At 38.3% G+C, this 135,834-nt stretch overlaps 1 protein-coding gene and 1 long non-coding RNA gene across 4 annotated transcripts; one reads left to right on the top strand and one right to left on the bottom strand.

Annotated features, from left to right (window-relative positions):
* Positions 1 to 15,166: 15,166 nt before the first annotated feature.
* On the bottom strand, positions 15,167 to 21,361 carry LOC137219705 (uncharacterized). The gene is made up of 3 exons (XR_010941215.1): positions 21,068 to 21,361; positions 19,771 to 19,982; positions 15,167 to 15,340 (listed from the first exon to the last, which is right to left on the bottom strand). It is a non-coding gene; the product is annotated as an uncharacterized lncRNA (long non-coding RNA).
* Positions 20,445 to 135,017, top strand: TNFSF18 (TNF superfamily member 18). 3 transcript variants are annotated; one of them, XM_067728664.1, is made up of 6 exons: positions 20,445 to 20,658; positions 21,828 to 21,895; positions 96,112 to 96,288; positions 102,122 to 102,152; positions 104,401 to 104,490; positions 133,589 to 135,017. In XM_067728664.1, exons 2-6 carry the CDS (start codon positions 21,845 to 21,847, stop codon positions 133,600 to 133,602), a joined length of 363 nt encoding a protein of 120 aa, XP_067584765.1. In that variant the 5' UTR covers positions 20,445 to 20,658; positions 21,828 to 21,844; the 3' UTR covers positions 133,603 to 135,017. The 3 variants fall into 3 exon arrangements, with proteins under 3 accessions (XP_067584765.1, XP_067584763.1, XP_067584764.1); XM_067728662.1 differs by lacking the exon at positions 133,589 to 135,017 and having other exon boundaries at positions 20,450 to 20,658; positions 104,401 to 106,889; XM_067728663.1 differs by lacking the exons at positions 20,445 to 20,658; positions 21,828 to 21,895; positions 133,589 to 135,017 and adding an exon at positions 85,170 to 85,241 and having other exon boundaries at positions 104,401 to 106,889.
* The last annotated feature ends 817 nt before the right edge of the window (positions 135,018 to 135,834 follow it).

The following is a 135,834-nucleotide window of genomic DNA, read 5'->3' as shown; positions in this document are numbered from 1 at the left end:
ATTATTTTTATTTTTGGTTTCTTTATCTTTTTTTGTATTTTTTTAAACATCTTTATTGGAGTATAATTGCTTTACAATGGTGTGTTAGTTTCTGCTTTATAACAAAGTGAATCAGCTATACATATACATATATCCCCATATCTCTTCCCTCTTGCGTCTCCCTCCCTCCCACCCTCCCTATCCCACCCCTCTAGGTGGTCACAAAGCACCGAGCTGATCTCCCTGTGCTATGCAGCTGCTTCCCACGAGCTATCTATTTTACATTTGGTAGTGTATATATGTCCATGCCATTCTCTCACTTTGTCCCAGTTTACCCTTCCCCCTCCCCATGTCCTCAAGTCCATTCTCTAGTAGGTCTGAGTCTTTATTCCCATCCTGCCCCTAGGTTCTTCATGACCATTTTTTTTTTAGATTCCATAAATATGTGTTAGCATACGGTATTTATTTTTCTCTTTCTGACTTACTTCACTCTGTATGACAGACAACACCATACACAAAAATAAACTCAAAATGGATTAAAGACCTAAATGTAAGGCCAGATACTATCAAACTCTTAGAGGAAAACATAGGCAGAACACTCTATGACATAAATCACAGCAAGATCCTTTTTGACCCACCTCCTAGAGAAATGGAAATAAAAACAAAAACAAATGGAACCTAGTGAAACTTAAAAGCTTTTGCACAGCAAAGGAAACCATAAACAAGACGAAAAGACAACCCTCAGAATGGGAGAAAATATTTGCAAATGAAGCAACTGACAAAGGATTAATCTCCAAAATTTACAAGCTGCTCATGCAGCTCAATATCAGAAAAACAAACAACCCAATCCAAAAGTGGGCGGAAGACCTAAATAGACATTCCTCCAAAGAAGATATACAGACTGTCAACAGACACATGAAAGAATGCTCAACATCATTAATCATTAGAGAAATGCAAATCAAAACTACAATGAGGTATCGCCTTACACCAGTCAGAATGGCCATCATCAGAAAATCTACGAACAATAAATGCTGGAGAAGGTGTGGAGAAAAGGGAACCCTCTTGCACTGTTAGTGGGAATGTAAATTGATACAGCCACTATGAAGAACAGTACGGAGGTTCCTTAAAAAACTAAAAATAGAACTACCATATGACCCAGCAATCGCACTACTGGGCATATACCCTGAGAAAACCATAATTCCAAAAGTGTCATGTACCACAATGTTCATTGCAGCTCTATTTACAATAGCCAGGACATGGAAGCAACCTGAGTGTCCATCAACAGATGAATGGGTAAAGAAGATGTGGCACATATATACAATGGAATATTACTCAATAATTATTAATTTACAGAAGTCACTCCACAAGGCAGAAAGTGAATACCAAGTGAATAATGGAATTTATCTGGTTTAGTGATGGGGAAATCACTAAAGCAAATGGAAGGGCCTTGCAGAATTTAGATTGGAGAAGAGGAAAGGAGAACATAGCAGGGGGAGAACAGTGTGTGCAAATGCCTAGAGGTGGAAATTCTCATGGTGTTTTCTGGGGACAAGGAACTTCCATTGTGGTTATGACACTCATTCTCTCATTCCTTTATTTGAGCATATTCTGTTTTCCAGGACAGAAATCTGTGTTTGGTCACGGTTGGAGGTAAGGATTAATGAGTAGTTTGAGGATAAAATATTGGAGGCATTAAAGACATAGCTAAGAATTTTAGATCATATCCTGCAAAGGGAGACAATCAAGTTTTTGAATAGAGAGAATTTATCATGATTTGGGGGCACAGCCTAAGTTCTTGTCAATATCACTTTTCATTTTGACCCAATTCATAGGAGTACTGTTCTCTGTCAGTTGAACAAAAGCTTTCAATTACTTCTACTAGAAGAAAATAAGAAAAGGAAATGTCATAAAAGTTTTTAATACTTTTGGCAAAAGGTATACAGAGAACTTCTTACTAAATTCAGAATTAATGTTTAATGAATACCACAGTGGGTGGTTTTTAAAATATTAATTATATATATATATATATATATATATATTTTTTTTGTGGTACGCGGGCCTCTCACTGCCGTGGCCTCTCCTGTTGCGGAGCACAGGCTCCGGACACGCAGGCTCAGCGGCCATGGCTCACGGGCCCAGCCACTCCACGGCATGTGGGATCTTCCCAGACCGGGGCACGAACCCGTGTCCCCTGCATTGGCAGGCGGACTCTCAACCACTGCGCCACCAGGGAAGCCCTAATTATATATTTTTTAGAAAGTAGTATTTTCAGATATCAACCTGAGAGATGTTGTGAGCACTAAAGAATAATCCCTGAAGATTTCAACCACTGTGCACATTTATTTGTTTGTGACTTAAATATATCCTGTTTCTAAAATTTAGTTTTTGGCAGTGCTTTGGAATTGCCTATCATCTGTCTATCTATCTATCATCATTATCATCTAATCTATCACCTATCTATCATCTATCTATCTATCTATCTATCATCTATCTATCTATACTTTTCCCCTGCAATAGCCTCCCTCACAGAGTATGTGGGTAGCCTGGGACTTCCCCAAGAACATCCCTAGTAATTAGTCATGGTGGCTCTTATAGCCACTCATTCAATCCGTAATCCATGGGATCAAGACATGGAAGGATATTGTTAAAATTTGAATGTAAATATTACTTAGGAGAGCTGACACATGAAGCCTATTAATGCTTTACCATTACCACTCCCCCCAATAAAAACTGGTCAGATGGTTCATGCCAATCTTGAGGGCATGGGATGTAAGGTCCTTTAGTTCTGACTGATGCCTGGGGGACAACTAGGGTAGCATTCAATCCAGAAGCAAGCAGGGAGTTGCCTTAGGCAGAGAATGTTGAGCTTCCAGGGTATTCTATCATTCTGCTACAGCCCTTCAGAACTCTGGAGCCACTGTACATGGGGTGTGGTTAAACATGGGCCTTGACCAGCATTTTGTTTAATGGAACTCATTGAGTTTGTTCATCTTCCTATGGTCTGTCTGTGGGAGGGAGCAGAGGAATGCTGGGAGCTGAAACAGACTTTTAGCATTTGGATTTCCTTGGAGTCATGCCAAGGTTGAGAAAATACTTTTATATTCATATACATTCTCTTTATTGCTAATGGATATAAAAGACCTTTATTTTCCTCCTGATTTATTCAGTCTTGACCTTTGGTTTTTGAGGTCTGAGGTTAACAGAACAGTAACCAAAAAAGCAATCTATGTTGTAGAAATATAAGCAGGAAATAATTTCTAAAGGTCATTTCAGCCCAGCTCTTTACTTTTATTTAGGATATTATTTATTAGTAAGGACATATATCATCTTAGTGATTTTTAAGATATTACAATCTGTATCCTCCCTGTATAATCCATTTTAAGAGTTAACATTCTATAATCCTATGACAATTCCTTAAGACAACTTGAACCTTTTAATTTATAAAAATCTCATTCACTATTATAAATAAGCAATAGTCAGACAGTCAACATAAATATATTCTACTCCTACTATATGCCAGGCATTGTACTTGGCACTTAGTGATACCTTTTTTCCTCATGAGAAATGAAAATGAGCCATTATTATTGATCTTTTACTCTCAAACCCCCAATACTTGCTGCTGTTATGTCTATTGTCCATCCCTCTCCTAGCACACATGCATTACCCAGATGCATTATAGAATATTATCGAGCAATAAAAACATTGATATAATGTACCACATTATTTGTATATTTTTCATTAAAACTATTTCTATTCCCTTAATCATGTTAATACTATTTTAATCTCTTAAAAATTGATGCAAACACACTATTTTTAGGTGAGTAATAAAAATTCTCATTTACAGTTAAAACATTTTATTGGAGGTCAAATACATAGTTTTTTTGGAAGAGCAGATATTTGAAAGTTCAAAATAATTTTGTCTCTGAATTTTCATTTTTAGAGTGTTGAATTCATAAGATAAGGAGACCAGAGACAGAGTTAGTAGATTTCTTGTATAGCATTCCTTATATGATTGATGACATTTTATCCATTCATCCACAGATAATTATTGAATTCCTACTTTGTGTTACTGTGTGCCTACTATGCTAGGTACTCAAAATATAAAGACAAACACAGAATCATTTCTTTCCACGAAGTATTGAGGGTAGTGCATAGTATTAACTGGAGTGAGGAGAAGCTAGATACCAGATGAGATATCAGGATATCAGTAAGAAACTGAGTGTTGATGACTATAAAGAAAGGAATGGATCTGAAAGATATCAGGAACAAAAAACTAATAGGACCTGTTGATTGGTAGGATGTGAGTGGTAGATTTAGTGGTGAGGAATTCATTTCCTCATTCATTAAAACTACTGTTGTTTTGAGAGTCATGAAAAAATAAGAAACAACAAACAAAAAACGAAGAGAAGATGAGAGTGCTATGAGAAAAAAAAAATAGTGGGGTTATTTACTTTAAATTGGGGAGAGACCTTGTTGAGAAGATGCCATTTAACTCAAGATCTGAAAATTTGAAGAAACCAGCTGTTTGAAGCAAAACATGTTAGCAGGGGCCAATGAGGTGGGAGTGAATGGTGGAAAAAGGAAGTTAAAAAATTAGTCACATCTATGATCATGTGACCAACTTTGGAAATGAGAACTATAATAGTTATGAGTATTTTTCCTTATTTTGATATGACCATATTTATGCACATATTAACCACTGTCTTCCTTCCACTTTCCCGTTCCTCTGTCACATCTACTATAACATGTGTTCATGGTGTTAACTTTACATCTTAGTGTGACTCAGCTGGAAGAGGAATAGAACATCATCCAAAGATAGATAAGTGAACTTTGTATCTTATTTGTGGGAGAGAGTTAACATGTTTTTGGTTGCACAAGGGATAGCTGTATCATTGGTAGAAGCATCATTTTGCTGTTGTCTTTATTTGGAAGTTAAGTATGATTAAAAGATACTATGTTGACAGGGGTGAACTGTGGTGGGTTCATATTAGTACAAGTTAGCTAAGGTTGAAGTATAATTCCTAGGATTCTTTTCCCTGTACAGGAAGAAGTTTGCATGAAATTTAGAAGGTGGAAATGAAGGAGCAGCCGTTTTTATACTTGAGAGGTTGGAGACATTGTGGCAACTGACACCCATTGGTGCTGATCTGCCAGGTCACCATGTTACTGTGAGGCAACACCCGAACTCACAGCTTATCTACCTCCTTCCAGATCTCCTTCCTCGGCTTCTCCAAGTCCTGGACCATATACTTGTGCAGCTCTGTGGTAAAGGGATCTAATTTCTCCTGCAGATTACCAGTGTCCTTAAAGTTGGTGGTGTCCAATGACAGATGTGGATTCCAGCTTGTCTTCCTGGGTCTAGTGTTCAAGAGAAAGTGATAGCATGGAGAAGAGGCAAGGAAGTACCAATATATAAGATAACAGGAGTCCTTGAAGAAGAAAACCAATTAAAAAAAAAACAGAAAAAGTGCTAAAAACTATAGTTTAAAAAACTGTTCTGAAATCAAAAAGATTTGAAACCACATATTGCATGCATGGGAATACTGACCCTCAATGACCAATACCAAGACATAGTGAAATTACTGAATTTAAAAAAAAGGGAAATCATTTAATAGGCACCTTGGCAAAAATGTTATCACCAGACTCTTTGAGACCAACACTCTATTAGTTTCCTATTTCTACTGTAAAAGATTACCAGAAACTAATGGGTTTAAAACAACCGAAACTTGTTCTCTTACAGTTCTAGAGATGACAGTCTGAAATGAATCTTACAGGGCTAAGATCAAGATGTCAACAGGGCTGGCTCCTTCTGGAGGTTCTCAGGGAGAATCCATTTTCTTTGTGCTTCTAGAGACCATTCTCATTCCTTGGTCAATAGCCCTGCCTCACCTCACATTTTCTCTCCTTGCTTCAATCAACGCTTTGCCTTCTTTCCTTTCTGTAGTCAAATCTACCTCTGCTTCTCTCTCATAAGGATATTTGTTCTTGCATTTAGGGTCCATCTGGATAATCCAGGGTAACCTCCCTATCTCAGGACTCTAAATCACATCTGTAAAATCCCCTTTGCCATAGAAGGTAACACACACAGTCTCCAGGTATTAGGATATGGGTATCTTTGATGGGGGCTGGGGGAGGCATTATGCAGCCTACCACAAACACTTACACAAACAGCCAGAAGAAAATGGAAAACATTTAAAATACTCAAGGAAAGAAAATACAAGATAAAAATTTTATATCCAGCAAAAATAACATTCAGATATAATGGGTATAGATAAATTGCTTTCAACTTTTAAGAACTCAGGAAATATTGTTCCCATAAACCCTTCCTGAAGAATCTATTAGAAAATGAGCTATAATAAATAGATAGACATTGACCTAAGGACTTGGCGGTGATCATGAAACACCTAGTTTTCATAAAGATAAGACTTGGAAGGAAGAGATTATAGTATATAATGGCTATATCCTCTGACAACATAATATAACTTTAAAGTGTGTAAGGGAGATGGGGAGGGTATATTAAAAATATGTTTTAAACTGTTCTTAGTAACCATATAGATGGTAGTCGTATTAGTACAGCTATTCTGAAACTGTGTTGTGTATAATGTGGAATAAAATTAATGTACAATCATCATTTAAGGATTAGCTCAAAGAAAACTCCCCTTTAAGTCCTCCTTTAATTCCACTAGGAAGAAGAAATCTTTTCCTTTCTTTGAATTCCCATTATACATTATAAAATTCTTTTATGATACATTTAAAAAAATTTTATTATGGTGATTTGAAGCAAGTCTTTTTCTCAGGCACTACAGTGATGAATTTCTATACCTGACACAGTGCTAAGCATATAAGGTTGGCCAGTGAATAATATTTTGTGAATAAATAAATGATTTATCTCAAACTTAGCAGGTACAGAGATAAAACATGGGTATTACTAATAAAATTCTCATACTGGGTCCACATTTCTTTTTTCCCAAAGTGTTGTGAAGGATAGAGTATCTTCATTAATAATGTCTGCTCACTAAATAGTGAAATGTTCCTTCTATAAGCCAAGGTCCTGCCCTCTAGTTATTTGTTGTTGTTTAGATTGGTAGTATGGAAATAGCTCCCTAAGGACCCATACTTTTATTGTTTTCTGAAGGTAGTTTGTTCCTATGGGTATAATTTGTTAGACAAGCCTCATAAACCATAATTACCCGAAAAAAGTAATCCCACCTTTGTTAATCACCTGCCCACACCTTCTTTATAGCTGTAGAATTCATTCTGAGTCTGTAGCCTAGCCACGTGCTTACAAGCAGAAGATACTTGTAAGAGGAGACTTCTGCCAGTTGCTCTTAGACGAGAAAAAAAAGCATGACTTTCTTCTGGCTTGGCTGACTTCCCTGTTAATTTAGTGTTAGTTGAAAACATATCTCACTTGGCATGCAACAGGAGTCTTGCTGGAAGAGGAATAAATATCTAGCTAAGGAGACTGGAGAAAAAATAGTATCCCAAGCTAAGTCTAGATGAGCAGACAGTTGAGTCTAGATCCACATTCCATTGAATTAATGTTCTTCCCATAAAGTTAAATAGACAGGAAACTCTCTCAAATTGCAGTAAGTCATGCTCTTCATAAGACTTTTGCCAGAAATTCTCAAGTGGCTAAGTGGCAGGCAGCACAATGTATGCTATAATTTCCTAAATAAAAGCTTCCTTCTTAGGAGGGCTGAGATGGCCCTTGGGACCATCAAGAAAGGGAAGGGAATGCAGTGAAGGAAAAGCAAAAATAAAGCAGGCATGGAGAAGACAATCAAGGAAGCGACAATATAAATGTCCTTCAAAAACAAAGATTTACAATAGAGATTTATTAAACTTGAGGTTTACAATAGAGGTTTATTATTATTTCAATTCAATTTATTTGAACAAGTATTTGTTCAGTTTCTTTCACTAGGTGCCTGACACTGTAGGTGTTCTGGAGAATCTGAGAGATATAGAAAGGAAGTAGAATAATATGATTGGTATAAACCCAATATTTGGAATCAAAGGAGGCTTGACTTCAAGTTGGGATTTTACCATCACTTATCAGCTGTGTCCTTTGGCTAATTACTTAATTGTAGGTCCCCTATTCATTGCCTTCCCTGCTCCGCCACTGTACAAATAGGGATAATGAAACATATCTCACTGGATTGTTGTGAGGGTGAAATGGAGCACTAAGCACAGTTCAGTTCTCGACATTTTCAAGATATTTAATAATCTTTAGTCACTACTTGTAGAGTCTTATTTAACAGAAACCAAAGACATAAGAGCCTCTAAAAGAAGTAGAGAGAAAATTTTGTGGGTTTGCAAGAAAGATGAATAAGATAAATGGAATATTTTGCATCATTAGCAAATGGTGCAGACTTTATGATTTGTATGAAGTAGTAGGCCTGATGGTTTTTATTTTATTATTGAAACTTCTATGGGCTTAAGAAAGTTTTAAAAAAGGCAGACTTAGCATTTTACAGATGAGAAAACTAAGGTTTACAATAGCAGAGACTACTAGCTAATTGACAAAACTGTTTCCTTTTCTCTCTGCCTCCTACTTGCAATACTCTATGCTCTTCTCCTATATACTGGCTGGATATTGATCTCCAGCGAAACTTTGAAGCCTTCTTCAGCCTGGGTCTGTAACTGACTGCATGAAATAGTCTCTTTCCTGTCTCTCGTTATCAATCAGAAACACCTTTTTGGCCTACATACACAAGCAATTTCCACTGCTTTAAGTTATTCAGAGTCTAGGATTTTTTTTTTTTAGTAACTAGGATTGCTCAGCTAAAACAGTTGGAGAGAATAAGAAATTGACTATATATAGAACAACTCACAGAGCCATATTTAAAATCTTAGAGCATCAAGGAATCAGATCGTAAATCTACCTTTATCATTTTTTACACCTGTTGTACCTCTAGACATAGCTTGAAACTTGTGAAACTGTTGGTCTGGTTCCTAACTATGCTGGGATTAATGCGTATTGGTGGGGAATAATCCTGTTTATATTTGTATTAAAAATACAAGTGGTTAAATGTAAGCTTTACATCACTTCTGTAATTTGGTGACACTTGCTTTTGTGTACTTTCTAATGTCGTTGTACAGGTTAAGTCAAGCAATATGGCAGTACTACAAACACTATTCTTCAGAAGTCTAAATATGTTATACAACAATTTAAAAAGTCTTGCATACAAAGAGCAGTGGGGTCTTCAAATCAATTATTTTCCAAGGAGCTTTTCCTACTTTAAAATCATAGAATCATGGTTATGATGTTAACAACTAATTTTCATGGAGCTTATATCTTGCCATGCACTGTTTTAGGCGCCTGGAGTATAACCTTATTCACCACTACGCCAAAGAGACCTTAGACTCCACACCTCTGCTCAAAAGAGATTATAAATGACTCACTTGGAGTTTTTACAAACAAAAAAGTCTCTAGATTCCTTGCAGTAGTGGTCAAGGAGAGAGATGAAAACTTCACCACTGACTTGTCTGGTTTAATTCATTACCTATGCTTTATTTGCAAGTCAACAGTTAAGGTGTCCTTTGTAACCTAGCCAGTCTGGTGTGCTAGAATAAGAGATGTACTTAAGGTAAGACCCTTGGGTTCCGGAATAAAGTCTGCCACACACGTCACAACCCTGGGCCTTAGATCTGTAATTTCTTGTCCTAATTCTTATTGTCAAGAAGTTCTAAATCTATGGGATGGATAAATCTGTCAGTATAATCTCTAAAACTTCTGAATCTAACATTCTACTAGAGGACCAGCCATATTTAAGGGGAAAAGGTACCACCAGCACTGCCACCAGCACCACTACCATCAGTGTTGTCATACATCTACAGGCAATGGGATAGTATGGTGGCTAGAAACAGATGTGAAAGCCAGATGACCTCTTTGAATCTTGGTTTTACCATTCATTAGCTGTGTGAGCTTGGGCAAAATACTAGACTACTCTATGCCTCAGTTTGTTCATCTGTAAAATAAGGAGGAGAGTAATAGTTACTTCACAGAATCATTGAGGAGATTAAGTTATTTCATGTATGTAAAACATTTAGAAGAGTGCCTGGCATATAATAAGCACTGATTACATATTAGCTATTATTGTTATGGTTTTAGGGTAACTTATGTCACTGGGGAAAATATAAGGCCACTGAGGTCGCATATTGCTGTCACCTCTCTCTATATATAAAGAGCATGGTCATAGGTGGCCAAAAAGCATGGATATTTTGACTCTCTGTGGGTGAGGGCTTTTAAACATGAGGAAGTATTGCTAACATTCTGATTCTTAAGTTGGACAGGGGGTAATGAGTGTTTTATTACTGTGTTCCATAATGTACATATTATTTTGCATGCATCAAATATTTCATCAAAAACAATAGGATTTGTGAAGTCTTATTTATGAATTTATATAAAATTATATAAATGGATGTGCATATGTAATATGAATGGTTTTATAACATTTAAAAACTCATGGGACAAGCACTCTGATTACCTCAGTTGTAGAGTGACATCCAAAGAGCTGAGTTAAATGCAACGTTGGCTTGCTTTGCCCAGAAAATGAGACTGAGTGGGGATGAGCCGTATCAGATACAATGGTAAGTGGGTGAGATTTGTCTTTGATGCCAACAAGATCCTTGTCTTTACTCTTTTATGCTCCTGGTTTTCCTTCTGGTCTCACATTCTATACTTATCAAATCACACTTTTGGGCCACCATCACCTATTGCCTGGTTTTATTCAACATCCTCCTAATAGGTCCCCTTGCCACCAATCAAGTCTCCTCCAATCCTGTCTCTACCCCGCATGTAAGAGGTCCTTTTGAAAATACAACTTTGACCAGGTCACTTCTTGGCTTGAAACTCTTGGATGAGTCTCCATTGCCCTCAAGGTAGAATTAACATGGAATGACATAGCAAAGACTACTAGTTCCCTTTAATATTGTTTTCTCCTTCTTCCTTACTAACAGAACCTTGATTTTGTTAGGGAGAGCAATTGTGCTCAACTAAGAAACTACATTTCCAAGCACTCCTTACAGATAGGAGTGGTTGTATGACTAAATTCTGGCCAGTGAGATATAAGCCAAAATGTCAAGTGTGGCATCTCGAAAAGTTCCACCAAAAGGAAACTAACTCAGGGGGACTGTAACCTGTTGCTTTTTCTCTCTCCTTCCATCTCCTTGACTGAAAGAAATAGTGGCTCAAGCTGAAGTGGCCATCGTGAGACCTTGAAATGGTCTTGTGGAGAGGGGTCCTGCCATAAAGATGGCAGAACTGAAAGTAAGAATGAGCTGAAATCTTTGATGGTTCCTCCATCATGGAAATAGTTTGGACTGTCTACTTCTGGATTTGTTTTACATGAGAGAAAAATAATCCACTATCTTATTTAAACGGTGTTTTGGTGACTGCCATTTCTCACATCCATACATAATTTCTAAATGATATTCATGGCTTAAGGTCTGGTATCTATCTCTTCAGCCTCATATTCTACCCACTTTTGTCCTCAACCCTCGAAGACCTATATCTAAAGCATAACAAATTAGTTTCAGTTCCTTAAGCCTGTTTTCGAATCTCTCTGCCTAAAATGCTTTCTTCCCTCCCTTTGACTAGTTTAATGTCTACTCTTCATTCTAGTCTTAATTATCACTTATTCCAGGAAAGCTTCCTTTTCATTGTAAGTCTAAGCAGTTATCCTTCCTACCCATTTCCATTAAATCCTATACCTTCTATCCTGTCTGGTATCAACTGTAATTGATAAATTGCTTACCTGCTTCCTTTACTAGGTCTTAGGGTCAGTGATAGCAAGAACTGTGTCATGTCTACAGTTTTATCTCTAATATCTACTGCAATCCTGGTACCTTACAGCCAGTCAGTAAATGTGTGGTGACTAGTGAATGAATGAATGAATTCATACCAAAATGAAAATTATGGATTTATCTGCATGAGCTTCTTCTAATAGGGCTATTTTCCTGTAAAAAGAGGTCAGAGTGTAACTCCTATGAAAGAGGTGGGTGGTCCTTTTGGTCCCCCTGATGTCACATGATGTAGCCTTTTGTTCCACAGAAGCAAGAGAAAATAGCAGATTTCCACTTTTGTCTATGATTTGCCTTTATCAATATGCACTCCTCACTCTTCCTCCTTCTCCTTTTTTCCCACATACCATGGCTTAGAGGAAAATTCAATCAAGGATGGTTATTTCTTCAGGGAAAATATCATCTCTGATTTAAACCAAACAAAACCCAAGGGATTGGGCTGGCTCTTTTGAGGTTGAGTAATGGGTTTAGAGGAGAATGTCACCATGTGCCAAATATTGCACTGATACCGTCAACTCTTTGCGCAAATTTGACTTTTTTTCCCCAGCTTTTGTTACTCACACTTTCATGATCTCTTTTTCCTTTCTGAATAGATAATAATTTGCCAAATGTTAACTTGCCTTGGGGTCTGTGTCTATGGAGAGACTGAAACCTGGCTGGAAGTATTTGTTTGCCAAGAGTGAATTACACTGCTTATGATTTTCTTGAATAATTTTGTGTTTAAAATAACTAACACAAAATTGTTACTTAAAACAAGCCAAGTTCCCCAACACAAAGATGAACAAAAACTTAAGGAAATCCCACAACATGAAACTTAGTATTGTCAAAAGAAGTCATTGTAAGTTGGAGCTCCCCGAGACGTCTTCATGGATGTGGTAAGCTGTAGATGAATATTAAGATTTCTGATTGAGTAGCAGAAAAAATTAAAATGCTAGGCAGCTTGCCCTGCAACTTGCAACCTTTGTGGATCCTAACAGGCAGAAAACTTGTATTGCCAAGAAGAGTTACAAAACCTAGACATTCCTCAAGGCTTTGGAAAAAAGTCAAGAATTACTCCATAGTGCAATAAACAGGATGAGAAGCCAGAATAAACCAGAATAAGGACATCTGTCATTTGTGGCTGTCCAAAGTCTTTTAAATAGACTCTATACTTTGATTGTTCTCCTGTTATGATTCCCACCTTTGTTGAATAGGATGGTGCTGGCATGTAATCTAGATTCCACCAATCAGACATGTAACTTTGGAGTAAATAATGTAAGGAAAAGGGCTGGGTGCAGGTGGCAGTGGCTTGGTTCTGGGACCAGTGTTGAAAGTGCTGTTCTGTGGTGAAGTTCTGGGAGGAGTTTTTGGAAACTCAGCCATAAGTTTATTTCTCTGGACCCTTGAGCTACCTAATATCCCATAATAAATTCCTTTTCTGCTTAAACTAGCTATTGATAGTTTTTGCAACTAAGAGACCTAGCTGACATTCTGTTGCCTCTTGATAACATTTGTGGGTCTTGGCTTTAGAATTGCCCTTCATCCCTCACTGGTTATCGAGTGGATCATATGAAGTTGAAGCAGTAGAGTCACCATGTATAACTCATGATATAAGCAGAGTATGAGTTCATTGCCTCCCTCCATCCCTTTAATGTTTCTTCAGAGGAGGTACTCTTTCCTATTCTCCTGTGAAAACTCTAGTGGATCCGAAGGCTTTTGTGTTCAGGAGGTAGGGTTGCTTCAAGTAACAAACACAGTCTGAAGTCGGTAATTAGAATATCCAGGAGGAGATATTAAACAGATATCAAAATGTGATTTAATGGCTTATCTCCTCCTACTCCTGGATCAGCCTGTCTCAGCCTGGAAGCTTCTAGTAGGGAAGGGGAATGTGGTTGGCTGCTTCTCCATCTCCCTATCGATACTCTCATCCTTCCCCAACCTGCTGGTCTGGGAGTGTAAAAGGGATAGAAAAAGCATCAGTTGAACCAACCAAATAGAGTCAGTTTATATATGGCAGCTGTTGAAAGCAGAGTCTTTCATGAAGCACTTTGGTGGCTCTTTGGAAGCCAAGATCAAGTCTCTCAGACTTCAAGTTCCCTTGTCCTGAGAAGACACTTCCCTAATCTAGATGGTTACTTGTGCCTTCTGTAGTTTCTGGTAATCTGGCTTTCATCTCCAACTTTTTGCTGAGGTTCTGCTGCCTCTTTAGGAGGCTGTATAGGACAAGCACTCGAGATGAGCTCTCACATCTGGTTCCCATCAATATCGCTTGCCCTGACAAACTCTAGTAGTGTTGGCTAATCTCAATGTAACAGTACTTCCCCTGTCCTTGCCACCAGAGCAGTTGGCTCATATTTTGAGTTGATATTCTCTGGGTGGACATTAGACTGCACACCCTTATGACCCATAGAGGTCACATGTTAAGCTCTTTCAGTGGCCCCGTGGAAGCCCACACCCCTCTTATGAGGGAGATGAAGGGGCATGTATCTCTTTCTAACATCTTGTTATAGAAATAAAGGACAGGTGAATGTTTTGTTAAAGATAAAATTCTTTCAAAATCAAACTAAATTCAGGAAACATATGTGCAGTGAGTAGCGAGTTAGGCCCTGGGGATGCTGAAATAAATAAAATATACTACTTCCTCCCCATGTAGAAGATTTATAACTGCAAACAAGAAATTGCAAAATGGCAATTTTGTTCCACAGAAGCAAGAGAAAATAGCAGATTTCCACTTTTGTCTATGATTTGCCTTTATCAATATGCACTCCTCACTCTTCCTCCTCCTCCTTTTTTCCCAGGGAGAAACTACTTCTCCTTTTTTGCCAGGGAGAAATGGTGGCATAAATCACTCTGCTGGAATGATTTGGTCAGTGGAGTAGATACTTAAGGAATGAGTAATGACATAAAGAGAGAGTATACCACACAAACTCAATGGGAAATGTCTGGATGTATGAGTGACATGGGAAACTTTGAAATTGAGAGAGAAGATTATGCTAGGAATCCGGCTCATTGAAGGGAGAGTTTCCCTTTCATTTGCTACAGAGAAGTTTTAGATTTTACACTTCGAGTGACATCTAGGAGGCTCATGGCTTCAGATATCTGCATACTTTGTTCACCTTTAGGTGTCTACATAAGTTTGAGAACATATACTGAGGACATCAGAAAATACAAACAAGACTTTTGCTTCTCTAAAATTCTCTCAGGGAAAATAGAAAACAAGCACAAGGAATTTCTTAATGAGTAGAATTAGTTTCCTTGGATCTGAATAAATTAACAATAGAAGAAATTCTCCAGGTTATATTCTCTGGTCACAGTATAATAAGGTGAGAAATAGTTATTAGTAATACTTTATTGCTATTACTTTTATTGATGTAAGAATTCAAATGAATAACAGGAATACCATATGGAAAATGTTTAAAAATCTCCAATATAACCACTAAAATAAGACATAAGCCAATTACTTAATAACAGACCTTGGAGTAAATAACAAAAATTGGAAATCTTCGTAATACAGAAAGTCTTGGGGATGGAGTCACAGAAATACTCAGAGGTCAATTCATAGTTGTCAATGCTTTCACTGTTAAAAAAAATAAAGAGCAAATAAATAAAGCATTTACCTTGATTATATAGGGGGAAAAACACATTAAAAGTCTTAAGAAAACTAGCAGATATGAAGTAAAACAAAAGCTGAAAAAATTAATTGTTAAGAAAAAAATATTGGGACTTCCCTAGTGGTCCAGTGGTAAAGAATCCACCTTTCAATGCAGGGGACGTGGGTTCGATCCCTGGTCAGGGAACTAAGATCCTACATGCCACAGGGGAACTAAGATCCTACATGCCACAGGGCAACTAACCCTGCATGCCACAACTACTGAGCTTGCGTGCCTCAACTAGAGAGTCCATGTGCCGCAAACTACAGAGCCCACATGCTCTGGAACCCGCACGCCAGAACTACAGAGCCCATGTGCCCTAGAGCCTGCACGCCACAAGTAGAGAAGAGAAAAAACCCACAGGTCACAACTGGAGACAAGCCTGCGTGCTGCAACGAAGAGCCCACGTGCCACAACGAAAGATCCTGCATGCCTCAACGAAGATCCCACGTGCTGCAACTAAGACCCGACGCAGCCAAAAATAAATAAATTTTTAAAAAAGAAAAAAATGTTAAAAGCAGAACCAACAACCCCAAGAGCTATAATTACACTTAGAAGACTGCAGATTTTATCAAGGAAAGAAAATGGAAGAAAAGGAAGAAGAAAAAGGAAGAAAAGCAGAAAAAACAACGTGGAAGAGACTGTTAGCAAAGGTTCCCTGAACCAAGGGGGAGGAAACCTGTCCAAGGGGACGGTGGCAGAGTCTCAGCATTGCAGGGCAGATGACACAGGTAATCAGAAGGCCGAAGCAGAGCTTCCAGCCTTTTTGCCAATTAGGGACCCTTCTCAGGCAGGCACTGAGAATAAGGAGCTCCACCTGAGACAAAGACAAAGAGAGAGAAGGAGTGGCAACGGCCCCTCAGGGTGAACCCCACACATTGGGGAGTGATGATGTTCTGTTATCTTTTCCATTTCTTCTCCGGTAGTTGATGGTCTGGATCATGAGAGGCCCCTACTGTGCTCCTCAGAGTTGGGAGTGAGGAGAGTGAGATTTAACACAGGGAACAATTGAACACCATTTAACACGGTGGGAGGCGGGGGCTGTCCTCACTCCCGGGACTGGGACTCACCGCTGTAGCTGCAGTGAGAAGTCAGGAAGCTCCACCAGGTGGGTGACCAAACAGAGGAATGCTGTGCCCATCATCCCAAACGCCTCAGTGCTTATATCCCCACAACGCTGGGGCCTCTCGGGTGCTGGATCACTGCGTCCAGTTGCCACCACTGTCTTGAAACACTCATGTCTCAGGACCATACTCGCCAGACACAGCTGCTGCAGGAAGATGGCCTTGCCTCCCTTCTGCCTTCCAAGTTTCACAGGAGAGCCCAGGCAGAAGCTCAGTCACATCCAGGACCTCAGCTGAGAAAGAGGCTGGGAAATGTGGTCTATAGTTTTTCAGATTACCAACCAATCCAAACCCAACCAAACCACAGAAGGGGGTTGGAAACCAATGTCAAGTGCTGATGATGGTATTCGGCACAATGTGTCTAGATGTAGGTTTCCTTTCATTGACCTTGTTTGGGGCCTCAATCTGAGAGTAGATGTCGTTTATCTATTCTGGAAAATTCTCAGCCATTATGAACTCAAATGTTGCCTGACTTCTCTGGGTTCTCACTTTCTCCTGGTTTTTGGCCTCTGAAGATTCATCATTACTTTCTCTCCATTGACTCACTGAAAAAAAAAAAAAAGTCTTTTTTGGGGGGAGTAATTTACCCAAAATGTTAGGTTGTTTTCAACCTTTCATTTGGACTCTACTGAATAATATAAGTAATAAAAATGTCCTGAGGTAAAATCTAATGTAGGTTTTATCACATGCTTAGTTTTCCCTCCTTCAACAATGAAAGTTTATTAAAGAAAAGCCAGGAGCTGAGGGACCATGGGGTTTATGGGGCTGTCTTTATGGTTTTTGTAGAGGCCAGGGCTGATCCACACTTGCTGGCTGAGGTTAACTATCAGGTCCAGCAAGGATGCCTTTGGACAGTGTTTAGTTAAAGCTAAATTTCGTAGGTAAATTGGTCTATGGCATACGTCAAAGCTTATTTCTCATTAAAGAGGAAAGCAGGTAATGGAACATCAGTTCTCAGTGACAGGGGAGAGAAGCAGCTTCTAACTCTCTTGGTGGTGTGGTTCAAGAGTGGCACGGACAATTCAGAGCCCTCGCCCTAGAGTTGCTAGACATGAACCATTAATTGGACATAACAGGTAATATTTCTGAGAAGGAAGCAATGAGCAGACTGACCTGCAGCAAATACACAACATAAATAACAAGATTTTATTCCTCAAGAGGCCACATTAGGGAAGAGGTGCAAAACAGCTTCCAATAGGGGTTACTTGATGGGGTTCAGAAAACATTACTCTGAAACATGGTGCCTTGACATCATTGAATATTGGAAGCTAGAAAAAATAGAGACCTGACAGGTGCAGGGAGAATTCTGAATGTCCCCTTCTCCCCTGAAGCAGCCCTTTCTATACCTGCAGGAAAAAAGGATTCTTATTTCCAAAGATGGAGGGATGCTAAGAGGAATCCAGAGGAACATGTCTTGCTAAGTTTCCCAGTTTACTACCTTGAGCTCATATCCCTTTGTTCTATCATGTTTTTCCATGACTTCCCACTCTTCATCAAACCTAGTATAGAAACACTCAGGCTTAACTATTTCTTCAGGTTTTTGTTTCCCTATAAATGCTCCAGAGTCATGTAAAACTTACATTAAATAAATATGTATGACTTTTCTCCTGTTAATCTGTCTTTGTCAGTTTAATTTTCAGGCCCAGCCAAGGAACCTAATACTTTTTCCTCCCCTGCACTTAAGTGGAGACACTCCTGCAGCAGCTCATAAACACGCAATTAAAAATAATTTTTTCCCCTTACTGCAGGGCCATAATGACTCCAGGAAGAGAAAGGAAGTCTGTTCCCTAGTACCTGAACTCCTTACGTGCATTCTCTCACAGCTAGCAGGAGCACAGAGAACATGGTGACAAAGCCTCCTTGAGAGCAGAACCCACAGATACTTTCTACCCTTCCTCTGGGTCAGGGATATATGTATTCCACTAGATTCTGCCCATCCAGTTAAAGTGGCAAGGCATCCTAGCTGTTGATCTGGCTAAAGGCTAATGCTGGGGCCCAGGTCATGGCTGCTCTGGGCCTGAATCTTGTATGAGGCACAGAGGTGTAGAAGGGAGACGTAGTTCACTGATGCACAGCTGCACTCACTCAATCCCCTCCAAGCTTTCTCTGCCACATTACAGTGTGCTCATTAAAATATGCAGTTGTCCGGCCACTACCCTGTTTAAAATCCTTCAATGACTCCTTCATTACCTTCAAAGTAAAACCCAAATCTGTTATAGAAGATCGTTCATGATCTCAGCCAATGGTTACTTCCCCACTCCAACCATTCAAAACGTTTTGGTTTCCCATGACTATATTTCATTGTTCCCAGTGTCTGGTCAGAGTAGACCATGCCCTGGGTCTCCCAAGCTGAATCAATGAATTCTCTGCCCAAGGACTTTGGGGCTTGAGGGGAGAGAGAGACAGAGAGAGAGAGGAGGAGGAGAGAGAGAGAGAGAAGGAGAGAGAGAGAGGGAAAGATCACTTAGACGATCTCTGGTAGTAAAAGTTGCAAGAGGTCAAACTCAAGTGTTGGCAGGTGACCATGTTTTACCCCAATGTGGAGAAGACCACTCAGCAATGAGAGAAGATGAGATCCATGTGCAGAGAAATGTGAAAGAGACTGAAAGGGAGTCCTGGCAGCATTGAGTACCCAGCTGCAGCTGGGTTTCATTACATTGTTGACCTGGCTAACTCCTTATCCTTAAGAGTTGTGTGTGAGACATTTCACAAAAATAAGGACATGAGTTTCTGGTCTCTAGTGAGGGTGCCATAAAAAACATGCCATGTGGAGCACTTTCTTCAGTTAGGTCTGCTTGGAATAGCATTTGCCTGAAGGACTGAAGACATCCAGTTATTTCTAGATTGCCCTTGACTCAAAAACATGCCTGAAGAAAATTTTTTAACTTTTTTTTTAATTCTTGAGACAATTATTTACTTTGTAAAAAAAACATTTTGAGGCTAGTTCTTCTCAGCGACTAAGACAAGATCCTGAGCTTTATGAAAATACCTGGTATTTGAAAAAGGTAACGTGTTGGAGCATTCAATGGAAAAAAACTTCCTCCTAGGTACAAGTCCAGGCTAGCAATGTTTGGAATGCAAGAAAGAATCTAAGGAATTAAATTAGAACTCATTATTATCTGCAGAGCATGTCTTTTAGGCTTTGGGATTGAGCAAGTTTGTGCTGCTTGAAGTTGAGATGTGGAAACATGCACCCAAGAAATTTCCCTTTTGTTGTTAGCACAAGTCAATACCTGGGAAGCTGGTCGAGAAGAGGTGCAGTGAGGTGTGCCCTGTGATGACTCCTTCCTTTTCATTCACAAGAACCTGGCTCTGCTCTCCCCACTCTCAGGGCAGGAGGTGACTGAAGAGTCTGTACAAGGCTAGCAAAGTCAGGCAGAAAGTCCATGATGTAGCGCCACACACTGCAGCTGAGAAGGGAACCACTAGTTCAGTAAAACCAAACCTGAGAGAGAAGTGGGCAGAGGAGAGGAGCGGGGCGCTGGATCAGTGTAATAGGATGTTCATAGCTGGGTCTTCAAACTGGAGTCCCCCCTGAACCTACAGGTACACCAGAGATTAAGGAGAACATGCTGGGTTGTCCTTTCTGGACGTTCTTTATTAAAAAGAAAAAAAAAAATCCTTCTCAGACTTTACATAACAAGGAACCCAAAAAAAGGGAAGGGGGTAGGTTTGGTACTTGCAAAGCCTCCTTTAATTAGGCACAAGTCAGTGTTCCACTGGCATATTTTGCACGATTTCAAGAAGAATCATTATTCCAAGTCCTCAGGGTGGTAGAATTACCTTGGCACCAAACCCCAGGGGTCTACTCCAAGCCCCTGCATCTCTCCAGGAGCAGGAACCCAGCCTGGATCTCCTGGTATTAGGGAGGCAGGACCTTATGGGACCACTAAAGAATCCGGCAGTTGGGGGAATAAAGGCAGGTCAACAAAGGTTTGAGGGTGGGACAGGGCTCTGATGCGTGAAAGGAGGAGTCTGGATACGTTTCTGAGCCCAAGCCTCCCGCCTTTGCCTGGCTAACCCAGCAAGCAGCTGCAGCTCCTCAGGAGTGTGCCAAGTGAAAGAAGTAGATATTTGGTTTCACTTTTTAAAGTAATCACAACTTAGAGAAACTGGCAGAGGTAAGATCCCTCCAGGGCTTCTGCTTTGATGATGCAATTGGGGCTGGGAGGAAGCAGCTGTGATGCAAATAGCTTGGGCCAGCCCAGGAGGAATCTCTGGTGGGTGGAACAGTCTTTTGGTTAGGAAAAAAAGTGGCATCCTTGCCCAGTGGGAGGAACAGGCAGCTCAGACTTGCTTTCTTGAATCCACCCACTGAATGGAGACACAGCTGCAAGGGATGAAATCCACGTTCCTGATCAGTCTGCTCCTCTGATTTTAAGGAGTAGATTTTTTCCCCCCTGCCTCTGTGGAAGGGTCTTTTAACCACCTTTAGCAAAGGATAAAATAACTTGTTCTTCTCAGGACAGAAAATTGATCCTCCAGATCTGTGTCAGCACCTTTATTTCACACAGCTGATTTGTGACCCACCTGGAAAATCAGGAAGCTGCAGCTCACAGGAGGCTCACCGTTAAAGAAAGTAGAAGGCAGCCCAGGCTAAACAAATGCCAGCCCTTAAACTGCTTGTGCAGGAATTGAAGAACAGACTTCCTCAGGGGGTTATTCTGTCCTTCTGTGTCAAAACAGAACTGCTGACTTCAGCGAAAAAGACACATGCTTTGCAAGATCATTTCCAGTACTGATGACAGAGTTACGTTGCTCCGCAGGGCCTCATACTTTCGTTTACTTAATTTATAAATCACACCCTGACTTCTTCTCCCTCAAAAAAAAAAAAAAAAAATTGTGGTAGCATATTACAAAAGCAAACAAAATGAGCATCCACGTGATCACAATAGAAACAAGGTAAGACAGGTAGAGGGACATGTTTGGTTAGAAAATATGCCAAAAGGAAAATCAATATTATTTCCGTGAATTGTGCATTCAAGTGGCCAAAAGAAAGCAGTCAAAGGAAGAGCCAAGTAGCCAAAGAAAGAAAGAAGGAAGGTGTATGATCAAGCCACTCAAGATGGCTGTTCTCTTGCTCTCTGTACCAACCCCCCGGGACCAGTGCCTGCTTCACCTATACCCTACTTAGAATGGCTGACCTTCATTACGTACTTGCCCCAGACCCCAGCTAGTGATTGTTCTAATCAAAGGGGTGGGGCATGCCCCTCTGCTAGTTTCCCTGGTAACTGAAGAGCCAACCGGATTTCAATTCCCACTATAATTGGCAATCTTCCCTTCCTCCTAGGAGGGAAGCCTGCCGCCATGTCCTGCCGGCCGCTGTGGGAAGTCGCTCCAGGACCTTGCTTCAAACGTGTAAGCTCCCCCATCCATGAAACCGTTGATGTCTCTGTTGCTGACTCTGGGCTTTCTTCCGTCTTAAAGTTGGGCAAGTGCAGGCTTTGTAGGCATGCCGACTGCAGCCCAACAGGAGGAAAGAGGGAAGGGAGGAACCAACATTTACTGGATACCTCGCTCTTCGATCCTTGTGCTGGGCACTTATCTTATTTCCTCCAGTTCTTAGCACAGCCCTAGGAGAGATACTGTTTCCTCTATTTTACAAGCGAGGACAGAGAGATTAAATACATCAGTCCAGGATTGCAGGACTAGTAGATGGGATTAGGATACAGCTTTTTTTTTTTTTTTTTTTTTCTGTGGTACGCGGGCCTCTCACTGCTGTGGCCTCCCCCGCCGCGGAGCACAGGCTCCGGACGCGCAGGCCCAGCGGCCATGACCCACGGGCCCAGCCGCTCTGCGGCACGCGGGATCCACCCGGACCGGGGCAGGAACCCACGTCCCCCGCATCGGCAGGCGGACTCTCAACCACTGCGCCACCAGGGAAGCCCCGGATACAGCTTTTTTTTCCATGCTCAGTGAGGCTCCGGGAAGACAGTGAGGCCCAGTGCTTAAAGAGTATGTTCTAAAGAACCAGCCACCTGGGTTCAAGTCCTGGCACCATCAAGTACTACCTGTGTGCCTTCCGACACATTCTTTAACCTCTTCCTGCCCCGTCTCTGAAATGGGGATAAAGAGGATTGCATGAGGAAATCTATAAAGCAAGTACTAGTATTTGGAATATAGTTAATGCTCGAAAACTGGTAGGAGTGGGTGGGGTACTGCGTTTTTATTTATTTAAAATTTTTTTTATTTTTTTTTAGTTCCTGGATTTCTGCCTTAGTCTATTCAGACTCCTCTAACAGAAAACCATAGACTGGGTGGCTTATAAACATCAGAAATTTATTTCTTACGCTTTTGGAGGCTGGGAAATTCAAGATTGAGGCACTGGCAGATTCCATGTTTGGTGTGGACTTCTGGTTCACAGACAGCTGTTTTCTCACTGTGTCTTCGCATGGTAGAAGGGGTGAGGGAGCTCTTTGGGGGTCTCTTTTATTAGGGCACTAATTCCATTCATGAGGGCTTCACTCTCATGACCTAATCACCTCCCAAAGTCCTCACCTCCTAATACCATCACATTGAAGCTTAGGATTTCAACATGTGAATTTTAAGGGGACACAAATCAGTCTATAGCAATATCTCTTTAAAAATAAGTTTGAAACAGTGTCTGACTTACATTCCTCTACCGTAATTATCCCTACATTTATGACTGCATACTCTATCACCTCTTACTGATAAGTATTATTGGTAATACTTTCTATAGAGAGAATAGAAAGATAATTCAATCTTTTATGGCTGATCAAAAAAAAAATTTTTTTTTGGTTTCTGTTTTGCCTAGATACTTTTTTTAATATGGATGTTACTTTTTAGAGCAGTTTTAGGTTCACGGCATGCTTGAAAGGAGATTTCTATATATTCCTATATTCTCTCTACCCCCACCTATGCGTAGCCTCCCCCATTATTAACAACGCCCTCTAGAGTGATACATTTGTTATAATTGATGAATTTGCATTGAGACATCATAATCACCCCCATTCTCTTGACAGTATCTTTCACAGAGCAGAAAATTTTAATTTTAATGAAGTCCCGTTTATCAATTCATTCCTGGATCATGCCTTTGGTGTGGTATCTAAAAAGTTATCACCAAACCTGAGGTCATTTCTGCTGTGTTTTCTCCTGTTATCTTCTAGGAGTTTTATAGTTTTTCCTTTTGCATTTAGATCTGTGGTCCATTTTGATTTAACTTTTGTGAAGGGTGTAATGTATGTGTTTAGATTCTTTGGTTTTTTGACATGTGATGTCGAGATGTTCCAGCACCATTTGCTGAAAAGACTATCTTTGCTCCATTGTACTGCCTTTGCCTTTGTCAGAAATCAGTTGACTATATTATGTGGGTCTATTTCTGCGTTCTCTATTATGTTCCATTGATCTATTTATCTATTCTTTTACCAATACAAAATTAGTTTTTTACTAATAGAAGCTGGGAAATTTTCTTTCATCTTCACCACTTGCTATTAAATGCCACAGCTATAACTTCTTGCCCTAAGATAAAGCCTAAGAGAACTCCAGCCCTGAGATCTCGAAGGACGTCTCCTCAATAGCTGACAGCTGCTGCTTCAGCACGTGGTCTGAATTGGTCAAGTTTTTCAGCTCCCAGTTTCCTGTCCCCGCTGGATGAATTTCCAGGGTATGAGAAGACTGTGAAGCCTGAATCATAGTGGCTCACAAAACAACATCTCATTCAGATTCTTCTCCTTGGGGTCAATGATAGAGTTCAGATGCCTGACAAGGGCCATAAGGGGCAGGTTGTTCCTGGGGCCAGGTGCATGTGTAGTAGTACTGGCAGCCCGTGGGCCACATGCTAGCCTTTCCTTGGCTGCCCCCTTCCCTGGTAAGGAGCTGGCAGGTCCAAGTGGATATGCCTACATGGAGCCTGTGGACTATACCATATTTACCTGCTTCCAGGCTTACTTGCTTGGGCTTTTCCCTGGGCCAGTCGTCTAGTGAGTGAACCACGCTTGTGTTGTGCCCTTCTTTAGGCCTCCGAGTTATCAGGGCAGCAGTTGACATCAAGGATGGAAAGGGTAGGGAGTGGGGAGTGCTGTGGACATACCTTGGATGTGTAAATTAAGGTGTGAGATCCCTCAGTGTGTAGGAAGGAGCCAAGGGCTGGAAGAGCAAGGGTAGGGGTGCAGCAATCTTCCACACCAAGTTTGAAGAGGCCAAGAATTCTGAATTTGTACCTGGCCTTCCAGATCATTATGAAGGCATATTTGTCAGAGTAATAGGACAGGACATATTTTATTTAACAGTTTGATACTTGATTTTAACTTTCACATAGCTAGGTGTATGGTATGAGGAAGACCATTTGTACTCTTTCCCATGGCTCCACAAATTTTGGGGGTGGACCTGTTGGTGAGTGATAGACATGGGACCACAATTCAGTATTCTGGGTTCCTGTGTTAAAGTCCTTTCAGCTCTTTTAATGAGCTTGGCTTGTCCTTACTAAAAACAACTGGTTTGTTGTTTCCTAGATTTCCTCTGGTTTTATCCTGCTGGTCAAGTGTAAAATCTGATGGTGAATCAGAGAAAGTATAGTTACCCTAAATTAAGTTAAAATGTAGCTTGCTTTGGGCACCCTCTCTCCCCTGACTCTTCCCTTCCCAGGCACAGTACCTTGTGCTGTGGCCCATGAGCTCACCCTCTTTCTCCCTCTTTCTGTAAAATTCATCCAAGGGATGACCCAAGCCTAGGCCCAAGGGCTAGCCACAGAATTGCTATTTGTAGGGATAGAGACAGGGCTTGGACAGGCAGCCTGGGGTACTCACATGTGTTCATGGCTCATCACATTACAGAACAGATCCAGAGGTGGAAAGGGGAAGCAGACTGTGGGCTGGGGGTCCAGGGACCAGCTCTGTCATGCTACCACGTTCAAGAACAGAACTCTGAGCAGAATGTGAAAATTTGGAATTTGAACTTGGTTTTCCAAACTATTATAATCCATGTAAGATGATATAAAATATTTAATTTAACAGCCTCTTACTTTGACTTAGAACTTTCAAATATGTAGAATGTGGTACATAAGTCTTGATTTATTTTTTCACACCTGGACTTGAAACTGTTAGGAGTAGACATCTGCTTAGCAGGATTTTCTTCCTGTAGGCTATGCTTCTCTTCTTTCTGGATAAAGGCCTGGTGATTTCCATCCTAAAGTCTACTGTCAGAGGTGGATAGAGACTTTCAAACCTGACCACTGGCTGACCTTTACTTTCTTGCTGGTTTAAGCTAAAGGGGTCTTAGATAGATTTTCAAATTGGACCTCAGCTTGTATCTGACCTTCCATGTTTTCTTAGGTCCTTCCTGAAGTTTTCCCCTATCCTGGATGTGTTGAGAATTAGCAGAGGATAAAGTCCTCTGTACTCCACCCTCTCTTTTTTCCACTCCAACCTCAAAAACACATGCACACACATGCACAGAGCCACGCAATATTCTTGTAAAAACTGGGGCTCCTTGTTCTCATCACTGAGGTTTTCTGGAGCTTCCTTCCTCCTCTTACTGCTCTAGGGCATTTTCCACTCAAAACCATTGACTTAAAAGAAAGAAAAAAAACACCCCCTTGATAAAAAAGAAAAGGGAAGGGTTCTTGTCAGAACATGGGAAACAAAATTCTGAAAATAGCTCAGATTCTCCTACAGACATGATGCAAGTGTTATTAAGTTGAGGAACTGTTGACACCAATGACATGATTGCTGATCCTTTGCTCTTTTTCTCATTCTTTCCCATCAGTATTTCCTGAAATCTGGGTTCTGGGCAGTGACCCTTGAATGCAACCTTGTAAACAAGCACCCACAATGCTTACAGGAAAATCTTAGAGCTATGGCCCCCTTTAAACTTTTATTTAAATATATTTGTAAATACAAAATTTAAATATACTAAATATGTAAGTGTATATTTAAATATATTAATAAATATAAATATATATATATATATTTTTTTTGCGGTACGCGGGCCTCTCACTGTTGTGGCCTCTCTCGTTGCAGAGCACAGGCTCTGGACGCGCAGGCTCAGCGGCCATGGCTCACGGGCCCAGCCGCTCTGCAGCATGTGGGATCTTCCCGGACTGGGACACAAACCCGTGTCCCCTGCATCAGCAGGTGGACTCTCAACCACTGCGCCACCAGGGGAGCCCTAAATATATTTTTATAATATAAAATAATATAATTAAAATTATATTTTTATAGAGATATATACCAACTGGGGGCTTATTTACTATAAATACCTCTTTAAATTTTCCTGGTATGGGGCTTCCCTGGTGGTGCAGTGGTTAAGAATCCGCCTGCCAATGCAGGGGATATGGGTTTGAGCCCTGGTCTGGGAAGATCCCACATGCCACGGAGCAACTAAGCCCATGCACCACAACTACTGAGCCTGCACTCTAGAGCCCTTGAGCCACAACTACTGAGCCCATGTGCCACAACTACTGAAGCCCACATGCCTAGAGCCTGTGCTCCGTAACAAGAGAAGTCACCACAATGAGAAGCCCTCTCACCACAACAAAGAGTAGCCCCCACTCGCTGCAGTTAGAGAAAGCCTGCGTGCCACCATAATAAATAAATAAAATAAAAAGAAATTTCCTGGTATGGTGAAAGGGATTTAATGAGATAGAGATGGGATAAATGCAATCAGGAGAAAAATAAAAATTTAGGAACTAACCAGATGTTGCTGATAAAATTGGACACAACTCAATAGGTTTTAGGAGGCCAAAGACATTAAGATAATTCATTGGTCCATTCATTTATTCAACTAATATTTCTATTTTTGGTCCATTCATTTATTCAACTAATATTTCTATTTTTCTCCTTCTACTCTAACAAAAAGGATTAAAGCAGCTAAATTGTATTTATTGTGACTGGCAAGGACTGTGTACACTATTCTGGAAAATATAAGATTGTGACACAGCTGTTCAGAAGTTCAAAGCTGTTAGGAAAGGAAAACGTGTATCTGAGAAAGTGAAAACAATATAAGACTTTATCAGAGATACTGGCCCTGAGTTTTATCTCGTTTCCATTTCATATGTTATGTTATGACCAGAGTTAGCTTTCTAATATGAAAATCTCATTGCATAAATCTGCCTAAAACCGTTTGTGGGTTCTTGTTATTTATTGGAGAAAGTTGAAGTGCCTTAGCATTGTGTACAAAGTGTCCATGACCTTGTTCCTGGCTACCTTTCTGGACTCATCTCTAGTCACCGCCTCTCCTCCCTGTGTGTAGAATGGGAGCTTCCAGAGAGCCATGACTATATCTTACTCATCTTTGACCTCCCAGTGTCATAGTGGAGGCTTCAGGAGCACTTTATTTTTAATTAACAGAGCCTTTTCCATCCATGAATCTTTTCTCTAAACTACTTTATGGTGGAATTTAACACATACAGAAAACTTCATAAAACAAATGAACACAAGTGTAATTACCACTTCACTCAAAAACTAGAACCTTGCTGGCTCACCAGAAGTCTTCTTCATGCCCTTTCCTAATCACATCCCCTTTTCTCTCCCCAAAGATAACCACTCACCCCACCTATTCTCCTGTTCTCAGCTCAAGCCCACAATCCCCACACCCCACCTCACTTCTGGGATATTCTCCTGAACTCATACAGACCTCTGATAACTTCCTTTGTCTCTGATCTTTAAAGCACCTATTTTCTTTAGCATTCATTTGGCACCTAGTCACCTATAGCATCTCTTTATAAAGTTACATTTATGGTATTCTTCTTGTATTGTTTATATTATTTTTCCTTCACTGTAGATATCTTTATCTGTTCAAATACTTTTTGATGTCCACATTCTATATTGCTATTGTCTATGTTTTACGTTTATAGTTAAATATTCATTAAGTATCTCTAATGAGATCTTATTGACAGACATATCAAAGCGTGTAAGAGACAGATTTACTCAACCCGATAAAGAGAAAGAGCCAAGTACAGTCTACACAGAGACACACAGAGAGAGAAAGAGAGAGCAAGATATTGTTCTGATGTAGTGCACATAAGTATTCAAGAGTTTCACACACTGAAAATCATAATTTCTCTCTCCCCTATTATTCATTTCCTCAAACCAGAGCAAGTGTTAGGAAATCCAGATATGCTTCAGATATAATCTTCAAACAGATTAAGGTTTTGAGTAAAGAAGACATTTAGATCAAGCAGTACCTGTCCTCTTTAGCATTTTACTTGAGAGGAAACATTGCCAGAACATGGGCCACACTATTGGTTGAACTCCTGATGTGGATACTCCAGGAAGGATTCCACATTGTCAGGGAAACTGGAAGAGATGACACTGAAAATCCTTTCCTACCTTATGATGGCATAGATGAATGAGAGCCATTGCCAATCTAAATATAATGATTAAGTCTGTAGTTTTACTTAGAAAGCTCAGGTCTAAGACGTGGGATTGTGATTCAGCCAGCTCCCAGATTCCACCCACTAAATATGGTTAACACTTTCAGTCAACCTATATCCATCATTTCAACTCTTGGGTGGAATAATAAATGTTAAACATGTGAACGTGAATTATCTTTCCTTGCTTTTCACATACTGTCAGTGACCACCCCTCCGTGTCACCTATACTTTTCTTGCAGAATTTTACTCATTCTTTGAGATTCAAAACATATCATCCCATACGAAATCTACCTTGATTTCTCATGAAAGTTAGGGCTTTGTCTATTCTGCTTAACAACACTTTTTTTCCTTAAAATACTCAACACATTGTATTTCAGTGTATTTATCTGCCCCACAGAATTATAAGCTCCTCAACTTTAAGGGCTGGGTTTTATTTAGTACTAGACCTGTGGTAGGTGCTCAATAATTTGAGTGAACAAAAAGTACAGAGTAGTAAAATTTGAGACACAGAATCAAAAGTAATAAACACCCAGTGCCAGAATTAATATCTTCTGTTTTCCAGTTACTAGATTAGGTACTGAGAAAAGGCAAATAAAACACAGAACAGGCATCCAGAAGCTCACAGTCCAGTAGGGAAAGAAGAGAAGTGAACACATGAAATATTGTAGGAGGGAGGAAGATGGAGGTGGGTAGGGTGCTGTGGGAGCCCAGAGAACTGGTGTTTGACTCAAGAGGGGGAGTAGGAGACAGATGTGCAAGCTGATTTACTAAGGACAGGTAGCACATCATATGGAGAAGGGGAAGAGGTAGGGGGCGTTCAAGGCAGGGGAACTTGAAGCATTGGAGTCCTCTTATGACCTTACATGGAGATTCCTAGCAGTGAGAACAAGCACAGAAATTTGCTTCTGTCAGGTTGACCATAGCCCTAGCACTTCTGTGGGGTGTACCAGAGAGGAAAAGAGAAAGGAGAGGAGAGCATACTTCTTCTGTCTGACTGGGAAAAAGTAAAAAGATGCAATTGGATCACGTGTGAACTTGTACTATACTTAGATGTACAAAGAAAATTAGCTTCTTTATTTTCTAGTAAATGGCTGATCTTCTTTACAGTCTCCTCACATCCCCTTGGGAGGGGAAGGCAGAGACTTTCAACTTCCTATTTCTTGCATCACAGGCTATACTAGTTTGAACAGTGTACTTTCAGTGACTCAGTCTCTTTTGGATAAATGCTTTTCAGATTTCCTCTCCCCATCTCTACTCCTGCCTCCATCCCTTGCTTTTTTTCCAAGGACAACCTCATGGCAACACAGAAGACAAATGATTGGAACTCATGTAGCATTCTCTAGAATCTTATTGGTCTCTTCTGGGTCCTGCCATGAGGCAGCCACTCAGCCTTTCAGGTACAGCTGGTTTTATTTGATGTTTTGGAGGATATGCAAGCATCTGTGACTAGAACTCACAGTCTAGGGCATTTATATGGTATTTTAAATGTGGCAACCACTTCATTCAGACCCTGGGTCTTAGCCAGTAAGCTGCTCCAATCAGCACCTCAACATCTGGTCACATTTTTGAGTACCATGTATGGGCCTTGGGAAAGAAGGAGAGATACTTTAAGACAGTCTTTCTGGGCACCCTCCTTCAGGATCTTCAGGCATGTGCATCTGGATCTTTCCACTGGGTCCCTTTCCTTGGGGTTCATCCTGAGTGGGGGAAATGAAGAAATGAAAGATCTTTCCATAGTACTTAGTCAACTCTCTTTTCTTTCCCATAATCCACCAGGATAGAAGGGGCAATTGATCTACTTCTCCTTCCTGGCATAGACTTCTCTTACATAATATTCTCCTGTTTCCTTCTTAATAGAAGAGAAGTACTTCCATATTGTGGGAGAAACTATAATTTGAAAAGAAACTCTAAACTCTGAGTTGGCCAGGTCTGACCCTTGATCGAGTACAAATGGACATTGATTTAACACCCACACATATTATTCTAATTACACAGGCACAGCCAGTATAAAAAAGTAACACTTAAAGTAAGTGTTGTGGAATGGCAGAGCGAGATGGTGAAACTCCTTTCTCACAAAAACAGAAAATACAGGCAAAACAACTAAAATCATTTCACGACTTTAGAAATTAACCAAAACCACAGAACAAATTGAAAATTGTCTATGCAAGAGAAACTAAACTTCTGTAAGGTAGCAGTATCTATGTCATTTTAACATGGGCTATTCCCATCCCCCTTTCGTCTCCAGCCAGGTAGTGGGGTAGTCATGACAAGCCAGCAGTCTTGCAGCCAATGGAGAGGGATGACCAATTCTGGAACTTGATTAAAATACCCATCTGTATAGTACCATTGATATTTTGTCTGTATTTGCAGCTACCTGGAAAATTTTCTTTCCCAGGGTGTTGGGGCTATTTGTTTTGACTCAGAGCTAGCTCAACAACAACTAAAAGCTCTATCCCCAGGATATTACCTGAAATAATAGTAATCTGCTGGCAACATCATAGCGGTTGGTCTAAGGCTGTGATTTCAGTTGAGGCAAAAAAGAGTATGACCAAAAAATTTAAAGGAAGTCCTGGAGCTAGGTAACTAGAACTAAGGAACTTCAGAAAGCCCTGACATATTTCTGAGGATATAGAAGGCAGTGTGTGTGTGTGTGTGTGTGCAGGACTTGACCTGAAAAGGAGAAGGCTTCAGCCATTCCAGTCCACATTTAGCTGACATTGACATTGCACAAGCAAGAAGTGAAAGCTAAGACTGCTTCATAAATTACCTGAAATTTGAAGGCATACCTTTGCACACAGATCCCTTTGGCAAAGGGTGAAAGACATGTAGACAAAGCATTTAAGGAAATCTTCGTATAGATCATTGGCTGGCCACAAGAATGACCCCTAGGAACTCAGATTAAAAATAAAAACAAGAACTTTAAAAAAAGCCTAGGAGAGAACTCATTGGCCACATATTTCAGAATACCGACAACAATAAGAAACTTTGGAGAGGAGGGTGATCTGATACCATAGTTGTTATATTATTCAATATACTATCTAAAGTATCCAATTTCAAAAGAATTATGACACATTCAGAGGAAAATAAAAATATGACACATACGTGGATAAAAACAAAGGGAGCCAAAGAAAATGTCCCTGAGGGGGAACTGATAGTGAACTTAGTAGCCAAAGAATTTAAACCAACTATTATAGATATGTTGAAATAACAAAAGAATTAAAGGAAAGCATGACAATGATATCTTACCAATTAGACAATATAAATAAAAAGAAAAATAATCAAAATAAACCTCAGTAGACCTTCTGGAGTTGAGAAGTACAATCACAAAAATAAGAAAAGTTTAGTAGAAGTGTTAAAAACAAATCTGAGCTTGCAGAAGAAAGAATGTCAACTTGAAGATAGGTGAATTGAAATTATCCAGTCCTAGGAATAGGAAAAAAAACAAAAAGAATGAAGACAAATGAACAGCACCTTAGAGACCTGTGCATACAATCGAGCATATGAACATACGCAAAATGAATGTCTCAGGAGGAGAGAAGAGATAAAGGGGCAGAAAGAATATTTGAAGAAATAATGGCCCCAAACTTCCAAAATTTGATGAAAAGCATTATTCTACACATCCTAGAAGCTCAGTGAACTGTAAGATAAACTCTAAATGATCTACACAAAGACTCACCATAATGAAACTTTAGAAAGCCAAAGACAAGAAGACAATATTGAAAGCAGCAAGAGAGGTGACTCATCACATACAAAGGATCCTCATTAGAAACCATGGAGGTCAGAAGATGAGATGAGATGACATAGTCAAAATACTGAAAGAAATGGACTGTCAACCAAGAATTCTATATCCAGCAAAACTGTCCTTCAAAAATGAAGGAGAAATTAAGATATTCCCAGGTAAACAAACTCTGAGACAGTTTGTCACTAGCAGAGTTATTTAATAAGAAGTACTAAAGGAAGCCCTTCAGGCTGAAATAAAAGGACACTAGATGGTAACTCAAACCCATACAAAGAAATAAAGAGCACTGGAAAAGGTAAATACATAGCTAAATATAAAAGACAATATAAACATATTTTTGTTTCTAACTGTTTTATTCTTTTGTATGATTTAAAGGCAAATACAGGGACTTCCCTGGTGATGCAGTGGTTAAGAATCTGCCTGCCAATGCAGGGGACATGGGTTTGAGCCATGGTCTGGGAAGATCCCACATGCTTCAGAGCAACTAAGCCTGTGTGCCACCACTACTGAGCCTGAGCTCTAGAGTCCGTGAGCCACAACTACGAGCCTTTGTGCCACAACTGTTGAAGCCTGTGCACCTAGAGCCTGTGCTCTGCAACAAGAGAAGCCACTGCAATGAGAAGCCCATGCACTGCAAAGAAGAGTAGCCCCCACTCGCTGCAACTAGAGAAAGCCCACGTGCAGCAATGAAGACCCGATGCAGGCAAAAATAAATAAATAAATAAATAAATTTAAAAGACCAGGAATAAATTTAACAAAGGAAGTACAAGAAGTACAAGACTTGTACACAGAACACTACAAAACACTGTCAAAAAAAACGATTTAAGTAAATGGAAGGACATCCTATGTTCATGCATTGGCAGAGTTAATAGTGTTATAATGGCAATACTCTTTGTATTGATCCACAGATTCATTACAATCCCTGTAAAAATTCCAGATTCCCCTTTGCAGAAATTGGCAAGCTGATACTAACATTTTATGGAAAGAAAAGGGATATATTGCCAAAAGAACCTTGGAAGAAAAGAACAAAATTGGAAAACTCATACTTCCCTTTTTCAAAACTTACTACAAAGTTACGGTAATCAAGATAGTGTAGTACTGGAATAAGAATAGAAATATAGGTCAATAGAATATAAGTGAGAGTCCAGATATTAACTCTTATATTTATGGTCAGTTGATTTTTAATAAGGGTACCAAAATAATTCAATGGGAAAATATAATCTTATCAATAAATGGTACTGGAACATCTGCATATTCACATGGAAAAGTATTAAGTTTGACCCCTACCTCACATTGTATACAAAAATGAACTCAGAATGGATCATAGACTTAAATATGAGCTAAAACTATAAAGCTTACAGAAGAAAACTTAGGAGTAATTCTGTGACCTTGGGTTAGACAACAGTTTCTTAGATATGACACCAAAAGTACAAGTGACAAAAGAACAAAGAGGATAAATGGGATTTCATTAAAATTAAAACATTTACTTCAAAGGACACTATCAAGAGAATGAAGACAACCCACAGACTGAAAGAAAATATTTGTAAATTATATCTCTGCTAAAGGATTTGTATCCAGAATATATATATATATATATATATATATATATATATATATATATACTTTTTTTTTTTTTTTTTTTTTTTTTTTTGCTGTACGTGGGCCTCTCACTGTTGTGGCCTCTCCCGTTGCGGAGCACAGTCTCCGGACACACAGGCTCAGCGGCCATGGCTCACGGGCCCAGCTGCTCCACGGCACATGGGATCTTCCCGGACCGGTGCCCAAGCCTGTGCCCCCTGCATCGGCAGGGGGGACTCTCAACCACTGCGCCACCAGGGAAGCCCCAGAATATATTTTTAATAAACCTTACAACTCAATAATAAAAAGACAAATAAGCCAATTAAAAAAGAGCACAGAATTTGGATAGACATTTCTTCAATAAAAATATACTAATAGCCAACAAGAATATGAAAAGATGCTTGACATTATTAGTCATTAGGTAAATGTCAATCAAAGCTGTAATCACTTCATACCCACTAGGATGGTGAAATAAAAAAACAAACAATAACAAGTATTAACAAGGATATGGAGAAATTAGAACCCTCATATATTGCTTACAGGAATGTAAAATGTTGCACCCACTTTGGAAAACAGTTTGGTAGTTCCTCACATTATTAATCAGAGTTACAATACAAGCCAGCAATTTTATTCTTAGGTATATACCCAAGAGAAATGAAGACATGTCCTCACAAAAATGCGTTCATGAATGCTCATAATAGCCAAAAAGTGGAAACAACTCAAATGTTCATCAGCTGATGAATGGATAAACAAAGGTGGTATATCCATACAGTGTAATATATTCAGCCAGAAAAAGAAATGAAGTATTGATACATGTTATAAAGTAGATGAACCTTGAATAAACGCTAAGTGAAAGAGGTAATCACAAAAGACCAGATATTGTATGATACCATTTATGTGATGTCAACCTGTAAAAAACAAGAATCCAGTTCAAGAGGTTAAATGTTGATTTGGGATCAAAGAACTGCAGTTTGGGGTACACAGATTTAGGTAGAAATCCAAATAGTATCCTGATTACAGGAGAGGGAGGGGCTCAGGGTTTTTAAGGGGAAAAGAGAGGAAGATAAGTTGTTTTTAAAAAGGGTTAATTGGTGCAAGATGAGGTAATTGATCAAGTGAAGTCTTCATTGGTAAAAGATGAGGTAAAGCTAGATATGTACTTTATTAATTGGTCAGGTGAAGTGGGCATGAGGTAAAAGTTCACTTTTATCAGTCCTTTCAAGGATATTCTTGTTCTTGCTCATTTCTTGGCACATTGGTGGTGTGACCTAGTTCAGAGTTTCAGAAAATAGGATGTACAAGGCAGGTGTTCTGGAGTGTCTACTCTGGTGTGGTAGGATGAAAATGTTGTAAAACGAGATTTTGGAGGTGGTTGCAAAATTCTGTGAATATACTAAAAACCGCAGCGCTGCATACTTTAAATGAGTGAATTTTATGGTGTGTGACTTACATATCAATAAAGTTATTTTTTAAAAAAGAGAGATATAGGGGTGCCACAAAAAATGTTACAGGTTTTGTGGGGGGGAGGCATGAAATCTCAAGCTCATCATCTCAGAGAGCATGGCTCTGTTAACCAGGTGTTTCGGGAAGGTCCCTAATAGACTAGGTGAGTTCCCTTGCTAAGATCTATTTAGAAGCCTAGATTTATTCAGATTTTATTTCCAAGCACTAATTTTAAACTTAAACTAAATCTTACGGCCTACAGGTGACATTTCATATGTCAAAGTACTTTTACACTTGTCATTTTATTTGGCCAGAAAGACAAATGTTATCAATGGTTAAGAAATTTTTAATTTCTTCTCCATAAAAATATTTTATAAGAATTATAACAAAGAGGCACAAATAATTGATTTAGGAGGCCTTTCAATAGTATTTTTCTAAATGTGTGCAGAGGAACACCAGCTTTGCTAAGTGTTTTGGGGAAAAAAAGAGATCAACAGCCAAAAATGTTTGGACATCTATGTACAACATTCTTTTCTTGGAAATTGAATGGGCATGAGGTAATTAAAGGCTCTGAAAAGTTATTCACACTCACTCAACAAATATTCATTCAGTGCCTCCTAAGTGTCAGGCACTGTTCTTGGCACTGGAGACACAACAGAGAACAAAGACACAATTCTTCATCTGATGGGGTTTGCATTTTAATGTTGTACAGAAAAAAATCTATTTTAATTTAGTATTTTTAATTAAGTTTTTCTCAACTTATTTGATCACAGAATAATTTTTTTCAAGAAATATCCATTAACATTCTGTGGAATACATTTTGTTAAATAGGGGTCTGCATTTATATATACCAACCTTCTAATAGAAATGCTATAAGACAGTCAAGGGGGAAAAGCAGCATATGCAGGCATCCTGAATTGTACACAAACTGTGGTTTTAGTCCTTGGTGTTATCAAAAGGTAATGGGAATTAAACCTTTATCCTTAAGGAGTATGACAGGATGGCCTGATTAAAAGTGAGGATGGGAAAGAAAACAAAAGAGATGAGCAATTAAAATATTTGTAAACATATTTTAGGTGACCCAGTTTCCAGATCTTTTCAATTATGAACAAGTTGAGAAAACCAAATGCAATTAATTAGGGTACTATAGAGGAGGAGGGACATGTGTATGAAATTAAGATATCATCTGAGAAATCTGAGTGTAAGGAATTGTAAATTTCCTACTGGGAAACTACTGGGAAATTTAACTACTGGGAAATTATAAAGGAATTACAAATCCCCTCTTAAGAAATGTATTCAAGTGACAGTAAACTACTAGAAATTCAAGTACAACAGTAGGTTGGACTGGATAAAACTAAGACTAGAGCAAATTTTGGAGATAAAAAAATTATTCTCAAAGGCAATATTAAAAGTCATAACTTTACTATTAATTCCTATTAAAAAATCTTCTTTACACTTACATTCTTTTCTCTAATAAAGTTCAGTTTTGCATAAGTGGAATCAAACAATAAGTATGTAGCCTTTTGTGTCTTTATTTCAATGAGCATAATATTTTCAAGGTTCATCCATATTTTAGCACATATTGGAATTTCATCCCTTTTTAAGGCTGAATAATATTCCATTGTGTGTATATACCTATCCATGCATCTGCTGATGGACATTTGAGTTGTTTCCATTTTCTGGCCATTGTGAATAATGCTGCCATGAAAACTGGTGTACAAGTATCTGTTTGAATACCTGCTTTCAATTCTTTGGGATATATATCTAGAAGTAGAATTGTTGGATAATCTGGTAATTCTATGGTTAACTTTTTGAGGAACTGCCAAACTGTTTTCCACAGCAGCTGCACCATTTTACATTCTCAAGGAACAAGGGTTCCAACTCCTCCACATCCTTGCTGTATGATCAGGCCATCCAAGATGGCTATTCTCTTGCTCTCTGTACATCCCCTGCTCAACCAGTGCCTACTTCATTTACATGCTACTCACCTGACTAACCTTCCTACGTACTTGCCCCAGACCCCAGCTAATGATTGGTTTAACTTTAGGTACCAGGATAGCTTATCAAAGAGGTTGTGAGGGGCATGCCCCTCTGCTGGTTTCTCTGGTAACCAGTGAACCAATCTGATGTCAATTCACCCTATAACTGGTAACCTCCCCCTGCCCCTGAGAGCAAAGACTGCTGCCATGTTCTGTCCCTGCCACCTGCCACCTGCCACACACAGTGGGGTGTTGCTCCAGGACCTTGCTTCAGACATGTAAGCTCCATCTATCCATTAAACCATTAATGTCTCTTTTGCTAACTCTGAGCTCTTTCTTCGGTCACAAGGATGGGCAAGTACAGGGCTTGTAGGGCTGTGGGATGCATCCAAACACTTGCCAATACTTTTTATTCTCCTCCCCCTTTGTTGGATAATAGGTATCCTAATGGGTGTGTAGTGGTACCTCATTGTTTTGATTTACATTTCCCTAATGGCTAGTGATGTTGAATGTCTTTTCATGTGCGTATTGGCCATTTGTATATCCTCTTTGGAGAAATGTCCATTTAAGTCCTTTGCCCATTTTTGGATTGGGTGGTTTGTTTTTTGCTGTTAGACCATAGGAATTCTTTATATATTCTGAATATTGATCCTTTATTAGATATATACTCTGCAAATATTTTCTCCTATGCCATGGGTTACCTTTTCACTTCATTGACAGCATCCTTTGAAACGGAACAGTTTATAATTTTGATGAAGACCAGTTTATCTTTTTTTTTTTTTTTTCTTGTCTGGGCTTTTGGTGTCATATCCAAGAAATCATTGCTAAATTCAGTGTCAAGAAGATTTTCCCCTATGTTTTTTTCTAAGGGTTTTATTTCTTATGTTTAGGTGTTTGATTCATTTGAGTTAATTTTTGTACATGTTATAAGGTAATCCAACTTCCTTGTTTTGCATGTGGATATCTAACTTGCTTAGCACCATTCATTGAAAATGCTGTCCTTTTCCCATTGAATGGTCTTGGCAACCTTGTTAAAATTCAAAAGACTGTGCAAAGGTTTATTTTTGGACTCTCTATTTTGTTCCATTTGTCTACATTTCTGTCCTTATGCTAGTACCATACAATTTTGATGATTATTCTTTTGCAGTAAGTTTTGAAATCAGGGAATATGTGTTCTTCAACTTTGTTCTTTATTTTCAAAATTGTTTTGGTTATTCTGAGTCCCTTGAGATTCCATATTAATTTTAAGATGGGTTTTTCTCTTCCTGAAAAAGCACCATTGGGATTTTCATAGGGATTGCATTGAATCTGTAGGTCATTTTGAGTAGTATTGTCATTAAGAAAGTAGTATTGTCATTAAGAAAATTAAGTCTTCTAATTCATAAACATGGGATGTCTTTCCATTTGTGTATTCTTTAACTTCTTTCAGTAATGTTTTATAGTATTTAATGTACAAATCTTTTGCCTCCTTAGTTAAATTCATTTGTAGATTTTTAAAAAAATTTTGATGCTATTGTAAATGGAACTGTTAATTTCCTTTTTGGGTTATTCATTATTAGTGTATAAAATTATAACTGATTTTTGTGTGTCGAATTTGTATCCTGGAACTTTCCTGAATTTATTTATTAGCTCTAACAGTTATGTGTGTGTGTGTGTGTGTGTGTGTGTGTGTGTGTCTTTAGAATTTTCTATATGTAAGATAGTCTCATCTTTGAACAGAGATAATTTAACTTCTTCCTTTCAAATTTGGATGCCTTTTATTTTTTTTTCCTTGCCTAATTGTCTCATTGCCTTTAATCACTATCAAATACCTCCTTCATCCAAAGCCTTCTAGGGGTATTCTGGATTATATTTCTCTATCTCCTTTTTCTTCTTCACAGGCCTTTACTTTGTTGCCTCAGATATAGCTGCTCAAAAATCTTTAACTTCAAAATTCTAAAATGCTTTAACAAAACAAAAAGGAGCTGCCTTATCTTTTCAGGAGGTGTTAAGACCACCTTCTGTGGGTCCAGATTGAAATCAGTCATTTCTATTCTGGAATGAGTCTCAGAGTAAATTTCCCTTATTCAAATATTCCCTCTTATCTCAGAGTGCCAAGTGTGATGGCTTGAGTCCTATATTTGAAATCAGTCCTATATTTGAAATTTGAAATCAGAATCTGGGTTTATGTCCCCATTCCTTCTCTTACTAGTTTTGGGTGAAGTGGAGAAGTCTCTTACTCTGAATGTTGGCAGCTGTAAAAGTTAGGTGCTAATAATATCTGCTTTACCTTATAATATTTGGAGAATCAAATAGAATATGTATCTAAATCTAATAGAATATGTAGCTCATTCTGTAAGCTCTTAAAGTGCCATCCAAATATATATTATTATTGTAAGTAAAACTGTAAAGTACTATATCTAAGTAAAACATTATCATTTGTTCCTTTATTTATTCTACAAAATTTACCAAACTTCTGTTATGTTCTATGAGGGAGAAGAGGGAAGTTTCTTGAAAGGAAATCAGACAAGTCTCTTTCTCTGGAGGGCTCACACTTTAATAAGAGAGAGAATGTGCATAGACAATTCCAGTTCAGCATGACAAATGGTATAGTAATGGTGTGAACAACTGGTACATTAGAATAACTGGTTCTTTTGGGAGGTGTTTGGGAAAGCTTCACAGGTTGTGCTTTGAGATGAGTCTGGGAAAATATTGGTGGGCTCACCATGGACAAAGGAGGGGACCCCTAGAGTTCTATAGAGAACACAGCTATCTTAAAAATGAAGTGATAGTTGTTCCTTTGCTTGAGATTAGAGCTCCTGACACTCCAAGAAAGGAAGCACGGAGGAAGCAGCAGGGAAAGCAAACTTTCAACAGACTCACTTTCAACCCCAAAAGCCTCTTTGATGGTAACCCTTCAAATTTCTTTTTTAGCCTCTATGTGAGTTTAAGTTTCTCTCAAACAGTTTGTCATTTAATAAGATAAAGGTACACCTGTAGGGTGAAGCAACACCTTTACTGTCATGAAAAAAACCAAAACCCAATAACAATGATGATAAAAAGTAATCAGAAGGTCACAGGGTGGAGAAAAAACCATTTTCACAAATTCAGGCCATAACTCCATTTGAATGGTTTTGAACTTGCTCCTGAACCCCAGGTCTTGGAACTATCATCTAACAACATTGCACTGACCTGTAGCACTTCCCCTGCCCAAAGAAAAGCATTCTCAACTGACAAACTATCTGAGTAGTTAACTAATTCCACAGGGGTTAGAATGCAGGGATCCCAGCAGCTAGATCAGGGTTTCTTTGAAAAAAATTTCCCTATTACTAGGGACCTATTACATTGTGGAGCACTCCAAGAAAAACAAAACCAGGAAGTTTTAATCACCGACTTTCTTTAAGCAGAGAGTCCCTGATCGACAGTAGACTTCAAAAAGATGGGACACCTAATATTTTGTTGTATCTCCAGTACCTAGCACATAAAAGGGTGACAATAAATATGTGTTGTGGTCAACCGAATGGTGCAGAGGATGCTCCTTCACCAAAAAACATCAAACTAGAAGTGAAATTCTGGGTCTGAATTGTTAATAGAAAAACTTCAGCTCTTGCCTCTTTCTCACACCCTTCAGAGAAAAATTTATGGCCTGGAAAGGAAAGATGGGAGCAAGTAGGGTTGCGCCTTGGCCTCTCTTCTAGTTCCACAGCATTTTTGTTTCTTCTCCCAGACTGCGGTACACCCACATACTCTACTGCTTGTATAGTGACTAAAATTTCTTTCCGATGGTCTCTTTTCTGGTCTCAGCTTTTGGTCAGTGTTCCACAGCTACCACCTGAAGAGTTAATAAAAAGCAGGGGAGGGTGCGTTTCTTAAGTCTTGACCAGTCTCCATTCTTTTTCCGCAATAGGCTTTTCCTTCATCATATTCCAAGAAACACAGTCTCTGCAAACTATTGCATGAAAGGATTCCAAGTTATAATCAAAGATAGGTCACAGTCACAGTCACACGACACAGCTAGTTTGGCTCTATCATGAGGAATCTTGTTTTCTTTCCTTCCCTGACTCTCCTGCTGGGTCAACAAGCAGCCTGTCCCCTCAGCCCTTCCACTCTCAATTAACACATTGTTCTTTCCATGCTTCCCCACAGTGTAGGAAACCCAATTCTGAAATGCCCTCCTATTTAGGCACAGCACTGCCTTGGAGTCATATTCTTGCCTGGTCCATCTGTTAGTCACATTTCTTTTCAGAGATTCTCAGTTACATTAGCATATTTGAAATATTTAAGACCCTACATTTCCATTTTTTTAAATACATCTTTATGGAGTATAATTGCTTTACAATGTTGTGTTAGTTTCTGCTGTATAACAAAGTGAATCAGCTATACGTATACATATATCCCCATATCCCCTCCCTCTTGAGCCTCCCTCCCACCCTCCCTATCCCACCCCTCTAGGTCGTCACAAAGCACTGAGCTGATTCCCTGTGCTATGCAGCAGCTTCCCACTAGCTACCTGTTTTACATTTGGTAGTGTATATATGTCAGTGCTACTCTCTCACTACGTCCCAGCTTCTCTTCCCCACCCCCATGTCCTCAAGTCCATTCTCAACGTCTGCATCTTTATTCCTGCCCTACCACTAGGTTCATCAGTACCATTTTTCTAGATTCCATATATATGAGTTAACATACAGTATTTGTTTTTTTTCTTTCTGACTTACTTCACTCTGTATGACAGACTCTAGGTCCATCCACCTCACTACAAATAACTCAATTTTATTCCTTTTTATGGCTGAGTAATATTCCATTGTATATATGTGCCACATCTTCTTTATCCATTCATCTGTCGATGGACATTTAAGTTGTTTCCATGTCCTGACTATTGTAAACAGTGCTGCAGTGAATATTGTGGTATATGTATCTTTGTGGATTATGGTTTTCTCAGGGTATACGCCCAGTAGTGGGATTGCTGGGTCATATGGTAGTTCTATTTTTGGTTTTTAAAGGAATCTCCATACATTCTCCATAGTGGCTGTAACAATTTACATTCCCACCAACAGTGCAGGAGGGTTCCCTTTTCTCCACACCCTCTTCAGCATTTATTGTTTGTAGATTTTTTGATGATGCCCATTCTAACTGGTGTGAGGTGATACCTCACTGTGGATTTGATTTGCATTTCTCTAATGATTAGTGATGTTGAGCATCTTTTCATGTGTTTGTTGGCCATCTGTATGTCTTTGGAGAAATGTCTATTTAGGTTTTCCACCCATTTTTTTTAAACACATTTTTTTTAAATTGACAGACTTTATTTTTTAGAGAAGTTTTAGGTTTACCGGAAAATTGAGCAGAAAATATACAGAAGTCATATGCATTTTAAAAATCTTCCGTTGTTCTCAACAGCAATGCTGGTCTACTGCAAGATACTCTATCATATCAACAAGTGGATGTACATTGTAAGCAATACTTCTTGAAGGGATCAGTATATTAAAGGAGAAACATTAACTTAATGTATACATACAGATTCTCCATGTTGCAAATAATATATATCTAAATAAAAGACTGGGAAAATATTTTCAGCAAATATAAAAAGGCTGACTATATTATACAAAGAGCTCATAAGTTGATAACTGGAATAATACCTCAATAACTAGCTAAAGTTTATAAAAGTTTTAATGAGAAGCTAGATTTAATAGAGTAACATTTAATTTTAAACTGGTTAATTTATCAAAATGAAAATGAAAAAAAGTAGTTTTTGTCCATTAAATAAGTTATGATAACTGGTACACATGACTTCGTAGGTATTGGACCCTGACCCTTAATGCTGTTAGCTGGATTTTGCTTTACACTGGAAAATGCTGCAATCAAATCCTGGTGCTACCACTGGCCTGACTATAAGAATACCACCATCTGAAATCCCTGCTGCTCTGCTTCAGTCCACTAGCTTAGACTTAGATAATGTTGGCAGAACAAATCAAGTGGGTCTGCCATACCCTCTTCAACTATGATTTGATTTGCTCAGTACTCTCCTTAGTGCCCACCCTGTAATGAAATGAATTCCCATATGCTCTCCCTCCCCATTTCTGACTTTCTTCCCTCTATACCAAAGTCCTATTATTCCTATGAGTAAAGTACATATGGGTTATAACAATATCCAACATTTATGAGGAAATATTCCACCCATTTTTTGATTGGGTTGTTTGTTTTTTGTATATTGAACTGCATGAGCTGTTTGTATATTTTGGAGATTAATCCCTTGTCAGTTGATTCATTTGCAAATATTTTCTCCCATTCTGAGTGTGGTCTTTTTGTCTTGTTTATGGTTTCCTTTGCTGTGCAAAAATTTTTAAGTTTCATTAGGTCCCATTTGTTTATTTTTGTTTTTATTTCCATTGTTTTAGGAGGTAGATCAAAAAGGATCTTGCTGTGATTTATGTCATAGAGTGTTTTGCCTTGTTTTCCTCTAAGAGTTTTATAGAGTCTGGCCTTACATTTAGGTCTTTAATTCATTTTGAGTTTCTTTTTGTGTATGGTGTTAGGAAGAGTTCTAATTTCATTCTTTTACATGTAGCTGTCCAGTTCTCCCAGCACCACTTATTGAAGAGGCTGTCTTTTCTCCATTGTATATTCTTGCCTCCTTTATCAAAGATAAGGTGACCATATGTGCATGGGTTTATCTCTGGGCTTTCTATCCTGTTCCATTGATCTATATTTCTGTTTTTGTGCCAGTGCCATACTATCTTGATTACTGTAGTTTTGTAGTATAGTCTGAAGTCAGGGAGCGTGATTCCTCCAGCTCCGTTTTTCTTTCTCAAGATTGCTTTGGCTATACGGGGTCTTTTGTGTTTCCATACAAATTGTAAAATTTTGTGTTCTAGTTCTGAGGAAAATGCCATTAGTAATTTGATAGGGATTGCATTGAATCTGTAGATTGCTTTGGGTAGTATAGTCATTTTCACAATGTTGATTCTTCCAATCCAAGAACATGGTATATCTCTCCATCTGTTTGTGTCATCTTTGATTTGTTTTATCAGTGTCTTACAGTTTTCTGCATACGGTCTTTTCCCTCCTTAGGTAGGTTTATTCCTAGGTATTTTATTCTTTTTGTTGCAGCGGTAAATGGGCGTGTTTCCTTAATTTCTCTTTCAGATTTTTCATCATTAGTGTATAGGAATGCAAGAGATTTCTGTGCATTAATTTTGTGTCCTGCTACTTTGCCAAATTCATCGATTAGCTCTAGTAGTTTTCTGGTGGCATCTGTAGGATTTTTTATGTATAGTATCATGTCATGTGCAAACAGTGATGGTTTTACTTCTTCTTTTCTGATTTGGATTCCTTTAATTTCTTTTTCTTCTCTGATTGCTGTGAGAGAAGAGAAGTCCACACACCACAACTAGAGAGAAGCCCGCATGCTGCAACAAAGACCCAACATAGCCCCCCCCAAACTTAACTAAATAAATAAAATAAATATTAAAAAGAATTTGCAGCAGAGTTTTACTAGAAGTTTGGGAATTAATGAAAAGAGTCTGTATATAACAGCTCAGTGCAGGTATCAACTTAACCGAATGTTAGATGTGGTCTCAAAAGTCCATCAGTTGATTTTTGAAGGCCCAGGGAATGCTTAGCTCCAATTTGCAGCCAGATGCTCTAGTCTCTTGCTTTTTCAAAATATTTTGTGTAGAGTGGCAGTCTCTAAACCCTAAAATCCTGTTGGGTTTCCTATGAAGTGCAATTTGGCTCTCTGTGTTAGCTCTCTCCTCAAAGAGACCTAACAATTTGGGATGGTAGATGGGTGGACAGAGAGCATGCTTCACAGCCAAGAGATTTCAAAACATTTTCTTTGACAAAAGCTACCTCACCTATTATGAATTGTACCACTGCCCTAGTATATTAAGGTTGCTACAGTCAATTCTTGTTTTATATAGATGGTGCTTCTTTCCATATAGTTCCAGAGGAAGAATACAAAGTGCAGTTGGAACACATAGGATGGGCATCTAACCTAGATTATAGGGGTCTTGGAGGAGATGACCAGCAGAGGTGATAACTCTATACTGACATCTTGAGGATAAGTAAGAATGAGCCAGGTGAAGGGGATGGAAAGAATGTTAAAAGTGTTAAAAATGTTAAAAGTGTTCCAAGCCAAACGGCCTAATCCAAAGCCCAGGGGTGAAAGAATACCCATTAAAAAAAATCCAAAGTTAGTTTTGTGTTATTAGAAATTAAAGATTGTTAAAGAAAGTGGTAAGAGATGAGGAAAAGTGAGCAAAGTCTTGGCAGTCAGACTAAGAAATCAGAATTTATCTGAAGGCAGTGAAGATACATAAAAAGTTTTATGGTAGGACTATCATAATTGAAGTTTCTTCCCTCCCTCTCTCTCTCTCCCTTCCTCCCTCCTTCTCTTCCTCCTTCCCTGTTTTCTCTCCTTTTCTTCCTTCCCCTCTCTCTCTTTCTTTTATCTTTATGGGAGATCTTGGTGGCTGCAGTGTAGAGAATAAATTGCCAGAAAGAAAGACTGGAGGTTACTGCTGTAGTAATTTGAGTAATGACTGTGGGGCCAAAGAAAAGTGGGATGGATTCAAGAGTTATTCAGGATGTGAATGGAGAGGTGGGAGGCAGTGAGGAAGAAAGAGGCGTAAAGAATTGGCTACTAAATGGATTGGGTGTGGAGTGATTAATTCACTAGGGTAAAGAATCCAAGAGGAAGGAAATAGTTGAATGGACATCTAATGAATTCAATCTTGGACATACTGATTAATAAGATTTCCAAATGCAGATGACCAGCAGGAAGTTGGATATGTGTATTTGGAGCTCCAGTGATACCTGTCTTGAGACACAGAGTTGGGATTCATGATCAAGTAGGTGGTAATTGATGCCCTTGGAGATAAGATAACCTACTTAGAGTGGCCACAAGAGAAGAGAAAAGGACCATAGACCAAATGTCAATGAATGCCAATATTTTAGGGTTGGGCTAGGAAAGAGGAGCACACCATAAATACTAAAGAAGATGAAACAGAGAGATGGAAAGTAGGACAGAGAAGCCAGAGTAAGAGTGTTTAAAGAAGGAGAAAGTAGTCAGTCATGTCAAAGCTCAGAGACATGTCTGGAAATGGTGCTCTTGTGAGTTGTTTCCCCAATTTGATTACAAACTTCTTATGCCATTGTTGAGTGTGAAATTTATGCTCAAGAAATACTTCTTGACTGACAGCACACATCCCTTTCCCCCTCCCCAAATATGTCAAGTCTTTGCTTTTCTTGTCTTTTTCTGTTGAAGTATAGTTGACTTACAATATTTTATTAGTTTCAGCTGTTCAATAGTTATTTGATTTCTTATAGAATATACTTCATACAAAGTTATTATAAAATATTGACTATATTCCCTGTGCTGTACATTACATCTTGGTAACTTATTTATTTTATACTTCTTAATCCCATTCACCTATTTTGCTCTTCCCCCCACCCTTTCCCCTCTGGTGACCACTAGTTTGTTCTCTGTATCTGTTAGTCTGTTTTTGTTTTGTTATATTTGTTCATTTATTTTTTAGATTCCACATATAAGTGAAAGCATACAGTATTTGTCTTTCTCTGCCTGACTTATTTCACTAAGCATAATACCCTTCAGCTCCACCCATGTTGTTGCAAATGGCAAAATTTCATTCTTTTTTTATGGTTGATCCATATTATATTGTGTATGTGTACCACATCTTCTTTATCCATTGACTGTCAGTGGATACTTAGGTGTTTCCATATCTTGGCTACTGTAAATAATTTTGCTGTGAACATGGGAGTGTGTATATCTTTTTGAATTAGTATTTTCAGAGTACTAAATCAAGAAAATTTTCTTAAATCAAGAAAATAATCCCTTTCACAATCAAATCAAAAAGAATAAAATACTTAGAAATAAATTTAATTGAGGGGGTGAAAGACCTGTACTCTGAAAATTATGACATTGATGAAGGAAATTGAAGACCGTACAAATAAATGGAAAGATATCCCACATTCATGGATTGGAAGAATTAATATTGTTGAAATGTCCATAGAACTAAAGCAATCTACAGAGGTAATGCAATCCCTTTCAAAATACCCATGATGTTTTTCACAGAACTAAAGCAAATAATCTTAAAATTTGTATGGAAGCACAGACGACCCCAAATAGCCAAAGCAATGTTGAGAAAAAAGAACAAAGCTGAAGGTATTGTAATCCCTTTCTTCAAACTATACTACAAAGCTACAGTAATCAAAACAGTATGTTAGTGACACAAAAACAGACACATAGATCAATGGAACAGGATAGAATGCCCAGAAATAAACCCACATACTTATGGTCAGTTAATCTACAACAAAGGAGGCAAGAATATACAATGAGGAAAAGATAGTCTCTTCAATAAGTGGTGCTGGGAAAACTGAACAGCTACATGCAAAAGAATGAGATTAGAACACTTTCTCACACCATAGACAAAAATAAACTCCAAATGAATTAAAGACCTAAATTTAAGACTGAAAGCCATAAAACTCCTAGAAGAAAACACAAGAGGAACATTCTTTGTCATAAATCATAGCAATATTTTTTGGGGATCTGTTCTCCAAAGGCAAAGAAAACAAAAGCAAAAATAGACAAATGGGATCCAGTGAAACTTAAAAGCTTTTGCACTGTGAAGGAAACCATCAGCAAAACAAAAAGACAACTTACTGAATGGGAGAAGATATTTGTAAATGATTTGTCTGATTAGAAGTTAATATCCACAATATATAAAGAACTCATATAACTCAATATCGAAAAACCCAAACAATCTGATAAAAATATGGGCAGAGGACCTGAATAGGCTTTTCCAAAGAAGATATACAGATAGCTACCAATCACATGAAAAGATGCTCAACCTCACTAGTCTTGAGGGGAATGCAAATGAAAACCATGAGATATCACCTCACACCTGTCAGAATGACTATCGTCAAAAAGATAAGAAATAACAAGTATTGGTGAGGATGTGGAGAAAAGCGAACCCTCATGCACTTCTGGTAGGAAGGTAAATTGGTGCAGCCACTATGGAAATCAGTATGGGAGTGCCTCAAAAAATTAAAAATAGAACTACCATATGGTCCAGTAATTTCACTCTTGGGTATTTATCCAAAGAAAATGAAAACACTAATTTGAACCAGTTCATGCCTTCCTGATAGTACCTTGTTTTCCTTTGTGAAGAAAAACTGGTGAATCTCAATGAAAACTTTGGAAAATCTAAGGCTGAGTCCTTTGTATAGATAAATATGGCAGCAATTAATTTCTTGGTATGCCATCTCATCACATGGGAAATAATATGTGCTTTATTTAGAAGAGTGACTTTTCTCCTCACTTTCTCTTTTACTGCCTTCTATGGTGCCTGGTTGAACCTCTTATTCTCTAAGGCAATTAAACACTTAAATAATTCATTCCTTGTTAATAAATATAGGAAATGGGTCACTGGTATGTGATGTAAGGAGTAGATACTTTAGGGTGTATACTGCAAAGAGTGTCTGGTGTCACATAATTTGCTAGAGCTGGTACTAAGGATTAATGAACGCTTAATTTTTGTGGCCCACAGAGCAGTTTCCACGTGCACTCAGTAGTACTGTGAATCAGCTGACTTTAACAAGTCTTGTCGCAGTTCTGGAAATTGGGTATCCCATCAACCGCTCAGAAAGGAAAAATATGTCTTATAGTTAAAAACAGGAATAAAAAAAGCTTTCACTTCCTTCAATTAGTGTGAAACGTATTTGCTCAGGCTTGTGAGTGCTTGGAAATTGTCTACTTCTTTTTTTTTTTTTTCCATTTAAGCTAGTTTTGATTCAGGAAAACATTTAAAAGCCAACAAGAAAGTCTGTGGCTTTGGCAGTCATACTTAAGCTTCCCAACAAGAGGAAATAAATCCTAGCTGGCTGGGTTTTCTAAAGGGTGATAGCTGTGATACAATATTAAATTAGCTCAAAGTCTAGCTTGAAAAGGATATAGTCCATTTGCTTTCAAGATGTTCTGAGAAATCTAATCTTGTACAAAAGTTAGAAATGGTCACTAGACTACAATATATTTGTTTGCTTACCTCATTGTCCTTCAGATGTAAGAAGATGAATAAAATACAATTCTCCCCTTTTTATATTTCTCACTCCCCACTGAGTCATATCTATATACAAAATGACCTAATACAGTTTGTCAGCAGAAAGTAGGCCTTCTAATTTTCTGGATTTTATCAAAGTGTAGGTTCTTTCATTCTTTTCCTGAGAACTAACTCACCTGGATCCCATTATCAACTTCAACAGAATGACTTTCATCTGACATTTTATACATTATTTTTCTGCCTTTATAAAGAACCATTTTGTACATTTGGACAGCATTTTAAAGTCATTTGGACAGCATTTTAAAGTCTTATGTAAAACCATAGTAGAAGATATCATCAGGTATTATCTACATGTCACTCATAGAGATACATAGGTCCAGGAAATACTTCTTTTCTTTTTTGTGTTTTACATATGATTTGATGTATTAAATACAAGAAAATAAAAACTTCATCACTTACCACATTTAAAAAAATATATTTATTCATTTATTTAATTTTTGGCTGCATTGGGTCTTCGCTGCTGCATGCAGGTTTTCTCTAGTTGCTGAGAGCGGGGACTACTCTTCGTTGCGGTGCGCGGGCCTCTCACTGTGGTAGCCTCTCATTGCAGAGCATGGGCTCCAGGCATGTGGGCTTCAATAGTTGCAGCTCACAGGCTCTAGAGTGCAGGCTCGGTAGTTGTGGCTCACGGGCTTAGTTGTTCCATGGCATGTGGGATCTTCCCAGACCAGGGCTGGAACCCGTGTCCTCTGCATTGGCAGGCGGATTCTCAACCACTGCACCACCAGGGAAGCCCCATCACTTACCACATTTGATTCCCTTTTGCAATAGCTGTCAGAATTTAGAGCCAAACATATTTCTCAATATCGTAAGCTAATTGGTCCTCCATCTGATAACACACATCCTTTCTGTTTGGTGTCCTAATGACTCCTGTGCTGGAAATAGGATGGCCTGTCCACAGTCATACCGGGGTTCAAATTTCAGCTCTGCTTCTTGCTACTTATATGAAGCCACATTTGACTTCTATGTGCCTCAGTTTCCTTATGTGTAAAATAGATAAACGTATCCCTGTTTCATCAAGTTATTTGTGAGAATTAAATAAAAATCTGTGTTTTAGCCTTCAAGATTAGTTTATTTCTTTAAGATGGACTACCTTGAATTTTTATTCTTAAATACTTTGCTAACTTTAAACCTGTCATGGTGGGGTGCTGACTCGAAAGAGCAAGAGCATCTTTGTAGCTAGAGCTTAAAGGCCCTTCATACAGAGGAAGAAGAAAGACTGTGGTAAGCCAGAAAGTTGTTTACAGTTTCCTGAATAATTTGAAAATTAAGCTTTCTTTATACTTATTTGTAGCAGAACATGGTTTTAGAGTCTGTTCAACATACAGTTTCAAGAAACCACTGCCAACTGATTGGAGATAGAATGAGAGAACTAAATTCACTTGGCATACCTATGCTGTCACTTAAAAACCTGGGCATGTCTTTATGAATTTTTCTTCTAGAATAAGACAGTAATTCATGTGTCTTCTTCAATACTTTCTCATCTGATTTACACTATAATTATAGAAGTAATTTTCTTTTTTTGATTTATTCATTATTTTTTAAATTGTTATTTACATGCAGAGACATTTTCATGAGATAAATAATAAATATTAGCAGCAGAAACTGAAGATGTTATGAATTTTCAGGATTTGGGACCACTCAGTTCAATGTATTTGTTTTAATACAATCAAAAAATGTGTGAGGATAGCAGTAATTAAATTTCAATACATTCTTCCATTATACTAGGTTTTTTAAAATTATTTTTTTAATTTTTTATACAGCAGGTTCTTATTAGTCATCAAATTTATACATATCAGTGTATACATGGCAATCCCAATCTCCCAATTCATCCCACCACCACCCCCGACCCCTGGCCACTTTCCCCCCTTGGTGAGCATACGTTTGTTCTCTACATCTGTGTCTCTATTTCTGCCCTGAAAACCAGTTCATCTGTACCATTTTTCTAGGTTCCACATATATGCATTAATATACAATATTTGTTTTTCTCTTTCTGACTTACTTCGCTCTGGATGACAGTCTCCAGATCCATCCACATCTCTACAAATGAGCCAATTTCGTATCTCTTTATGGCTAAGTAATATTCCATTGTATATATGTACCACATCTTCTTTATCTATTCGTCTGTCGATGGGCATTTAGGTTGCTTCCATGACCTGGCTATTGTAAATAGTGCTGCAGTGAACATTCGGGTGCATGTGTCTTTTTGAATTACGGTTTTCTCTGGGTATATGCCCAGTAGTGGGATTGCTGTATTATATGGTAATTCTACTTTTAGTTTTTTAAGGAACCTCCATACTGTTCTCCATAGTGACTATATCAATTGACATTCCCACCAAGAGTGCAAGAGGGTTCCCTTTTGTCCACAGCCTCTCCAGCATTTGTTGTTTGTAGATTTTCTGATGATGCCCATTCTGACTGGTGTGAGGTGATACCTCATTGTAGTTTTGATTTGCATTTCTCTAATAATTAGTGACGTTGAGCAGCTTTTCAAGTGCTTCTTGGCCATCTGTATGTCTTCTTTGGAGAAATGGCTATGTAGGTCTTCTGCCCATTTTTGGATTGGGTTGTTTGTTTTTTTAATATTGAGCTGCATGAGCTGTTTATATATTTTGGAGATTAATCCTTTGTCCATGGATTCGTTTGCAAATATTTTCTCCCATTCTGAGGGTTGTCTTTTCGTCTTGTTTATGGTTTCCTTTGCTGTGCAAAAGCTTTGAAGTTTTATTAGGTCCCATTTGTTTATTTTTGATTTTATTTCCATTACTCTAGGAGGTGGATCAAGAAAGATCTTGCTGTGATTTATGTCAAAGAGTGTTCTTCCTATGTTTTCCTCTAAGAGTTTTATAGTGTCCAGTCTTACATTTAGGTCTCTAATGCGTTTTGAGTTTATTTTTATATATGGTGTTGGGGAGTGTTCTAATTTCATTCTTTTACATGTAGCTGTACAGTTTTCCCAGCACCACTTATTGAAGAGACTGTCTTTTTTCCATTATATATCCTTGCCTCCTTTGTCATAGATAAGTTGATCAAGGGTGCGTGAGTTTATCTCTGGGCTTTCTATCTTGTTCCATTGATCTATGTTTCTGTTTTGTGCCAGTACCATACTGTCTTGATTATTGTAGCTTTATAGTATAGTCTGAAGTCAAGGAGTCTGTTTCCTCCAGCTCCGTTTTTTCCCCTCAAGACTGCTTTGGCTACTCAGGGTCTTTTGTGTCTCCATACAAATTTTAAGCTTTTTTGTTCTAGTTCCATAAAAAATGCCATTGGTAATTTGATCGGGATTGCATTGAATCTGTAGATTGCTTTGGGTAATATAGTCATTTTCACAATATTGATTCTTCCAATCAAAGAAAATGGTATATCTCTCCATCTGCTCATATCATCTTTAATTTCTTTCATCAGTGTCTTATAGGTTTCTGCATACAGGTCTTTTGTCTCCCTAGGTAGGTTTATTCCTAGGTATTTTATTGTTTTGTTTTGCAATGGTAAATGGGCATGTTTCCTTAATTTCTCTTTCAGATTTTTCATCATTAGTGTATAGGAATGTAAGAGATTTCTGTGCATTAATTTTGTATCCTGCTACTTTACCAAATTCATTGATTAGCTCTAGTAGTTTTCTGGTAGCATCTTTAGGATTCTCTATGTATAGTATCATGTCATCTGCAAACAGTGACAGTTTTACTTCTTCTTTTCCAATTTCTATTCCTTTTATGTCTTTTTCTTCTCTGATTGCCATGGCTAGGACTTCCAAAACTATGTTGAATAATAGTGGCCAGAGTGGACAACCTTGTCTTGTTCCTGATTTTAGTGGAAATGCTTTCAGTTTTTCACCATTGAGAATGATGTTTGCTGTGGGTTTGTCGTATATGGCCTTTATTATGTTGAGGTAGGTTCCCTCTATGCCCACTTTCTGGAGAGTTTTTATCAAGAATGGGTGTTGACTTCTGTGAAAAGCTTTTTCTGCATCTATTGAGATGATCATATGGTTTTTATTCTTCAATTTGTCAATATGGTGTATCACATTGATTGATTTGCATATATTGAAGAATCCTTGCATTCCTGGGGTAAATCCGAATTGGTCATGGTGTATGAGCCTTTTAATATGTTGTTAGATTCTGTTTGCTAGTATATTGTTGAGGATTTTTGCATCTATATTCATCAGTGATATTGGTCTATAGTTTTCTTTTTTTGTAGTATCTTTGTCTGGTTTTGGTATCAGGGTGATGGTAGCCTCATAGAATGAGTTTGGGAGTGTTCTTTCCTCTGCAATTTTTTGGAAGAGTTTGAGAAGGATGGGTGTTAGTTCTTCTCTAAATGTTTGATAGAATTCACCTGTGAAGCCATCTGGTCCTGGACTTCTGTTTGTTGGAAGATTTTTAATCACAGTTTCAATTACATTGCTTGTGATTGGTCTGTTCATATTTTCTATTTCTTCCTGGTTCAGTCTTGGAAAGTTATACCTTTCTAAGAATTTGTCCATTTCTTCCAGGTTGTCCATTTTATTGGCATAGAATTGCTTGTAGTAGTCTCTTAGGATGCTTTGTATTTTCTGCGGTGTCTGTTGTAACTTCTCCTTTTTCATTTCTAATTTTATTGATTTGAGTCCTCTCCCTCTTTTTCTTGATGAGTCTGGCTAATGGTTTATCAATTTTGTTTATCTTGTCAAAGAAACAGCTTTTAGTTTTATTGATCTTTGCTAGTGTTTTCTTTATTTCTATTTCTTTTATTTCTGCTCTGATCTTTATGATTTCTTTCCTTCTGCTAACTTTGGGTTTTGTTTATTCTTCTATCTCTAGTTCCTTTAGGTGTAAGGTTAGATTGTTTATTTGAGATTTTTCTTCTTTCTTGAGGTAGACTTGTATAGCTATAAACTTTCCTCTTAGAACTGCTTTTGCTGCATCCCACAGGTTTTGGATCATCGTGTTTTCATTGTCATTTGTCTGTAGGTATTTTTTGATTTCTTTGATTTCTTCAGTGATAGTTTGGTTATTTAGTAACGTATTGTTTAGCCTCCATGTGTTTGTGTTTTTTACGTTTTTTTCCCTGTAATTCATTTCTAATCTCATAGCATTGTGGTCAGAAAAGATGCTTGAGGGCTTCCCTGGTGGCGCAGTGGTTGAGAGTCCGCCTGCCGATGCAGGGGACACGGGTTCGTGCCCCAGTCCGGGAAGATCCCACATGCTGCGGAGCGGCTGGGCCCGTGAGCCATGGCCGCTGAGCCTGCGCGTCCGGAGCCTGTGCTCCGCAGCGGGAGAGGCCACAACAGTGAGAGGCCCGCATAACGCCAAAAAAAAAAAAAAAAAGAAAAGATGCTTGATACATTTTCAATTTTCTTAAATTTACTGAGGCTTGATTTGTGACCCAAGATGTGATCTATCCTGGAGAATGTTCTGTGCGCACTTGAGAAGAAAGTGTAATATGCTGTTTTTGGATGGAATGTTATATAAATATCAATTAAGTCCGTCTTGTTTAATGTCTCATTTAAAGCTTGTGTTTCCTTATTTATTTTCATTTTGGATGACCTGTCCATTGGTGTAAGTGAGGTGTTAAAGTACCCCACTATTATTGTGTTACTGTCCATTTCCTTTTTTATGGCTGTTAGCATTTGCCTTATGTGTTAAGGTGCTACTATGTTGGGTGCGTATATATTTATAATTGTTATATCTTCTTCTTGGATTGATCCCCTGATCATTATGTAGTGTCCTTCTTTGTCTCTCGTAATAGTATTTATTTTAAAGTCTATTTTGTCTGATATGAGAATTGCTACTCCAGCTTTCTTTTGATTTCCATTTGCATGGAATATCTTTTTCCATCCCCTCACTTTCAGTCTGAATGTGTCTCTAGGTCTGAAGTGGGTCTCTTGTAGACAGCGTATATATGGGTCTTGTTTTTGTCTCTGTTCAGCACACCTGTGTCTTTTGGTTGGAGCATTGAATCTATTCACGTTTAGGGTAATCATCAATATGTAGTTTCCTATTACCATTTTCTTAATTATTTTGGGTTTGTTTTTGTAGGTCCTTTTCTTGTGTTTCCCACTTAGAGAAGTTCCTTTAGCATTTGCTGTAGAACTGGTTTGGTGGTGCTGAATTCTCTTAGCTTTTGCTTGTCTGTAAAGCTTTTGATTTCTCCATCGAATCTGAATGAGATCCTTGCCAGGGAGAGTAATCTTGGTTGTAGGTTTTTCCCTTTCATCACTTTAAGTAAATCATGCCACTCCCTTCTGGCTTGTAGAGCTTCTGCTGAGAAGTAAGCTGTTAACCTTATAGGAGTTCCCTTGTATGTTATTTGTCGTTTTTCCCTTGCTGCTTTTAATAATTTTTCTTTGTGTTTAATTTTTGCCAATTTGATTACTATGTATCTCAGCATGTTTCTTCTTGGGTTTATCCTGTATGTGACTTTCTGCACTTCCTGGACTTTGGTGTTAACTCTGCACTTCCTGGACTTGGGTGTTAACTCCCACGTTATGGAAGTTTTCAACTATAATCTCTTCAAATATTTTCTCTGGTCCTTTCTCTCTCTCATCTCCTGTTGGGACCCCTATAATGTGAATGTTGTTATGTTTAATGTTGTCTCAGAAGTCTCTTAGGCTGTTTTCATTTCTCTTCATTCTTTATTCTGTTTCGCAGCAGTGAATTCCACCATTCTGTCTTCCAGGTCACTTATCCATTCTTCTGCCTCAGTTATTCTGCTATTGATTCCTTCTAGTGTAGTTTTCATTTCAGTTATTGTGTTGTTCATCTCTGTTTGTTTGTTCTTTAATTCTTCTAGGTGTTTGTTAAACATTTCTTGCATCTTCTCGATCTTTGCCTCCATTCTTTTTCTGAGGTCCTGTATCATCTTCACTATCATTATTCTGAATTCTTTTTCTGGAAGGTTTCCTATCTCCACTTCATTTAGTTGTTTTTCTGGGGTTTTATCTTGTTCCTTCATCTGCTACATAGTCCTCTGCCTTTTCATCTTGTGTATCTTTCTGTGAATGTGGTTTTTGTTCCACAGGCTGCAGGATTGTGGTTCTTCTTGCTTCTGCTGTCTGCCCTCTGGTGGATGAGGCTATCTAAGAGGCTTATGCAAGTTTCCTGGTGGGAGAGACTGGTGGTGGGTAGAGCTAACTGTTGCTCTGGTGGGCAGAGCTCAGTAAAACTTTAATCTCCTTGACTGCTGTTGGGTGGGGCTGGGTTCCCTCCCTGTTGGTTGTTTGGCCTGAGGCAACCCAACACTGGAGCCTACCCGGGCTCTTTGGTAGGGCAAGTGGTGGACTCTGGGAGGGCTCTTGCCAAGGGGTACTTCCCAGAACTTCTGCTGCCAGTGTCCTTGTCCCCACGGTGAGCCACAGCCACCCCCCGCCTCTGCAGGAGACCCTCCAACACTAGCAGGTAGGTCTGGTTCAGTCTCCCCTGGGGTCACTGCTCCATCCCTGGGGTCCCGATGTGCACACTACTTTGTATGTGCCCTCCAAGAGTGGAGTCTCCGTTTCCCCCATTTCTGTCGAAGTCCTGCAATCAAATCCCAGTAGCCTTCAAAGTCTGTTTCTCTAGGAATTCCTCCTCCCGTTGCCAGACCCCCAGGTTGGGAAGCCTGACGTGGGGCTCAGACCCTTCACTCCAGTGGGTGAACTTCTGTGGTATAAGTGTTCTCCAGTCTGTGGGTCACCCACCCAGCAGTTATGGGATTTGATTTTACTGTGATTGCGCCCCTCCTACCATCTTGTTGTGGCTTCTCCTTTGTCTATGGATGTGAGGTATCTTTTTTGGTGAGTTCCAGGGCCTTCCTGTCAATGATTGTCCAGCATCTAGTTGTGGTTCTGGTGTTCCCCCGAGAGGGAGTGAGAGCACGTCCTTCTACTCCGCCATCTTGGTTCCAATCCCCAGAAGTAATTTTCAAAATGGCAAAATCAAGATTATCTCTGACCACGGAACAAATTTTTAAAAGAAGATATAAGAAACTCAAGGCAAGAAGGACAATTAACCCTAAGTTATAATCTCAGTGTTGTTATCAATCTCTTGAGTAGCAAGTATAATTTAGTTCACCCATGGATTATTTTTTGAAACAAAAAATAGAGGTAGTTTAGTGTAGAGTCTCAAAGCACAGACTCTAAATTCAGACTATTGGCATTTGGATCCTGCTTTGCCACTAACAGTCTGACTTTGGGAAAACTACTTAATTTCTTTGTTTCAGTTTTCTCAACTGTAAAGTGAGAACTTAAATTCTCTATACCTTAGTTTCTTCATCTGTAAGATGTGAACAGTAGTGATACCTAAGAATCAAACGATTTAATACTTGTAGAGCACTTAGAAAAGTGTCTAGCATGCAATAAGTTCCTTATAAACATTTGTTAACTAAATATAAACGAGTGAACAATGAAGGAAGCATGGGTGGTATGTCATCAGGTTGTTATGCAAGAGGGGCACAGTCTTTGGAGACAGGCAGGTTAAAGTTTGGCTCTACCACTCTCTGACTGTGGAGGCTTGGACCAGTCAGTTTTTCCATCTGAAGAATAAACTTAATAGGCTGTTCGCAGAATTATTGTGAGAGTTTGAGCTAACCTGTGAGAATAACCTAGCTCAGTACGTAGGATATGTGAGGAGAGCATATTAGAAAAGTAACTATTTATCATTTTCCTTAAAGAATGAAAAGGTAGAAAAGAGATTACTTGCACAGCAGGAAGGATGGATTAGCCAACAGGAAGTTTTTTTGGCAATAAATCTTATAAAAGGCTGGAGCAATTCACAAGGAGAGTGTGTGGGCTCTCCCTTTAAGGCAAACCTTAATTTCATGATAATTAGGCATCTGAGTCAGTTTCATTTAGTAGGTATAGACTCTAGAGACATATTCCAGAAATTTTTTCCTCTCCTCCCTCTCCCCCTCCTCTTCTTTCCTCTCCTTATTCACTTCTCTTTCTTTCTTCCACACTGATTGAGTGCCTATCATGTGCCAAACATTATCCTAGGTAACAGTGACACATATATGACTAGAATCCATTTCCTGTCCTTCAGAGGGTCACTATCTAATACTTGTGTTTTATAAAGGGAGAAACTTCACTGGTGCTAAACAGGAACTGCAGATATTAAGTCAGCTAGGCCTGTTATAGTGACATAGCTCTGTATTTCTACAAATCACTTTTCTTCTCTTGGCTCTTCCAATCAATGAATTAAGAACTCTAAATACCTATTGTGTGTTAGGTGTTATAATGAGCTCTAGGGATATATAGCTCATTAACACAGAATCCTGCTCTCCAGGCACTCACAGTGTCATAGGAGAGATGGACATACATACAGAGAATTGCCAGGCCTCACTGATGTGTTGGGATAGAGATAAGAGCAGAGAGTTAGTGTCTGGAGTAGAAAGTGTCAGTATATTCCTAGGAACAACAGGGCAGACTTCAAGGTGAGAATTTTTTTTAATCTGGGCTTGAAGGAGGGAGAAGGGAGAAGGTTTCCAGCAAAGAGAAGAATGTGAAGGCCTGAGTGTGCATAGCTTTGAGGGAAACAGAGATACTCAACCACCAGTAGGCCCAAGGAGACTTGTAGACTAGTAGTATAGGATACAGGGTAAGGATCCAACTTGCTTATTTTGAATGTGAATGTCCAGTTTTCCCAACACCGTTTGTTGAAGAGACTATCATTTCTCAATTGTGCAGCCTTAGCACCCTTATTAAACATCATTTGATTACATATACTAGGGTTTATTTCTGGGTTCTCTAGTCTATTTCATTGGTCTATGTGTCTGTTTTTATGCCAGTACAACACAGTTTTGATTACCATAGCTGTGTCATAAATTTTGAAATAGGAAGTGTCTGACCTCCAACTTTATTCTTTTTTGAGATTGTTCTGGCTATTCTGGGTCCCTTGAAGTTGCAAATCAATTTAAGATAGATTGTTCTATTTCTGCAAAAAACATCATTTGGATTTTGATTGAAATTGTATTGAATCTATAGATCTCTTTCAGTAGTTTTTACATCTGAACAATATTAAGTCTTCCAATTCATGAATATTGGGTGTCTTTCCATTCATTGGTGTCTTCTTTAATTTCTCTAAGCAATATTTTGTAGTTTTAAGTGTACAAGTCTTTCATCTCCTTGGTTAAGTTTATTCTAAGTATTTTATTCTTTTAGACACTATTATAAATGGAATTGTTTTCCAATTTCCTTTTTGAAATGCAAATGATTTTTGTGTATTGATTTTTTTGTCCTGCAATTTTGCTTTATTAGTTCTCTATCAGAACTATTTGTTAAAATTTGTTTATTCTACAAGTTTGTGAGTCTCTGTGTGTGTAATCTTCACAATTTTCTGTAAGATAAGATCATGTTGTCTGAGAACAGATAGTTTTTACCGCTTTCTTTTCAATTTGAATCCTTTATTATTTTTCTTCTAATTGCTCTGGATAGGACTTCCAGTATTTTATTGAATAGAAAGTGAGCAACCTTGCTTTTTTCCCGATCTTAGAGAAAAAGTTTTCATTCTTTCACCATTGAGTGAGATATTAGCCAGAGCTTTTCATATATGGCTTTTATTTTGTTGTTTCCTTCTGTTTCTAGTTTGTTGAGTGTTTTTTATCATGAAAGTGTGTTGAATTTTGTCAGTGCTTTTTCTGTATCAGTTGAGATGGTCATGTGCTTTTTTCCCCTTCATTCTGTATTACATTGATTACTTTTCATATGTTGAATCATCCTTGCATTCCAGGAAGAAACCACTTGATCATGGTATATAAACCTTCTAATGTACTATTGAATTCTGTTTGCTAGTGTTTTGTTGAGGACTTTTGCATTGATACTCATCAGGAATATTTATCTGTAGTTTTCTTGTATTGACTTTGCCTGGCTTTGATAGCAAGGCAATTTTTCCCTCTTTAAATGCATTTAGAAATGTTTCCTCTCCTTCAGTTTTTTGGAAGAGTTTGAGGAGTATGGTGTTCATTACTTAAATGTTTGATAGAATTCACCAGTGAAGTCATTTGTTCCTTAGCTTTTCTTTTGAAGAGGGTTTTGATTATTGATTCAATCTCTTTACTAGTTATGTCTTTTTATAGTTTCTATTTTCTCATGACAATTTTAGTAGACTATGTGTTTCTACATTTTTGTCCATTTCACCTAAGTTATTCAATTTATTTGAGTACAATTATTGATAGTACTCTCTCATAATCCCTTATATTTTAATAAAATTGGTGGAAATGTCCAGGCTTTCATTTCTAATTTTAGTTGAGTCTTTCTTTTTTCTTAGTCAACTGAGGTACAGGTTTGTCAATTTTGTTAATTTTGAAAAATGAACCAACTCTTGGTTTCATTTATTTTTCTCTATTGCTTTTTTATTCTTTATCTTGTTTATCTTTGCTCTAATCTTTATTATTTCCTTCCTGCTACTAACCTTGGGTTTAGTTTATTCTCTTTGTGTTTCCTTAAGGTATAAATTTAGGTAGTTGATTTGGAAATCTTTTTTTTTTTTCTTTTTAAATTTTATCATTTACAGCCATAAATTTTTCCTTTAGGACTGCTTTTTCTTGATCACATAAGTTTTGGCAGGTTGTGTTTTCATTTTATTTTTTCTCAAGATTTTTCTAATTTCCCTTGGGATTTCTTCTTTGACTCATTGGTTATTTGACTGTACTGTTTAATTTCCACAGGTTTGTGGATTTTCTAATTTTTATTCTGCTACTGATTTCCAGTTTCATTCCATTGTGATTGAAAAAGCACTTTGCATGACTTTAATCTTTTAAAATTTATTAAGACTTATTTTGTGGCCTGATATATGATCTGTCCCATGTGTACTTGAGAAAACATGTTTTATGCTTTTTTATGAGTAGAGTTGTTCTTTATATATAGTCTGCTAGGTCCAATTGGTTTATTAGCATTGTTCAAATCCTCTGTTTCCTTATTATCTGGTTTTTCTACCCATTATTGAAAGTGGGGTATTAAAGTCCTCTACTCTTATTGTTGAGCTGTCTAATTTCTCCCTTTAATTTTGTCAATGTTTACTTTATATATTTAGGAGCTCTGATGTTTGGTGCATATATGTTTATAATTGTTATATCTTCTTGGTGAATTGGCCCTTCTATCATTAAATGATATCCTTCTTTACCTCTTGTAACAGTTTCTAATTTAAAGTCTATTTTGTTTGATATTAGTGTAGCCACCTCTACTATTTGCATTGAATATATGTTACTGTTTGGTTACTATTTGCATGGAATATATGCTTCCATTCTTTCACTTTCAACTTATGTGTACTTAGATTTCGTTTGAGTCTCTTGTATACAGTATATAGTTGAATCTTATTTTTATATCCATACTGCCAATCTAAGTCTTTTGATTGGGGATTTTAAGCCATTAAAATTAAAATAATTACTGATAGGGAAGAACTTACTATTGCCATTTTGTTATTGTTTTCTGTATGTCATATAGCTTTTTGTTCCTCATTTCCTCCCTTACTGCTTTCTTTTGTGTTTAGTTGACTTTTTGTAATGACATGTTTTTGTTCCCTTCTCATTTCCTTTTGTGTACATTTTATATATATTTCCTTTGTGGTTATCATAGGGGTTGCATAGAATATCCTAAAGTTATAACAATATATTTTAAACTGTTAACTACTTAATATCATCACATATAAAAATGCTACCCTTTTAGAACTCCACTCCTCTCCACTTTATATTGTTAATGTCATAAATTACATTTATATATTGTTATTAACATAGATTTAGAATTTTTAATGCTTTATATTTTAAATTTTATAAAGGAATTAAAAGGGGAGTTAAGCAAAATTACAACAGCACAGTTATTTACCTTTATGGGACAACTTCGTTGTTTTCATATGGCTTCAAGTTACTATCTAGCACCCTTTTGTTTCAACTTGAAGGACTCTTTAGTATTTCATGTAGGGAATGTGTAGTGGTAATGAACTCTCTATGCTTTCACTTATCTAGGAATGACTTACTTTATTCCTCATTTTATTTTTTATTTTTTTATTATTTAAATTTTTATTGGAGTATAGTTGATTTTTACCATGTTGTGTTAGTTTCAGGTGTACAGCAAAGTGAATCAGTTGTACATTTACATATATCTGCTCTCTTTAAGATTCTTTTCACATATAGGCCATTACAGAATATTGAGTAGAGTTCCCTATGCTATATAGTAGGTCCTTATTAGCTATCTGTTTTATATATAGTAGTCTATATACCTCATTTTAAAGAACAGCTTTGCTGGATGTAGAATTCTCTGTTAACAGTTTCTTTCATTACTTTAAATATATCATCCAACTGCCTTCTGGCATACAAGGTTTCTGCTGAGAAACCTATGGATAATCTTATCAAAGATTCATTGTAGATGATGAGTCGTTTTTCTCGCAATATCCCATATTCTTTGTGTCTTTTACTTTTGATAGTTTGATTATAATATGTCTTTGTTTTTTAGTTCATTCTACTGGGAATTTCTTGAGCACCTCCTCTTTGATGTCTTCCTTGAATTTGGAAAGTTATGAACCATTATTTCTTCAAATAAACTCTAAGCCCCTTTCTTGCTTCTTTTCTTGGACTTTCATAATGCATGTATTCATCTACTTGAAGATATCTCATAAGTAGCTTAGTTTCTGTTTTCTTCATTTTTTTTTCTTTTTTTCCTCCACAGACTAAATACCTTTAAATGACCTGTTCATTGATTCATTCTTCTGCCTGTTTGAGTCCATTGTTGAACCCCTATATTGAATTTTTTGATTCAGTGATTGTATTATTCAGCTTCAGAAATTCTGTTTAGTTCTTTTTTTTTTTTTTAACAATTCCTATCTTTTTGTTGATATTCTAATTTTGTTCATTTATGATTTTCTGATTTTCTTAGTTCTTGGTGTTTTCCATTAGCTCTTTGAGAATATTTAAAACAGTTATTTTAAAGTCTTTGTCAAGTGATTCTGAAGCCAGTATTTCTGTAGTGTTATTTTCTAGAGACTTATCTTATTCCTCTGAATAGGTTTCCTTATTTGTTTGTATACTGTGATCTTTTGTTGAGAATTAAGCATTTGAAACAATAGTCACCTCTCCCTATCTTTGGGGACTAGCTTTGGAAGTGGAAGACCTTATGCAGTGGAAGACCTTCACCAATCAGCCTGGCATGAAGACATAAGTTATTCTCAGATGGTGTATTCATCTTTCCTGAGTGTGTGCATGGGCTTTCCCCCTGTATATATGGGTGGTTTTAAAAATATATATATACCATTTTTTAGTGCACTTTTAGCACTTGTTATCATTGGTAGATATGTTGCTTGGTTTGGTTGCTCTCTTCTTTGTTTTTCTTTTTAATAATTTTTTTATTTTAATAAATTCATTTTATTTTATTTTTTCCTTCTTACTTTCCTTTTTTCTCCCTTTTCTTCTGAGCTGTGTGGCTGATAGTGTCATTGTGCTCCAGCTAGGTGTCAGGCATGTGCCTCTGAGGTGGGAGAGCAGAGTTCAGGACATTAGTCCACCAGAGACCTCCTGGTGCCATGTAATATAAACCAGCGAAAGCTCTCCCCCAGATCTCCATCTCAACACTAAGACCCAGCTCCACTCAGCAACCAGCAAACTACAGTGCTAGACATGCTATGCCAAACAACTAGCAAGAGAGGAACCCCACCCATTAGCAGAGAAGCTGTCTAAAATCATAATAAGGTCACAGACACCCCAAAACACACCACCAGACCTGTCATGCCCACCAGAAAGACAAGATCCAGCCTTATCCCAGAACCCAGGCACCAGTCCCCTCCACCAGGAAGCCTACACAACCCACGGAAGCAACCTTAGCCACTGGGGGCAGACACCAAAAACAATGGGAACTATGAAACTGTAGCCTGCAAAAAGGAGACTGCCAAAAACAGTAAGTTAAGCAAAATGAGAAGACAGAGAAACACACAGCAGATGAAGGAGCAAGGTAAAAACCCACCAGACCAAAAAAATGCAGAGGAATAGGCAGTCTACCTGAAAAAGAATTCAGACTAATGATAGTAAACATAATCCAAAATCTAGGAAATAGAAGACAGAAAATACAAGAAACATTTAGGACCTAGAAGAACTAAAGAGCAAACAAACAAAGATGAACAACACAATAAATGAAATAAAAATTTGTCTAGAAGGAATCAATAGCAGAATAACTGAGGCAGAAGAATGGATAAATGACCTGGAAGATAAAATAGTGGAAATAGCTACTGCAGAGAAGAATAAAGAAAAAAGAATAAAAAGAATGGAGGACAGTCTCAGAGACCTCTGGGACAACATTAAACACACGGACATTTGAATTATAGGATCCCCGAAGAAGAAGACAAAAAGAAAGAGACTGAGAAAATATTTGAGAGATTATAGTTGAAAACTTCCCTAATATGGGAAAGGAAATAGTCAAGTCCAGGAAGTGCAGAGAGTACCATACAGGATAAATCCAAAGAGAAACACACCAAGACACATTTTATCAAACTGTAAAAAATGAAATACAATGAAAAAATATTAAAAGCAACAAGGGAAAAACAACAAATAACATACAAGGGAATCCCTATAAGGTTAACAGCTGATCTTTCAGCAGAAACTCTGCAAGCGAGAAGGGAGTACCAGGATATGTTTAAAGTGATGAAAGGGGAAAAACCTACAACCAAGATTACACAGCAAGGATCTCATTAAGATTCGATGGAGAAATTAAAACCTTTACAGACAAGGAAAAGCTAAGAGAATTCAGCACCAGCAAACCAGCTTTACAACAAATGCTAAAGGAACTTCTCTAGGCAGGAACACAAGAGAAGGAAAAGACCTACAATAACAAAGCCAAAACAATTAAGAAAATGGTAACAAGAACATACATATCAATAACTACCTTAAATGTAAATGGATTAAATGCTCCAACCAAAAGACATAGACTGGCTGAATGGATATATAAACAAGACCCATATATTTGCTGTCTACAAGAGACCCACTTCAGACTTAGGGAAACATACAGACTGAAAGTGAGGGGATGGAAAAAGATATTCCATGCAAATGGAAATCAAAAGAAAGCTGGAGTAGCAATTCTCATGTCAGACAATACAGACTTTAAAATAAAGACAATTACAACAGACAAAGAAGGACACTACATAATGATGAAGTGATCAATCCAAGAAGAAGATATAACAATTGTAAATATTTATGCACCCAACATAGCAGCACCTCAATACATAAGGCAAATGCCAACAACCATAAAAGGGGAAATTGACAGTAACAGAATCATAGTAGGGGACGTTAACACCCCACTTTCACCAATGGGCAGATCATCCAAAATGAAAATAAATAAGGAAACACAAGCTTTAAATGATACATTAAACAAGATGAACTTAATATTTATAGGACATTCCATCCAAAAACAACAGAATACACTTCTTCTCAAGTGCTCATGGAACATTCTCCAAGATAGATCATATCTTGGGTCACAAATCAAGCCTTGGTAAATTGAAGAAAATTGAAATTGTATCAAGTATCTTTTCTGACCACAATGCCATAAGACTTGATATCAGTTTCACGGGAAAATCTGTAAATATTTTTATTCCGGGAATGCAAGGATTTTTCAATATACACAAATCAATCAATGTGTAAATCATATTAACAAATTGAAGGATAAAAACCATATGATAATCTCAATAGATGCAGAAAAAGCTTTCAACGAAATTCAACACTCATTTATGATAAAAACGCTCCAGAAAGCAGACATAGAGGGAACTTACCTCAACGTAATAAAGGCCATATATGACACACCCTCAGCCAAAATCATTCTCAATGTGAAAAACTGAAACCATTTCCTCTAAGATCAGGAACAAGACAAGGCTGTCCACTCTCACCACTATCATTCAATATAGTTCTGCAAGTTTTAGCCACAGAAATCAGAGAATAAATAAAAAGGATCCAAATCAGAAAAGAAGATGTAAAGCTGTCACTGTTAGCAGATGACATGATACTATACATAGAGAATCCTAAAGATGCTACCAGAAACTACTAGAGCTAATCAATGAATTTGGTAAACGCAGGATACAAAATTAATGCACAGAAATCTCTTGCATTTCTATACATTAATGAAGAAAAATCTGAAAGAGCAATTAAGGAAACACTCCCATTTACCACTGCAACAAAAAGAATAAAATACCTAGGAATAAACCTACCTAAGGAGGCAAAAGACCCATATGCAGAAAACTATAAGACACTGATGAAGCAAATCAAAGATGACAAAAACAGATGGAGAGATATACCATGTTCTTGGATTGGAAGAATCAACATTGTGAAAATGACTATACTACCCAAAGTAATCTATGGATTCAATGCAATCCCTATCAAACTACCAAAAAATTTTCACAATCTGTATGGAAACACAAAGGGCCCCGTATAGCCAAAGCAATCTTGAGAAAGAAAAACGGAGCTGGAGGAATCAGGCTCCCAGTCTTCAGACTATACCACAGAGCTACAGTAATCAAGACAGTATGGTACTGGCACAAAAACAGAAATATAGATCAATGGAACAGGATAGAAAGCCCAGAGATAAACCCATGCACATATGGTCACCTTATCTTTGATAAAGGAGGCAAGAATATACAATGGAGAAAAGACAGCCTCTTCAATAAGTGGTGCTGGGAAAACTGGACAGCTACATGTAAAAGAATGAAATTAGAACACTCCCTAACACCATACACAAAAATAAACTCAAAATGGATTAAAGACCTAAATGTAAGTCCATACACTCTAAAACTCTTTGAGGAAAACAGAGGCAGAACACTCTATGACATAAATCACAGCACGATCCTTTTTGACCCACCTCCTAGAGAAATGGAAATAAAAATAAAAATAAACAACTGGAACCTAATGAAACTTAAAAGCTTTTGCACAGCAAAGGAAACCATAATCTACACAAAAAGGCCACCCTCAGAATGGGAGAAAATATTTGCAAATGAAGCAACTGACAAAGGCTTAATCTCCAAAATTTACAAGCAGCACATGCAGTTCAATATACAAAAAGCAAACAACCCAATCCAAAAATGGGCAGAAGACCTAAATAGAAATATCTCCAAAGAAGACATACAGATGGCCAACAAACACATGAAAGGATGCTCAACATCACTAATCATTAGAGAAATGTAAATCAAAACTACAATGAGGTATCACCTCACACCAGTCAGAATGGCCATCATCAAAAAATCTACAAACAATAAATGCTGGAGAGGGTGTGGAGAAGAGGGAACCCTCTTGCACTGTTGGTGGGAATGTAAATTGATACAGCCACTATGAAGAACAGTATGTAGGTTCCTTAAAAAACTAAAAATAGAACTACCATATGACCCAGCAATCCCACTACTGGGCATATACCCTGAGAAAACCATAATTCAAAAAGAATCATGTACCACAATGTTCGTTGCAGCTATATTTACAATAGCCAGGACATGGAGCCAACCTAAGTGTCCATCGACAGATGAATGGATAAAGAAGATGTGGCGCATATATACAATGGAATATTACTCAGCCATAAAAAGAAATGAAATTGAGTTTTTTGTATTGAGGTGGATGGACCTAGAGTCTGTCTACAGTGTGAAGTACGTCAGAAAGAGAAAAACAAATACCATATGCTAACACATACATATGGAATCTAAAAAAAAATGGTTCTGAAGAACCTAGGGGCAGGACAGGAATAAAGACTCAGATGTAGAGAATGGACTTGTGGACACGGGGAGGGGGAAGGGTAATCTGGGACGAAGTGAGACAGTGGCATGGACTAATATATACTACCAAATGCAAAATAGATAGCTAGTGGGAAGCAGTTGCATAGCAAGGGAGATCAGCTCGGTGCTTTGTGACCACCTAGAGGGGTGGGATAGGGAGTGTGGGAGGGAGGGAGACGCAAGAGCAAGGAGATATGGGGATATATTTATAGCAGATTCACTTTGTTATAAAGCAGAAACTAACAGCATTGTAAAGCAATTATACTCCAATAAAGATGTTAAAAAAATATCTAGTCTGTATTTACTTTTTTAACAAGGATGTGGTTTTGTGGCAGGGTTCAGATTAAAACATGGTTTGATATACATCAGAAGACAGATGTACAGGATAATCACTAGTGTCTACAGGGTGTCTAGTAAGATCCTGATTATTATAAATCACTGGCAGGGTGTACAGTTTGGATAAGACCAATATGGTTCTTGCTGTTTATACAACAGGGTTTAGGCAACATGACGAGCACAAACACTGCTCTGCTTCCTTTCCTTGGCAATCAGCATCTCATAGGAGAGAGAGGCTGGAGCATTACAGCCAGCCATAAGACCACCAGGTCTTAGCTGTACAATAAAAATGTTGTTATTGGTGTCACGATATTTAGGGGAAAAAATGATTAACCAAAATGTGAAGCAAACATTTCAGCATAGATTTAGCCCTGTTGATAGGTGATTGATTAGTGGGATGAATATGGTACTTATAAATTCAAGCCTTAGGAGCTGAATTTGTGCTAGTACCAGTAGCATGGGTGCTACTCTGTGATGATCTAATGTTAGTAAAGCCATCCATTAATCCATCCAGTGCTCATTAAGCATTATCTATGAACCTGGCCTTAGGTAGGCTTTGGATGTAAAGAGATTAAAAAATCACCTCTAGAGTCCTACACCCCAATGGAGAAGATGTATAAGTAAGCAGATGATTTATACTGTGGGATGGTAAATGCTAAAATATGGATAAATATGGTGAGGTTTGGGAACAAATGGAAGAGGCACTTAACTAAGATGAAAAAGTCAAGGGATGATTTCTCTAGGAAGTAGTGCTTGGTTGAATTTCAGAGGATGCTAAGAGTTGGCTAGCACAAGATTAAGAAGGGGAAAAACTGAAGGGTGATTTTTGTCTAATACTGGCCTCTCTGTTATTGGTACTTCTAGTAAGCAGATTCCTGCCATAAGCTAATACAGTTAATAGCCTATTTTGGAGTAAGAGCTTCCCCTGAGCAGGAAACCAGAAGATACTAAGAACCCTTTCTCAAATACAAAGAAGAAAAACTGTAACCTGTAATGACTAGACCCTTTCAGTGGCAGAACAGCACTGAGCCTTCTCACATAACCCTTAGGCAGTTTGTCTCTCAGCTGAAGAAACTTGTAGTGTATCAAAAGGAACACTAGTTAGAGCTTAGACATCTATTCTAAACAAGCCCTCACCTCACACTTGAATAACCATTATGTCCAGTTTAGAGCACAGGTAATAATATTGAGGATATAGACTATAATTCCTAATAACTCTTTTAGTGGGTAGGGTCACCTGAACACTTCCTGTTGAATTTTTTTTACACTGTTTAGCACCAAAGAGAGGAAGAAACATCCATGTGAAAGCACTTGATTATATACTACTTTTTATATTCCTCAATATTTAAAAAATTACTTAAAAATAATTTCCAAGAATAAGCTATATCCATTCAATATGGATGCAATGCAGCCATTAAATATTATTTTGTAGATTATTTAAAGGCAATGCCAGTTATACTAAGTATAAAAAGCAAGTTATGTAACTGCATGAAAAGTATGACTCTAAATTTGTATATATAAAAAATGCATCCATCCTTTCCCCTGCAATGCCTTACCTCTTTGTGACTGGTACAGGAATTACTGTAGAGAGAGCTCATAGCCAAGAATACACAAGTGGATGTTATGTTCTAACGTGAAACTTCTAAGTACAAAAACTGCCTTTTGCAGATTTCACAAAGAGGTGCCTTCCACCCAATGTTATAGCAACATCCCTTTTCCTATATAGACAAAATGGCTAGAGTTGGGGAAAGGGGTCATTTGCAGTAAGGACAAATATTAGAAGATCACCTGTGTGGACAAGTCTTTTAGAGGAATGACCTAGTGTGTCAGGGCACGGCTTCTCTTCATGCCCCACACCTGTCTCTCATCTCCGCAGAATAAGGCACATATGACATTGATCTAACGTGAGCCTAGGCCATGTCATGGAGGGAGTAACAGGCAGGGAGTGGCTATTTACCCAAAAGACTCTTGCGGAGAAAGATGAACCTGCATTGGGAGACCCCTGGAAATAACCTATTGGGAGTGAAGGAAGGATGCAGCAGTGCTCTCCAAAGGACTCCCTGACATCAGAAGGCAACAAAGGACCAGCTGGTCCTATGATAGGTTGAAGGACCACGCACAGATGTCCACACGCTAATCAGCAGAGCCTGTGAATACATTTCCTTATATGGCCAAAGGGACTCTGCAGATGTAATGAAGGTTATGCACCTTAAAATAGGGAGGTTATCCTGGATTATCCAGGTGAGCCCAGTGTAATCACAAAGGTCCTCAAAAACATAGAACTTTTGATGTTTGGAGTTAGAAAAGGGGGAGTCAGAGAAATTTGAAGTACGAGAAGGATTTGACCCACCAGTGCTGGCTTGAAGATGGAGGGGAACTGAATTCTGCCAACTGCCTGAATGAGCCTAGAGAAGATTCTCCCCCAGAGCCTTCGGATAAGAAGGCTGAAGTGTTATTTCAGCCTTGTGAGATCCTAAGCAGAGTACCCAGTTGAGTACCTCAGACTTCTGACCTACAAAACTATGAGATAATAAATGGTTGCTGTTTTGAACTACTACATTTGTGATAATTAATAGTGGCAGCAATAGGAAACTAATACATATCCCAACCACTAATGGGTAACCCAAAGGGATCATGGCCCAACAAAGTAATACCAAATCTCCACTAATGGCCTCTGCTGGCCTGAGCAGTCTCCCCTCCTCCCCTCCAACTCCGCATGTGTTCTCTCTGCCTTCATGCTGAACTGGTGGGCCAAGGCACAGGGAATGTGAGATGGAGAGAAAGCAGGTAACATCCATACCACCTCTTTCCCAACTGCCACAGCTTACATGTATAGGTGTGTGGGGTAGGGAGTGGTGGGTAAGTGGGTGAGATTGCAAAAAGGGCAAACTTTGGCATTAGTTATTGGAAAAATAAATCCTTCTTTGTGTGTAAATTGATAAGTTTGGACTATTGATCTTATTTGTTTTGTAGATACAGAAAAAAGGGTAGGAAAGTAATAAAATCTACATGTTAACAGTGGTTATACTAGGTTATGTGTGATTTTAACTATTGTATTTTTCTGGATTTTTGAAAATTTCTACTGTTGTATAAAGTATATTTATCAAGGGAATTCATTTATTGTTTCTTTTAAGGGTTTGTACATTTTTGTAAAGTCTATATCTTATGCCATTTAAAAAAAATTTCCAAAGTACCTACTGAAACACTTCCTTTGAAAATTTGAGGGAAGTTAGCATTCAGTATTTTGTATCAGTAAACCTTTTATGTATTAATACTTAACGATCACTAGGGTGATATTATTACAATATTTACTTTCTTTTTTTCCCTCAACTTTATTGAGATATATTTGACATATAGCATTGTGTAAGTTTACGGTGTACAACATGTTGATTTGATACACATATATTGCAAAATTATTATTATCTTAGCATTAACACCTGAATCACATCACCTAATTACTATTTTGAATGTGTGTGTGTGTGTGTGTGTGTGTGTGTTGAGAACATTTAAGATCTCCTCTCTGAGCAACTTTCATGAATATAGTATAGTATTATTAACTATATTTGGTATGCTGTACATGAGACCCCCAGAACTTTTATACCTTATAACTGGAAGTTTGTACTTTTTGACCAATATCTTCCCTTTTCCTTTGCCATCCAGCCTCTGGTAGCCACTATTCTAGTCCCTTTGAGTTCAGCTTTTTTTTAAGATTCCATACACAAGTAATATTTTGTGGCATTTGTCTTTTTCTGACTTAATTCACTTAGCATAATACCCTCAAGCTTCATCCATCTTGTCACAAAAGGTATGATATCCTTCTTTATGGCTGAATAATATGCCATTGTATATATATAGTGATTCTTTATTGATTCTTTTCTTGATGGATATTTAAGTTGTTTTCATATTTTAGCTGCTGTGAATAATGCTGCAAGGCACATGGGATTGCAGATATATTTTTGAGATTCTGTTTTCATTTCTTTTGATTTATACCCACAAGTAGGAATGCTGGATCATGTGATATTTCTATTTTAAATTTTTTCAGGAAACTCCATATTGTTTTTCATAGTGGTTGCACCAATTTACATTCCTACAAACAGTGCAAAAAGATTCCCTTTTCTCACCATCCTTCTCAACACTTGTTATCTCTTACCTTTTTGATGATAGCCATTCTAACAGGTGTAAGGTGATATCTCATTGTGGTTTTGATTTGCATTTTCTTGATTATTAATGATGTTGAGAATGAAGTTTATACACCTGTTGAACACTTGTATGTCTTCTTTGGGAAAATGTCTATTCAGTTCCTCTGTCCATTTTAAAATCAGATTTAGTTTTGCTGTTAAGTGAGTTCTTTATATATATTGGATATTAACCCCTTATCAGATATATGATTTAAATATTTTCTCCTATTCTGTAGGTTTTATTTTCATTTTGTTTATGATTTCCTTTGCTGTGCAAAAACTTTTAAATTTGATGTAGTCTCACTTGTTTATTTTTGCTTTTGTTGCATGTGCTGTTGGTGTCAAATCCAAAAAATCATTGCTGAGACTGATGTCATGCAGGTTACGCCCTATGTCTTCCTCTAAGATTTTTATGGTTTCAGGTCTTAACATTCAGTTCTTTAATCCACTTTCAGTTGATTTTTGTGTATGGCATAATATAGGGATCCAGTTTCATTCTTTTGCATGTGGCTGCCTAGTTTTACCAACACCATTTAATGAAGAGACTATCTGTTTTCCAGTGTATATTTGTGGCTCCTTAGTTATAAATTAATTGATCATATATGCATGAGTTTTTTTCTGGGCTCTCTGTTCTGTTCCATTGATCTATGGTCTGTTTTTATGCCAATACCGTACTGTTTTGATTACTATAACTTTAAAATATAGTTTGAAGTCAGGAGGTGTAATGCCTCCAGCTTTGTTCTTTTTCAAGTTTGCTTTGGCTATTTGGGGTCTTTCATTCTATACAAATTTTAGAATTAAAAAAATTCTGTGAAAAATGCCATTGGAATTTTGATAGAGATTATTAAATCTGTAAATTGCTTTGGGTAGGATGGACATTTTAACAATATTAATACTTCTAATCCATGAGCATGTAATATTTTTTTCATTGGTTTGTGTTTCCTTCAATTTCTTTAATTAATGTCTTACAGATTTCAGTATACAAAAGTTTCATGTTGCTTAAATTTATTCCTAGGTATTTTATTCTTTTTGATGCAATTATAAATGGCATTGTTTTCTTAATTTGTCTTTCTGATAGTTTGTTGTTAGTGTATAGAAATGCAACCGATTTTTGTATATTAATTTTTTATCCTGCAGCTTTTCTGAATTCATATGTTCGTTCTAACAGTTTTTTTGATGGAGTCTTTAGGGTTTTCTGTGTATGACATATGTCATCTGCAAATAGAGACAATTTTACTTCTTCCAATTTGGATGTGTTTTATTTCCTTTTTTTGCTTAATTGCTCTGGCTAGGACTACTAGAACAATATTAATAAAAGTAGTGAGAGTGGGCAGACTTTTCTTATTCATGATCTTAGAGGAAAAAAATTTCAGCTTTTCACTGTTGAGTATAATGTTAGCTGTGGACTTCTCATATATGACCTTTATTGTGTTGAGGTACATTTCCTCTATACTCAGTTTGTTGAGAGGTTTTTTTTTTTTTTTAACATGAAAGGATGTTGAATTTTGTCAAATGCTTGTACTTTTATCTATTGAGATGATCATTGATTTTTATCCCTTATTTTGTTAATGTGGTGTATCACAGTTGTATCACATTGATTAATTTGCAGATGCTGAACATTCCTTGCATCCCTGGAATAAATCCCACTTGATCATGGTGTGTGATCCTTTAACGTACTGTTGAATTTGGTTTGCTAATATTTTTGGAGGATTTTTGCATCTATGTTCATCATGGATATTGGCCTGTAATATTCTTTTCTTATAGGATTATTGTCTGGTTTTTGTATCAGGGTAATGCTGGCTTTGTAAAATGCATTTGGAAGTGTTCTCCTCCCTTCCATTTTTTGAAGGAACTTGAGAATGATTGGTATTAATTCTTTTTTTAAATGTTTGGTAGAATGCAACAGTGAAGTCATCTAGTCCTGAACTTCCTTTGGGAGCCTTCTGAATCAATAATCTACTTATTAGTAATTGATCTGTTTAGAATTTCTGTTTCTTCCTGATTCAGTCTTGGGAGGTTGTATAATTCTAGAAATTTATTCATTTCTTCTAGGTTGTCCAATTTGTTTGTGTATAATTCTTCCTAGTTGTCTCTTATGACTATTTGTATTTGTGTAATATCACTTGTAATGTCTCCTTTTTCATTTATAATTTTATTTATTTGAGTCCTTTCTTTTTTTCGTGGTTAGTCCAGCTAAAGGTTTTCTATTTTGTTTATTTTTTTCTATCTCTGTTTCATTTATTTTCACTCTGATCTTTGTTATTTCTTCTTCCTGCCTAATTTGGGCTTAACTTGTTCTTCTCTTTCTGTTTCTTGAGGTGTAAAATTAGGTTGTTAATTGAGATCTTTGTTTTTTTCTTGATGTATGTGTTTATCACTATAAATTTACCTCTTAGAAATGCTTTTGCATCATCCCATGTTATTGGTATGGTGTATGTCCATTTTCATCTATCTCAAGCTATTTTTTGATTTCTGTTTTGATTTCTTGTTTGGCCCACTGATCTTTTTTCAGGAGCATGTTGTTTAATCTTCACGTATTCGTAAATTTTCCAGTTTTGTTCTTGTAATTGATTTCTAGTTTCTTACCGTTGCTGCTGGAAAAGATACTTGATATGATGTCAGTCTTCTTAAATTTATTGGGACTTTTTTTGTGGCCTACCATATGATCTGTCCTTGAGAATGTTCCATGTGCGCTTGAGAAGAATGTATATTCTGCTGCTGCTGGATGAAATGCTCTATAAATGTCAAGTCTTTCTGGTCTAAAATGTAGTTTAAGTCCATTTTTTTTTTTTTTTTTTTTTTTTTTGCGGTATGTGAGCCTCTCCCTGTTGTAGCCTCTCCCATTGCAGAGCACAGGCTCCGGACGTGCAGGCTCAGCGGCCATGGCTAACGGGCCCAGCCGCTCCACGGCATGTGGGATCTTCCCGGACCGGGGCACGAACCCGTGTCCCCTGCATTGGCAGGCGGACTCTCAACCACTGCGCCACCAGGGAAGCCCTAAGTCCATTTTTTAAAACTGATTTTCTGTCTGGGTGATCTATCCATTGATGAAAGTGGGTTATTAGAGTCCCCTATTATTATTCTGTCACTGTCTACTTCTTCCTTCAGGTCTGTTAGTATTTGCTTTATTTATCTAGGTGCTCCTATAAATATTTACAAATCTTTATCTCTTCTTGATGAATTGAGCCCTTTATTGTTATATAATAACGTCTTTTTGTCTCTTATTGCAGTCTTTGGCTTAAAGTTTATTTTGTCTGATGTATAGCTAGCCCTGCTTTCTTTTGGCTTCCATTTGCATGGACTATCTTTTTCCATCCTTTTATTTTCAGTCTGTGTCCTTAAAGCTGAAATGAGTCTCTTGTAGGCACCATATAGGTAGATCTTGTTTTTTAATCCATTTAGTCAGTTTATGTGTTTTTTTAAATCCATCTATTTATTTATGGTGGCATTGGGTCTTTGTTGCTGCGTGTGGGCTTTCTCTAGTTGCAGCGAGCAGGGGATACTCCTCATTGTAGAACGTGGGCTTTGCACTGCAGTGGCTTCCCTTGTTGTGGAGCATGAGCTCTAGGCATGTGGGCTTCAGTAGTTGTGGCACACGGGCTCTAGAGTGCAGGCTCAGTAGTTGTGGCACACGGGCTTAGTTGCTCCATGGCATGTGGGATCTTCCCAGACAAGGGCTTGAACCCATGTCCCCTGCATTGGCAGGTGGATTCTTAACCACTGCACCACCAGGAAAGTTCACAGTTTATGTGTTTTGACTGGAGAATTTAGTCCATTTGCACGTAAAGTAATTGCTTTTAGATATGGATTTGCTCTTCCTATTTTGTTAATTTTTTTTCTGGTTGCTATATTCCTTTCTTGCTCTCTTCCTTTGTGGTTTGATGACTTTCTTAAGTGATATGCCTAGATTTCTTTCCTTTTCTCTTTTGTGTATCTACTATAGGTTTTTACTTAGTGGTAACAATAGGGCTTCCATAAAACAGATAATTTTATAAGAGTCTTTTTAAGGATGACAACAACTTTGAACATATACAAAAATTCTACATTTATAAATTGCCCAGAACATTTTATGTTTTTGATGTCACAATTTACAACTATTACATTGTGTATTCCTTAACAAATTATTATAATTATTTTTACTACTTTTGTCAACTTTAATACTAGAGTTGTAAGTGACATACCCACTATTATTACAACATCAGAAGACTTTGAATTTAACCATATATTTACATTTACCAATCAGTTTATACTTTAATATGTTCCTGTTATGAATCTATGTTATGTTTGTTTTAGGTTAAAGAACTCTTTCTCTTTCTATTTCTTGTAAGACCAATCTAGTGATGATGAACTCTTTCAGCTGTACTTGTCTAGAAAACTCTTTATCTCTCCTTCAATTCTGAAGGGTTGTTTTGCCAGGTATAGTATTCTTGGTTGGCTTTTTTTTTTTTTTTTTTTGCAGTACACGAGCCTCTCACTGTTGTGGCCTCTCCTGTTGCGGAGCACAGGCTCTGGAGGCGCAGGCTCAGTGGCCATGGCTCATGGGCCCAGCTGCTCCGCAGCATGTGGGATCTTCTCGGACTGTGGCACAAACCCATGTCCCCTGCATTGGCAGGCGGACCCTCAACCACTGCGCCACCAGGGAAGCACTTGGTTGCCTTTTTTTTTTTTTTCTTTCAGTACTTTGAATGTATCATGCTACTCCATTCCGGCCTGCAAAGTTTCTGCTGAAAAATCTTGTGATAGTCTTTTGAGGATTCCTTTGTATGTGATAAGTTATTTCACTCTTTTTTTTTTTTAACATTTTTTTATTAAATTCTTATTAATAGTATTTTTTATTGAGTATAGTTGCTTTACAATATTGTGTTACTTTATAGTGTACAGATAAGTGAATCAGCTATAAATATACATATATCCCCTCTCTTTTGGATTTCCTTCTCATTTAGGTCACCACTGAGCACTGAGCAGAGTTCGCTGCACTATACAGTAGGTTCTCATTAGTTACCTATTTTATACATAGTATAAATAGTGTATATATGTCAATCCCGATCTCTAAAAATAGAACTACCATATGACCCAGCAATCCCACTGCTGGGCATATACCCAGAGAAAACCATAATTCAAAAAGACACATGCACCCCAATGTTCATTGCAGCACTATTTACAATAGCCAGGACATGGAAGCAACCTAAATGTCCATCAACAGAGGAATGGATAAAGAATGTGGCACATATATACAACGGAATATTACTAAGCCATAAAAGGAAGGAAATTGGCTCATTTGTAGAGACATGGATGGACCTAGAGACTGTCGTACACAGTGCAGTAAATCAGAAAGAGAAAAACAAATATCATATATCAATGCATATATGTGGAATCTGAAGAAATTGGTATAGACTCTCTTATTTACAAAGCAGAAATAGACACACAGACGTAGAGAACAAATATACGGATGCCAAGGGGGAAAGGAGGGGTGGGATGAATTGGGAGATTATGACTGACAAGTTGTTGTGGTTTTTTTTGTTTTTATTTGTTTATTTTACATCTTTATTGGAGTATAATTGCTTTATAATGGTGTTAGTTCCTGCTTTAAAAAAGAATGAATGAGTTATACATATACATATGTTCCCAAATCTCTTCCACTGGCGTCTTGCTCCCTCCCACCCTCCCTATCCCACCCCTCCAGGCGGTCACAAAGCACCGAGCTGATCTCCCTGTGCTATGCAGCTGCTTCCCACTAACTATCTATTTTATGTTTGGTAGTGTATATATGTCCATGCCACTCTCTCTCTTAGTCACAGCTTACCCTTCCCCCTCCCCATATCCTCAAGTCCATTCTCTAGTAGGTCTGTCTCTTTATTCCTGTCTCACCCCTAGCTTCTTCATGACATTATTTTTTCTTAAATTGCATATATATGTGTTAGCATACGATATTTGTCTTTCTCTTTCTGACTTACTTCACTCTGTATGACAGACTCTAGGTCTATCCACCTCATTACAACTAGCTCAATTTCGTTTCTTTTTATGGCTGAGTAATATTTCATTGTATGTATGTGCCACATCTTCTTTATCCATTCATCCGATGATGGACACTTAGGTTGTTTCCTTCTCTGGGCTATTGTAAATAAAGCTGCAATGAACATTGTGGTACATGACTCTTTTTGAATTATGGTTTTCTCAGGGTATATGCCCAGTAGTGGGATTGCTGGGTCATATGGTAGTTCTATTTGTAGTATTTTAAGGGACCTCCGTACTGTTCTCCATAGTGGCTGTACCAATTCACATTCCCACTAGCAGTGCAAGAGTGTTCCCTTTTCTCCACACCCTCTCCAGCATTTATTGTTTCTAGATTTTTTGATGATGGCCATTCTGACTGGTGTGAGATGATATCTCATTGTAGTTTTGATTTGCATTTCTCTAATGATTAATGATGTTGAGCATTCTTTCATGTGTTTGTTGGCAGTCTGTATATCTTCTTTGGAGAAATGTCTATTTAGGTCTTCTGCCCATTTTTGGATTGGGTTCTTTGTTTTTTTGTTATTGAGCTGCATGAGCTGCTTATAAATTTTGGAGATTAATCCTTTGTCAGTTGCATCATTTTCAAATATTTTCTCCCATTCTGAGGGTTGTCTTTTGGTCTTGTTTATGGTTTCTTTTGCTGTGCAAAACCTCTGAAGTTTCATTAGGTCCCATTTATTTTTAATTCCATTTCTCTAGGAGGTGGGTCAAAAAGGATCTTGCTGTGATTTATGTCATAGAGTATTCTGCCTATGTTTTCCTCTAAGAATTTGATAGTTTCTGGCCTTACATTTAGGTCTTTAATCCATTTTGAGCTTATTTTTGTGTATGGTGTTAGGGCGTGATCTAATCTCATACTTTTTTTTTTTTTTTTTAATCTCATACTTTTACATGTACCTGTCCAGTTTTCCCAGCACCACTTATTGAAGAGGCTGTCCTTTCTCCACTGTACATTCCTGCCTCCTTTATCAAAGATAAGGTGACCATATGTGCGTGGGTTTATCTCTGGGCTTTCTATCCTGTTCCATTGATCTATCTCTCTGTTTTTGTGCCAGTACCATACTGTCTTGATTACTGTAGCTTTGTAGTATAGTCTGAAGTCAGGGAGCCTGATTCCTCCAGCTCCATATTTCGTTCTCAAGATTGCTTTGGCTATTCGGGGTCTTTTGTGTTTCCATACAAATTGTGACATTTTTTGTTCTAGTTCTGTGAAAGATGCCAGTGGTAGTTTGATAGGGATTGCATTGAATCTGTAGATTGCTTTGGGTAGTATAGTCATTTTCACAATGTTGATTCTTCCAATCCAAGAACATGGTATATCTCTCCATCTATTTGTATCATCTTTAATTTCTTTCATCAGTGTCTTATAATTTTCTGCATACAGGTCTTTTGTCTCCTTAGGTAGGTTTATTCCTAGATATTTTATTCTTTTGGTTGCAATGGTAAATGGGAGTGTTTTCTTGATTTCACTTTCAGATTTTTCATCATTAGTGTATAGGAAGCCAGAGATTTCTGTGCATTAATTTTGTATCCTGCTACTTTAACAAATTCATTGATTAGCTCTAGTAGTTTTCTGGTAGCATCTTTAGGGTTCTGTATGTATAGTATCATGTCATCTGCAAAAGTGACAGCTTTACATCTTCTTTTCCGATTTGGATTCCTTTTATTTCCTTTTCTTCTCTGATTGCTGTGGCTAAAACTTCCAAAACTATGTTGAATAAGAGTGGTGAGAGTGGGCAACCTTGTCTTGTTTCTGATCTTAGTGGAAACGCTTTCAGTTTTTCACCATTGAGGACGATGTTGGCTGTGGGTTTGTCATATATGGCCTTTATTATGTTGAGGTAAGTTCCCTCTGTGCCTACTTTCTGCAGGGTTTTTATCATAAATCAGTGTTGAATTTTGTCGAAAGCTTTCTCTGCATCTATTGAGATGATCATATGGTTTTTATCCTTCAATTTGTTAATATGGTGTATCACATTGATTGATTTTCGTATGTTGAAGAATCCTTGCATTCCTGGAATAAACCCCACTTGATCATGGTGTATGATCCTTTTAATGTGCTGTTGGATTCTGTTTGCTAGTATTTTGTTGAGGATCTTTGCATCTATGTTCACCAGGGATATTGGCCTGTAGTTTTCTTTCTTTGTGACATCCTTATCTGGTTTTGGTATCAAGGTGATGGTGGCTTCATAGAATGAGTTTAGGAGTGTTCTTCCCTCTGCTGTATTTTGGAAGAGTTTGAGAAGGATAGGTGTTAGCTCTTCTCTAAATGTTTGATAGAATTCGCCTGTGAAGCCATCTGGTCCTGGGCTTTTGTTTGTTGGAAGATTTTTAATCACAGTTTCAATTTCAGTGCTTGTGATTGGTCTGTTCATATTTTCTATTTCTTCCTGATTCAGTCTTGGCAGGTTGTGCATTTCTAAGAATTTCTCCATTTCTTCCAGGTTGTCCATTTTATTGGCATAGAGTTGCTTGTAGTAATCTCTCATGATCTTTTGTATTTCTGCAGTGACAGTTGTTACTTCTCCTTTTTCATTTCTAATTCTATTGATTTGAGTCCTCTCCCTTTTTTTCTTGATGAGTCTGGCTAATGGTTTATCAATTTTGTTTATGTTGTCAAAGAACCAGCTTTTAGTTTTATTGATCTTTGCTATCATTTCCTTCATTTCTTTTTCATTTATTTCTGATCTGATTTTTATGATTTCTTTCCTTCTGCTAACTTTGGGGTTTTTTTGTTCTTCTTTCTCTAATTGCTTTACGTGCAAGGTTACGTTGTTTATTTGAGATGTTTCCTGTTTCTTAACATAGGATTGTATTGCTATAAACTTCCCTCTTAGAACTGCTTTTGCTGCATCCCATAGGTTTTGGGTCGTCGTGTCTCCATTGTCATTTGTTTCTAGGTATTTTTTTATTTCCTCTTTGATTTCTTCAATGATCACTTCATTATTAAGTAGTGTATTGTTTAGCCTCCATGTGTTTGTATTTTTTAGAGATCTCTTCCTGTAATTTATATCTAGTCTCATAGCGTTGTGATTGGAAATGATACTTGATACGACTTCAATTTTCTTAAATTTACCGAGGCCTGATTTGTGACCCAAGATATGATGTATCCTGGAGACTGTTCCATGAGCACTTGAGAAAAATGTGTATTCTGTTGTTTTTGGATGCAATGTCATATAAATATCATTTAAGTCCATGTTATTTAATGTATCATTTAAAGCTTGTGCTTCCTTATTTATTTTCATTTTGGATGATCTTTCCATTCATGAAGGTGGGGTGTTAAAGTCCCCTACTATGAATGTGTTACTGTCGATTTCCCCTTTTATGGTTGTTAGCATTTGCCTTATGTATTGAGGTGCTCCTATGTTGGATGCATAAATATTTACAATTGTTATATCTTCTTCTTGGCTCGATCCCTTGATCATTATGTAGTGTCCTTCTTTGTCTCTTCTAATAGTATTTATTTGAAAGTCTATTTTGTCTGATATGAGAATTGCTACTCCAGCTTTCTTTTGATTTCCATTTGCATGGAATATCTTTTTCCATCCCCTTACTTTCAGGTCTGAAGTGGGTCTCTTGTAGACAGCATATATATGGGTCTTGTTTTTGTATCCATTCAGCCAATCTGTGTCTTTTGGTTGGACCATTTAGTCCATTTACATTTAAGGTAGTTATCGATATGTATGTTCCTATTCCCATTTTCTTAATTGTTTTGTGTTCGTTATTGTAGGTCTTTTCCTTCTCTTGTGTTTTTTGCCTAGAGAAGTTCCTTTAGCATTTGTTGTAAAGCTGGTTTGGTGGTGCTGAAGTCTGTCAGCTTTTGCTTGTCTGTAAAGGTTTTAATTTCTCCATCAAATCTGAATGAGATCCTTGCTGGGTAGAGTAATCTTGGTTGCAGGTTTTTCCCCTTCATCACTTTAAATATGTCCTGCCAGTCCCTTCTGGCTTGCAGAGTTTCTGCTGAAAGATCAGCTGTTAACCTTATGGGGATTCCCTTGTGTGTTATTTGTTGTTTTTCCCTTGCTGCTTTTAATATGTTTTCTTTGTATTTAATTTTTGACAGTTTGATTAATATGTGTCTTGGCGTATTTCTCCTTGTATTTATCCTGTATGGGACTCTCTGTGCTTCCTGGACTTGATTAACTATTTCCTTTCCCATATTAGGGAAGTTTTCAACTATAATCTCTTCAAATATTTTCTCAGTCCCTTTCTTTTTCTCTTCTTCTTCTGGAACCCCTATAATTCGAATGTTGGTGCGTTTAATGTTGTCCCAGAGGTCTCTGAGACTGTCCTCAGTTCTTTTCATTCTTTTTTTTTATTCTGCTCTGCAGTAGTTATTTCCACTATTTTATCCTCCAGGTCACTTATCTGTTCTTCTGCCTCTGTTATTCTGCTATTGATTCCATCTAGAGTATTTTTAATTTCATTTATTGTGTTGTTCATCGTTGTTTGTTTCATCTGTAGTTCTTCTAGGTCCTTGTTAAATGTTTCTTGCATTTTCTGTATTCTATTTCCAAGATTTTGGATCATCTTTACTATCATTATTCTGAATTCTTTTTCAGGTAGACTGCCTATTTCCTCTTCATTTGTTAAGTCTGGTGGGTTTTTGTCTTGCTCCTTCATCTGCTGTGTGTTTTTCTGTCTTCTCATTTTGTTTATCTTACTGTGTTTGGGGTCTCCTTTTTGCAGGCTGCAGGTTCGTAGTTCCTGTTGTTTTTGGTGTCCCCAATGGCTAAGGTTGGTTCAGTGGGTTGTGTAGGCTTCCTGGTAGAGGGGACTAGTGCCTGTGTTCTGGTGGATGAGGCTGGATCTTGTCTTTCTGGTGGGCAGGTCCACGTCTGCTGGTGTGTTTTGGGGTGTCTGTGGACTTATTACGATTTTAGGCAGCCTCTCTGCTAATGGGTGGGGTTGTGTTCCTGTTTTGCTAGTTGTTTGGCATAGGTTGTCCAGCACTGTAGCTTGCTGGTCGTTGAGTGAAGCTGGGTACTGGTGTTGAGATGGAGATCTCTGGGAGATTTTCACCGTTTGATATTATGTGGAGCTGGGAGGTCTCTTGTGGACCAGTGTCCTGAAGTTGGCTCTCCCACCTCAGAGGCACAGCACTGACTCCTGGCTGGAGCACCAAGAGCCTTTCCTCCACATGGCTCAGAATAAAAGGGAGAAAAAGTAGAAAGAAAGAATAAGTAGAAGAAAGAAAGAAAGGAAGAAAGGAAGAAAGGAAGGAAGGAAGGAAGAGAAAGAAGGGAGCGAAGTAGGAAGGAAGGAAGGAGGGAAGGAAGGAAAAAAGAAAGAAAGAAAGAAGATAAAGTAAAATAAAATAAAGTAAGATAAAATATAATAAAGTTATTAAACTAAAAAATATTAAGAAAAAAATTTAAAAAAAGAAAAACGGACGGATAGAACCCTAGGACAAATGGTGGAAGCAAAGCTATACAGACAGAATCTCACACAGAAGCATACACATACAAACTCACAAAAAGAGGAAAAGGGGAAAAAGTCATAAATCTTGCTCTCAAAGTCTACCTCCTCAATTTGGGATGATTCATTGTCTATTCATGTATTCCACAGATGCAGGGTACATCAAGTTGATTGTGGAGCTTTAATTCACTGCTTCTGAGGCTGCTGAGAGGGATTTCCCTTTCTCTTCTTTGTTCTCACAGCTCCTGGGGCTCAGCTTTGGATTTTGCCCCGCCTATACGTGTAGGTCGCCGGAGGACATCTGTTCTTCGCTCAGACAGGACAGGGTTAAAGGAGCAGTTGCTTCAGGGACTCTGGCTCACTCAGGCCGGGGAGGGGGGGGGGCACAGAGTGTGGGGCAGGCCTGCGGCGGCAGAGGCCGGCGTGACATTGCACCAGCCTGAGGCACGCCGTGCATTCTCCTGGGGGAGTTGTCCCTGGATGACGGGACCCGGGCAGTGGCAGGCTGCACAGGCTCCCGGGAGGGGAGGTGTGGATAGTGATCTGTGCTCGCACACAGGCTTCTTGGTGGCGGCAGCAGCAGCCTTAGCGTCTCATGCCCGTCTCTGGGGTCCACGCTTTAAGCTGCGGCTCGCGCCTGTCTCTGGAGCTCCTTTAAGCAGCGCTCTTAATCCCCTCTCCTCATGCACCAGGAAACAAAGAGGGAAGAAAAAGTCTCTTGCCTTTTCAGCAGCTCCAGACTTTTTCCTGGACTCCCTCCCGGCTAGCTGTGGTGCACTAACCCCCTGCAGGCTGTGTTCACGCCGCCAACCCCAGTCCTCTCCCTGCGCTCTGACCGAAGCCCGAGCCTCAGCTCCCAGCCCCGCCCGCCCCGGCGGGTGAGCAGACAAGCCTCTTGGGCTGGTGAGTGCTGGCTGGCACCGATCCTCTGTGCTGGAATCTCTTTGCTTTGCACTCCGCACCCCTGTGGCTGCGCTCTCCTCTGTGGCTCCGAAGCTTCCCCCTCCGCCACCCGCAGTCTCCACCCGCAAAGGGACTTCCTAGTGTGTGGAAACCTTTCCTCCCTCACGGCTCCCTCCCGCTGGTGCAGATCCCGTCCCTATTCCTTTGTCTCTGTTTATTCTTTTTTCTTTTGCCCTACCCAGGTACGTGGGGAGTTTCTTGCCTTTTGGGAGGTCTGAGGTCTTCTGCCAGCGTTCAGTAGCTGTTGTGGAGTTGTTCCACGTGTAGATATATTTCTGGTGTATCTGTGGGGAGGAAGGTGATCTCCGCATCTTACTCTCCCGCCATCTTCCCCTTCTCCCAGAATCCATACTCAACAAGTTGTTTTTTTTCTTGAACTTTGTCTTTGTCTTTTCTTTCCTTGTCTTTAACTTTTGGTGATTTAATTATAATGTGCTTAGTGTGGGTCTGTTTGAATTCATCGTATTTGGAAGTCTCTCGGCCTTCGGCATCTGTATGTTTGTTTCTTTCCCCAGATCAGGGAAGTTTTTAGCTGTTATTCCTTTGAATAAGCTTTCTGTCCTTCCTTCCCTCATCTCCTTCTGGGGCCCCTATACTGTGTATATTGGTCAGTGTGATGTTATATCATTAATCCCTTAAGCTATCTTCATTCTTTTTCATTTTGCTTCTCTGATTGGATGAATTCCACTGTGTCATCTTCATTTCACTAATCCTTTCTTCTACCTGAACTAGTCTACCCCTGTATAGAATTTTTCAGTTCAGTTATTTCATTCTTCAACTGTGTGATTTCTCTTTGATACTTTTTAATATTTTCTCTCTCTTTACGGCAGTTTTCACTTTATTCATGGATTGTTCTTCTGGCTTTGGTTAGCTTCTTTATGACTGCTATTTTTGAACTCTCTATCATGTAAATCATGTCTCTATTTCATTAAGATCTGTTTCTGGATTTTATCTTGTTATTTTTTGTAACATATTCCTCTGTTTCTTAATTTTCCTTGATTCTCTGTGTTGATTTCTGCACATTAGATAAAACAGCCACCTCTCCCAGTCTTGACAGAGTGGTCTCATGTACGATGAACCTTGTCAGTCAGCCCAGCCTGAGCTCTTGCTTATCTCTCAAACTTTTCTGATTGTCCAAGGCATGTTCTTTGTCTTTGGGCCTCCCTGTAATTGAGGGTGTGCTAAGACCTGTCAGTGTCCCAAAAGGAGGATTGCATCAGCACCTAGATTCAGGTTGATTGAAAGCTGGACCTTCAGGCAGCTTCTCGGAAAGTATGTAGTTAGGCCCCTTCCAGGGATTAAACTGGGAGATGGGAACTTTTGCCTCCTCCTTCTGCATTTGGCCCCGGTATATAGAATCGGGGGTGGTATATAGAATCGGGGGTGGGTGGGGCTCCTATACCCACTAAGCACTGCTTTCTTTGATACGGTCCTGTGGGACTTGGGAATGCAAGATCCATTGACTATGAGAGTCAGTGACCCAGAGGCTTATTTCTTGGGTGGCAGCTGCCAAAGCTGGGGCACCAGACATGTGTACAAGCTTCTTCCAGGGTGATATTAGTGGCTTAGTGTTAGCAAGAGGGAGAGGGCAGGGTATGTCAATAGGTTTCCCTGGCCTCCAGGGAAAATCTGTCAGTCCTTAGATGTGTGTTATTTAGAAGTTTGATCCTCAGGCAGCAGCTTTTAAAGTATTCAAATAGACCCTTTTCAGGGGAAGCCTGGGAGATGGGCATTTTTTTTTTTTTTTTGCCTGCTCACTCTGTGCTGAGCCCTGTGAGCAGAACTGTTTCTTTGTTTGCTACAGTCCTATGGGAATTTCACAGGCAAGCCCCATTGGCTATCAGAGCCAGGTGATCTAGGGGCTTGTCTCTTATGTAGCAGCAGCTAAAACTAAAGATGTGTGTACAACCTCCTTTCTGGGAGATATTAACAATTTGGAGCAAGCTAGAGAGACAAGGTGGGGAAGTCCTCCGATGCTTCCCTAGTCTCTGGGGAGAATGGCATTTAGCCCCTAGATGTGTGCTAAAAGAGAGGTCTGGTCCTCAGGCAGCAGCTTTTAATGTATGTAAATAGGTCTTTTTCAAGGAAAGACTAGAAGTTGGGCATTTTTTTGTCTGTTCCTGATAAACCCAGAGGGGATAGCCACTAGAGTCCTCTAGAACCTGTTAAAAACTATTTTCTTTGTTTGCTGTAGTCTTGTGGGTCTCATGGGTGCAAGCCCCACTGGCTTTCAGAGCTAGGCGCTTTGGGGGCCCACTCCTCAGGTGGGAGTCTTAAAAGTTGGGGTGCTAGATAGGGAGTCCAAATCCTTTGCTCCTCATGGAGAAACTGGGAGTTGGGGATTCCCTCCCAATGGTATGGTGCTATACTGGGGATGGGGTTTATGGTGAGACTGTGTCTCAGCCTTTCCTACCAGTTTCAATATGGGTTTTTTTCTCATTCATCCAATATGTAGGAGTTGCTTAGCTAGTTTTCGAATTTCTTTAAGAGGGAATTGTTTCATGGTAGTTGTGTATTTTGTGTGTCTGTGGGAAGAGGAGAGTTCAGGAGCCTCCTATATCAACATCTTGGACCAGAAATAGCACTTCAATATTTTCTAACTAGGTATTTAAGTACTTTGAGAAATAGTATTAGTTCATCAAGAGTCTTAAGTAGGCTCTCTCTGTGTCCACAGTTCCCTCAATGGAAAATTGAGGGAGTTAAAATAATCCTTTCCAGCTTTTACATTCTAGGATTACAAGATGACAAAAGAACATCCCAATGATACCATCTGTACACTCACATTTTGTTACCAAACTCAGGTCTGATGCTTGCTGCTCAAAAATCAATACTTACGAGACAAGTGCTGGTAGGAATGGAGAGGTTGTTTTAATCAGAAGGCCAGCAATCTGAGGAGAAGGTGGACTCATGTCCTAGGACCAACTCTGAAGATTCTGTTTGGCCATGAAAGTTTTTAAAGGGAAAAAGGGGAAGTAATCTCAGTTAATCATTGAGATAGAGGGTCAGATTCATCACCATCTCCCACTGGGTGCAGGCCTGTTGACTCCTTGTGATCTTTCTATAGATGCTATCTTGTTCACACAGTTTGTTCATGAGAGTACTGAACGGGAAGCTGGAGAAAAGATCTCGTCATCTGTTAATTACTTATTCTTCACTTCTGTTTCTTTGATCTAAGGAAAGAACCAACAGGTTAGACAAGGCTTTGTGTGATCAAAAGATCTGAAAGATGTGCTTAGGTCAGAAGTTAGTTAAAATATAGCTTTGCTAAAGTGACAAGACAAAAGGGATCTCCTGCAAAGAGCTCTTTCCTGCAAAAAGCTGCTTACAAATCCCCACTGTCAGACATCATTCCATTTCTATGGAATTATGGGCAAAGGTCTGTCTTCTGTAACTTCTTCATGCTGACATAGGGCTTTGTATTCTTAGAGTGGAAGAAGTAAACATGTGTTTGTAGCATCTCTTTGTTGACAGTTTTAGTTGCCTGTTTACATATGTGGGCAAAGCAAGCTACAATTATTTTGATGCCCACAAAGATATAGATTATTATGAGCTATAGTGTTAATCCCATTCTCTTGAGGCCAGTTCTTGGAATTGTGCTAGCCATAGATTCAGTACTGCTCAAGATGGAGCAGTTTATGTCATGGTTACAGTCTGGTTAACGTGCAGTTAGCTTTTTCCTCTGGTGGCAGTTATAGTATCTGTAAAACAACTCAGGAATGTGCATCAGGCACTGAAAGAGTCTGTGACTCTGAGTCCAAGCTCACTCTGCTCGCCTCACGACAGGCCAATAAATTGGCAGACGAGGTGTTGAGGCAAGGAATACGACTTTATTCGGAAAGCCGGCAGACCAAGAAGATGGCGGATTAGGGTCCCCAAAAAAACATCTTATTGGGGTCAGTTTTTTATAGAATCAGAGAAGGAAGTAAAGTAAAAAAGGCACAATAGAGAGGGAGAGCCGGGGAAGAAGAGTAAAAAGGGCCATCAGTCTTGCAAAACATCTCCTGGAATGGCCATCCTCAGGGAGGGGATGTGTTAATTTCTTCTTTCTTGCAGTTACCCACAGGTGCGTAGGGTTCCCCAGAGGGAAGGCCATTATGTATGATTATAATAACAAAAGCAACTAAAAGCAAAGGTTAAAGTCAAAGAAACAGATGAAACATGGAGTCGAAATTGGCTCCTCCATGTTACAACTCTATTGTCCTAATCATTAACTGCTTGAGCCTGCTCATTTGTGACTCAGGGAGGCCTGGGAGATTTCAACTTTTCTACAAACAAAAGGCAGGGGACATAGAGAGGAGGGGCGGGGGGGGGGGGGTGCGGGTGTGCACAGGGTTCTGCTTGGTTTCAACTTTAGATTCAGAAGCGTCCAAATATTCTGCCATTTTCTTTGTGTGTGAAATAAGCAACTAAATAAATACTTAAGAAATCTGGCTACTTTATTATGTGATTGGAAATGAATAGAACTATAATATGTGTGTGCATTTATTTAAAATTTTATCCTTCATATTAAGGATGAGAGTAATAATGGGAAAATTTAGGTGCTTTCCTAAAGCTCTTTCTCCTACCTCAAAACACTGCAGAGCAATATAAGCTGGGAAGTTCTTGCCTCCCCATGTCCACGAGCTTCAAGCCACTATATGAGACTGAGGTAGACAAAGGCAGGATGGACTTGGAAAAGCCAGGAACCATTTCTCCCTTCCTTAGCTCATTCATTTCAAAAGTCCATACCATTAAGTTTTCTTGTCCCTCCATTCACTTGCAAACCACATACTTTATGTGTTCATATAAATACAAATTGATGGTGAATTTGCATATTTCCTACTCTGAACCTAAAAAGGTCTTACAACTTGGTTGACTTCATATCAGCATGGTCAAGTCTTTATTATGGGCTGATCAACTCCTACTTAAAAGACAGAAGGTGCTCAAACAAGGTTAGCTATTGTTGATGCTGTGATTGCTGTCAACATTGTTACTATCAGAAGAATCTTCACACCAGTCTTTGTGTTTTCAGCATATTCATGAATGACTAATGATTGTTGAAATCATCTGTCATCTTTACCACAGTTACTGTCCTATCTTCCCTTTAAGCCTTCGAGGACCTCTATTTTCTTCTATGTTTAAACTACCACAACTAACCCGTCCTTTGGGTTCCCACAATTCTACTTGGCTCTAAATTTCTCTTTTAATTAATACTCTCTCTGACTCTGTATTTGCCCACAAATTTTACTATTACTCTCTTCCTTAAACTAATATGGATAAAATTTAAAGTAAATGCTTGCTATATATACAGTATTAAAGTATAAAGGGTTTCTTTTTCTCTTTTTTGCTAAGAAAAATTGCTTAAGGAAATTTTTTGGCTGGAAATAGTTTTGGAACTGGAAATAGCAAGTACTGTCTTTATCCTAATTTAAAATTTGATTTCAACTCTGGCTCTGTCTGGAAACCTGAGTCATTTTGAGATTAAGAAGGAATAAAAGGAAGAATTTGAAATGACAAAGCATGACAAAGACAAAGCAAAGAATTATGCCTGTTTGAAAAAGATAGTACTATCTAGTAAGAGCTTTTTCTTCAAAAGATATATTAGTAGATATCATATTCAGAAATGGAGCACATAAGGATCCTTAACATTGTAAATTGTTTCTCATTTTAAAATTTTTCGCCTACTAAAGCCATGTTCAGGTACTTATTAATGCATCAAGACAGAATGGAAAAAATAGGGTTTAGAGTTAGACAGATTTGGATTTGAATTTTAGTAGTTTTGTGACTTTGGTTCTTAAACACCTCTTAACCTCAATTTTCTCATCTGTAAAATGGGACTAATAAGGGCTACTTTCTAATGTTGTGAAGATTAAATAAACCTAATAATGCATGTGAAACTTTAAACACAGTGACTGGAAGAGAATAGGCTTTTAATATATATTTTTCTTGTTTTTACTCTTTATAATTTTCTATCTTCTTTTTTTTATGGTTTACATTTGAAATCAACACTCAGTGGTGTTGCCATCAGAGCAGCTGGTACATGACAAAATCTAGGAATTCATGAGATGAGGGACCAGGAGAGGATGTAAGAGGCCGTGTATGTGTTGGGTGGAGAATATCCTTACTTTCAGCCAAAGAGATTTCCCTTAGGCTTGCTGGGTGATGAAGGACCTGAAATACGTTAGGCCTTATCTTTCCATAATATTCACAGCTTCCTCTTCAGGGTTGTTTATTCTTTATTTAGCTAATGGAAGTTGCTTGCTACCTTCAGCTGGCACCACTTCATCAAGCAGCATTCCACAGTGTTGTCTGTGATTCAGCATTTTTTCCATTGGCATACCAGCCTGAGATTTCCTCTTTATAGTGAGACATCCATTCAGGGCTGGAGTCCTCAAACCAGATAGACAAGTATCTTGGCCTGAACATCTCCAGATGCCTTGGCAATTCGCACTTAGGAAATTGGGAAAGTGACATAAAATCATACAGAAAGAAAAGAGAAATAAGTGAAACTTGTCTTGAAATTGAAACATGTTTTCAATGCAAGTTTAGAAGACTCAAATGTAAGAGAACCAGCAATTACCAGACAATGGATTCCTTAAGATCAGAGGTCCTGTCATACTCCTGATTTCTCCATTGCCAAGTAAAGTGCCTGAAAACACTGTAAGACTACACACACACTATATATATATATATATATATATACACATTGTACTGTAGATAGCATACATAAGTTGCTGATAGCATAATATATAAATATATATTATCAATATATATCATATTAGTAAATTTATACAAATTGATTAGCTTAGGGGAGTGGGATATTATGAGGTTTTTTTCACCTGGTAACGTCTTTTTAGACGTATATATCAGCCTAGTCATCACCTCCTTTATAAAACTTCCCCTTAACCCAAGTGAGGTCAGGTATTTGGTTCTTGTCCTATTACACACTTCTCCTCATATTGCTTTGTATATTCGTCTCTTTCCCTAGTTACCTTTAAAAACCAAACCAAACCAAAAGTGATAAGAAATTTGAAGATATGGACTGGCCCTTTTCTATTAGTACTTAAGTTCTTTACATACTTGGTACATAGAAGGCAGTCAGTAATATTTTCTAAATGAGCAAGGGGGTAACGTTCTTTTGCTATATTTTGGAATCATTTCATGTAGAAAAACCAAAACTTTCTTTACTCATGTAGGTTCTCAGTGCCCAAACCAACCAATCTAGCCATGAGCCAGAGTATCTAAATTGGATGGTGTTAAGACCAGTACTAAAAATGGAAAACCAGAAGAGAGTGTCTCCCAGATTTCTGTATGAACACATGTCACAGTTGGGTGTCGAATACAGTGAATGTGCTGATTGTTCTCCACTGGTGGAGCTCGTGTGTGGTAGTTTGTCAAATGAGGAAAACAAGTTGAATCATAAAGGGAAAAATACCTCTCCCATCCCCATCTGCCAGGGCTACCCAAGGAAATCCAGGAGATTTGGGAGATGCTTAATCTCAGGAATATTAAGACCCTCTTATTTAATTTGGTTGATAGGTGAAATATAGTTCTCTGGCGATCCATTTGATATTGGGCAAGATATGCTTTAATAGCAAATCCCTGTCATTACGGCTTCTAGGGTGATGTTTGATGGTTTTAATTAGGAAGTGTTATGCCATGTTGCATAACGGAAAATCTATTTTCAGTCCAGATTCCAAGCAGGAAGTAATCCTTCCCAGCAAAATGTGTTTAAGATGCTCCTTCCATGGCCGGGATACTGACACAATACTGGTTAGGCCAGAGAGGACAGCCCCCCACACCTCCCCAAGACAACAAGAAGCCACTCACAGAGAGAACTCCGGCTAGACAGGGACATACAACCCCACACAGCCTTTCTCAGAGATTAGTGGTAAGGCAGGTGCCTGGAACAGGAAGGCTTCCATGGAAATTTGTCAATAGACTTGTTGCTTAAAGACTGTACTAGATTCAGTAAAACATAGACAAACAATGAAGAATTTGGGAAGGGCTCCCAAAAAATGGACATGCAAAAACAGCACAGAACAAGAGAATTTAGGGTATAGAAGAGGATCCCCAAGTGGTGGAAGAAAAACATAATTTTAATTCAAACGGTTTCCTAGACCACCCTGGTTAGAGTTGTTATTAGTTCCTTAGAGAAAATGATCTGGAGAGTTATATGTCTCCATATAACTTTTAGAATTTATTGTACATATAATATGTAAATATGTATATGTATGTAAATATATATATGTGTACGTATATATCTATGTATAGAGCTTACACAATTCTCTTTACAGAGTAGGCGTTTATTAATCTTAACACAGACTGTTGTTGCCTTCATAAAATTCCAAGTTTAAAACCATATTTACGTATTATGTCTATTTCCTCTTACCTATCATCCATTTATGTATGTATCTTCAGGCCACCTGGGCCTTATTTGTTCCAACAACGAATACTCTGATATCTAGAGTAGGCAAAAATCAGCTGTGTAGTGCTCCTGAGTTCTGACACACTGAATATTTTTCACTGAATATGCCATGCCATACACTATCACAAGCATAAAGTCATGGTAAATAGTGTATAAGGGGAACGTGGCAGGGACTGCAGACCTGATTTTGGAGGAATCCAATGTCTATCTAATGCTCTCTCACAGTACAGTGGTTCAGTTATACATATATATACAAATATTTATGTTCTTCTTTTAACATTCTCTTCCATTATGGGTTATTACAAGATATTGAATATAGTTCCTTGTGCTTGGAATGTATTCTTCTGGAGATAAGCATGTCATCTTTTTAAAGATATGTTCAGAAGGTTAAACTAATTAAACAGGATATTCCAGAGCCTAATCTTAGTTAAGGGCAGAAGAAGGAACTGGACTTTATTTGGAACAGTTCCTTATTTAAATAAATATTTACTGAATTGAGCAAGCAGAGGCACTTGCATCTAAAATTTGGAGAGGAATTAGGAGAAGGAACAAATGAGAAACACAGAGGAAACAGTTTGACTTTTCAGTAATCAGTTTTAAATTCTGTGCTGGTGCGTATGCATTTCAGACATGATACAAGGGAAGAGTTGTAGGTAGAATGCATCACTCTTCTGGAGTCATTTTGCTGTTAACCTCTGCATCACAGCATCTAGGAGAGAGCCACAAAACATGGTTGTATTAAAAAATTATTCCTGTGTGACTCAGTGACTTTTCTTCAGAGATACTTTATTGATCAAGATAAAATAGAGCCATGTTAAATCTGACAACTCAGTGAGAAATATTGCTACAATTAGTGTGGTACAAAAAAAAAAAAAAAAAAAAAAAAAAAAAAAAAGATGATTGGGTTAAAAGACAGTATCCCTGGGCTCAGGTCCCCACTCCACTGTTACCCAGCCATTAGTGGTGTGATACACCTCTCAACTTCTATTATCCTTAGCGTCCTCTTTCAGAAATGAGGATGTTCAATCTCTAGGCTTTTTCCCTAATTTAAAACATCTTTGATTCTCTCTTAGATGAGAAATTTTTTCTTCAAAATACTTTCATTTTACCTCCTTTTATTTAAATGAACTTCAGTTGAGTTATACCCTGTGGCAAATGTTAAAAAAATCATTCTTTTCTAGAATTTCATAATTGATTCAGTCTTAACATCTCTCAGAAGGGTGGAGAAGAGAGAAACACTTATGGAACACTTCTTATGAGCCAAACGTTCACATCTATTTCATTCTCGAAAAAGCCTTATGAAGTGGAAATTTTCTCCATTTACAAGGAAGGAAACAAAGGAGTCAAGTAACATGCTGCAGGCCACTGAGCAGATAAGGGCTGGGCAACACCAGGCCCCCCCTCTCAGGTCTGTCTGATTTAAAAGTCCGTGTTCTTTCTAGAACATGATTCTGGCACTGGGTAAAAAGAAAAGGTAGGCATTCCATTTAACAAATGGAAAGACTGAGGTACAGAGAACCAGGGAACTTCCTCAATTTTGTAGTAAATTGGTATTTTTGGTGCCAGGAAGAAAACTCAAGGTTTTTGGAATAGAATGTAAGCTCAGATTGGAGGACAGGGTGCAAGAATATGTCCTTTTGTATGATAACTTAATTTCTATTTGATGCCAGCATTGAATTTTCAGAGTTTTTAAATGGTGAGACATAAAAGAATTAAGCTTCTCATATTGACATATTTTAAAAATTAAATTCTAGTAATACACTTGGTGTTTTCTAGAGACCATCTCAGAACGAACACACTTTTTTTTTTTCACACACACTGTATTTTATTTTTACAAGAGATAAATAAACTGACACCAAGCACTGTAAATGGATGACCACAACAAAAGCAACAATGATTGCAATTACCAAACATGAAACACACTCAGAATGAACACATTTTATACACTAGAAATTGATGGAACTGTTTTTTCCAAACCATGCATTCCAGTCTCCCTAGCTCCCTGATCTACTGCCTCACACATATATGATATTTGGAGTATGATAGGGCTTAATCTTGAACTTTATTTTTTCTTACAAACAGTGATTTTCTTATCTGGAATAATTTGTAATACTGCACAGTTCCATAGTTCCTCTTGCGTCAGGAAATAATTTTTTCTCCCCCCTCTTAACTTCTCTTGTTTCGTTTTGTATTTTGTCCTCTGTGTTTGTGTTGGCTTTTAGCCCTCTGTTCCTTTCAGTGCATTTGGCCTGGTGCCAAATGAGATTCAGCACTTAGCCTATGAGTATCATTTTCCAACACACAGAATCAGAAGGAAAACCCCGCCTCTTACACCCACTACTAATTACCATAATACTACAAAACTGACTGTGCTCATCACTTGTGAATGTTTGTTTTCCACAGCTCTCATTCCTGCAAAGAATGAGTTTGAGCCACGGGGAGATTATGCCTTTAGGCCATTCAAGTCCTCAAGGAGCACAGAGACCATCCTGGAAGAAATGGCTACTCTACTCAACAATAGTTATTTTGCTATTACTTTGCTCCTTCAGTACACTAATCTTTACTTTTCTTCCACTCAAGGTAAGGAGACAACAGTACCTAAGGTTGCTATTTATTATACTCCTTTTTTTCTTTTATAAGTCTAGTTATTATCATTGTCACTCAGTACTGTTAGAGCTAGTTGGAAGAAAGAGTCATGTGGGTACAGATAATGTAAATATAATTCCAATTTTGTCACGGCAATATGGCTTTTGAGGCTTATCTAAGTGTTTAAGATGAAAGGTAGTAGAAAATACTAAATGTTAGCTGCAGAACTAAGTTAGATGGGATCAGTTAAATCAGTCAGTTGACAGATGCCTGTGGAGTGTTTTCTGGAACTCTGCTCTTGGTGGAATAAGAAGATGTAAAACACGATGCTTGCCCTCAAGGAATGGGGTGCAAGCTACACTCTTACTGAGGAAAAAGACACAAAAAGATAATAAAAGACAATAAGGTAAGTTACAGATGGTTAGCATATCTTTGAGGAGGGAAATGGCACTGGACTAGGAGTAAGAAGATACAGATTCTATGTCTCTCAATAACTAGCTGTATGCATCTGAAAGGTATCTAATCTTTCTGGTTCTCAGTTTCTTCATCTGAAAAATGGTGGTAGGCAAATGGATTTGTTCATTACAATGTCCCTTCTAGCTATAAAATACAGTGATTAATAACTTAGCTAAGGACAGTATAGAACATAAATGCTTTAGGAGGTCAAGAGGGGGTCAATGACTTTGGGCTAGGTTGATCAGGGAAGGCTTCATGGAGGAAAGAGGAAATACTTTATCTGGGAAGGCCCTGATGCTTATCAGGAATTTCCCACTGAGCTCCAGTCCAAGTTGTGGGTCTAGGGAAGGGAAGGGAGGTAGGTACATGAGGTTCTTAGTAGAAATGTGACTGTTGACTACATAGCATTGACCAAAAAGAAAATAAGAAATGCTTTATTTAATTTAGGATTTAGCCAATTCCTGGGTACATCTAAAGATTCTGAGCCTTGCAGAGAATAAGGTAGTACATGCCCATCTCAGAAGGGGCTGTGAGATGAAATCAGTGACTGTAGAAACATTTTTCTAAGGGGGATTGGTCAGTTAAAATTTCAAAGATATGGTTTTACTACTTCAGATATTTGAAAGCACTTGAGAAGAGATACAGGAGGAAGCAGTACATTATAGTTGCTGATGTTAACTTAGGGCAAGTATAGCTTTGGGCAAGTTTTTACACAAGTAGCCCATTAATTTGTACACAAGTGAGTACAACAGAGGAATTTGTAATCACATCCGCACTGTCTCAGGAATGTATCAAGCAGAACTCTGAACTTTCTGGAACAGTTAAGCTTTGAGCAGAAAAAAAACTTGTCAGGAATTCTGAGTGTTTAGATTTCTGAAGAAGGGGAAGGGTGAGAATAGCAACAGCTTAAATCTGGAAGTGCCTTTTCTTTCTCCAAACATCACATCCTATTAGCCAGATGACTGTGAAGCACACAGGATATGTTCTAGGTGTCATCATTTCCTGTGTGTGACTGGGGAACCAGTGCCTGGGAGAGAAGGAAAGTGCCTTTCTCAAAGGCACACAACTGCTCTTGCAAAGGGAAGGAGGAGGGCTCATACTAGGATACTTCTTGCCAGAACTGAATTTGATCAATCCCCTGTGTTTGAACTCTGATTCCAGATTCTCTCTCCTAGACAATATTGCAGCTTCTCCATGAAAGGTTCTGCCTCTAAAGGAATAGCCCAGAGTTTGTACCAAATTTGGGGACGTTTGAAAGGTTTTCAGGATATTATCCTGACAGGATGCCAGGGAGGCTTGACTGACAGTGGAATGATATTAGCTCCTGTATTCCACTTTTCACTTGCCTGCACTTATTTTTCCCTATTGGCCACAGATTAGTATTTTTGGAAAAGAGGACTGAATGGCTGGTGGGTCATTATGAGGTGGCCACTTCCACCTCCTCATAATGCTCCACGACCTTGGAATTTACATTATTTTAGTCTCCACTCTGGTTTTTATATACAAAATCCCACTTTCCAGCCTCTCTAGGCACTAATCCAAAAAGTGTTAGACAGGAAGTTTGGCTCCTTCGAAATCAATCAACAGAAATTTCCTTGGGAGAATTCTTTTTTTCTTTTTTCCCCCTCTTCATTCAGAAGACGTTTCACTGAAAGAATCGGTTATGAGCCCAAGGAGTTGGTCCATCCCTAGATAAAAATAACCTCACAGAAATTGTCTCTAAGAAACCAAATGTCAGGAGAGTCCCCTGCTTCAATGAAGTGAAGGCTACTTTCCAAAGGGAAAGTTGTGCTTGTACTTAAAAGCAGAGTAGATTCTATTTCCAAATGATGATCTGATTAGAGTTGGTTTGGAGAAATAATTATTATTTATTACCCCAAGTATGTAAATCTGGGCTTAAATCACAATGGGGTTACAAGAGCAACTGCTCCTTCTAAGCAAAAATAAATTAACTAAACTAAACAGAAAGTCCCATATGCTTCTTTATAAGTGGATACCCACTCCTTTCAAACGTCACCAAAATTAGAAATACAAACTGCTCCACAGAGCGGCAGGAGTGAGACTTTTGAGTCAGGCTCTGTTTGGATCTTAGCCTGGCCTCTCATCAGCTGCATGACCTTGGGCTAGTTACATAATCCTTCTCCTCATTTCCTCATCTGAAAATGTGTGTGTTGGTTATTTCACAGAGTTGTGGTAAGAATGAATGAGATAGTACAGTGCCTGACCCATGGTAGGCTCTCAGTGGATGGTAGCGATTCATATTTACACCATTATTATTAATGACTTTACAATGAAGATAAAGTTAAAAAAGACTTTTAACAAAATGGGTATTCCTTGCTTATCTATTCCACTTCCTCAACCCAGGACTATGCCTCACTACCAAACAGAGGATTTTTGTGATTAGACAGATTTTCATTTGTGGCAATAATGACAGAATAGCACAGTGGTGGTTTCTGTAGTTCTAAATAGACATGAAAGCAGCCTACAGGATTTCTGCAGTATCCAGGATTTCTGCCTCTGGTAATTAATTTGTCTGTGGCATTAGGCTTCTCCTCACACTCTTTATACATGAGAGTAGACAACATAGATGTTACCTGTGGCACAGATTTTGGAACTCTTTTATATTTAGATTGTTATCTAATCCCTTCATGTGTTTAATCATGTCTTTCTAGAAAGATGATAAACTTTTTAAGAGGTGAGGACCACAGATGACATTAGTTTCTTGCTTACAATGCTAGTATAATGTTGGGAATGCAGGTGCTTAAAGTTTTAATTCTTCATTATAATCAGCATCATTATCAAAACACTAATAAGAAGCAGGACAAGACAGAATATCTGGGCAAAATCCTTTATAAGAATTACCTCATTTAGGGCTTCCCTGGTGGCGCAGTCGTTGAGAGTCCGCCTGCCCGATGCAGGGGACACGGGTTCATGCCCTGGTCCGGGAAGGTCCCACATGACGCTGAGCGGCTGGGCCCGTGAGCCATGGCCGCTGAGCCTGCGCATCCAGAACCTGTGCTCCGCAACAGGAGAGGCCGCAACAGTTGAGAGGGCTGCGTACCACAAAAAAAAAAAAAGAATTACCTCATTTAAACCCATAAACAACCTCAATAGGCTAGGTGCTGCTATTTCCCCCATTTTATAAGTGAGAGAATTGAAGTTGAGTCCCTATCACATGCCTATTATGGGTTAAACTAAATTGAATTTTAACATCTCTTCTAAGAAATCCCAAAGTAAGGATGAAATAATTGCAAGAGCAAAGGAAATTGTAGGAATCCAGTGATTTATCTCCTAGAACAGTGACTTCCCAACCTTTTCTATTGCACCTCTCTATCAACAAAATGTTCTTGAGTACAATCCCAATATATATGCTAATTTATTGTAAGTTTTATTTATACAAGTTCTAATACTCTGTATATTAAAAGATACACAATAGAAATTTATAAGGATGAACCAAATAATATGCTTAATGTTGTTTATCCACAGTGCAAAACTATTTTGCTTTTACCAAAATGTTATATTTATATAATATGCAAATATATAATATAAAGATTTCTAAAATAATTGAAATATTTTAGTAAAGTAATTTGATAAATGTGTTTATTTTCTTAATCTTAGTTTAACACTTTTTAATATAATAATTTGAAAGTTATAGTCTAGGTTAATTTACCTTATGGTTGCCTTTTTGACCGTCGTAACTGAAAAATTACCTCATGAAGAAATATAGATCAAAATGGAAGAATGCATTTTTGAGTGTGCTTACCGTGTTATGACACTAAATTTTAAATTCATTGTTCAATAGTGCAAAGTTCTTTTTTTTTTAATTAAAATAATATTGTCCCAAGTTGGGGGCAGGGTGGTGGGATGAACTGGGAGATTAGGATTGACATATATGCACTAATATGTATAAAATAGATAACTAATAAGAACCTGCTATATAAAAAATATAAAATTAAAAAATATACTGTCCCATCACTCCATTCATGATTTTTCTTCCTTCCTTAGACAACTTAAATTCCACGGTCTATAATTAAAATCCTTACCAAGGTGGCCTTTCCTTCGTAGGCTCCTTTGCGGGTTCTTTCTTATTTCCTGACCTCTAAACATTGCAGTGCCCCAGTACTCCTGTCTGTCTTTACCCACTGACTTGATGCTCTTATACAGTCTCATATCTTTAAGCACCACACAGAAGCTGAAGACTCTTATTATCAGAACTCCTTAAATTCCATCCTTACAGATATAACTACCTTCTTGACACTCCTACCTGTATATGTAATAAGCATCACAAACTTGACATGTTTAAAAATGAACTCATGACTCTTTTCCCCCCAATTTACTCCTCTTAAATCTTGCTCATTTCAGTGATTAACAGTTTTATCTTTCTAATTACTCGTGCCCCAAATCTTGGTGTCATCTTTGTCTCTTCTCATTTTCTTATCCATATCCATGTCAGGAACTCCTGTTGGCTCAATTTCCAATCACACATCACCATCGCCACGGCTAGCACCTTGGTCAGAGGCACCATGCTTTCTTGCATAGATGATTACACTGATCTCTTAGGTTGTCTCACTGCTTTTGCTCTTGTCAGTCACCCTTTAATTTATTCCTAGCATAGCAGCCAGAGAAATCCTATAAAAGGATTTCATAACATGATAATCATGTTTAAGCCTGAAAAGTCTCTTAAGCACTTTGCCACAAGGAAACAAATGAACTTTACATGGTACAAAATGTGTGGGTATACCTTATCTTACTACTAAGTATCTTAAAGCCTTTAGTGTTTAAATATCTGTATTTATAAAATCAACCACACTGGTGGATTCCTGTAGCATGTAAACTGTGGTATGTTGCAATAGTTTGAAACTGAGATCTCCTCAGGGTATTTCAGTCACTGTATATGATGCATGATTGTCTGAATATTAAATAGTGGAGACATTATCAATCTGAAATGTAAATATTTCTATAGCTTAACTTGTTATTTAAAATAGAAATTCTATTATTTTCTCACATGCCAGTGGACCATCTTGTGAAGTCACTGGGATGCAGAGACTATTATTTATAGAAAATTTCTATAGCCCAAGAGGAGGAGAGTCCAAGATCAAATAGTTGCACTGTGGGTAGAGATTAGGTGGATAAAAGGAGTTCTTAACTTTTTCCTAGAAGACCCAAAAGGTAGCCGGGTAATGAAAGGTAAAGGAAGGCGCCAGCCATCTGTAAAGGAAAGCTGAGAGATCCAAAACAAGGGGGAGGGAGGGATTTCTTTATGTGGCTAGGGAAAAGAAGTCGGCTTCAGGAATCAGAGGCTCTAAATAAATCAATCAAGAAAGTTGTGACACTGTCATCATCCTGACCAATTCTTCTTCTTCCCCTACAGACTGCCAGTGGGCCCTGTATAGCGAAGTTTGGTGAGTAACATGTCTCATATACCTCCTTTTTTACTTTCCTTAGCATTTGATGCAAAAGGCAAGCTCCAGAGTTAAGAAAGCATGCATTCTATTTTAGTCATCCCTCAGCTCCTATTTATAACTGCTTATCTTGTGCCAAGCAGTTGTCTAGGAGCTGAGGCTTCAGAGGTAAACCAGATGGACAAGCCCATGCCCTGATGAAGACTACATTCAAGGTCACATCTCTGGGCAGGAATGCATAGCACTCCTATAGGCCTGGGAATCTGAGATCCAGGAATCTACTTTTAATTCTGTGTTTTAATAAGCACAAGTTTCAGATTTCTACAACCTTTCCCTGTGACAGACTCAAAGTCATTCTCATATTTCACATACTGCTAGCGTCCAGTAGAGTGAGTATAGGGTGCGATTTTTGTTTCTAAGTATATAGATGAGAAATGAGAGTTAGGGGAATGGTCACTTCTCTGCTCGTTTCTCTTCTCCTCTTAGCTCCTGAGTCACTTTCCTTTATAGTGACCTGGTACTTGCTTAGAAGACACGCTAAAGTTTACAGTCGTCCTGAGCCTTAGGGCATTTTTTAGAATACATACAAAATTGAAATGAATATATTTTGGGTTGTTTACTGGTTTAAGGTCAAACAAACACCCATTTTCAGCTGACAGAAGAATATTTCTAGAGTTAACTTCAACTCCTGTTTTCCTATACAGTGCAAACAGCCAGGCTTCCTTGCTTTGTGGAAATTAGGGAGTCTCTTTTTACTTATCTCTGCCTTTGTGATTTGTTTTTGTTTTTCTAGTGAATGGAGTGAAACTCCTCATGATATGTTGAAATTTTCTTTTGATGTGGTAAAAGTTGAGAACCTCAAGTGATGCTCAGATGGTCTTTAAGTGTCCCCCATCACAGAATTAAATATGAGAACCAGTGACACTCCTTCCTGGTGACTTGCCTATGGTCAATTACATGGTCAAGCAGGAAGAAATTTACTGGGCTCTGGGCTCATTGGAGATACAGGGAGACTTTGCTTCTTCCTTTAATGATCTTTCCTTCATTCTCCTTCAGAATCTACCCTCAGAGCCTTATATCTGACATTTATATACAAATAAGAATTTGTCAATATGTTATCTCTTCCAGGGTACTTTTTTTTTTTATCAAGGTTTCTAATTATGTGACAAAGGCTTTGCCTCCATAACAAAAATTATGGAGAATTAGAGAACAGGCCAGACTAAGTGTTTTGGGAGGTAAAAGCACATCCTGGGATTCTGAAATCACACCTCTGTGTAAAACAATTAACATTAGGAAAATATGTAAATTCCACATATTCCTATGAAAATAAACAAGTCTTGACCCTTTCCTCATCCCCTTTGACAGCAATAAACCAGGGATACTTATATTTAAACAGTCAAATAATTTACATTTATAAACTCATTAATTTACCAGTAGCTATTTTGGGAGGGTTTGGATAAAGATATCCCAAGTGTATCTTGAATGATATATACCCATAAAGTGCCATAATTTAGACACAGTGCACCTAATTCAGGAACACGGTTGTATCATTCAATCAAGATATATTTATTGAACACATACTGGGTACTACCAGGAATTCTTTTTGGTGCTGAAGATATAGCAATGGACAAAATAGAGAAGTACTTGTTCTCAAAGACATTATATTCAAGTGGGTATAAGATAGACAATAAGCAAATGAACAATGTATAATAGGCTAGATGGTGACACCTTCTATGAAGAAAACTAAAACAAGGTAAAGGGAGAGAGTGACAGGAGAGCGCTATATTTTATACAGATTGATGAGAAAAATCTCATTGATAAAGTGATACATAGTAAATAGTATTTACACAGAGAAAGGCAAATATGCATCCTGCACTGCCAACTTTGGTCATCACCATCCTGGCGGGTGATTCCTCTCTTCCTTCCTCCTTTCTTCCCTTTCACAAATATCGATCGATAAGAGATGAAGTGCCACCCTAAAACTTAACCCGTGTCCCTATTCTAAATGTATTTCCTTAGAACTCCCCAAGCAAGAGATGCACTTAGGAGTTTCTCTAAAACAAGGAGTAGGTAGATACTTAAAATACTAAAATTGTGGTTGGAGAGAACTAGTATAGACCGGGTAAAGAAACATCCTGTAAGTAGGAAAGAACTATAATCAGGAAGAAGATGAAATAATTAATTAAATAACTATGCTTTCCTTTTTTTTTGCTTTCTCTCCCCCACCTTTCTTGTAAATGTCTTATAGGACCATTACCTTCAAAATGGCAAATGCCCTCTCCTGAGCCTTCTTGTGTGACTAAGACAGCTGATTGGAGGCTGAAAATACTTCAGAATGGTTTGTTTTTAATTTACGGCCAAGTGGCTCCCAATACAGCCTACAAGGGGCGAGCTCCTTTTGAGGCACTGCTACGTAAGAATGAAGACCCCATACAAGCTCTAACGAACAACTCTACAATCCAGAACGTAGGAGGGGCTTATGAATTCCATGCTGGAGATGTAATAGACTTGATATTCAACGCTGAACATCAGGTTCTAAAAAATAACACATACTGGGGGATCTATTTGCTAGCAAATCCCCAGTTCATCTCCTAGAGACTCGATTTGGTCTCCTCTGTCCTCTTCAGCACATGCAGAGATGCCAGTGGGTAGGATGGAGGAGGAAGAGTCTCAATGCCTACAGTTCATCTGGGCATACAGATCAACACAAACAGAACTCCTCTGCATGTGGATTTTCATTTCTCATGCCTGTCTGAATAAGACTCAGAGGGAGGACCAAAGACATTTGGTACCCTTGACGTTAGGTCAGCAAAGGCACTTTACTAGTTCATGATAAAATGAATACGGGTGGCTAGAGGACAGAATCTTCTCAAAGTGTCTTTGTCTAATCCTTGACTCCCTGGGTGGAAAAAAATGAACTCTTATTCCCATGGGAGCCTTACCTGGTATGAAAAAAGATCTAGGGCAGTAGCCTGGCCTTGTTCTCATACTCTTGGGCCGTGGATTTCTTGACTTCATTCTTCCCATATTCCCATCTTCTGAGACCCTCCTAATAAAAAGTAGTCAGACTTGGAGGGTGGCCACAGATAGGCCAGCAATACACCACTTTAGATTTGATGGCATTAGAGGATAGAGAACACTCTTGAGAACTGTTGGGACAGAGGCAAAGGTGGCATTGGAATGGAACGCACTTTATTCGGGAACTTTCCTTGATTTTATCATACTCAGGACGCAGGGTGCTTTATAAAACTAGCTGGTCAAAAGGGTCATTCTGAACCTTCACATAGGGCTTCAAGAGAACTTGTGTATGTGTCTAAACATTGTCAGTAGTAAAGAAAGAGTAATCATTACTAATCATAAGATTTACCCCAGAAATTGATATTACCATTACTGTATTTTGTCATGTAATGATTTCATATTTTTAGCTAGCTCTGCACAGTTTGCAAAGTGCTTTCATATATCACATGACAATTCTATGAAGTTAATGGAGCAGGTATTTTTGGCACAGTTTTAACAATGAGAATTTGGAGGCAGATGGAACATAGGTAACTTGTTTCAACCCACAGAACTAGTGATTAACAAGGGGCCCTGGGCTTCCCACTGTATCACACTGTTCTAGCTCTAGAAGTCTATAAAGTTCAGGAGATTTGATTTTTCAGGCGGTCTATTCCCTTTTAGCCCAAGCATAGTTAGAGAGAAGCTACACCAATTCTTTCCTTTCTCAGCAAACTTTTCCTTTCCTTGCCTGGAGCAGGGAGCACAGCGTGTTCAGGACTGACTTCAACCAAATCCCCTTCCTCACTTAGAAGAGCCTGTCTTGGTCAAATGTGTTAACTTCCAAAAAGAATGAATAGCACTCAATTCAATGACAGTCTGCTAAAGTTTTGGACTCTGCAAAATTAACTAGCTGCTTATGGGTTCTTGTTGAAAGGTATGTAATGTGATTACGTGATAACCCAAGTTAAAATATTTATGGATATTTGTAAAAGGCTACACTGTTAATTAATAGTATCACCGTATAAAGCTAATTTAAAAATATTTGTATTGTGAGCAAGAAAAACTGCCTGGGAGCAGACTAAGCCTGAGGCCACGGTGCTTCTTAGTAATTTTTTTTTAAAAGATGTCTGCTGAGTAGCTTAGGGCCAAAGGCTTGGATGCCTGATTCCTCTCTCAGGAGATTAAAGTTATATGACTTATATTTATGGAAACTTGGTGATATTGATTGTTGTTGAGTTATAAGCAGTAGTGTGCTGGAGTGGACCAGTACTAGTTCATAAGAAGTGATTGTTAAATTTTCACAAATTGTACAATCTGGTTGTTAAATACAGTCATCCTTGAAATTGGCCATGGTGGGACTATTTATACCATGGGAACTGGCAAATGCTACAAATCAGGGCTTTTCTTTTTGGAAAACCCATTCACCAGTACACCACTGCTTGTAAAACTCTCCTTCTTAATAACTCCTCTTGGCTTCTGCGTCATTCCTGGGACAATCAGGGCAGACAAGGAAGAAAGTGAAATTGTCATACTCCTAGCAAAAGCCCCACACATCAGTGATTTCTCAGGGTAAGCAGAGGTCTCTGCAGTTGCAACCAGAAAGACAGCTACCGACAGATGACCTTTAAATTTCCCTAGTGTTGTAATTTCAGGTTTCGCTTTCAATGTATACTGTTTCCTTGTTTCTTCAAATAGTTGTTTACATTTTAAACCTATAATAAAGTATATGTTGGTAAGTCATCTGTAGCTGATTTATCTGTGGGTTATCAGACTAGAGTTTTTGATCCAGAGAATATGAGGGTGCATCAAAGAAATTCTGGCCCATATGAAACACTGCTTTTTAAATTCATTTTTAGAAGTTTTTAAATTGAGGTATAGTTGATTTACAATGTTATATTAGTTTTAGGTATGCAACATAGTGATTCAAAATTTTTATATATTATACTCCATTTAAAGTTATTATAAAATATTGGTTATATTCCCTGTGCTGTACAATATATCCTTGTAGCTTATTTTATACATAGTAGTTTGTACCTTGTAGCTTATTTATTTTATACATAGTAGTTTGTACCTCTTAATCCCCTACCCCTATCTTGCTCCTCCCCCTTCCCTCTCCCCACTGGTAACCAATAGTTTGTTCTCTGTATCTGTGAGTCTGTTTCTGTTTTGTTATATGTTTGCTTTATTTTTTAGATTTTACATGTGAATGACAACATACAGTATTTGGCTTTCTCTGACATTTCACTAAGCATAATGGTCTATCTACATTGTTTCAAATGGCATTATTTCATCCTTTTTTATGTCAGTAATATTCCATTGTATATCTAAATTACATCTTTATCCACTTATCTGTTGATGGACACTTGAGTCGCTTCCATATCCTGGCTATTGTAAATAATGCTGTGAACACTGGGGTGCATGTATGTTTTCAATTAGTGTTTTTGTTTCTTTGGATATATACCCAGGAGAGGGATTGCTGGGTCGTATGGTAGTTCTATTTTTAGTTTTTTTGAGGAACCTCCATACTGTTCTCCATAGTGGCTGCACCAATTTACATTCCCACCAACAGTGTAGGAGGGTTCACTGTTCTGAAAAGTTAGACTTAAGAAAATTGTTAGAAATGAATATAAAACATTTTTTTCAATTTCTTGATAGTCAAGAAAAATTAAAGTAGCATGAGGGAACTAGTTCAATTTTTTTTTTTAAACACACAGTGCTGGGCTCTAAGCAGACTCTGTCTACATATCCACAATGAATGCTCTAGATAGCAAAATGCAGACTCTTCCATTCATTTTATTTTAATCATCTACTGATTTCTGTCAGCAGTTAACAGCTTTAAGGAGTTCCACACAATTTGGTTGAGCTGTCGCTCCAAGACACATAGCAGTATTGGTGAATCTCATTATATTGCTTGGGAAAGTAGACTACAGGGTTTATGTGACCTGCTCAAAGAACTCAGAAAGCGTTAGGCAATAGAAAAATGAAAATTCATTTTTTAGGGCCCATTAGATTAAACCAACTTTCTCATTGCTTCAGTTGCATAATCAGGGTGGGAATCTCTGTTTTCAGCCTTCAGGGTGATTGTTTCCACCCAGCTTTGGTGTTGTCCAGGGACATCATGTGGGGCAGGGTGGGGGGAGGGTGGAGCAGAGATATTTTTCACACAGGGCCTCAATACAGAGTCTGAGTTGGACTGAGCTGTACTGGTGAATTTAAGTTTCTTAGAATGGAAGATGTAGAGAGCCTCTTCATCTTCCCTACCTGCTTTCAGGTTGAACCTCTTATCTAATGGGCTAGTCTCTGAGAGGAATCTGGTGGCCAGAGACTAGGGTCTGACAGTGTCTGGACCTTGGTTCTTATTGTCTGTTGAATGAACAAACAAATGAATCACAGATATGAGTGTTGGTGTGAATTTAACGTTATCATGTGTACTCTGCATGACAGAATCCAATGGGCAGCCTTCAGGCTCCTTTTTTTTACTGTCTCCCATCCCATCACCTACAGTTCTCAAGTACTGTCCTTCTTCCCCATCAAAACCTGTTCTCCAAACTAATGGTTACCAAGGGCGGCGGGGAGATGTGGGACGAATTGGGAGATGAGGATTGACATATATACACTACTATGTATAAAATAGATAACTAATGAGAACCTATTGTTTAGCACAGGGAACCCTACTCAGTGATCTTTGGTGACCTAAATGGGAAGGAAATCTAAAAAAGAGTAGATATATGTATACATATAACTGATTCACTTTGCTGTACCACAGAAACCAACACAACACTGTAAAGCAACTATACTCCAATAAAAGTTAAAAAAAGCACCCTGTTCTCAGGAACATTGTTAAAGTAATTATGGAAAAGAAAAGAACCTTGTAAATTAACTTGCAAAAGGGTAAATAGTCAATAAACTACCTTGTCTTGCATTTCTAGAACAGGACAAAATCCTATTTGGTTTAAGCCTTGCTGGGCAGATACACCAAGAAGCAACTATCTTTACACTACTAAGACAAAACAATTTGTTCAGTGATCAATAGTGGAGTTTTTCAAACTGAGGCCTATGGACTCTATATCAGATTCACCCAGTACGCTTGGGAAAAAAAAAAAGATCCCCAGGCCCCACTCATATTCCAATGAATAAATGTTTCTAGGAGTGAGGCCTAGGAATCAAAGTTTTAATGAGCTCTGACCCATAGGTGATTCTTATGTACACTACAGTTTAAGAACCACTGCTTCATGGCATACAACTTTGAATCTCAGCTGAATATTTCTCCAAGTATTTAAAGACAATCAAAGCTTCTAAACAAATAAATAAAATTTAAAAAGCAGAACAAAAAACCAAAGTTAGTGTTGTCCATGAGACTTACCATAATCCATCTCTCATCACAAAAGCAAATGGCCTTCTATCTTCTATTTGAGTCTGAAAAACGGTCATGCTCTTCACTTTTCATAACCTAGTGACAACTTTGCCACTTGAATGCTGGCAATCTATGGCATATGAGCCTTGCCACAATCAATATTACATTATTTACCTGTATGCTGTCAACTCTCAAATTTTTATCTCTAGCCCAAGTTGTTCTCCTTTATTTCAGACTTGTAAATCCACTTGTCTAGTCAATAATTTCACATTGGAGGTACAATGGACATCTTAAATTCAACTTTCCCAAAGTGAATCTTTTAATGTTTCCTCAAGCCAGCTTTTCTTGAAGCCTTCCTCATTTCAGTCATATTGCATGAACCAAAAACCTTTGAGCCATAGAGTCATTCTTGACTTCTGTTTTCACCCATTTAAGGAAATCATACTGTCTTTACCTTCAAAGAGAATCTGACCTCTTTTCTGCTATGGCTCTTGTTTGTGGACCAAGATTATTTCAATAGCTTCATAACTAGTTACTCTGTTTCTACTTTTGAAGTCAGACATACTTTTTCAAAATCCCAGTTTTGCTGTTTATCACTTATTTGGGTCTTGGACAAATTACTTGCCCTCTCTGAGACTCAGTTTCTTGTTTGTTTTGTTTATCCAATGTCTGATGCATAGTTGGAGCTTAATATTTGTTGAATCCAGGAATAAAATAAAATAAGTTTAAAATACCAATTAATATATGAAAGGTTTCTGATACATAGTGATACTAAAATGGTGGCTGCCATTGATTTCATTTTTATTAAAGAGTTGGATTTATTCCTAGGTTTTTAAACTGCCACTTCTCAAGTTGACCTGTTAATTTAACATCTATCTTATTCTCTTTCCTCCCCAAGAAAAGGTAAGCCCCAAGATAAAAGCACTTTATTTATTCAATGCTGTATCACCAGCACCTAAAATAGTGCTTGGAATTGAAAGAACGCAACAAATATTGAAATGAATGAACAAAAAAGATGGGATGCTGGTTCTTGGTTAGAATGACCAGCAAGATATGAGATACATATGTTGCAAACAACCTCTCAAAATAGTCTAATGTCCATTCCTCTAGGTTTTTAAATACTCTAAGTAAAACAATGCATGGAAACTTCTAAGTATTTATGTATATAACAAGTGCTGCATAAAACTGGCTACCACAGTAAGAAAGAGAAGCAAAATGACATGTGACTGGTCATCTCTGCTTGGTCCACAATATGCAAAGAACCTGGTTTATGTGGCTTGTGTAGCTCCCATGCCCCGAGGGATGCTTGTTGCCCAGATGGCAGTCATGGGCGATTACCTCCATGATTACCATGCTAACTGGAGAGCAAGGGCTGTGACTGCTGTGTCCCCAGCTCTATTGCTAGCCTGGCACATAATCAATGAACACAGATTGCTTGTTGAGTGCTTGCTGATGTGTCTTGTTATTAAGCAATTAGAGGGTCTGATGCCACCATACCTCCTCAGGTGTGTCCCCTTAGCTTCCTAAGAATCTAGGGGTAGGGGATTAAGAGGTACAAACTCTTATCTATAAAATAATCTACAAGGATGTATTGTATAGCACAGGGAACATAGCCAATATTTTATAATAACTATACATGGAGCATAACTTTTAAAAATTGTGAATCACTGTGCTATATACCTATAACTTATTTAATATTGTACATCAACTATACTTCAATAAAAAATTAAAAAAAAACTGGCTACCACATACCACCATCAGCATCATGAAAGTCATTTCATTATCCTTGTTTTCCTAGGAAGCAGTATTCTAGAGCACATTAGCTTGCTTTACTATAGTAATGCTTTCACCAAATTTTAAGGTAAGCTTGTGCCTTTGGCCTTTATTAAATATATTTATTAGAAACAGCCATGTGTATCTTCTCAAAAAATGGCTCTTAGAACCATGTTTTTTATGTTACGTATCATCCTTTGTGGCAAACACGTTCAGGAAAACTGATCTCTCATGAACTTGAAGCCATATCTCTATGGGAATTTTTTCCCACATATTTCTATTGAGCAATAAAGAGTTCAGTAATATGTGAGATTTTAGAATCCACACATTTTTCCTCTGCAAAGGCATTATAAATCTCTAGAACCTTGATTTGTTATTAACTACTTCACACGAATATTTTTGGAAACATGAACTGTGGTTTCTGGGCACAGACATTGACAGATGCCACCTTAAGTGGTGAGTTGCTTCCTCAACAAGGCTTTTCAGAGTGGTTATTTCAGAGTGGTGAAATTACCATGTCTGAAGTCCAGGATCCAGGTTTTTAGGTCTAGAAACTGAATTTTAACAAAGTCTTAGAGTTTATACATCTCTCAGGGACTGCATAACCAAACTCATAAGAGAGTAAGATTTAAACTAAGGTAGAAGTTTATTGGCCAGCACGTTCTCTTCCTGAAGGAAGCATTGTATGGTAATTCAAATTATAACCAGAAGGTTATTGGCAGGCATGGAATCCAAGTCAGGGTGGTTAGGTAGGGGATTCAAATGAATAATGGCCTAAGATACAAAATGCCTCTTTTACTTATTGAACAAATATTTCCTGAGGCCAAGTATATCTCAGAAATTATACCAGAGGGGAAACTAAATGAAAAGATATAATGCCTGTCCTCAAGCAGTTTAGAATTTAGCTGAGAAACATGTATGTAAACAAATGATCAGAGGACTGTATATATGATAATTAATGTGAGTAAATTAGTCCATGGAAGAGATGAAGGAGAACCTTAACAAGGACAATGGCATTGGTGATGAGACTGAGAGAAAAATTTATGACATAGACTCACCAGACTGTAGTGATTGTGGTAGGTACCACCGGGGTTTCTGCCAAAGTCATAATGGTTTCCTTATCAGACTTCCTTAACCACAGGGGTGGGTTTCAGCAGCCTCATTTTCACCATGTGAGGTCATTCTCTTAGCCAGTGTTGACTTGTCTGGAATTAACTGCCCTGGCATGATCTCTTGACTGGAGAAGATAAAAACTTGACAGCTATGTGATAGCCCATCTTCCTCCTATAGAGTGGACTGAGAAGCAGAGAGACCCAATCTGGCTGAGACAGAAGAATGAAAGGGGTACGCAGAGAGAAGCAGAAATGAAAAATGGAAAGAAACTCCACTGAACTGCTCTTGACCCATAAGGCCCAGCTATGTTCTTACCCCTGGATTCTGTAAGAATCACTGCAGCTCTATGACAAATTCCCTTTTACTTTTCCCCACTCAGCTACCTTAAGTTTTCTTCTCCTAATTGAAATCAGAGTCTTAACTAGTAAAGTGATCAATTTAAGGTGAGGGATAAAGAAGAAGGAAGGACCTTGCTCGACAAAGTGAGGAAGATGGTGATGCTTTCATGGTAGGGGATATGGAAGGAGGAACTAGAGAAAGTTTGGGATGGATGAGATAATGAGTTCAGTTTTATAAATGTATGATTTGAGATATCTGTAGAATATCCCAGTGGGCATTACTAGTATATAGCTGGAACTCAGGAAGAGTCACATGAGATGGGATTAATATTTGAAAGTCAACAGCCTTTAGAGTAAAGTCAATGATGTGGATAAAATAACTATAGAGAGGGTTTAGAGAGGGAGCAAACGACTGAGACCCGGTGAGCACCAACAGTTGAAGACAGGCATAGCAAAGGAATCCTATAGAGTAACAGCCAGAGACAAAGGAGGTCAACTGGAAGAGAAGCAGGCCTAAAAGACTGAGAATGAGGGTGTGGTCAGTGATGTTAGAGGCTGCAAGAAGTCAAATACTACGAGGATTGATAATTGCTCATTAGACTCCACTGGTAAGTAGTTGCTGGTGTCATCAGCAAGGTCATTTTCAATGGCGTAATGGGAGAAGAATCCAGATTTCAAGGACTGAAGAACAAATGGGAAGAATAGCGCCAGATGAGGAGTTAATGGAACCTGAAACAATATGTTATACTACTTTTTGTAGAAACTTGTTTGTGAAGAAAAAAGAGCTGTGGAATGGTAGAGGGTGGGTAATCTCAGGGCAAAGGGAAAGAAAGAGGCATCTATCTGGTAAGCAGACTACATGTTAATGTTGGTCAGTCAGGGTACCCTCTTCCCAGCAGAAGCAAGCCTTGTGCAATAAAATGAGCTGGGCAAATCCAATGCCCTTTCGTAGGAATTTGATCTAGAACATACAAGGAAAAAGTACCATTTAGCAGTGGAGAAGTTAAATGATGCCATGGAACTGTTGACAGGAAGAATAGAGCTAATGTAAAAGGAAAAGCAGGTGCTGCCATGAACAGGAGGGAGGGAGGGAGGGAGGGAGGGAGGGAGAGACCATGAAACTTGTTGGAAAGAAAAAGTTGAAAACAGTCAATGCCCAGAGATGCTTCAGTTACTGATATAATTTCAGTTCCTGTTCTAGGCCTTGTAAATCATTTTAACAAACCATTTTTTCTCCTTGAGTTAGTGTAAGTGGATCTGTTTCCTTTCAACAAAGTAAGGTCCATCAACTAAGTTGTCTTTTCAAGATGTTTTTAAAAACATCTGTTATTTTCTAGGCTGTATCATCACAGGGGAGGCAAATGAGTACTGTGGTTCAGAGATGGGTTTAGATTTAGATAGACCTGAATTTAAATCCTCACTCTGCTACTTACACTTTGTGTGAGCTTGAGCACTTTGCGTAACTTCTCTGGGTCCAGGTGTTCTCATCTGTAAAGAAATAATAATTATTTCTACTGCATAGTATAATTTAAGGATTAAAATAAAAGAATGCACACACACAAAAAAACTCACCTCAGTGTCTGGCAATAGAAAGTTAAATAGATGCCAATTATTTTTGTGTTATTATCAGTTTATAATTAGTTTTGTTAGGCAGCCTTTCTCTATCTTAAATATCTTTTTTAGTTTCAGTGAGTTCCTTCTAGCAACTAAGTACATATTCAGCTTCAGACTTTGTATATTTGCATATTGATATGTGAATGCTGCTTGGAATAATGAATATTGAAAAGCTTTAATCTCTGTGGCTTATTCTTACTAGCTGCCTTGTCTTAGATCTTCTCTAGAAACATAGTTAAATGGAGAATACACTTTATTTAAATACATTTTATTTAAATTGCAAACATAATAGTGATTTTATCGTATATAAAGATCTAATTATTCATTCACTAATTCATTCATTTATTCCACAAATATATGTCAAGGTTTTTCTAGGTACAAAGTGCAGTTAGGCGCTATAGACAATGTGAAACTTTGTAAGACATTGTGATTTAAGAAGCTATATCTAGTAAGAGAGATAGATGGATTCACAGAATTATAGAGCTAAAAGGTACCTCATACAAAGATAATCAATCCCCAATCTGTCATTTACAAATGGGGAAGCTGAGACACAGTGAGGTTAAGAAGTAATTCAGGAATTCAAATCTGGATTGTCCGAATCCCAGCCCAGTTCTTTTTTCAATTAGATCATCCAATACAATAACGAATGAAGCAAGTGCTATGATAAGCATAGGGCTATAATAAAGGATAACACATTCTAGCCAAATGAGAGAAGGGGGAAGAATTTTAATTCATGTGTGATGAAAGAGTAGGAGGCAGGCCTACAGGCAGAGGGTGAAGTGTGAGCAAAGGCACAGGGTGTGGAAGACACTGTGTGTGGTCCCCTGCTTGGTGAAGGTGATAGGTGGAGATAAGAGATGGGAGCTGACACTGAACAAAAAGGAAACCACATCCCAAGCAGCTGTAGTGCTATTTCAAGGAATCTCTGCTTTACTATTTAGGGGCTTCTTGTTTTTTTATTTTAGAAATTTATGGCTTGATGGGACCTTTTTCAGAGAAGGTAGCTAAGGTAGTTCAGGTAGCATGGTGAAAGGTGGGTGGGAGGGGCAGAGCAAGACCACCTAAAAGGCTAATGAGATAGCCCCAGTGAGGCGTGATCTATAGTGGCAGAAGCAACAGAGAGGAGAGGAGCTCAGACAGAAAAGCAATAGTAAGAAAACATGGATCTTGAAGAAGACATGGTTATAAGAACAATGATTTTAGTTATGACTGAAACAACCATCTCAGTATTTTAGATACTCCGTTTTAGCAACAAATGGATAGAATTATTTTCACTAAAATAATCAGATGCACTTTGAAATTTTGGTAGTTTAAATAACATAACAAAATATTTCGTCAAGCCTTCCTACTAAAACCTGGAATCAGACAAGGATGTCCATTCGCACCACTTCTATTCAGCATAGCATTGGTAGTCCTAGCTAGCAATCAGGCAAGAAAAAGAAATAAAAGTCATCCAAATTGGAAGGGAAGAGGTAAAATGGTGATTATATGCAGATGACATGATACTGTATACAGAAAACCCTAAAGACTCCTCACAAAAACTACTAGTACTGATAAACGAATTCAGCAAGGTAGCAGGATACAAGATTAACATACAGAAATCTGTTGCATTTCTTTACACTAGCAATAAAAATATCAGAAAGGGAAAGTAAAAAAACAATTTCTTGTAAAATCACATTAAAAAATATCTAGGAATAATCCTGACCAAGGAGGTGAAAGAATTATATGCTGGGAACTATAAAACATGAAAAAAGGAAACTGAAGATGATTCAAAGAAATGTAAAGATATCCCATGCTCTTGGATTGGAAGAATGATGCCATTCTGACCGGTATGAGGTTGTACCTCATTGTAGTTTTGATTTGCATTTCTCTAATAATTAGTGATGTTAAGCATCTTTTCATGTGCCGGTTGGCCATCTCTATGTCTTTTTGAAGAAATGTCTGTTTAAGTCTTCTGCCCGTTTTTTGATTGGGTTGTTTGGGTTTGTTTGTTATTAAGTTGTATAAGCTGTTTGTGTATTTTTGAAATTAAGCCCTTGTTGGTCACATAATTTGCAAATGTTTTCTCCCAGTCCGTAGGTTGTCTTTTCATTTTGTTTTTGGTTTCCTTTGATGTGAAAAAGCTTATAAGTTTGATTAGGTCCCATTTGTTTATTTTTGCTTTTATTTCTATTGCCTTGGGAGACTGCCCTAAGAAAACATTGGTATGATTTATGTCAGAGAATGTTTTGCCTATGTTCTCTTCTAGGGGTTTTATGGTGTTGTGTCTCTTATTTACGTCTTTAAGCCAGTTTGAGTTTATTTTTGTGTATGGTGTGAGGGAGTGTTGTAATTTCATTGATTTACATGTGGCTGTCCAGTTTTCCCAATACCAATTGAAGAGATTGTCTTTTCTCCATTGTATATTCTTGCCTTCTTTAATGAAGATTAATTGACTGTAGGTGTGTGGATTTATTCCTAGGCTGTCTATTCTGTTCCATTGATCCATATGTCTGTTTTTGTGCCAATACCACACTGTTTTGACTACTGTATGTTTGTAGTATTGTCTGAAGTCTGGGAGGGTTATGCTTCCAGCTTTGTTCTTTTTCCTCAGGATTACTTCGGCAATTCTTTTACAGTTCCCTAAAATTTATTAATTCCATAAATTTTATGGTTCTGTATAAATTTTAGGAATATTTCTTCTAGTTCTCTGAAAAATGTCATGGGTAATTTGACAGAGATTGCATTAAATCTGTAGATTGCTTTGGGTAGTATGGCCATTTTAACAATATTAATTCTTCCAATCCAGGAGCATGGGATATCTTTACATTTCTTTGAATCATCTTCAGTTTCCTTTTTTCATGTTTTATAGTTCCCAGCATATAATTCTTTCACCTCCTTGGTCAGGATTATTCCTAGATATTTTTTAATGTGATTTTACAAGAAATTGTTTTTTTACTTTCCCTTTCTGATATTTTTATTGCTAGTGTAAAGAAATGCAACAGATTTCTGTATGTTAATCTTGTATCCTGCTACCTTGCTGAATTCATTTATCAGTACTAGTAGTTTTTGTGAGGAGTCTTTAGGGCTTTCTGTATACAGTATCATGTCATCTGCATATAATCACCATATAGTTCACCAAAATCAACTATATTTCAATAAAAATTTTACAAAAGTATTTCTTCAAAATCATTTAACAAGCCTGACACCTGGCCAGAGCACCAAGACCCTGTGAGCAACACAGCAGAATTTACTGGGTACAGTGAAAGCAGTGCTCAGAGGGAAATGGGCAGTTGTAAACACCTTGGATGAGCTCAACCATAGGCTGGTCACAGCTGAGGAAAGAGTCAATGAGCTTGAATACAGGTCAGAATTCCCCAAACTGTAGAGGACCAGTGGTAACAACTATCCAAAAACCAGCAGACTACTCCCGGACACCAGCAAGCATTTATTTATTCCTTTACCGCAGGGTCACCTGCAGGCATAGCAAAGATCAATAAAACTAAAAGCTGGTTCTTTGACAAGATAAACAAAATTGATAAACCATTAACCAGACTCATCAAGAAAAAAAGAGAGAAGACTCAAATCAACAGAATTAGAAATGAAAAAGGAAAAGTAACAACTGATACTCCAGAAATACAAAGGATCATGAGAGATTACTACAAGCAACTATATGCCAATAAAATGGACAACCTGGAAGAAATGGACAAATTCTTAGAAAAGCACAACCTCCCGAGACTAAACCAGGAAGAAATAGAAAATATAAACAGATCAATCACAAGCACTGAATTTGAAAGTGTGATTAAAAATCTTCCAACAAAGAAAAGCCCAGGACCAGATGGCTTCACAGGCGAATTCTAGCAAACATTTAGAGAGGAGCTAACACCTATAGTGTTAAACTCTTCCAAAATATAGCACAGGCAGGAACACTCCCAAACTCATTCTTCAAGGCCACCATCACCCTGATACCAAAACTAGACAAAGGTGTCACAAAAAAAGAAAACTACAGGCCAATATCACTGATGAACATAGAAGCAAAAATCCTCAACAAAAGACTAGCAAACAGAATCCAACAGCACATTAAAAGGATCATACACCATGATCAAGTGGGGTTTATCCAAGGAATGCAAGGATTCTTCAATATACGCCAATCAATTGATGTGATATACCATATTAACAAATTGAAGGATAAAAACCACATGATCATCTCAATAGGTGCAGAAAAAGCTTTCGACAAAATTCAACACCCATTTATGATAAAAACCCTCCAGAAAGTAGGCATGGGGGAACTTACCTCAACATAACAAAGGCCATATATGACAAACCCACAGCCAACATCATTCTAAATGGTGAAAAACTGAAACCATTTCCACTAAGATCAGGAACAAGACAAGGTTGTCCACACTCACCACTATTATTAAACATAGTTTTGGAAGTTTTAGCCAGAGCAATCAGAGAAGAAAAAGAAATAAAAGGAATCCAAATCAGAAAAGAAGACATAAAACCATCATTGTTTGCAGATGACATGATACTATACACAGAGAATCCTAAAGATGCTACCAGAAAACTATTAGAGCTAAGCAATGAATTTTGTAAAGTAGCAGGATACAAAATTAACGCACAGAAATTTCTTGCATTCCTATACACTAATGATGAAAAATCTGAAAGAGAAATTAAGGAAACACTCCCATTTACCACTGCAACAAAAAGAATAAAATACCTAGGAATAAACCTACCTAAGGCAACAAAAGACCTGTATGCAGAAAACTGTAAGACACTGATGAAGGAAATAAAAGATGATACCAACAGATGGAGAGATATACTATGTTCTTGGATTGGGAGAATCAACATTGTGAAAATGACTATACTACCCAAAGCAATCTACAGATTCAATGCAATCCCTATCAAACTACCAATGGCATTTTTCACAGAGCTAGAATAAAAATGTTGCAATTTGTATGGAAACACAAAAGACCCTGAATAGCCAAAGCAATATTGAGAAATAAAAATGGAGCTGGAGGAATCAGGCTCCCTGACTTCAGACTATACTACAAAACTACAGTAATCAAGATAGTATGGTACTGGCACAAAAACAGAAATATAAATCAATGGAACAGGATAGAAAGTCCAGAGATAAACCCATGCACATATGGTCACCTTATCTTTCACAAAGGAGGCAAGAATATACGATGGAGAAAAGACAACCTCTTCAATAAGTGGTGCTGGGAAAACTGGACAGCTACATGTAAAAGAATGAAATTAGAACACTCCCTAACACCATACACACAAGTAAACTCAAAATGGATTAAATACCTAAATGCAAGGCCAGGCACTATAAAACTCTTACAGGAAAACAGAGGCAGAACACTCTATGACATAAATCATAGCAATATCCGTTTTGATCCACCTCCTAGAGAAATGGAGATAAAAACAAAAATAAACAAATGGGACGTAATGAAACTTAAAAGCTTTTGCACAGCAAAGTTAACCATAAAGAAGATGAAAAGACAGCCCTCAGAATGGGAGAAAATATTTGCAAATGAAGTAACTGACAAAGGATTTATCTCCAAAATATACAAGCAGCCCATGTAGCTCAATATCATAAAAACAAACAACCCAATCCAAAAATGGGCAGAAGACCTAAATCGACATTTTTCCAAAGAAGATACACAGATTGCCAACAAACACATGAAAGAATGCTCAACATCACTAATCACTAGAGAAATGCAAATCAAAACTACAATGAGGTATCACCTCACACCAGTCAGAATGGTCATCATCAAAAAATCTACAAGCAGTAAATTCTGGAGAGGGTGTGGAGAAAAGGGAACCCTCTTGCACTGTTGGTTGGAATGTAAATTGATACAGCCACTATGGAGAACAGTATGGAGGTTCCTTAAAAAACTAAAAATAGAACTACCATATGACCCAGCAATCCCACTACTTGGCATATACCCTGAGAAAACCATAATTCAAAAAGAGTCATGTAGTGGTATGGACTTACACATACTACCAAATGTAAAATAGCTAGTGGGAAGCAGCCACATAGCACAGGGAGATCGGCTCAGTGCTTTGTGACCACCTAGAGGCATGGGAATAGGGAGGGTGGGAGGGAGACGTAAGAGGGAGGAGATATGGGTATATATGTAGTATAGCTGATCACTTTGTTATAAAGCAGAAACTAACAAACCATTGTGAAGCCATTTTACTCCAATAAAGTTGTTAAAAAAAAAAAAGAGCCATGTACCACAATGTTCATTGCAGCACTATTTACAATATCCAGGACATGGAAGCAATGTAAGTGTCCATCAACAGACGAATGGATAAAGAAGATGTGGCACATATATACAATGTGCCAATTGAATATTACTCAGCCATAAAAAGAAATGAAATTGAGTTATTTGTAGTGAGGTGGATGGACCTAGAGTCTCATACAGAGTGAAGTAAGTCAGAAAGAGAAAAACAAATTCCGTATGCTAACAAATATATATGGAATCTAAAAAAAAAAAAAAAAAAAGAAAGATTCTGCAGAACCTAGAGGTAGGACAGGAATAAAGATGCAGATGTAGGGACTTCCCTGGTGGCGCAGTGGTTGGGAGTCCGCCTGCCGATGCAGGGGACGCGGGTTAGTGCCCCGGTCCGGGAGGATCCCCCGTGCCGCTCAGCGGCTGGGCCCATGGGCCATGGCCGCTGGGCCTGCGCGTCTGGAACCTGTGCTCCGCGTCGGGAGAGGCCACAGCGGTTAAAAGGCCCGCGTATCGCAAAGAAAAAAAAAGATGCAGATGTAGAGAATGGCCTGAGGACACAGGGAGGGGGAAGGGTAAGCTGGGACGAAGTGAGAGAATGGCTTTGACATATATACACTACGAAATGTAAAATAGGTGGGTAGAGGGAAGCAGCCACCTAGCACAGGGAAATCAGATCGGTGCTTTGTGACCACCTAGAGGGGTGGGATATGGAGGGTAGGAGGTAGACGCAAGAGCGAGGGGATATGGCGATATACGTATAGCTGATTCACTTTGTTGTACAGCAGAAACTAAAACAACATTCTAAAGCTATTATACTCTAATAAAGATGTTAAACAAAAAAAAAGCAGATACAGGAAAAAAAAGATCCACTCTCTAAGAAACTTTCAAATGTGCAATACAATATTATTAACTATAGTCACCATGCTTTATATTACTACTTCCTTAATCTGCAATGAGTTCATGACATCTTTAAGTCCTCCCTCTTTACCCAACCTTTCCCCTCTGCCTTCAAAGATATTTAGAAATTTCTACCTTGAAAAAACTTCCTTTGACGCTGCTACCAAGGCTAGCAATAGAGGAACTGAACTTTTTCAAACCATAGTCTACATGTACTTTGCCTCTATTTCCTTTTATTTCAATCATACATGGAGCTTGTGTTACACCTCTAACATCAAACTGAAAGTTAACGTCATCCATGATGTCTCAAATGACCTACTGTCAGTTCTCTTATTCTTTAGCTCCTTTATAGGATTAGTGTGATTGACTATATTCCTAAAACTCTCCCTGGCCTTTGACCTTCAAAATATCTTACTATCCTAGATTTTCCATGCTGCTCTCGTTTTTGTCTTGTCATTTCTCTTAAAATAAATTACAAGGTCCGATATGAGATTGGTTCTTTGTCTAACTCTCTAGCCTCATCTCTTTTCCATCTTGGATTTTATACTCATTATGCCAAATCTTTTTTTTTTTGGTTTCTTGATAAGTTCTATTTGTCTTTGCTCGACTCTGTTCCTTGGGACATGATGTTCTATCCCACAGGAGTACTCAACCCACTTCCCCTTCATCTAGCTAACTCCTTACTCATCCCTTATACATCAGCTAAAACGTAAGTTCCTTAAGGAGGCCTTCTCCAAACTTTCAAGTAGGGCTCTCTGCTCTTTAATCTCAAAGATCCATGTCACAACATTCATATTATTGTTATTATCTCAACTGTCAGTCACTTCCATTAAGCTATAGGATTTGTAAAGATTTGGTCTATTGCTATATACTCCCAGTGCTTGGCACGTGTGATTATTCACTAGTAGTTGTTGAATGAATAGATGAATAAACGGATGAGTGGATATTCTCCATCATCTCTGCTGATTCCTCTTCTTCTTTTTCTCCTCTCATGTATAAAAATTGAGATAGTTATGTCTCCTATAACTATTTCACAATATTGTGAGGATTAAATGAGGTAAGGTATATAAAATAACTTACTTATAAATTACAAAGAGATATGCTAGGATGTCACTTGCTATTATTACTGTTCCCTTATTAACAAGGCAGTCTATCATCTGTGGTGAAGAATGCCTTCAGAAATATTTATATTAGGACAGATGTTGTTTAAGGGTACAAACCTGCAACAAGTAGTGAATAAGCCTTAGGTGTCTAATGCACAGTATAGTGAATATAGACAATATTGTATTATAATCATCAAACTGACTAAGAGACTAGAACTTAATTATTCCAATCACCAAAAAGAAAGGATAAATATGTAACATGATAGAGGTGTTAACTGTTGCTACAATGCTAATCATATTACAGTATATAAATGTATCAAATTGCAATGTTATATGTAAAGTATATTTCAATAAAAAATATTTGTATTGGAATTCTCAGGGAGTTCTGAGATTGGACAAATTTGTGTTATTTTGATTAGCCAAAGATTCAAGAAGATTTGATTGACAGTTATGAAATCACTGACATCCTTGTGGAGGGTTCTCAGGATAATTTGAGATTTGCACTCTGCATTCTTAATTCTGGTCACAGAAAAATTTTAACAAAATAATTCCTACCTAAAGTTATCCTACCCTGAAAGTAAATCCCTGTTAAACAATGTCATTCCTTGTACAATAGGATCATTTTTCTGAATTTTGTTTTTGATTCCAGAAAGTCATCCAAGTTCTTTATTAATTAGTTTATCATGGAAACACAGAGAGACGGTTTTGAGAAGTTACCAAATAGGAAAGCGTTTTTATTTCCTTGCATTCACCTACTGTTTGGGGGCAACTCTTGTAGTGCTTTTAGATCTTCTCTGACAGTAGAGTAGCAATGAATACTATTTTTCAGAGATCATTATGGGGAAAGCCTAAATCCAAGAAGGAAGTAATTTGCCTAACGTTCTCCAGCCAGTGCAGTCTCAGAATTAGAAACAGAAATAGGATAACAATTTCTTGATACTGACTTCAAGAAGTTCATCATGAAGCTGTTTTCATGGGTTACATTGATCACAACGCATTGCAAAATACTATCCAAGTATTGGTATTGAACTTTGATCTGATCACATAACATTTAAGGAACGAATATTCTTTAATAACCTAAATGCAAAAAGAACTTGAAAAAGAATAGATACATGTACATGTAAAAAATAATCAACTATATGAAGCCCTAGAAATTTCCTTGTTATACAGTGGTCTGGTTTGTACTAGTGTTTTACTGAAAAGGAAGCAGCAAAGAAAGAGGAAACAAATGCAAGCCACTGTCATGTCGTCATGGAGTGTGTCTGGGCTCATTTGAACTCGGGCAAGTCAGCAGCCCTGGCCCTCATGCACTGCCTCCTGCATGGCACACAGGATGTTCAGCATCCATCCACATGTGGCCATGGATGAAACAGCCATGTTGACTTTCCTGAGGTGGGGTAAGAGTCTCTGTTTCAGGGTGGAGGCTCCAAATTCAGGGTACAGAGAGAATGTGTCCAGAAGTCCAGGTGACCGACATACCCTCTGGAGCTAGACAAGAAGAACAACTAATAATAACTAATATCTACTGAACACTGAGTGTACCAGTAACTCTTTTATGTACTTATGTGGATCATCTCATTTAATCTTCCTAACAAATCCATGCCAAATAAAGAAACTGAGATGTGGAAACGATAAGATACTTGCTCAAGTTCACAGAAGAAATAAGTAGCAAAGGCAGGCTGCAAGCTCAGGTAGTTGACTTTGAGGCTGAACGCTCCATCATTCTGCTGTATTAGCTCACTCATCAATGCAGATCATAAGCCTTGGTTAAGGCACGGAATTCTTTCATGATACCATGTTAGTGGGAAGAGAGTTATTGCCTAGACTGAGGGTAACCATTATGATGCCTGGTAATTGAAATAAAAATCACAAATGAAGGTTTCATTTAATCAAGTATTTTGAGTACCACATAACCAACCTCTGGGAGAAACTGAAAAAGAATGGGAACTGGGCTTGGCCTGAAGGAGCTTGCAATCAGAAGGTGCTACAAGTGACATCAAAGAGGCAGAAATATCTTTTGGAAACCTGTCATTGAGAAGCATGGAAATGGAGTTCCCCCATGATTTCTTTTTTTAAATAAATTTTAATAAATCTATTTATTTTACTTATTTTATTTTTGGCTGCATTGGGTCTTTGTTGCTGCGTACGGGTTTTCTCTAGTTGTGGTCAGTGGGGGCTACTCTTGTTGCCGTGTCTGGGCTTCTCATGGTGGTAGCTTCTGTTGTTGCGGAGCATGGGCTCTTGGTGCGCGGGCTTCAGTAGTTGTGGCATGCGGGCTCAGTAGTTGTGGCTCATGGGCTCAGTAGTTGTGGCTCGTGGGCTCTAGAGTGCAGGCTCAGTAGTTGTGGCACATGGGCTTAGTTGCTCCATGGCATGTGGGATCTTCCCGGACTAGGGCTCAAACCTGTGTCCTCTGCATTGGCAGGTGGATTCTTAACCACTGCACCACCAGGGAAGCCCATTCCTACATGATTTCTGACTCTGAGGCTTCCCCTTATGGTGTTAACACCAGAGTTTTTGAGGAAGAACATCTGTTTTCTATTTTTTTTTTTTTTTCTGAAGTTCTAGGACAACTTCTTAGCCTTTTGGGTCTCAATGACACAGTCATTCCATGACACAGAAGATATATTCTAGTGAGGGAAATAAAACCAGATGAGAAACCTCCCCATAACTCCCCTGTGTATAGTTTGTTTTGTCACTTTTTCTTTGGCTGCATTAGGCAAAGTGGTAATAAATTCTACTAGTTCTTTTCTCTTAGGGAATCCAGAAAACATTATGTTTGAGAAATTTTCACTTAAGATGAGGATGTGAAACAGACCTGCAGAATGAGAGACTGCATCTAAAACAATCCACCAATCATTACTTTCAAGTGCTTAGGACAAGTTCAACACAATACAAGGACCAGGTAAAAATCCCAAGAGAAGTATTATATAAGCACAATCCCTGATCCTCGAGGACTTTGCAGTGTGGTTAGAGATAGAAAGTACTACATGACACTCTAGAAGACCCAGATAATAAAATGCAAAGTGGGAATTGTTATCTATAGGTGTTTACAGAAAGGAGAGGTGAGTGAGAGCTGGGTAACCAGGGAAGGCTCTAAGAAGGAAGTAGAGATGAGGGTGTATGAGTGCACTGTGTGTGTGTGTGTGTGTGTGTGTGTGTGTGTGTGTGGTGGAAGATGTGGATATTAAAGGGGATGAGACTCAGGGCTCTGCTGTGGTGTGACAGCCAAAGAAGACATCTGTGTTCTCCAACTTTGGGAATTTATTTTGCCATCGTGACTACACCATTCCACCTCTCTGCTCTTTTCTTGGCAGAATTGCCAGTTGACCTAAATATGCTGCCACTGGATGCTGTATCCTCTTAAACACTGGGGCAAGTTTAGACAAGATAAATTATTTTTAGCTAGCCCCTCAGTTGGTGATAAAAAGACTGAGGTCCAAAGATAAAGAAAAATAAGGCATATTTGAAAGTTGCTAGGGGAGTAGATCTTAAAAATTCTCATCACAAGAAAAAAATTTTAACTATGTATGGTGATGGATGTTAACTAGACTTATTGTGGTGATCATTTTTCAATATATACAGATACCAAATCATTATTTTATATACCTGAAACTAATATAATGTTATATGTCCATTATACCTCAATAAAAATTAATTTAAAAATAGATACCTTTAATATCTGTTGATCATAAAAATGACAAAAGGTGTCTTTTAAATGAGTTAATTATATACTATTTACCATGGCTTCTTTAGATGTATTTGTGATAAATCCTTTATTTAGTGTACAGACAATATTTAGTGGGCCTCCTATAAGAGGGGCCCTTTATGAGATAAGAGCCAGCACTTTAATTTAGAAAACACAGCAGGAATGATACTTGGGAAAATTTCAAGAAATCAAAGTCTAGGTTTCTGAAACAAAGGAAGGAAGGAAGGAAAGAAAGAAAGAAAGAAAGGAAGAAAATGAAGCAAGGGAGGGAGGAAGGAGGATGAAAGGAAGGAAGGAAGGAAGAAAAAGAAGGGAATGGCCCTGTAGGAGAAAGTCGTGCAAGCACCGCAGGATGTTTTCTCAACATTTATGCAGTAGGCCTCTAGAAAAGGCCACCAATCTATCAGCTTTATTCTGGCTACGTTTTAGGGACTTTGGGGAATTTCCCTTTAAGACAATACTGCAGTTTCTTGGCAACTTATTTGTGACACATATTTTCTTAATAAACCCATGTAGTGCCTTGTTCTTTTGCTTCTCTGGCTCCCCATCTGGTTTTAGAGTGCTCATGGTTCTCTCGTAGAAAGTGGGTTTGCTTTTTTTTTTTTTTTTGGAGCGCAGGGAGAGGCTTCAGCCTGGTGTACACAAGAACTTCTGGAAAAATTGCTAAGCTAAATTCTTTATTTAGAGGGAAGGCATGGTTTTCCAGGAATAAGAACAGGGTCTCTCTCTTGAACATGGCACAGTTGTGCAACTTGATGAATTACAGGTCATGAAGAAGCAGTAATGTGATCTTCTGCACCCTTTCATCTCTCTCCTTGGCACACTTTCCTAGAACCTGGGCCCTTCACTCTATCGCAAGAGACATATAAAGCCTTTCCTTGGGTAGCATCACCATCTTCTACTTTCCCAATAAATACCTGAAACTCTGTATCCTAAGCTCCACTCTCCTCTCTGGCAGAATTATCCTGTGCGATCATAAGACCTTGCTTATGGCTAGCTGCTCCTTTGGAAAAGACCTGATGACTTAATGGGGCCATTCAATCTTTTTCAATTTGAAGGAAGCATTAACCTAAACTTAAAGAGTTTAATGGCACTGTGCTGGGCGGAGTAAGCAGGCATGCATGGATTCACTCATTCATGAGCTGCTTTGTCCTAGAAAAAATTTCAGGACAATGTCGAAAAACTCTTTGGGGGTCTTTTCTTCTTTTCCAGTTGTTGAACACTCCATAGGCATCAGCCATTGCTGTTAAGCACTGGGGTGAAAAGATGAATGGGGCTCGTGTGGCACCATGTCTTGTCCACAGAGAGATTACAGTCCAGCCAGGGAATATACATATATACCCAACTACTGACTTATATTAGGAATCAGAAGCAGGTGTGAACTTGTATTCTGATTGGTGAGGGAAAAAAGGCCTGGGTGCTTTTTCCTGAGAAGAGGGAATATGGAGAAAGAGAATTCTCTCCCTTACCTCTTTCACCAGGGAAGCATTGGAAGAGAACTAAAATTAAAGCCCAAAGGGGTGAATGCTGGTTTTACTATCTTGAAGCAGAAAAGCAATTGGTGAAAGCTTCCCTAGAAAGCAGCCTCCTTTTGGGGCCCAAGGCCAGTGTGGAAGAGGCTGTGCACTTAACACACAAGGGTGTCTGAGAGTCTGAGCCTTTGTTCCTGGTTTACACCATGCTAGGTTTGCCCACGCCTGCTTTGATGTGAACAGCTCTTCTTGATGATGCATGGTGGTGCTGGTGTGGGAAGGGGGTGAGAGAGAGGAATATGGGAAGATGGGAGCTCCATTTTCCCATACAACGCCCCTAACAACAAGAAGGAAAATGCAGTATCTAGCTCGCTCTGGTTCCCTTCTTACTGTATGCAGCTCCGCGAACAGTACCCTCAGTTTTCTCAGTTGCCGCTTTCAAAAGAGGTCCTGAGATTCACAAGTGAACTCCAGTGCATAAGGAAGGATGGCTAGAATCCAAGGAGGGCAACTTAACTTCCTAAAACGTTCTGCTCCTGTCATTTGGTCTCACCCCTCCCTTGCTCCCCTGCCCCAGTCCCCCACACCCACTCTGCACACTTTGGCCTTTGTGTTTTTAGCTCCCACTGTTTGGAACACACATCTCTTGTCATCTCTGCCTTCCTTCTCTAAACGTGCTGATCCTCCAAGACTCAGCTGAATTCCTCTTCCTTATGTCCTTCCCGTCACGTAACTATAGTTAACCTTGAACTCCCTTGCTTTGGGACTCCCATCTTAGAGGTCTGCGTTATTATTTAGATATTTTTTGGCTTTTTAATCGCTTTGGATGTGCTCACTTTGTCTTTCAAACTGCACAGAAAGAAACTAAGTCACAGAATTCTTTTATGTGCACAACAGAAGGTACTTAGTGCTTGGCCTGTCACTGGGCCCTAGAGGTAGATGCTTGCTTGACTGACTCTGTGGCGGCCTGTAGCATCAGACAACTAGAATGGGTGGAGTAGTGGAGGCTCAAAACTGAGGGAAGATGCAAAGATAACCAGGATGATGGTCATGATGGGTAGGACTCCAGAGAATGTCCTGCTAGCTATGCGTACATATCACAACCTGCTTACGCATATCCTGTTGAAGTTTGTTTCATGAGACTGCTAAGGCAAATAAGTCCCCGCTCAGAAGAATGAGCATAAATGGTCTTCAAAGTTCTCAGCCAGAGACAGGCTGGATATCAAAACATGCTGTCAGCATGTCCCTGCTTAGCCCCTTGGCTGGCCCATTCCGTCCTTTGCCTTTGGCAGCTCTGGGATCTATAATACTTTTCATGAAAGCATGAGGTCAGTATGTTTCATTCACACGGATCTTGGTGAAACTTGCAAAAGAATGGAGCATGTTTTCTATTCTTTCACAGTCTACAGCACACTTGTGAACTTACTGGAAGGCTCTGGGTCCACTCAAGACAGGAAATGAAGTTAGTGTTGTTGGTGCATCATAGTGCTATTTCTGAAAATGAAACTTTCTCTGGCTCCAAGGACAAGAAACATGCGGACAGCCACCCAAGAAGCTCACATCTGGAGAAGTAAGAGCTGTTGCCATCATTTGTCTCGGATAATGTGATAAAGCTGAAGGTGTGGGCATGTGGCAAAATACTTCCCTTTAGCAAACAATAAAACCATAAGCAACAAAAGGAGGGAGAAAATGCTATAAATCCGCTCTCATTTTCCTGATCACCCACAAGGAGCACAAAGGTCAAGATACTGAAAGTTACACCCACAAGAGCCTGGCCAGGCTGAGGATTTTTTGAGAATCTGTAGCTTAGTATGGGGCTTTCTATCATAGGACCTGCAAGCAGTTTCATTCAGCTGGACAAGAGAAAATAATCAGGTCCCAGGCAAAAAATTCCAAGAAAAAGTCCCTTTCCTTTTGATGACAATATTAATAATGACAATGATAAAAACAATAGGAACTAATTGAGCAACTACTATGTGCTAGTAATCTGGTCTTGGTGCTTTACCCATTCTAGTTCATTTAATCTTCATGAAAGGTCCCTAAGGTAGTCACTAGCATTATCTCCATTCTACAGATAAGTAAACTGAGGTACAGAGTGGGCAAAGGACTTGTCTAAGATTCATGGAGTGAATTAAGTCAAGGAGGTAGACTCCAGTTTACAGACTCTGCTCAAATAAGTGAAATATAAAGATAGTTCTTGAGCTTCTAGAGGATGGAGTTTAAGCCTTCTTTATCCATGGGACCTTGTGCAGTGCTTGGGCTAAAGCAGAAGTTTAATAAATATGGATCCTACAGCTGGCTAGATCAATGAGTCATTGGTAGAAAGGTCAGGGGCTTCATCCCTTCATCTGTTCTCACTGCTGTGGTGATATTTGAACCCAGGGTGGTAGGGAGTTCAGGTCCCCTTGACATGAGTTCCCTAGATGGTTTTAAAGGGCAGCGAGGTCATTTCTTTCCTTCTGTATATTCCCTTTGCTAGAAAAGTCCAGAGAGAATGGCAGCTGTGCAATCAGGTCATATTATAGCCAAGTTTTCTGCGGTTGTGAAGGCCTTGGCTTCAGGTGCTTTTTCACATGAGACCCTAAGAAGGTACTCTGATGGCAAAAATTGCCTTTTTATCTGTTATTGTCCTTTTCTTCTCTCCCTTTTTGTCTCTTCTATACTCTCATCTTTTACCTTCTCCTCTCATTTTCCTTTCTCTTCACTTTCCATTCATTTTATGTTAGAGCTAGACTTATTTAAAGTGTCCTAAAAATATTGTCATGGATATATTGTCATTGATAATTAGACATGACTAGAAAGATATATACATATATATATATACACACACACACACACACATATATCTTTTTAGCCATCATCATCATGTCTAATTCTGTGGTTGTGTGATTTACACACACAAGATCTCTAAGAAGGGTATTAAGATACATAACTATAAGCCCTAATCTAATTCAAGCAAAGTCAGCCCAAGCAAACTTAGATTGAGCCAAAGACAGCAAATCATAATTCTAAACAATCTCTTTGACTTGTAAACTGTTATTATTTGATCAGAATTAAAGCACTTAGCCTGAATGAGAGCCACGAGGTACCTGAGGTGTCAGTCTAGACAGACACAAATATAGTAACTGGATGATTCTGGAAGACGTGTCTTTTGGGTTTCTGAGATCATCTATGACATATCCCTGTACCCCAGATATTGCCCATATTAGAAGTATAGAGCTCACAATAAAAGACTAGATGTTTTCTGTAAACTCCTGATTGCTATGCCCTCCATATAGTATAACATGCAACAAAATTCTACATATAACCAGTATTGTATCTGAGAATACTAAAAAGGTTCAATTGAATGGACACACTCCCTCTTATTTACTCTGCTTACAAAGTTTTGTCTTCCTAGCTCCTATGCTCCCTTGAAACTGCTCAGGCTCCAGTCATAGGAGAACTCCAAATAGTCAGAAAAAGGACACTGTATAGTCTTTACCTAATTGACCTAACCCAAGGTACTTTACATCATTGACTCTGGCTTGATATCTGGGATACCACTCTTTCATAATTCCTCTTCCATCTCTCCAACATCTCCTTTCCAGTTCCCATTACAAGCCTACCTCTTAAATGTTGTCATTCTCCAAAGTTTAGTCCTTGGTCTTCTTCTCTTCTTACTCCTTATCGTTTCCCCGAGCAATCTCTTCCACATCAAAAGGGTCTGGTATTATCTGTACAGTGATGACATTCAGATCTGGATCTCCTGCCCAGATCTTACTCAGAAGCATTAGAACTATATAACTGCCACTGGACATCGCCATATAAATGTGCCGCAAAATCTTAAATTTAAAAGCTCCCTCGGGCTTCCCTGGTGGCGCAGTGGTTGAGAATCTGCCTGCTAATGCAGGGGACATGGGTTCAAGCCCTGGTCTGGGAAGATCCCACATGCCGCGGAGCAACTAGGCCCGTGAGCCACAACTACTGAGCCTGCGCGTCTGGAGCCTGTGCTCCGCAACAAGAGAGGCCGCGATAGTGAGAGGCCCATGCACCGCGATGAAGAGTGGACCCCGCTTGCCACAACTAGAGAAAGCCCTCGCACAGAAACGAAGACCCAACACGCAAAAATAAATAAATCAATAAATTAAAAAAAAGAAATTTCCCTGAATGAACTTACTTCCTCCCACCCCCAATATTTATTTCCTCTTTTGGTTAACCAGAAAACCAATCAACCTAAAAATCCAAGCAAGAAAGTCAACAATTATCCCTGAATCCTTCCTCCCCCTCATACCTCTTACCCAGTTGATCACCTCTTAAATCTTCCTCCAAGTTGATTCTTTCCATTCATGCCCACTAGCATTGCCTTAGTTCAGGCCTTTCTCTTATCTAGATTATCATACTAGTTTTATAACTGGGCTGTGTGACAATCCCTTACTCTTACTTGTTCTCTACACTGTTGCCAGCATATGCTTTCTAAAACACACATCTGGTCACTGCTCCAGTCTTTTCGAAGACTCCCTCACTGCCCAGATAATAAAGTCCAATGTCCTTTACATGGTTTCATATTAGGACTTTTTTGGCCAGAAGTGATGGAAACTCAATTTAAAGTGGTTCAAGTAGAACCCAGGTCATGAGAATGTCCAGGAATTGAACAGAAGCTTCAGGCACAAGGCTCAAATGATATCACTAGGGCTTCATCTTTCCATTTCTCTTGAGCTCTCTCACTCTGCCCCTGGATTCTACCTTCCTTGGTGTGTTGGTCTCATTTGGCATACAACTTGCAGGCAGCAGGAGATGGTAGCTGCTTACAACTCCAGGCTTGCATGATACATACAATTCAAGATTCCAAAGGAAGAAGACCCTTTAACCCAATTTTCATACATCAAATCTTAGGGAAAATTCTTATTGGTCTGGCTTGAGTCATGTGCCTTGAATTAATCATCATAACCAAGGAAGATAGAATCGTAGACTGGGTAATTTTGAGTCATTTTCTGTCTCTAGGAGGTTGCCATGAAAGATAGCCCAACCAAGATCACAAAGAGTAGGGAAGTGTGGTTCCCCAAAGAGAATCAGGGTGTTATTATCACTTGAAGGGGAAAGAGATGCTGATCAGACAAAATGACTTAAGTACACTCCCCATGACATACAGATCTCTCCATGATCTTGATCACTGTCAGTCTCTCCCATCACTAATCTTTCTTTCCATCACTGGACTACTTATAGACTCCTGAATGTGCCAGTTCGTTTCAGACCTTTCTGCCTTTGCAAGTGCTATTTTCTCTGCCTGGAATGTCTGGCAGGCTAAGTTTTATTCCTCTCTACAACTCCAGCTGAAATACCTTCTTCTCTGAGAGCCCTTTGCTGACTTCCAGCTCGTAAGGTGATTATTTCCTCTTTTGTGCCACTATTATACATATTACTTACCAACATTATTATGCTTTTTTTCACCCTATGCTGCAATTATTCATTTTTTTGTCTGTCTAGCCCAACAACCTGGGAGAGTACTACTAGATCCCTGAAACATAGAACAGATGCAGAGTAGGTGTTCAATAAATTATTGCATTGTGTTATGTGAATAAATATATGAATGGCTGAGTTTTTCAGTGGTAGAAATAACATATAAAGCTTACTATTTTTCCTGGATATCAGGAACATTCTTTGACTCATCCTTCTGCTCTTTCAACCTCCGTCTCGAAACATGCACACACAGATACATATGTGCAACAATTCCTCCAGAGGGATAAAGAGAACTACCTCCTTAGGACACACAGGGTTATCCTACTAACTGTTCCTTTATGCCCTTTCTACAGCTGGAAAAATAGCACATTGACCTTTGAAATGCTTTTTTCTTTTTGGATAGATGGAGAAGTATGAAACAAGCAGAAGGATAAAGGGTGTCTGAAGGGGAGAAGGGGAGGCCAGATGGAGAGGAAAGGATGAAGGAGAACGACAGAACCCCAAATGACAAATTTTCTGGACATTTCACGTTTGGTTACGGTTGTCCAAGTTTGTTTCCATGATGAGAAAATGGTATATGAAACTATTTGTGCCTACATCACATGACTTTGTGTGTTTACATAAGCAAGTTTAGTTTTGCTTAATACAGCTAAATTCCTCTCAAAGGAGTGTTGTTCTCAGAAAATGCATCAGTAATATAAGACTTGGATTTGCCAAAGAGAATTTGTGTGATCTTAGATCATCAGTCACCAAACATTCTACATCTATTTAATATCTGGAAAAATGGAAATCATTAATCCTGCTTTGACTTTCATGCCCAAAGGGTTATATGAAGTCCTCAAATGAGATATGTCAGAAAGTATTTTGTAATGTGTTAAATCAATGTGTACAAGAGTGAGTCATTAATATTAGAGAATGTTTAAAATTCCTCCATAGAACGATGTTAACGTAAATGCCATATTTTGAAGTTTATTTTTGTTTTACATTAACTTTCAACAATTGGATTTTAAAGGTACAGTAATAAGATTGTGAGTACATTTATGAGACGTCTCTGCTGAGCTTATAAACTGGATGAGGATTTTTCTTAATTTGGCTGACAGCATACAATCTGTTTTACCTGAGAGAAAAAAAAAAGAAAGGGATGGAGGAGAAAAAAAAAATCTGTAGCCAAATTTATTAAGGTGGATGCACTTGTTAGAAGAGCTAAATAGTTTTGATGATCTAAGATCACAATTAGCAGCAGCGTGACCTGGTCGAGAGAGGAGTCAAGGGGGCTGGTTCAAATTCCAAGTGTTTTCTGGAGTACTGTGTGACTGTGGGAAAACACTTCTTAGTCTTCTATTTGGAAGTGCTGAGGAAATTGCCAGTAGAGAAAGAAAATTTTAAAATATACCATGTATCCACAAGATCAGATTCAACTGAAAAATATTACACTATTTTTATTATATCAGTGCTTCGCACAGTATCAAGGTTCACTAATTATTTGTTGAGTGTATGTGAATGAGCATTGGAGTCAGAGAGAGGAAACAAGGATAAATTCATTGCTTACTTGACCTTCAATGTGTTGTTAAGTTTAACTTTTCTCTCTGTTTTCCTTCCTATGGAGGAAGGACAATTTTTATACTGAGAATCAATGATAACATGAGATGGAAAAGTAAACACAGATAAAAGTAACACCACCTTCCATATGTAGGCTTAATATTTTTCTAAGTTCTTTTATGTGCGACCTCTTATTGAAACTTACTGACAAGAGAGTATGGGAATTTTATAGGCACAATGTTTAAGCATACATACTTGGTTGTTTTCCCTCTTGCTAATAAAACTGATCTCTTCTACCCCATCCTCTGGCTCTCTCATGCTCAAGGAACACTATGAGCTGTTTCAAGGAATGATGCCACGTTCCATCCATAGGTCTAGCCACCTGAGACAAGCGTGGGCAACTGGCATGATTAGGTCCCTTGGGGATTAAGAAACCTACCCTGACTTATTGCCTCAGCAGGGCTGGCAATGACTCTTTCTCCAGCTTCACCCCTCCCTTTCTTACTTCCACTGTGGTGTAAATGGTATTATGTGAGGCATAGAAGTACAAAGAGGAAAGGGGTGGAGGTAAACTCAAGTAGAGAAAGTATCAGAAGACCACTTGGTAGACCTGAGCTCAAGCTAAGCACTCCCAAATTCACCTCAATATCCCTGTCAATCAGCATGTAGCCCTCATCTAGCTTCAGATTGCCACATGGGAGAGTGAACCCCAATTCACAAATGCTCATGGGAAAAAAGATTTTACTTCCTTTCACCATGTAAAGGGTACAGATTTGGGTGAGCACACACTTAACATGCTTTACCATGACCTGTTGAGATTTATCTTTAGAACTGTTGAAATCCTAACTATCTTTGGGATTCTTTCCACAACCTCAGTATCACAAAGAGGAACCTGGAAATTCTTGCAAACTGGGTCCTGGATATTACCCAAAGAAGAAATCTGGAAGACAAGCATCTTTGGAAGTAGAGCACAGCACAATCTATCCATCTTCATCATTGATGGCATTTTGCCAGATACAACTGACCAAACTCCTTTTCCTTATTTGCTCACCTTTACTCCTTACCTTCAGCCCATGGAGTGATTAATCTCAAGGGCAACAAAGAAGCAAA

Source organism: Pseudorca crassidens, chromosome 2 (assembly GCF_039906515.1).
Source record: "Pseudorca crassidens isolate mPseCra1 chromosome 2, mPseCra1.hap1, whole genome shotgun sequence".
Classification (NCBI taxonomy): domain Eukaryota; kingdom Metazoa; phylum Chordata; class Mammalia; order Artiodactyla; family Delphinidae; genus Pseudorca; species Pseudorca crassidens.
Note: the sequence above shows the minus strand (reverse complement) of the source record. Positions and strands in the feature narration are given on the sequence as shown.

What these genes read in the sequence shown, in the direction of transcription:
- TNFSF18 (XM_067728662.1), top strand. Translation starts at nt 21,845, where the DNA reads ATGTCCTGCCGGCCGCTGTGGGAAGTCGCTCCAGGACCTTGCTTCAAA. An exon ending in CAGGACCTTGCTTCAAACGT is followed by an intron (nt 21,896 to 96,111) that starts GTAAGCTCCCCC and finishes TGTTTTCCACAG; the next exon opens with CTCTCATTCCTGCAAAGAAT. An exon ending in GCCCTGTATAGCGAAGTTTG is followed by an intron (nt 102,153 to 104,400) that starts GTGAGTAACATG and finishes AATGTCTTATAG; the next exon opens with GACCATTACCTTCAAAATGG.